General features: G+C 44.1%; 1 protein-coding gene, 1 long non-coding RNA gene and 1 other non-coding gene across 8 annotated transcripts; 1 reads left to right on the forward strand and 2 right to left on the reverse strand.

Moving 5' to 3' along the window:
* Positions 1-1,494: 1,494 nt before the first annotated feature.
* lrrc4ca (leucine rich repeat containing 4C, genome duplicate a) lies at positions 1,495-75,302 on the reverse strand. 6 transcript variants are annotated; one of them, XM_057052119.1, is made up of 4 exons: positions 34,502-36,018; positions 28,970-29,140; positions 10,463-10,543; positions 1,495-3,525 (listed from the first exon to the last, which is right to left on the reverse strand). In XM_057052119.1, exon 4 carries the CDS (start codon positions 3,472-3,474, stop codon positions 1,531-1,533), a length of 1,944 nt encoding a protein of 647 aa, XP_056908099.1. In that variant the 5' UTR covers positions 3,475-3,525; positions 10,463-10,543; positions 28,970-29,140; positions 34,502-36,018; the 3' UTR covers positions 1,495-1,530. The 6 variants fall into 6 exon arrangements, with proteins under 6 accessions (XP_056908099.1, XP_056908097.1, XP_056908096.1 ...); XM_057052117.1 differs by lacking the exons at positions 28,970-29,140; positions 34,502-36,018 and adding an exon at positions 74,627-75,302; XM_057052116.1 differs by lacking the exon at positions 28,970-29,140 and having other exon boundaries at positions 34,502-36,017.
* Positions 70,936-71,570, forward strand: LOC130536281 (uncharacterized). Its single transcript, XR_008953317.1, has 2 exons — positions 70,936-71,057; positions 71,194-71,570. It is a non-coding gene; the product is annotated as an uncharacterized LOC130536281 (long non-coding RNA).
* A 4,493-nt stretch (positions 75,303-79,795) lies between the features above and the next one.
* On the reverse strand, positions 79,796-79,877 carry trnas-gcu (transfer RNA serine (anticodon GCU)). The gene has a single exon. It is a non-coding gene; the product is annotated as a tRNA-Ser (tRNA).
* Between the last annotated feature and the right edge of the window lie 31,817 nt (positions 79,878-111,694).

Below are 111,694 nucleotides of genomic sequence, written 5' to 3' on the forward strand. Positions count from 1 at the left end.
ACTTGAAACCTGCATGTTGTGAAAACACAGAACAAAGCTGATCATCAGACTCATATGTGTTTGCTGTTATAGAAGCTAATGGAAAAAAAAAAGATATTTCGAAGCTTTTGTGGGTTGCAGTGCATTCCTCACAGCAAGGTTTCTTTGAAATGGACTCATGGGCGTGGGCACCCTGCTGAGCCAAGTCCAAGAAAAGCCCACGGGAGCATCAATTAAAATGGACGTTACAGCAGTGCTTTGAGAGATGGAAGGAAGCAGGTGCACGTCAAACATCTGGCAGGTGAACTCACTCAGGGGCCGCTGAAAAGCCTTTCTGAGGAGAGTGGCTAAAAATGTGGCATGAATGTGATGAGGAATGCACTCAGACGCTAGCACAAATCATTTCTACTCGTTCTTTAACCCACCGGTCAGCAACTTGGGGGGTGGGGGTCTGAACCATTCACAGCTGAGGGAAGAAGGCCGTGAAACCAGACTTTTAACATTCGGGGATTTAGGTCAAGATCACCTTTTTTTCTTCTAATTCCTGGTCACTTTGCATAATGAGCCCAGCAAACTTGTATTTCATTGAGTTTAAAGCCCCTGAAAGTTAAAGCCATTAACTGTGAGTGACAGTTCAGTGGTTTCTGTGTGGGAAACAAAAAAAGAGAGAGAGTGCAGGGAATGTTTAGTGATTTTCTGCCCCTAAACATCTCCAAAGAGCCAGTGATGAGTTTTAACCCGAAGCTAAACGAATGAAATCGGACCTTGTACAGCAAAACTGAGCAATCTTTGACACAACAGTGAAGAGATTGAGCTGCTATAATATTAGGATCTCCTTATCAAGAAAAAAAAGGTTGAAAATGACGTTTTGCATTTCCATCACAACCAGAAAGACAAATTTCTTTCAAAATGAACGATAAAATTAAAAATAGCCGACTGCAACTTTAACAACAGCTGAGCTCAGGACACATTCCCCTCATTTAAAGCCCCTTTAGTGTGAACGGGACCGAGCACTGCCAAATACAGAGGTGACAGACTGAGTAATCAATGCGTTTATTTCAGCTCCGTATCACAGAGATCCGTCACTGGTTCCACAGCTGCAGAAAATCCCCCGCGTGCTCCGACATCCTTCCATACGTGTGTGAGATGAGGTCGCGTTCTCATCTATCAGGTGGCCAAAGAGGAACACGGGAAGGGGAGTTTGAAAGCAAGAAACCCGTCACATGAAATGAGTGGAAAAGGTACATGACTGAGGTGCTGAAAAAATAAATGCAGAATACCTTTTTTTTCTTAGTTTAACTACAATACTTCTTTTCTTAAATAAATAACTTCTGTTTTTGTAAAGACACTTTTTGAAACAGTTGACGTTACCCTAATTCCCAAAGTCACTGCAGAAACACCGCCAGTCCCGGATTAGCCAGATTCCGTCACGAACGTCCGCTTTTGAGATAAAGACCTTACAGGTATCGCCGTCTTTCATGAAGTTCCATTCATTTCATAATGTCTATTTCTTGGGGGGGAGGGGTGGGGGGGCAAAGAAAAGTAAGTGTTTTAGATTTGGGTCTCTTGTACGTTGTCTTTTGAGCTGGCCCGGATTAGCAAAGGTTCGTGTGCAGAGCTGTGTATGGAGTTGATGGTGGCGTGGTTGTACGCGTTCTTATACGTGTTGTAGTGGTTGAGGTGCTCGTGTTCCAGAGGGGGCAGAGTCAGGTGGCCCTCCATGCCGGGCCCCCCTGTCACGCAGTCCTCATCCACGTTGATGATCTCGATGGTGCGTGTGGGCGCGTGGTGGTTCTGCTGGTGGTGCTGCTTCCGCATCTTGTAGAAAATGATCAGCATCACGGCCGCCATGAGCGTGATGGCCACGAAGCAGCCGATGATGATCTTGGTCGTCTTCATGACCTCGTCCAAGCCGTTGAGCGAGCCGTCCCCCACCAGCTCCGTCACAGGGACGGTGTAGGCCTTCTCCGTGGCGCGGGTGAAAAGGGGCATTCGGGCCGTCGTCGTGGTTGTGGAGGTGATAGAAACGGACTCCCACGCCGCAGTGGAAGGGGTGGGACCCGCCTTCTGTTGCACCGTGGTGGTAAAGCCGTCGTTGTGTGGCGTTTCTATGGTCTCCACCGTGACCGTGGTGAAGTAGCTGAAGCTGCTGTTCTCTGTGGAGGACACGTTGAGTGTTGCTGATGCTGTCGTGTTACCCGCAGAGTTGCTAACCATACACGTATACGTGCCCGTGTCCTGCATGGTGACGTTGGTGAAGTTCAGCGTGCCGTCATTCAGCACGGAGATTCTGACCTTATACGCGCCGTGTGTCATGATGGAACCATTGGGCGTAATCCAGCTGACGGAGGTCAAGGAGCTGGCTCGGCACTTCAGCTCGGCGGCGCTTCCCTCCGTAACATTTAGGTCTGCTGGGGGCTCCACAATAACAGGAGCATAACAGTGAAAGTAGTTCTGGTCCAGCTCGCCAATGTACCGTCCCTTATAGTGCGTTGGAGAGCTGCAGCGGGCACAGCAGGTGGTGTTCGCCGGGACCATCTCCTTCAGCCACCAACTGAGCCACAGAATGTCACAGTTACAATTCCATGGGTTGTGGTGCAAATGCACCCTCTCCAGGTGGTGCAGAGGGGTGAAGAGGTCATGGGGCAAAAGGGTGAGGTTGTTGTGGGCTAGGTTGAGCTCCACTAAGGACTGCAGGTCGTCAAAAGAGTTCCTCTCTATGATTTGGATCTGGGCATGCATCATCCACAGCTTCTGTAAATGGATGAGGCCTTTAAAAGAGCCTGGTTTGATGATAGACAGCTGGTTCCCTGACATCTCTAGTTCATCTAGCTTCACTAGGGGAGTAAGGTTGGGAATTTCCTTCAGGTTGCACATCCCCAGGTTTAGGTAGCGCAGATTGCTCAGCCCTTCAAAAGCTCCCTCAGAAATGTAGGAGAGACGCTTGAGCTCCCCAAGGTCCAGCCGCCGTAACGAGGTCACTCTGTTGAAAGCATAAGACGGAATGCTCTCTATGGGGTTGTTCCTCAGCCAAAGCTCCTTTAGTTTGGACAGGTACTCGAACGCCCCATTTGGGATGGTGGTGAGCCGGTTATCAAAAAGCTCCAAGGTATTGAGGCTGGCCAGCCCGTTGAAAGCCCCGTGCTCGATTTTGCGGATGTGGTTTTTGCTCAACTGCAGGATCTCCAAATGTCTGAGGTGCTTGAAGCTGTCCACCTTTATGACCTGAATGAGGTTCTCCTGCAGATTCAGGTAGCGCGTGTTGGTGGAGATCCCGTCAGGGACATCCCGCAGGCCCCGCCGGGTGCAGATCACCTTACTGAACTGGTTGCTGCAGGAGCAGACGGAGGGGCACGTCTGCGCACGGACCAGCCCTGCCACCACCAGCAGCTGGAGGGCCAAGAGCAGCACAAACAAAGGGTCGGACAAGGCCCGGTTCCACCTAGGACCTCGCATCATCTGTTGCTGCTGAAAGGAGGTCATCTTGTTTAACATTCATAATTCATTGGCTGGTCTTCCACTCATGGGGAACAAGGTTGGGGCACGCTGGAACGAAACGGGAGAGAGAAGAGAAGGATTAGGTAATGGAGGGCAAAGGTGCCACCCCTGTTTACGATCGTCAACAAAAGAGAAGTCAGGAGCGCTGCAGACACAACCTCCAGGTAACTTTGCAGGAGGAACAGCGGAGAGAACATTGACATTCCTCCGCTGTGCTTGGTGATTGATATTTGAGATTGAGGGAACATAAATAATAAGGAGGCCCACCCACCAGCCCCCCAACGCAGTCGAGTATGTGCAAATGTCTGATTACAACCCCAAGTTCTTCAAAGCTCGAATGTGACTGGGATGTCAAACGAGCCGCCTGAAACGGGAGCATGGGGACGTGTTTCTGCGCCCTGCCAGGGGAAACCGTGGTAACACAAACGGTGCATGCTTTGATTAAGATTTACCGCGTGCAGCAGAGACGACGCCACCGCGGGTCTGCGGTGCAACTGTGTTTGGATAATTGATTCATTGGGTTTTATTCTCCTGCTTTTCTTTTGTTTGTTTTCCCTCTTTCTTCCCCAACAAAGTCATTTTCGACTTGCGTGCGCTGTCACACAAAAGGCAGCTGCAGAAATTCGAGCTCGATGGTAATCAGTGACAGCAACTTTGACACCGAGGGCTTAAATCTGACAATTGCGTGACGTTCCCGCCTTCACAGGAAGGAACGGGATCCAACCAGGGAATTTTGATTAACGTTGGAGACCCTTCATTGGTGTTTAACCTTAAATTTCAGCCATGAAGGAGCATCAGCGGACAAATAACGCACAGTTATGATGTTTGAAGTGAGACAAATAAGACATTCGTAGGTTTTTGCTAACGTTCAGAGAGAAACTAGAGAGACAAGATATGGAAGAACAAAATGGAAGCAGCCCATAATCCCTGGTAACCTTTTTTACGGCTTGTTTGGGGATTCAGGTGTGATAAAATGGTAAAGCCCGAGTTGACAGAGCCACTGATAACACAAGGGTATGAGGCTCTCGGGACAGTTTTAAAAGAGAGGCGAGATAAATGGGAAGTACAACACCAAAGAGACAGTGAGCTGCTGCGGTTGAAACCGGAGAGGAGGGAATCAATATTAAGGAAATGGAATTATGAAAACCATCGGAACAATCCATTGTAAAAGCCCGGTACAGATAAACAACGGCTACAGTACAGTAAGTTGGCCTCTTTTGCCGCGCAAGTGGTGCAGAAAAAGTTATTATGATTACAGTGGAATATGGTCTTTTAAAACCCCAGTAAAAGCATTTATTATGGTGTTTGCTTTAAATGACTGCTTGCCTTTCGGTTACTCCTGGAGCGACGTGTTATTTTCCTGCAGTGAAATGTTCATATTGCTGGAATAAAAACACACCCTGCGATTCAGTCAAAATTGCTGGAGGACCTGCCGCCCCCCCCGTCATCATCAGCTGCCACCTTATCTCCCCCTGCCTTTGTCTCTGTTATTGAATCTGTATTCTCAACCTCACAGCTCCATTTATTTCTTTCCTTCACTTCTCTTTATCCCTCCAATCTCCGTAAGTCAAGTCGTGCAATTCTCTGGAATATCCTTGTGTTAATAAGCTAATAGTAAAGGTAAGGTAAGGTAAATATTCTGTATATGATGTTTCAAAATGTACACACTGATGAGTAAATAACTGGTAAAATGCTCAATATCTGTCCACTCCAATAAATATTAATAATACAGTTGTGGTAACTTCAAAACATCTGTCCAGCATGATCACTGCTAACTAGTTAGCAAATGCTAGCAGTGACATGGCAGAACAATATGGCAGCAATACCAACGCCCAGAAATTCCAGAAATATATGTATTTATTTCTTTAAAATGTCTTCATTCCCCTGTGACTCGGGTCAGGGACAGCCCAGGTGGATTCAACCCAGCATCAGATGTGCGTCGGTGATGCTACCTTCATTCCTCTTGTGGCAGTTTTGTATTTTAAATTCCCACATCTACAACAAGAAGAAATTGTTGTTTTCTGCCCGTGTTAGTGAGAACATTTGTGTAATTCCGAACACTTCCGAGTTAATGTAGCGCTGCCACGTGATGCAGGGCCTTCATAAATGGAGTGTTGATCTGATCATGTGTTGTGGGACCCTGCACACCTGTGTTAGCAGTTAGCCAAGCTAACGGTTAGCTTCAGCTGTTCAGTTTAGACTCTAAAGTACTTTCTTGCCTCCTCTGAACACACAATCAATGTTTGATCTTCTTAAACTGAAGAACAGGCTGAGACTGCAGACAGCTACTTGTACCTAAGTAGGAAATGGATAAAAGTAAATCCCTCCATCGGTGTGATGCCTCGCAGAGGAGTCGAATCGCTGTACTGACTTACCATGAATCATTTCGGGTCTCATCTCTGTTGACAGTGTTTTTAATGCGGTAACAGCGGAGCCTGATGAAAATCAATCCCTCTACAGAAAGCAAATTGGCCTTCAAGATATTATTATTGCTGCCGTCCCTGTGCGGGTATTACATCGACAAACGCAGCCTTTGTGAGAAGATGGGAGTGCATTTCTCTGTTTTTGGACCGAATGATGATTTCTTACATTCGGTACTCACACTTTGATGCATTATGTCCGTAAATGTGTTTTTATTCTTGCCCCGCTGCTTATAAATTAATCAACTAATACGTCTCTCTTCTTACAAGAATGGTTTTCTTCAAATCTACAGAAGGACGTCTCATAAATGGGATAAAGCCACAATGCTGCATTAGGACGATTTAAGCTAATCACCTAAAGCAGCATTCCTGATAGCTTAGCTCATTTCCAACAAAGCTGAATTCACCGCAGAAGCTGGTTTCAGCCGTCCGAGCCCTGCACTCCTTCTGATCTTTCACCGGCACAGTAATTCTGGAGTCTGTGTCGTATTTTTGCGGTTCTCATCTTCCTCCATTTGGTGTTCATGGACAATACCGTGGCCGTGGTTCAAAGGTGCACTGTGCAATCTCGCAGGACGTCGCATCTGTTGGTGGTCCAAGTAAATAAAAGAACGTATCCACCCCCGCCCCTCCCCCACCATCTTGTCCGTGAATGGCTGGAACGTGGTTTTTTTTAATGTTTTGGTGCACCACTTGTCCATCTAGTATTTTCCTTGACCTTACAACCCCCATGCACAGTGTGCACAGTGTATTCGGGGGGGATGATCTGAGAAATGCAAGATCACCTGTTGCACCTTGAAAGGTTAGGACGGTAAGTGGGGGCGCGCCTCAGCCACTAAATGCCCGACTGCCTGCCGATTATGAACTTTTCCAGGCAGAGATAGTTGGGAATGAGACGTGGGCGAAAGAGGGAGGCCGGCGTGTGCTGAGGGTGACGGAGGGAAAGAGGCGTATATAATGAGATACAAATCAAATCAGGCCACTTCTTGATAATGCCAGCGGCGGCGTGATAGAATTATAAAGAGTGCAGTGTGGGAGGGATACCAACCACATCCATCAGACAGTGGCCTTCTGTCATACACCAGGAGGCTTTTCTCATCACGTACATCAGATGTCAGCTCAGTTGCTCTGATGAGACTGAAGTAAAATCTTTGTTGCTTTGATGTAGGAAGGAATCTGACTTTAGAAAACTCCCCAAAGAACCTTTAGATCTTGCTTTTTACCGACTGCACACATTAAATGCTGATATATTCACACTGCTGGTTTATTTTAGCAATCCGGTTAAAAAGATTCTGATATTTTAAGGTTTTTTTTTTTTTTAAATTTGGATGATTACGGCTTAAAGTTAATGAAAAAACAAAATTCAGTCAGTCAGAACATCGGAGTACTGTATAAATGTTCAGCACTGGAAACCCATGGTGTCAGAACACCTCTAAGGGTTCCTGAGCCTCTCAATTGTCTCTCAGTCTGGCCACTGTCTCATCTGGACCGAGGACACAGAGGACTGGGCGGCTGCTCAGTGGTCCATGTGTTTGACATTCATTTGGAAATCCAGTCGAAGACAAACAGTTAACGGGCCTGCTTAGCTCCACTGCAAAGTTTCCACAGTCTGATTGCTCATGGAGTCATCTGCTGGTGTGGATGTGTTGTGTTTTTTCAGGTCAAAGGTCAGCTTAGACGTCTAACAGTCTAACCTTTTGGAGGACTTTACAGAAATGCAGGTTTTACTTGACGTTCCACCTGCCCCCACAGCACCAATAGCTGGTTCAAGGACCACGGTGTCCCTGTGCAGCAAACAGGGAACCTACAGGGAGGTGCCAGACCCAACAATGCAGAAGAGCTGAAACTAACACAAGCCTGCGATAGAAAAGCAGTAAGTTCAGAGGTCGTGGACGAGGGTTGATTTTAGGTAATCAACACTATTATCAACACTATTATTACCAGAACCTGATTAGCTCTGTGTTTACCAAGCGGGATCTCACAACTGCCATTTACTGTAGGTGCCTGCACACACACGGCGCACCCCTTCCCCCCCCACACACACACACTTCCATGTGCCTGGTTTAAGGAGTTCCCCCTTTAGGGACACATTTTCTTGATAAATGAGCCACAGTAGATTCAATTAGCTTCTTCAGACAACCAGGAGCTTGCCCCCCCCCCCCCCTTCCCACACACACACACACACACACACACACACACACACATATGGCCTTCCGCGAGTACATATTGATGTACACAGAGATGTATATCTGGTGCACACACACACACCTGCGCACAAAGTGCACATTTGCAAGTCAAATGTGACACAATTTCTCCCCACTAGCAACAATAGACGAGATGTCCCCTGAACTAGCTGCATGTTAGCAACCTAAATGCTATGAATTGTCATGGAAAATGTATTGAAATATTGAATCCCCCCCCCCCCACACACACACACACACACCCATCACCCTCAACCCCCAGCACGCTGTTTGGGCTAGCCAATTTCCGACAGAAGGCACGTAATCTGCGACACTGTCTCTCCGGCGAGCGCTTCCGGCATGTGCAAAATGCTCACAGGCCACGTACGTGACAGCCTGCTTTTTCACGCTGCGCGGAGGCTCCTGGGCCGACGCTCTCCGGGCTGTGAACATTTCAGAGCGGGACGCGCGGAAAAGAGATGGCTGTTAGCAGCTCTTCAAGGATGCAGCACGACAGAGCCCGTCCGTAATGGTTCTGTCACTCCGGTGTCTGCGCGAGGTCACGGTTAGCGTAAATCACTTTGAGTCTCGCTCGACTGTGAAGGGGTCGCGACCCCGGGTGCTCGGGCACCAGGGCCGCCCCGGCGATTCAGTATGGACTCGATTTCAGCACGACGGTGCTGTTGGATGAAGCCGAGGAGCAAATGCAATGAAGGTGAATTCATCTGGACTTCGGAGACGGTTCAATTATTGAGCGCTGCAATCCAGCAGAGGCCAAAGCAACGATTATTGAAATCCACAGCTATTTGGATTTGACTCGGCTGTGGTGCATTAGAGCAACAAAGACGCTCTGAGGAGAAAACATCCCTCAACACGCGGCCAAGGTCAAGTCGACATGTGTAGTGAAGGTCAGCTTTCTCTTCAGGTTTTCGAAACAAAAGAGGATATTTTGCTAGATGTCAGAAAAGGCTGCAGATGTTGAACAGCAACCGCAGGTGCAGACGGCATCCATGCCTTCAAAACATGCCACCATTGAGCTTGAAAGACAGAGTTGCTGAAAAGGAAAGAAAGGACGAACCCCGACAGGAGGCGGGGAAGTTCTCGGCGGCCGCTTTCCTTTCTTTTCACGGCAACTGTGTCATCTGCACGAGCTCCGAGCACAAAGGATAACGGACCAGCCGAGCGCAAGTGAGGGAACCGGGCAGAGAGACGGACAAAGTATCCCTGAGAACATGTGAGGCTGCGTTATTGTGCCACCTTAATCAACATCCAGAGCTCTTTCACTGGCTATTCAAGCGCACGAGGAACTCAGCTGCAATTCAGAACGTTCAGAAAATATTCACTAAAGGTGCGTCTGCATCGATTTCTTAACCCAAAAATAAAAGAAAAGAAAAAAAGAATCGCGTTTCTTCTGGATCGCATCCTGAACTAAGAGCTAACTTCAACCGCGTCGCCTGTGAATCCGCAGCTTTGCTTTCAAGACCAACTTCGCTCACCATTATAACAATAACACAGCGTTTATGAAGCTGCGTGGTTTCCCTTTGGCTTTTAAAGTTCAATGACGACTTATCAAAGCAAAGAACAAGATAAAAGAAGAGTTTTTAGAGCTGGGGTCCTTCACTGCTTCATCCTGAAGATACTTAAATCGCTCGACTCGCACACGTGACGACGGGGATGTCACCTTAATTATGTCCGTGTCACAGGAGATGTTGGTTTTACCCCTGAAACGTCCCACCGCCGCGCCGCCCACCGGATTATCGTTAAAGCGGCCCGTTAAAGAACCAAATGCTTTACGGTTTTTGGATGCAGACCTTTCACAGGTCATTGCACGGCGGCGCATCCTGCTCCAGCCTTTCAATCTGCTCATCTGAAGAACCTCTTTATCTTTTCACTGACGTGATGGGAAAAAAAACCCCAAACTTTCTGATGACTCAGCAGATTCCATCTGGAGCAAACACCTCTCCATAAAGTAACTCCAGTCTTCCTTTCCCAATAAAAGTAACTGCCATGAGGTGTCTGAACAAGTCCTTAGTGGTTAAACCATTTAAACAGCTAAAATAAGTGATCAAATTTATAGAAATTCAGTCCACTTCATAATTTAAGACCTTTTTTTGACCCACTGAGATCATTTTATGATCATTAGAGGCCGGAGGAGGCATACATGAGCCATGCAGAGGTGGAAAAGAACGTAATGAATATCCTCCCATCTCCAAGCGCTGGACACTAATGAGGGTTTTATTTTGGTGTAAAATCACATTCTGAGAGTGATCAAACCATAAAAAGGGGAAAAGTTCATGCCAGTTTGAAGGAAACTCCCGCATGAGGACAGAGACAGATCCTAAAACTGTTTCAAACGTCGGCTTCTGTGGGGTTTTTCTCTCCCACCTGCCAACTTCAGTCCAGGTTGAAACGGTTCCGTCGAGCCACGGTCATCCTCACGTCAGTCCGATCCGGAGAACGATGTCACTGGGGGAAAAAAAGGAAGTGCAACATAAAATAACTGTAAAAACGATGAGATATTTATAACCATACACTTAGTAGCTGCTCATAGTTTCATGAGCTGTCTGGAACGGAACACAGCCAATAAATAATGCAATGTTTGAGATGTATCTCAAGCTGAGAAAATGCAGTTTTTTACACCCCCAGGATGGGACTTTCCTGTCCCGTCGCATTCCAAATTCTCTTTACTGCGCCTAAATAATCATTAAGTGGTCTTGTTAGCTTTCCCTTCAACCACTTTCCCCAGCAATCTGTGCCGGCGTCGGCGTTCCCGGGCTTCTGAGGAGCTCTGTCGAGCAAGCGTTAGCACCTGCTACTGTATGTCAAAAGAAGTGGCTCCCCGGGGGGTGGGGGGGGGGGGGGGGGGGCAGTCAAAGTCACGAAAAATCAAAAACACGCAGCCGAGATAAAGGACAAGACGCTCCTGAATAAGTCATGAAGGACAAAAGGGGAGCACGACAAAGCTCGGCGTCTCTCTTCCTGTCCAACCGTGTGGTGACACAAGCGTGGGTACAAACGAGCGCCTCGCCGATGCACAGGCGCATTCATCTGCCGTGACCCCGGACGTTACTTTAAGATAAGGGCTTTGCCGCCTTTTTGGCTCTCAGTTAGCACCGACTTTAATTAAAGCTGTGCTACGTGCCAAAAGTAATTACTGTGCAATCAGTACACACCATATTGTGCTCTGATGACCACACAGAGTCTTGCGACAGCGTCATTGCAGCAGGACGTATGTTTTCACTGAGTCCGAGACACTCCTGAGGTTCAAAAGCAGATCTTGGTATCGTGTCGTCAGGTTTGCTGAAGCTAACCGCGTTGGTGACACACATGTAGTAAAGGTCATGGTAAAGGCATTTTAGATAAAACTGCATATTTGTTAATGCAGCTGATTGTCTGGAACCCTTTTCCACCCATCTCTCCTTTAGCATTAGCTTCAGTGTAGCTTATGAGATATACAGTTTGGACATAAGTGTTTAAAGCTACTTATTCTTTGGCTACTACAAAACAATGCTTGTTGAATTTCCACGACACTTTAAAGGACACTTTGAAGTCTGTGGTTTGAGGTTCTTTGTTTTATTATTTACTTCAACAAAAGTTCTATTTTTCAAACCACGCTGCTCAGGAGCGCTTCCACGGCCCCAGATGAAGGGAATAACGAGGCAGTGCCTTCAAGGTTTCTGATGTCCAAGCAAGGAAAACACAAAGGAAATCCATTGTCGCGCGACCTTACCGCTCAGTGCCAAGGACAAAAAACATCAGAGGCTGAGATCACAAAAGAGAGGAAGAAATTGCGACCTCTAGAACAGGAACATTTACTTTAAGGTAACAATCTTAAAACAAAAGAACAATACAACAAAAAAAGGCTTGTTAAAACCTTGAAAACTCTCAAGCTTTAATTGAAGGTTCAAGGCTTAAACTTTTATAACAACTTGGTGCTAGCTAACATTAAAATGAAACTAAAAGGGCCCGTTAACAAAAGTTGCAGTTGGCTTTTATTGTCAGCGCCATTGGCTTCATAAACCCTAAACTACCCATTTATATTCCAAAGTTTTAATGTTTAAACTATGGTGAATAGCTCTTTTTAGGGTTGAGCAGTATTTAAAATAAACTTTTTAACCTCATTGGCATGGATGCAGCAGTTGTTTTCCCAATTTATCTTTCACATAATGAAGCCTTGTCCTTTAACAGATATCCTCCGGTGTGTTCTGTACAAAAAAAACAACACAATCACTATTGGCGTCTCCTTTTACCTCACTTGAACTCCTAGAGATAAAATCCCTCAGCAAAAGCAAAGGCAGCAGGACAAATCCAGAATAATATCGCTGCCTTCTGCTCCTCGCTGTGGCAGATTTTGACCCAGAGGTCACCCGACATCGCCCGCTGGAAACCACCAGAAGTGCACGTCAGGAAGAATCAATTTGCTGCACAGCTACTCCTTCAATTAATTTCTCTGGTGTGTGTGGGGGGTGGTCAGTGTGGTCTGCAGCGTGGAGAGTACGGGGGTCCCAAAGGAGCCGTAAGTGCTGAAGTCAGCTCAGCCGCGCTCGCCGTTTGTCATTACCTAATGGTAAATCCATTCGTGTCTGGTGGAGGCTCCTCAACAGGCCCGCCTGCCTGGCGGCAGATAGAGATAGATTTTGTTGTTGCAAGAATGCAGCGTGGCTTCGGCTCCAGCTAAGTTTCCGTTCGAGCAGACAGATCATGCGAGGTTTGAAGGCATGCACTGATCCCTCCAGGCATTTCTCTGGCACGCTGCAAATGCAAACAACGATCTTTACAAACAAAGTTTTCAGCGTCAAGACAAAAAAAAAAAAAATCCAGGGAAAAGATGGTGCCAATGAGATAAAAGCCCATTAGCGGACGCTGAAGTCTAAAGAATGCCGTTTTGGGAGCCTCCCAATCACACAATCTGAGACTTAATTCATTTAGAAGGGGCCTAAATCTTTACTTTGAATTCATTAACGCATGCCGGTGTTCATCGTTAAGTCCATCGCTATGTGCTAGAATGTGTGGCGCACCTTTTTTTTGTGACAGCGTAATGACTTAGCAGTCAATACTTACTGCACACGGCAACTCGGCCCTTGTGAGAGGCAGAGTCGTTTGTTTCAGCAAAGCGGCGGCCATTGTCGCTCCCTCACTTATGTGTAATTGGTAAAAAATGCTGCAAAATGAGGTCAAATTAGTTTAGCACAGAAGGCTTGTCGGCCCGACATTAAACACTGCTATCTACAAGTCGAAAATGGCTGGAGGGTCGGAGGATCACATCAAAGCATGAGTCAACACAGACCACTGCTGCTGTGCATTATCCTCCCTGTGTATTTGCTGTCATTGCGTGGCGGATCTCTTTTCGAATAAATCCTTTTTACTGGTCTCACAACAGCGAAGCGTTAAAAAAAAACAGAGAAAAAATGCTGCCGCCCTGAAAGGACGCCGCGGACAAACTCTCTGCAGAGTGGAATTACTGCAATCAGGGGAGATATGGAATTAATATGTCTGATTAAGTGCCTGACTGAATTAGCATTTGGAGTCCAAAGAGAGTTCAAGCCGTAGAGGAGAGATGAAACAGGCCCTGCAAAGGAGGGAGTAAAAATGGCAGAGAAGAAACCCAAGGTAAAAGATGTGAAGAGGAGGAGAAAAGGTAGATTGACTGTGAACAGAAGCACTTTAGCGAGCATGAAACATTCATTTGACTCTTTGTCTCTTTTATTAATGAATTTTGACAATGAAACGCTCTTTTACGTCTCTCCGCCTCTCGCTCTCCGCCTCTCGTTTTATTTATTTATCTTTTCAAGATTCAAAATCAGTTGTTTTTGACAGGAGAGCCAATCAGGCCTTCCAGACGGATGGCAAACAGGAGGCCTAGTCTTTGTGAGAGATGACACAACACTCCAACGGCAGAAGGAAGAATCCGGCAAAAAGTGCCTTTAAAAGTGAGGGAACATGAACGATGGAGAAGTAAATGGCCGACCTGTGATAGTTAGTGGGGAAAATGCCAGCTTGCCTAATGAAAAGCCAGGAAAAGGGCTATGAAAGGAGCGCATGCTAACAGAAGGCACGCGTGAATCCATCATGTAGAGTGCGTCATTGTAGAATGGGCCAACGCTGTGTGGTCTAAAGAAGATAATTCCTGCTAATTAATGAGCAGGAAACATGAGATACAGCAACAGAGAATAAAGGAAACATGAGAGAGGCGAAAGAAACCCAAAAAAGCACAGTTAAATACCAATTAGGGAGGAATGCCAAGGACTTCTGGGTGCAAAAAAAGAACGTTTATATGACTGAGGTAGGTGGGAGTGACCAGGATGGGTTAAAAAAGAGTCACCCCAATGGTGAGAGCGGCAAAGAGGATGATTTCAAAATCTTTCTGCTGTGATGCACATCTTACTCAAAATTTGTGGCTTTCCGGCCCGTTTCATGCCGGAATCCCTGCTGTTGGAGTCAGGAGAAGCCACGCTCGCTGACAATGGTGACATTTTTGGGTCCTCTGATTGAGGATTTTTGGTGTTGTTAATCAAAGACGGATTCCTTATTTAGCCCGACCTTATAATACTGAAAACTCCTGATTAGATTGTTTTGACATATATTGTAGACCATAATGCTCTCCAGAGAATGGTGCATTTGATTTTGGTGACCTTTAATTGCCTTTTGCGGAACGCTGATAAATCAAACATAGATGTGAATATTCAACAATATCGAGGGGAAGAAAATCCATAGGAAGTCTTCTGATCCGTGTATCATTCGGAATGAGGCTGAAGTGTCACTTGTGCCATCCAAGAACTGACACAACCATTGATTACTTCTTTCTTTATTTTTAAAAAAATGGGGAGTATATTGAGGCGTTGTCTTTCTCCTGGAATGTTTGTGGTTGCTTGAGGCTGAACCCTCATTTGTACATTTTGTATTTTCTAATCACAACATCCTGATTGAGTCCAGTTTAGCTGACCAAGCTAGCCTGATAGTGCCAGGGACATACTTGAGCTTTGTTTACCCTGCACGCGATTGCAGTCTTGATCAATAAATGAATGCAGTATCCTCGTTCATGTTTTCCCACAAGGAAAAAAGAAATCTTTGAGAAAGAAAACAACAGAAAACATTTAACCACTTTCCAATGGCAAAACAACAAAGCATTTAAAACAAAATGTTTCTTCTAACGCAGACAACTCTTCCGCGTTGTTCCGAAAGCCCAGGTGGACGTCTTTCATCGTGAGGCGCCGAGCCACACAGAAGCTTTATCTACACGGGGCCACGTTGGCGGACCAGGCCTGAGCGTTTCCAAGTCCCTGCTAAGTGCTGCAGGGACGTTAGCCTGATTTCTTTTTGGATACTACAAAAGATAAACATAATAAAGGTGTCAGAAGCTAAAGCTACGGGCATCCCTGAAGAGAATACCGAATAACAAATAATGGTAGGTTAATTATAACGTTGAACGTTTCTGATTTCTGAGGATAGAGACGAGCTGAGGAGAGAATATTTGTGGCTGTGCGATTAACGCGTCGTCGAAGAAAACAACGAATGCTGCTAGCATTCACAAACGCCTCGTGACACTGCTGTCATATAAAAGCCGCATCGGATGGATTTGAATTGGATGAAGGATCCGCTTTGACAGGTACAAAGTGGACTTTCAAACCCAGATTTGCGCACGGCAAATGATATTTCCAACACTCATCTTTTCGCATGAAAGCCCCTGGATCGCAGCAGATAGGAGGGAGAAATTGTCCTGCGCAATCAACTATCACGTCTTCCTTTGACAAGGCTTTCAGCATTAGAGCGCTACGGAGTGGCTCCTGTGCCCGGACGATCCCGCTGCCCTGTTCCGTCAGCCATGTTTACACAGGAAATGTTGAGAGGAGACAGGTAACGCTACTTTTGGTGCTGTCTGCGACCATGACAAAGGGATTCGGCTCAGAATTGGAATGGTGGGGGGACAAAGACAGCGATGAGATGATGGACAGAAGATGTGATGGCACGTCAATTTGCTGGGGGAGTATTTGAAGGGTGACACGGTCTCTCTCTGCTCTGCCCCGACTTTCATCCGGGCCTGGTAATGGCCGGCACATCTGCATTGGAGATACATCATATGGACGTGACAGTGTGTGGAGTAAAGGCGGCATGTTAAAGGGAAAAGACAGAGTGATAACTGCGCGGAAAGTGAGCACTGCTCCTGGGAAAGCTGGTTTCCTCGGAGGAGAAGGAGGGCCGTCTGAAGAGGTTATTTATTTTTCATCTGCAGATGGAAACTGAAGAATGTTGGGGAGGGTCCCAGTGGTATAACTGACTAGAGATGGGGCTCCTGGGGCTACTGTCTTGTCCCCCTCCACCACCACCACAACCCCACTCCCCCCTCTCTCCTCCCCGCTCCCATTCGCTTTCCATCTCCTACCTTTCTGATCTTCACCAGAGTGCTGCCACGGTCTCTCTGGGAGAAGGCAGAGAGGAAGAAACGGAGCGGAGCCGCTCATTCTCCGTGCTGTCTTCGCCCGCCTCACAGTCAGACTCGATTCATCCCACACTGTGGTCTGCAGAGCTCTGCGGCGCCTCGCTCAGCTGCAGCTGCATCAAGCACAGCCGAGCCGAGGATCTCGCCGGGCTCCTCCCAGATTTGTCTGCCTGTATGTGGGAAGCGCAGCGTCTTATCCCATCCTTCCTCATTAACGGCATTCCCATCACACTCCAGAGTCATTAAAAAGAGCGCCCCCCCCGTCCCCTCCGGTGTTTCCTTGTCATCGTTCCACCTCTGTTTTCTGAGGAACCAGCGGCAGGAGCGTCTTGGCTGACACCTTTACTCCGCTAGGACCACGTTGAATTATTGAGGAGGCAGAGAAGTTGAGCTGCATCAGCTTCGTGAGGCTGCTCTCCATGGCCTGGTGCAGGCACGCCTCTGTTATCATGGGAGCTCATGAAAGACTGCCTCTCTGCTCCTTGTTTCTCTTAATGAATAAAAGTGTCAAATGCATCCTTACATTCGGGCCGTTTGGGAGGGTCTCCGCTGCCGCAAAAAAGTCACGATGCTAAAAATACGAACTCTGTGGAAACTATGCAATGGAGCTTACGATTTTCAGCCGGATGTAAGGTAATCCCTTCCCCTCTCGCCCATCTGGAGAGGGACCCAGGACCTTGTTCCATCGCTATGCTTTCAGAAAGCTGCACAATTAAACTGGAGAGGTTTGAAGAAGCGCTCTAACAAGGAAAACCGGAGGAAAACGTCTCACCCTGCTTCCCTATGAGAGGCCGTGGACGTGAAAGTGTCAAATGATAATAATTGATGGGCCCAAACTTCAAATAATGACTAGAAAGGGTGTCCCTCTCGCACCAGCTTTTTGAACCACACCTGATGATTCATGAGTGTGTCAGAAGGACGATCCGACCTCAGGTAATGAAATAATGATGCACTGATCAAACTGTCGTATTTTGCTATTTAATAAAAGCATATATGCTCTAATTAATTTGTCCTCCAGCTCCTAGAATGACAAACTGGAAAGAGAGTTTTGTTTGTTTTTAGGAAAAACCCAAATACCTTCCGTTGATCGTCTCTGAGACACTTCCACACCTTGACCGGGTCCATCTATGGGTCATTTAATTGAATGGACGTGAGTTGTTGTCGGTTTTATGTATAAAAGTACAGATGTGGGTAGAGATACACTTTTTTTTGCTCCGCTGAAGTTTTCCCAAGAGCACAGAGGCCTCCATCATTCTGAAATGGACAAAGAAACAAGCCAGCTGACCAAAGTGAGCAACCAGGAACTCTGGCGGAGCTCCAAAGAGCCTGTGTGGAGACAGAACAAGGTTCCTAAAGTGTCATTGTCATTGCGACACTCGACCTGTCTGGATGAGTGTCCAGGCGGACTGCTGCTCAATAAAAACACCTGAAAGCTCACCTGGCGTCTACACGATTCCCTGACTGTGGGAAACAAGATTCTCAGGTCTGATGAAAGCATGCTTGAACTCTTTGTGGCAGAATGTCAGAATATCCCCAAATCCTGGTGTGGAAATCTTGTAGCCTGATACTGAAGGAGACTGGAGGATGTAATTGCTTCCAAAGTTGCTTCAACTAAGCACCAAGTAAAGACTCTGAATACTTATGTCAATGGAACCTTTTAGGCTTGTTTTCATGCTTCCAGCTGTGCAGGATAGTACAAACCGGTGAGAATGAGGTGTTGATGATTGCTGAAAAAGTGTTACCCTGTGTCATCCTCAGGTGTCGTTGGCATCTGAATAATATGTTATTATTTGACAAATGAGAGCGGATTGGCCTAGAATGACAAAGCTTGAACATTTCGTAGCAATTCTAAAGCTGGGGAGATAAATGACGTACGCCGACGAACCTGCTCAGGCCGACTGCGAGAGGGGAGCGGGGTTTATGTGAGGACACACTCTTCATTATTTCCTGAATAGAAACAAGCCTGCTCTCTGCTAATCTCCCCCACAACAGTAACAAGAAAATGGACTCTTGCTTTTGCGGAGCTTCAAAGGCGGACGCTAACAATGGACGAAGCATAAATCAAATTTGAGCGCACCAATGCAATAACCTTCTTATTTTGTTCCTCTTCCCTTCCCGTGTCCTTTCATTCACCTTCCCTCCACCTCACCTGTCTTCTCTTGCTCTGGGGGACGACTGAGGAGGCGGGATCGTATGGAAACCCACATCATTTGGACTCTAAATCGCACTCTATTTTAGCCGAACCTCACGCTGAAAGAAATGAGTCCATAAATGGGATGCCGCAGAAAAGCAGTGAACTTTAATTACTGAAGCAGAACCCTCGGCACGGGTCACTGCCCCTTCCACTGCTGGAGCACTGTGGGCTCTAACAGCGCTCGGGTGGGAGGCTAACTGTCTTCATCTGCTCTGATTAATTCCGTTCGCTCCCTGTGTCGTGATTATGCGTTCAACATGCAGTACAACACCATTGCAGAGCGAGGGCGTTTAGAAAGTCAAGAAAAGTCACTCTAATTCACATGATGCTTTACACATGTGCACACATAAGCTCAAAATGATTTACTAACTAAATGTGTTTTTTCCTGTTATTATTATGGGATTTCTCTCTTGGTTAATGCATGCTGTACTGTATGAGGGAGGAGGGATCAAGCCCCTTTGATAACTAGCTAAGAACACAAGAGACACTCTGGAAAACAAATTAAACATGATAAATAAGCCTGCCCCCCCACCCCCTCTGGTGGCTCAGAGGGACAGGCTAACGTATGTCTGAGTGCGAGTCACGCGCACAGCAAGGAGAGAGGGCGATACAGCAGCTGTGATTTCCCACAATTTCTTTTTCCGGGACGGCTGCCAGGTCAGATGGCTCGGCTCGCCATGACCTGTGTAAAATGTTACTGCCGTTCGTCGGTGTTTTATCTTTCTGTATTAAATGGACGGTGTAAATTCTGACCTGCGCCGAAGAATATGTGGAAGGTCTGGATGGAATACCAACAGAAAGCTTTTATTTAAAGTCACTCATCCTCCTGGCTGCTGTTGAGAGCAGAGAACTTCAGCTGAAAGCTTCTGTTCAAGTGGGCCCTTTTCTTCCTTAAGAAATATTGCCTGTTTATTCTTTTTTTATTTTTTTGTCTGAATTTATTTTGTTGCTCCTGCGATCACAAGATTATGGAAGCGCAGCCGATTGTGTGCAGTTTAATCTAGATGCTACCCGATTAGGCTTTTTTTTTTTTGGCCGCGCCTCTTTGGGCCCGTCGAGGATATCAAGGACATCAAGCAAAATGGGAAGCAAAGAATTAAAGAGGGAGTGAGATGAAAGGATAAAGAAGGTCATCAGACTGTTGAAGGGTCAGCAGATAAGCCGACTGTAGAATGCTTAATTTGCCGCGTTCAAAGGACTTGCGAATGAAAGTGAGCATCTCCCAAACAGACACTCTGGCTGTAATGCTGTTACAGGACGTGTGCACGCTACTATGATTGTGTAGATGAACAGATGGGTGGATTTCGAGATGTTGTACACCACGATGTCAAAGGTCACAAAAAATCAACCGTGCTGATGAGAGTTAAAAAACACTGGAGCAAGCTAGTAGTGAATACCTCCTACAAAGAGCAAAAGCAAGAGCACTGGGACGGGGCTGAACTCTTCCGAGAGTTCTCACAATTCCTCCAAAAGCACTCTGATGACTCATCCACAGAATAGGTCATCTGAAGAACTTGCGGGCCTCTCTCGCCTTAGATAAGGTCAGCATCCCTGATTGCACAAAAGGAAACCAGCACCCGCTGAGTGTGTTACGTTAACATCGATGGACTTTGACACAATATTCCAAAAGTAAAAACGAGTCCGGATAAATCCCAAACATCACATACTTGTCTCTATGGAAGTAAGTGACTCAAAGGAGCTATTAAGTCTGTGCTCCTTGAGAAACTTGAGGAACATCCATCTCTCTGAAGGTTCTCATTCATCCAAATCAGAGTAATTCTTCCAGATATGGTGAAGAGTCAGCTGGACTGGGGTTGAAAACTCTTTACAAGAGTTTCAAAAACTTACATCTCAGCACCCACAAAGCTGGTCAGAACTGAATAAACCTCTCAGATGAGAGGTGAAACATCCAGTTTCTTCCAAAAAGCAAGTTAATGGAAGAAAGCTTCCATCACCAGCTGAATGAATACAGTCTTTTGCTTCTGAGGGTGAACTGGTCCACTGGGGTGAAGACAGAGCAAAGCCGGTAGGTGAGGCTCCAAGTATATCAGTCAGTACATGTTGTGACTCTCACCCGTGGTCATGAGCTTTGGGTAATGACAGACAGGACAAGATCAAGTACAAGCGACATCATAATCCTCAGTGGGTTGGCTGTGCTCCTGGAGGAGGCCAGAGCATTGAGAGGAGGTGAGATTGAAGCGATTAGGGTGCCTCCAGAATGGAGGTGTTTTGGGCATGTCCATCCAGGAGTGGACCCGAGGACAAACCAAGAGAGACTGTGTCTCTAGGCTGGCCTGGGATTCCTCCTGAGGAGTTGTTGGCTTTGCAACCTGCCCCTGCTACCCAGTGACTCTGGTGTCTGTGGTCATAAAATCGGTCAACAGACTGGTGATCCATCTGAAAAACATGGTTACCCCCCCTGCTGGACCCCCTGCCATTTGCCTCTGAGCCTAAACTACATCCTGCATCATTTGGATCCTATCCTATCTGTTCCACTTTGCTGAGCCCAGCCAACTCTCCGAGGATTACCAGCACCCTTGCAGACTGGAGGAGTTGCTGAGGCTGGGATAGTTCACCTCCACAGCCCAGGCCCTCAGCACTGGCGCTCCCCAGGGGTGTGTCCTGCCCCCACTGCTCTTCACACTCTACACAAACGACTGCATCTCCAAACACCCTGACGTGCAACTTTGCTGGTGACCCAACCGTCAATGACACAATCAAGGATGGAGACGAGCCTGTATGTCGGCAGGAGCTGGAGCAGCCTTTGGTGAAGCCATATAAACCTGAAGCTGAAGACAGTGACAGCCCTCAACAATGCTGCTCCTCACTATAAACACCAGCCCTGTAGCCATGGAGGCAGACAACAAAATCACTAAATACAGCTCTGCAAAAAAGCATCATTTCTGATATGGTCACACTAACAATTAGAAAATAAAAATACACAGTTGTGGTTCAGTAAACCGGTGATAATGAGCACACCAGCATGGTGAGGGCAGCAGTGGAGTCAGAAACGGACTCAGTAGCGTCTCCTACACATTCAAATCTCAGCTTTGGTTACTGAAATCTTGAGTAAAACACTGCTGAACACACACAGTCACTCACACACTCCTCTACCTTCCATGTAGAAGTGGGCCTGTTATACAATTGAATTCTGGTGAATCACTACCCGTTGGTGTCGTCTCCTGGTGCTTTACGTAACCAGGTTTTAATAATAGACTCTGTGAATGATCTCACAAAATACTGGTGCTTCCTGACCAAAGAAATCTTACTCCAGTTAATCCATTTTGGGGATGAATCAGGTTATGAGACACTCGCAGGAAGAAGAAATGAATCAAAGACGTATGTTTCCTCCTGCCATGCACCCAACTCACCCACGGGCGTAATGGCCTCCGCTGTTTGAGAGAGAAGTCTCAAACCTTTTATTTCGCGTCTTAAAGCACTGATCCAAAGAGTGGCGCGTACAGATCTGTTACAGAACCAAAACCAGAAGCCTCTCCAGTTTGAACTTAAATATATACTCCATTACAGAACACAGCGGAGGACCTGGGGTTGAGGGCTGTTTACAGCACTCAAGGCTCTAGAAAACTACAAACCAGCAGTCGATTCTTATACAATATGCATATGACATACCAACCCAGACTGAGGGAAGCGGAAACATTTTACATTCTCTTTGTAACAAAGATGCAGGGACTTTGCCTGTGAAACCTTTGTTCCCAGTGCATTCGTGGCAGATAAATTACACAGCTTCAGCTGGAGATTTACAAAAGACTGAGTGAGGGACATGCTCAGCTGGCAGACATTTAACTTTGCCAGAGACCCTGGGAGCATGTGTGTGTGTGTGTGTGCGTGTGTGTGCGTGTGTGTGTGCATGTGTGTGTGGTTCAGAGAAAGACTGACTCCATGTTTGCAGTCACATCACATCTCAGTTCACAACCAAATTGATTAAGAAAGCCACTAAGCAGACTAATTTGAGGCTGAACAATTACTGTCAACTGCCGGTTTCTTTTGACGACGTTAGAAGACTTTAATGCTTATCGGATCTAATCGTACTGTCAATGCGCTTTGGAGCTTCACAAAGGCATTTCTCTTTTTTCTTTCTTCTATCCACAAGAGAGACCCAGTATTCTGTATGCATATGTATTATTTATATGCAGACATGGGCTGCATAATCAGCCCTGTGTGTGTATACTTCACTGTGGAGGAAGTGTGTTCGGTACTGTACGTTTCCTGTACTTTACACGTGTGGAGGTGTATCTCGGTCTATTTATGGATGCGGTCCTCTGAGAGTCACAAAGCAAATTCCATTGTAACCCCTGAGCCTGCAGGGGGAGCTGAAGCCATCCGTCAGAGCGAACACGTTCTCCATATGCAAACAAATAAATTAGCACACTTTCTTGCCACGGCAGAGCTATATGATGGAATGCCTCGTGCGATGATGATGAGTCAAACCTCTCGCCGTGTCGGAGTGAAAGGACGGGACGGATGAGAAATAAGGTCAAGTGGATCCGTTCCGTGCGGAGCCAGAGCGGAGTTAACGCACATCACTTCTTTTAAAGTGTGTCGCTCTGAGAGCTGTGAAGAGGTTGACTCCACACGATTGTGTGGCACCTTTTTTTTTTAGGTGCTGTTGTCCTCTAGGAATGATTAACCCAGAAGAGCTTAATATAGAAGGAGAAGAAGAAATAGATGGGAGACTGATGACATGGAAAGAGGAAATGGGAAAAAAATGTATTCCGTTGAGTCTCTTTTATATGTCTGCACATCAAGCCGTGTTCACCACCATTTGGCTCTTTGTCTCTTAATTAATAGTGACATTAATCAGGCAGAAAATTGTGTGTGTGTGTTTCTGTCCTCATAAGTGCAATGCCCCTTTAGTGAAGCCATTTCATATCATCACTTCCCTCCTGATAGTAGTGTGAAGTTCCTTTCAGGTAGCTTTAGCGAGCGTGTTTATGTCAGCACCTCTCTTATTGTGTGTCAATGACTCACTCCTCGATCTGCCTTTTGAGAAGGTGTCGGTGTCAGAACTCAGAGCGCTCCCGCAACGAATGGCGACAGCTAATTCTGGAGCGGTACGGTATATCATTTATATGGGTGCCTTAAGCCCGTCGTCGCATTGCCTCCAAAGCGGTAATATTCCAGTGATTGGTGATAAATTGACTGCAGGGCCCCCGAGGTGAGTGATCATGTCTGCAGCCATTCTGGATAATTGTAGCACGGTGGCGGAAGCAGCAGGGGTGGGCTTGGTTAGCGCGGAATACCAGCCAAGCCTGCTAGCTCACATCCAACCATCAGTGCTAATCTCCCGCTATGTGTTAACAATAGCGCTGATGTGCTCGCCTTCTCCCCAAAGCAGGCCTTGTTTGTGCCATGCACCAGCAGCCATCCATCTTTAGCTTCCCCATTACCAAGGGAACACTGCAGCTGAAATCAGCCATTGACAGTCCCCTGGAATAGCTGAGTAATTGAAGGCGCTCAGGTTAGCAGATTCAGCCTTTGCATTCGCGGGGAAATGTGTAGGATGTGGATAAACAGTTGCCTAAACCAATTACTTTGCATAAATCACCAAGATTAGGACAAAAAAAGAAGAAGAATCAAATGAAACAGGGTGGTGGAGACAAAGTTGGGGGTATACAGAAGAGTGACTGAAAAGACAGTGATTAAACCGGAGGAGCTAAACAAATTAGCCTTTTACACCATTAGAGTTGCAGAAGTCAGCAGAAATAATGACGCTGATGAATTTGGAGATAGTTCCTTTCAAAGCAATTACTTTCACTGACAGTATTACCGGATTTTGCTTCTCCACTGACATTAGGCTAAGCTAGTTTCTCCTGGTGATGGCAGCTCTCTTTTAATGTTTGTCACTGGCGCTCCACCGCAGGGATCTACATGATTCTTAAAAGAAACCAAAAGCCGTTGTGGTTTCAGTTTTAACAAAGCGATCCAAATGGCCGGCAACTGCTAGCAAATAAAATGGAAACCTACAAGATTTTCTTTTGATTGTTACTTAATTTGAAACAAAAAACCACTGTACATGTTTTATTATAACATGTATTAACTTTCATTATTCTAACATTTTTGTGTGTAATTAAGTTAATGACTGTATGCTTATCTGTACATGTAAGGATGGGATCTTTATCTAACAAGAACTATATTTACTTCAGTGTTTATCTATAGTAACTCTGCTCTGGCACATTTCAGCCCAGCGGCACTGGGCTAAAAAAAGTACGTTGGACCTCAGCTGCACTCAAAAGAGGAGGGCTGCCCCCACGGCATGTCAAACGGTAATCCTGCATTTCAACATACTCCTACACTCGGATTCTAACTTGTCCCTTTGCATTTCTCCTTCTCGAAACCTTCATCTTAAGGTTATTAGCAGACGTGACAGGCTGGTTGTGTCTTCTGCAAAAGTCTTAAATTGAAAGTCGATCTAAACGCTGGTTCAAAGCAGATCCCAGAAAACCCAAAGGGGGGAAACAGCATCCTCGTTATGGTGGACGCTTCCTCGATTAGTCTGCGTGGAGCATGAAGACTTCTCTCCCCCTTAGATGATTGACAGATGAGGACACAGTTACAGAAAGTGAGACCGCAATGTCACACACTACAGCAGGTTAGATTTGACGTGGTGGCGGGTGCTAACACGCCGGTTCCCAAGCAACAAGGTGTCGCGCACACAGCAGCCTTTTCAGCCTTTTAACCATTTTCAAGGTTAAGACAACGCTAAGCTAGGTGGTTGCTGCATTTCACAATCAAATAAAACAGATATTGATGTAGCCAGTGTGACAGTCACATATCTGTTGAGAGGCAAACTACAGCCTGCTCGCCCAGCTCCACGGGGGTGAACAACACCTACGATTCTTTAAATCTTTAATCTCCAAGCCACATTTCCTCCAGTTTGTGCTCACCGCTGCCCGGGGTAAAAGACGCTTCCTGTTATAAATGTGTTATACCTGACGACACTCTCCATTGAGGTGTGAGTCTCCTGATTTCTGACCCTTTCCCCGCCCTCCTTTTGATTTTTTTATTACTCCCATGATACATCTGATATCAGCACGATATGAGTCAACAGGGTCTTTTATGTGTAGTGCTTCCTGGCTACCTGGCAACCCAACCCAAATGCCCCTGAACTAAATGCCTTTTGTAATGTATGTCAGTGCTCTGAGCGAGACAACAGCCAAAAAAAGAAGTTTGGGATGAATTTTTAGTTGGTGCGACACCTTCAACCGTCTAGTCGCAAATTTGTTTTGAGTTTGTCGATTTGTCGGAACAAAGCGGAGAATAGTGACGTGAGCAATTGATGTGGAGCCTTGACGCGAGGTCCATTGTTGCAGATTTGATTGTAGTTATGGATTTAAAGTGCGCTGAATCTTATTTATTTACATTCCTGTTGTTCATTTGTGGTGTAAGGTTAGGTGGGCCGCCGCGAGTAGAACATTCCAACCGCTAACCTAGAAATCCTTTTTCACATTGGCTGGTATTTAAACTGTATAATTAATTTCACATCACTTGGGGGGGTCTTAAAATGAAATTTTATTTGTATCCAGAAGTCGGCTTGAATGATGTCATGACCAGTGTCACTTTCTTAACTAGCTTTTCAGGAACCTGCAGTGTCAAGACAATTGATAAAAAAATATATATGTATGTATTTTATTTTTTTCTGAATAGAAAACAAGCAGTTCTCGGTCTCTACTTTAAAACTAATGAGGCTTGTTAAGATCCTATCAGGCAAGGATGATACAGTTGTGGATTCACTGTTGATGTTCACGAGCATCTGCATGATGATGACGATCACACCTCTATTAAGAGCTATTAAAGAACCCTAAACCACCCCGTGGGCCCACCAGTTAGAAGAACTTGTTTTTATGACACATTAAAGCAAGAAAGCTCATCTGGATTAGCAGAACAACGGATATGAAGCCTCTTACGTACCTTTGTTTAAGTTTCACCAACCGGCATTTAGAAATCCAGAAAAGAGACTTTAGATTAGTTACGTTGTTCTCTGAGCACTTAATTATTAAAAAGCCTGAAAAGAATGAGAAAAATCTTGTTTAGCGGCATGTAGAAGGTGGAAAATGGAGAGAAAAGGGGTAAAGTGCTTCTTCATCAAAACCCACAGAGCATTATGCAGCAGCTCGTGTTATCATGTCCTCTACTGCTTCATCAATTAATTCGGATTAGGGTCCACGTTACAGCGGCTCCGATCACAATGCAGTTGATCCTTTGATGTTGAAACAAATGAGAACAAAAATGGCAGGAAGCTCTTATGAAGATTTGTCAGCGGAGGGAACCGGATCTCCCCCTAAGTCCGGGAATCTCTCTCCTCTCGCAGATGAAATCCTCCATTGTCAGGTTATGAGCAAATGGAGGAATCGTCGCTTCGCCGAGTGAAAAGGAAAGAAGAATAAACCCTCCCTCTACACTTTCTACCAGCCCGACCATCCGTTTAAATCTATTTCCGTTTTTGACATTTATAGGTGTGCGTTTCACACTTGCAGTATAATTTATAGGACTTATACGGCTCGTGCGTAGATTGATAGGTGCCATTCTTAACCGGCTGTAATGAACACTCGATGGCCGCAGCAGTGTTGCTGTGTTGGATCTGACGCCGAGCCCGAATGGTTCTTCATTTAAATCAGATTTGCCTCTGGAAGATGGAAGCTGTTGTTTTGTTTTATGCATAATTTTACTTGGAACAAGGAAACACAATTTCCCATTAAGGTTAATCCGACATGAAGCCAAAAGAATCCTGATTAGCAAAAGTGACGCCAGACGTCCAAAAAGAAAGACGCAGAAGGAGGCGGCGGCTCTTGATTTATAGATTCCTCATTGATGACGTGATGCTCATTTAGTCCTTAAAAAGATGGTGATGTTTGTTTATTTATTATGTTTGTGTGCAAAAATGCAGTTGAGCTTGTTTCTGTGGTGCTACGGTATTCCATCGGGTTAGCCCTTTTAGCCTCACATTCCTGTGACCTCTTTTAACTAACACACACTCTTCACTACAGCCTTGCAAGATTTTTTTTTTTTTTTAAACGAACTGGCACGGCATAATTGTGCCTTATAGCGCAGATCTGTAGGATATGATATCCGGGACCTTTGAAGGAGCTGCAGCTGAAGCTAATGAATGCAGGGGAAATCTGTGTATTTTCCTGCGTCTATTAGGCTTATTATACATCGGAAGCATACTGCCGATGTAAGGGAGAGGAAGGATCGGGTGCCAGTGACTGCAGGGGTCCCACCTGCTTCGTGAGGCACCAGTGACCCCTTTGACCTGTCCTTGCTTCCATAAAAAGAAACACACCTAAGGACAGCATCGGCTCTATAAAAGACAGGTCTTCATCTCGCATATTTGCATTTGCCTGGTTCTAACCTGAGCCAGCCGGTTTTCCGTTGGCCTCGTTTTCTCCGACATGTAGCCTAAAAGCCAGACAGTCGCCTCACGCGGTCGGATCAGACGCAGATTTAAAATGAACACCTGTCCACGTCGGCGGCATTGAGGAAGGAGGGAACCCTCCTCGAGACGGGAGCGAGCGAAAGCTCCAACCGCTCTCCGGGAATCCAAAAAAAATGACTGAAGAGGAGCTGAAAACAGTGGTCGACCTTTGTTGCAACACCCACACGTACTATCTCTCTCTCTGTCTCTCTCCCCACACCACACACACACACACACACACACACAATCTTCAGCAGTCCTATAGAGAGAACGCAATACCCACAGCTCATGAATACTACAATGAGCCGAATCTGGGTCATTAATATGACACATTCATTACACTTGAGCCCAATTAGCAGTCAACATAAAGCTTAGAATGTTCCCCTGCTACTAAACATAATCACTGTATCACTGGGACAGACTCCAGAGTGGAGACACATCAAACCACACAGTCGCACAGCCGCCCATATCAAGGACTCCTTTATAGATCGCTCTGCCGAACGAGGAGGTCACAGCTGCTGGATTTACCCAACAAGGTTAAAGAAATAGTTCCCTAATTTGTTGACTTGAAACCTTCACATATAAGCAGACTGGATGTCTCTTATGTCTTGTTTGCGTGATCACCCGGGGGGGCGGTGGCAACACACGATCGAGACTCAGGCCGACGCCTACGTGATCCACTCTGAGGAAAAACCTTGAGTCGAGCATACGAAGCTGCTTCAAAAGAAACACTCCAACAATGATCTGTGCTTTAAAAGGTCAGCCCCACAGGATCAGACTCCGCCCCCTAATCGTGGTCGAGAAGCCACTAAGGCGGCTAAAACTCACATGATCTCTCGCAGCGGGAAAATCTATTCCCAGGCAAGCTGGAAGAATCCCCGCTGGGAATTAAACCCTCTCCTCTGTCATGCCGACACGGGTTCCACCAGCTTGATGTCTCACGACTCCCACCGAAACACCAAACGATTCCAGAGTGAGCGACTGCGCTGGTGTGGAGGCCTGCCTCGTGAAAAATAAGTGAAAGGCAAAAAAAATAAATCTATTAATGACTGTCTGATTTAATCTTATCTTGTTCCTGGATGTTACAGAATGCAGTTTTAGGATCTCAATAAAGGACAGCCTTGTTTTAAAGGAGCGAGAGCATTGTGGCTGACTTTTAACAACAGAATGGGAGACAGTATGGAGAGAAGAGGACAAATAGCTCGCGCCTTTGAGCGTTTTTTTATACACAGACCTTTAAAGGGACATGCTGGAACCAGAACAACCACAGAGGGACTGTATCTCCTCTGATGTTCCACTGATTTACTACAAACAAATGAAACATGACAAGACCTTGAATGTTGTGTGACACTTCTCTCTCTTCAGTGACAGAAGGACTGCAGCCAAATGCTGAGGAGTCTGGCGCGGTTCTACAGGAGGCCCACACACACATACGCACACTCTTTTTGAGATTGTCGTTGTGGCTGCTTGGAAACGAGCGCATGTTTCTGAATATATGAGATGGCATCTGCTCAGGATTAATCTGTGTATGAGCGAGATTAGCCATTAGCCAAGCATGTGTGAGCACCCTCCTTCCATCCAGGTCCTTACGCATTTTCAGAACTTGTCTTCTCTCCGACACGCACGCTCGGTGCGAGCAGACTGACAGCGCCTGTCACAGGGTCCTGACCCGAGTGGCGAAACGGACGGGTATCTCCTCAAATTCCCCAGAGACAACTCGGATTAAATCAAGTGTGAGTCTATCCTTGTCAGATCAAAACTCTCAGAGTAGGGCAGGTTCTCCGACATGCAGGTGCCAGGATGAGTGACACAAGAAGGTCAGGGAGTAATGAGGCTGAGCAGACAGCCACAAAAACAAGGAGATACAGACACTTGATGAGCAAGATGAGCAGGAATAAAAGAAGGCTTGTGGTCTGAATTAGCTTGAATTCAGTTACCTCTTAGGTGTTTGAATGAGTGCTTTCAGGTGTAAATGGCAAACTTTTATAGGAAAAATGCAGTTTCAGGTCTCTGAAAGCAATACTATTTAAAAATAAATGTTTTCTGAAACAGGAAGTACCTGCACACTCGCACATTAACAACTAGTGGCCCAGCAGGGAAACTACAAGGCGGGAAAGAATACCATTTCTAGCAGGTCGCTGTTGTGTGAATGCGGCTTTGTTTAGCAGAGCAATTTTCTTTTTCTCTTTCCTCCAGAATGGTGGAAAATGTAACAGCATGCTGCACGGTGGGACTGGTCTGATAGCAGCCTACATAGCTATCACAAAGATCGTCGGTCACACTGAATGCAGGATATAACGACAGACTAGAGAGCTTGATGAAATACTCCACTTCCTTAACACTCATTTAGCCCCACACACCATGCAAACATGCACAGATGGTATTTCGAGCTTCTGTTGCTGTGTTTCTGGCTCTTTACACAATGTCGAAGCCCTTATTTAATAAAAAGGCCAAATTATTTCTTTAGAATTGTTCAAGATATGGTTGATGGGAACGGGATTTAATTAGGATGCTTGCCCGAGTATGAAAAGCGGTCTCCTTCATTTGTGTCTTTCTCCACAAATCAGAACCTGGTCTCATCTTTAAATGACATGGACCTAAAGAGAAGCAAAGGATTCATTTCTTTTCTTTCAGCGGTGGCTGAGAAACTGCTTGTTCAGTTGTCACAGCGAGAAAAGTTAGCCTTTTCTGCTGCTGGCGAAGCCTATTTGACTCCAAATCTGACGGCGGCCTTGTTTTGATATCAAAGCTGTGAGTCCTTCTCAGAGATAAGTTTCCTGGATTTTTTTAAAATGTTTGATTCATTTTTTAAAAACATTGATATTTACATTTTTTACCGTTTGATTTATTATTCACATCACAATAACAGTTTTTGTTCAATTTCCATTTCCAGCTCAACTATGTCTTTATTGTTGCGAGCTCACCAGGGAAAAATGAGAGAAGCCATGGTCATCGGAGTAGAGGCTGAGCGCGGAGAGGATTCCTTCTCATTAACCTAGATGACGATCAATATTTCCAACAGAATAAAATGTTGCACATAAATTACCTTTTCCTTCTGTCACCAAAGGTCCACTCCCACCTGAGGTTTAGGAGAGCTTTCAAACTGACTGGCAACACACTCGTCTTTGTTGCTATGCGACCGCTAAAAACGCAACAATCAAAATGTCTCTCCGGTGGATTTGATTTCTTTTTTTTACAATTGAGCGTTAAATTACCAAGTATATTCCGTTTATTTCAACAACAAAAGTTTGAGGAAGACAAAATGGATGATGCACACAGCTGCTCTTTTTTTACCTGTCACTTATCATATTTTGCTCCCTCATTCCTTTCATTATAAGGGACATCCAGGAAGCAGGCAGAATATAAATCCCATCTTAACTAGCCTTTTAATTTAGCAGCAGATATTAATGGGCCTCATTAGCATTTCCGAACAAGGTGCAGCAGAGAGGTGGTCCAGAATACAATTCTTAATCTCTGTTCAGATGTGTCAAGTGAAGAGATGTGAGCCGCAAAGAGGGTGTGTGAACACTAAGTCTAAAAGACGCCGTTGCCACAACTGCTAAGGTGGATGATGCGAGGCGAGCGGTGAGTAATGACACGTTCTGTATCCAGGTCAGCACTCTTAACTAAATTTCAGAATGTCAGTGAGGAAACAGAGACAGTGGTGGGGTTGGAAGGACTCTGTGAGTCGCTGAGTCACTCTGAATGGGGGTGAAAATACAAGTCTGTGTTGCGGGACAGGGATAAAAACAAACAAACAAACATCTCCAACCAATGCCACAATGAGAACGTTTGTGTGGCTTCCAGAGTTCCATGATGGGAGTTGCAGCAGAGACAGAGTGGAGTCAAAAAGAGCAATGCTCTTTGGCCTCTGGAGTGACAGAATGGCACTTTTATGATGTCTCCCAGATTATTCTCTGGGATTGATGGGCTGAGCCGGAATGCCGATTGATTAGTCCATCGACTGACAGAATGCGCCGCAGCCGTCCGCCTGCTCAGCTGTTCTTTCTCTGGACAGAACATCCAACCAGACACACTGGAGAGGATCACTAACGAGGGGCGCCACGGCAGACTCCGCCCACATCTGCCTGCACGTGTCGCCAAAACCAGACTGTTGGTCACTATTAAAACATGAAGCCATCAGATTTGACCCCCAATATTATGGTAAAGAAGCAACCGGGCTCCCAGCCCTCCGAATAAAAACTAGCTGAGCTTTTAACGTCGCGTGCTTGACGTGACAAACTGCAGCGCATTTGTCGCCAAGAGCTCTGACGGGAACAGCGCACAGCGACGTAATCAATTTTTTTTTAGAAAGTAAATAAATAAAGCTGATGTTTTGAGGCATCAACAATAGCTGTCAACAGTCACTATTGAGCAGCTTAATTCACACTTACTCACACTTAAATGCACGGCCGCTATTTATCTGGTGACAGCTGACTGACCTCGTGCACAAAAGCCACAATCAACAACCATCTGTCTGTCTGTCTGTCTGCCTGCCTGTGTCCCTCTTGCTCCTATCTATCTATCTATCTATCTATCTATCTATCTATCTATCTATCTATCTATCTATCTATCTATCTATCTATCTATCTATCTATATCTATCTATCTATCTATCTATCAAAATTTAACTATTGTTGATACAAGTGAGACAACTGACAGCTAAATTCGATTTGCAGAGATTAATCCCATTTGAGGAATGCACGCTTAATTACATGGCCCAAAGTCTTGGTCCTCATCTGAACTGAGTCATGGGCCAAGAAAGGGGGAAAAAAACCAAAAATAATAATTAAAGTGAGTGTGGGGCAAAGGCATGTGTGTGCAGTCTATTTCTTTGTGAGTGCCTAATACCTCGCTGCAGCGATGCCCTTTCACAACTGACAAGTTCATTAATTCGGCGACACGGCCGCTCCAAACAATTTTCAAGTTAGCCTACAACGGCTGGGGAAATTGGACAAAGATGTCGACGGTGGCAAACTAATCAGCTGAAAACTGGTTTTGTGTGGATGCCGCGCTGCTCTGTGACCTAAACCATTTAAAGGACTCAGAGAGTCATTGGTGAGTACGTATGTTTGTGTGTGTGTGTGTGTGTGTGTGCGTACGTGTGTGTGTGTGTGTATTGGTGGGTCACACAGAGGCTATAAGACAGACAAATTATCTTTCTCTTTCCGTGTAAAGGTGTAAAACAGGGAGGGGCAAAGTACCCCTTGCTTGTTACTGTGAATCACTCTGCACCACCTGCCGACAAACAACTGCAATCTTGGGAGCAGTTTGAGATGATTTATCACACCAACTCCTCCAACCGGGCAAGAACCCATAAGGTTTGCTGTCTCATTTGTTCCTCAACAGTGAGGCCCGGCCACACAGAAAGGCTTTCCTTTAGATGATGAAGGTTTGGGAAAATCCGCTGACCACCGCATCAAAAACCACTACTCTGAAACACTCGTGCACCAACCTGCCGCCGTTTCCCAACTAAAACAAGATCCCCTCTTTAATTCCCAAGAAAATATCCTTCACAGCCTATAGCACATGTAATATTTAGCACAAACACGTCTACTTGGGTGTAGCTACACAACAGAAAAGGTACAAACACATCAAGCAAACTTGTTGTGCGCCGCACAAACACAGACTATGTGTCATCTGTTGCATCGACGCGCACTGGGAAGGGATTATATTCATCAGAGGAGGCTCTGATTTTCGAGGCATGAACTACAACATCCTTTCCCTCTGTGGCTCGGCGAAACCAGCGCGGAGGCTGAATATTTGATTCTTCAGCACCACGTCAGAGGGACAGCTCCCTCCCAGGCCACCACAGAGCGCCTTCTGTGTGCGCGGAGCAGACGCGCGCTTTCCGACGCTTTTCAGGCAACACGCTGGAATCTTTTTAAAGCCCTGCTGCATCTTTGATGCGCGATGCATCTTTTATCGTCACTAATCAGCTGCCCGTAGTTAAATAGATAAGAAGGGTTTTGCGGCAGCTTTTCTATGCAGTCAGAAGATACCTTCTCTGTAAACGCACTTCCCGAAATATGCGCAACACTGTGGAAAATCTTTTTTTTGCTGCTGCGATACGTGAGCGTCGTTCCACCAATCGCGTCCAAACCCAGCCGAGAGCGCGCCTCTTCTCCCAAAGCAGTGCGTATTTACAGATCCATCATTTAGACGGCATCCTTTAAGTGACGGAGGGTCTTTCCGGACGTCACCCCCGCCCGGTAAAGCCGCTGCTGCAGTCAAAGAAATGAAATCGGCAGCTGAGCAGCACAAGAGGGAGGGGGAGGGAGGGTGAGGTGCTCGTGAAAGCACGAGTGTAAAGATCAGTGTATTATTTTGTTTGGTCATTTTACTTTAAAAACTAACTTACTTGGTTTAAAGAGGTCTCTGCGATCTCCGAGGAAAGATGGCTCTTCCACTCCCTCCCCAAAAACTGCATCAGCAAACATCTGCAACTCTCAGTCGATCTCGCAGAATCCTCGACTGTGCTGTCTTGTCGGACACATTATCGTGCTCCCACTGTGAAAACGAACGCGCAAAATCCACGCGTCTGTCCGCTGTGATAGCTACTCTCACTGGCGGCGATAGCGCCCTTTCCCCCCCTTCAGGACGCACACGATGCGCTGGCACATAAGTTCCATTGTTGCGTCTACTCTCCCAATGAAGGCTGCCCCGAGATTTTCTCTGAACGACCAGCTGAGCAAAAATAGGCGACACGGGTGTTTTCTCTCCCCCCTCCTCACTTTTCTCCGAAATGACACGAGCTGCACTGCAACAGCTTCACAGCATGTAGTCCACGGAGGATCTGGTGTGGGCAATTTCCAGGGTGAAATGCGAAGCCCGTCATTAGACTGAATGATCCACGGAGGTGCAGTGGTGATCTTTAACGTCCTGATCTCAGTTGCAACTTTCCATCAGGTCCTTCTCATTTCAGAATTATTACCATCGCTACCGTCTGTTTGGATCTCGCCTCACAGGCCAATGCGGATTTTTAGCTATTTAATTCCCTTTCCAACCCTTCGCGTTATAATGGTAGAAGTTCCGCAGCAAATCCTGTAGGTGGGAGGATGAATAAAAGTTGCGGAGCTGATACAAGACCTCTCCTTTCTCCGCAGACTGCTCTCTTCTCCATTTTGAGGGGGGGAAATGCGTTAGTCTACGACGCAGCGTCGAAAAGTCCAATCCCATCCAGCAGGTATCCACAATAAGCGTCTAAGAAAACCTTCAGAATTTCAGGTAACGGAAGGAGTTCAATCTTTTACATCATTTCCACGAAGAGTTCCGATCCTCCTGCATGGATGGGAATCATAGTTCATGAGAGGCAGTTAAGACTTGTGCGCCCTCGCTCCGTGCGCATTCCGCCAATGAAAGCCTCGCCTGTGCGCCGAGACGAAGCACGGCCGCTTAAACGGTGTTGGGGGCTTTAATATCCACACAGTGCAGATCGGCCGAGCCTCCGGTTCTCCTCTGTTCCGTCGTTTTAAGCCGCGTTACACGTGATCACGAAACACCTCGCTCCAAATACGCGCACATAACTGCATCCACCGATGCGTATTTCCGTGCCTCAAATGAAACGCGCGGAACGGGCACTGAATTGATAAGTACACCGACGGGGAATCTTGGAGGTTACCTCCCACTGACAAGCCGTCCGAGTGGCCGCGTTCCGCCCGTCTCTGCTGGTCGTCCGGAACAGAACAGAATAAAGGAAAAGCCGCGTAAAGTTACTCAACGGGTTTCACTCTATAACTGAGCGACACCACAGAAGAACATTACTGGATCCACGCGATTGTCCCTTTTGGTTTATCCTTGCCAGGTTTTGCTAGAAGTAAAGAAAATGACATTTTTCCCCCCGGCTTGATTTTTGTTTTTGCGTTTCTGTGCGCTGCAACGGAGATAATAAGAAAGAAAGAGATTTAAACAGCAAAGACATAAAAAGAAAGAAAAACCTGCCTAGGCTTTTTTTTTTTTTTTTTCTCAAATGTGACATGAGTGCCACCTACCGACTGTGGTGGCCTGCGTGCCGTGTGAGCTGTGGCCCCAGGCTGACTGTCGCATAGATTGCTCTCCCCTGACAGCCCATGTTGTGTTTATACAGGCCTCTCTATATATCGCATCTATTTGTATTTTAACCTGCTGTAGGGTACGATATGAGACAACGGCCCATACATAATGTTCCCGCGCTGCAGAGAACAGTGAGCACACAGTTGCAGCGTGGAATAAATGCAAAGCACAGGAGGTGCAGACAATAAGTTTGCTGGTCCCGGCAGCAGAGCGACACAGCAGTTTTAGTCTCAGGTCTGCAGCTCTTATAAATGCTGGCTCTGTGTTATGAATTATGGAATGCACATTGCAGATTTTTAGTATGGCAGCTGACACGGGAGACTTCAGGTCCTCAGCAAGATTATTGCCTGTGAAATGCTTATCTCAGGCAACCTGCTGTACGCCGCATATTATGCTAAACTCAGTCAGATCGAGTCATGCACGGTGGAGCTTAAGTAAAAAAAAAAAAAAAGACATAAAAACTGAAATTTACAGATGGTGCAGAACGTGGCTCCAGCATTCACACGCCATATGATACAGAATGTGACTCTTTGAAGGCCAGTCTGGGGGGGGGATCTGTCCATGCCGCCGCCGCCGACACCTGATCTCATTTCCCCAGGTGCTGAAGGCGTTGCATCATTCATCTGTCTTCATAACTGTCGACCTGCCTGTCTGTTTGTCTGGCATATGTTGGTAAAGAACGCCGCCCTCTTGCTTCACAGGCAAAGGAGACGTCGTTAAATGGCTCAATCCACTCCCCGCTTCTCGCCTTGCACCGGCCTCGACACCGGTCAAACCCAGGAAGGGGATCTATTTAAATACATGTTTTCTCTGAAGATTAGTCTGTTCTTTCTGCCCATACAACGCCACTCTCCATGTTCCTTCTTGATGGTCACCACTGTGATTTAAAGCTTTTACTTTTAATCCATCCTCTTGGAGCATCTCTGGTGGCCACTAATTCCTGTACTTCAGGACTTAGTTGCGGTGCTGGGGCCATCACTGGATGACACATACCCTTTATCTTGATTTATGTAGCTCTTGGAAGCACACAGTCTGTATAGATTGTAGGATACTTAACGCATACATTCCACCATCTTAAACATTATTTCGACACTTTTAATGCAAAAATGGACCCTCCTCAAGTAACGCATCACCGCTGCGGAGTATTGGAACAGCACAGTTGAGATCACCAGGAAGAACCCTCTCAGGGCGGTGTGTGTGTGTGTGTGTGTGTGTGTGGGGGGGGGGGGGTGTAAACAGCGTGACCTTGTTTCACGACAGGGCAAGAAATATAGAAGATTCAAGAGGGCAGTTATTGCTGACATGAATGAATAGGCTGGTCTCTCACCTCCCATTCCAGCTCAGGTTCTCTACCTGGATCTTTCAGCCTCTGAGGCTGGTGCTCTTCTTTTAGCCCTCAGTGTTTTTCCAGTTTCACATATCTCTCCTTCCTGATGTCTGCTGTCATACGGGATATCTAAATCTACCCCCCCCCCCCCTTTTGATGGTAATCCACCACTGTGATGTCTGACTAATTGGCTGCTGCCATTCTATCAGTCCCAATCTGAAAGTCCCACATGACTTTAACTTATTTATTCTCCATCATCTCTGGAGGAATCCATATTGATCTTGTAACGTCTTGTCCTCTGCTTCCACGGTTGTTTATTGAGGTAGACCTCTGCCTCTATTGATCCTGATTGGTACCTCTGTGTCTTCTCAGTATCAGCCGCGCATGTTTCTGTATGTAGTAGATGCCATGATCATCCTATCTGTGCTGCCTGAGGTACCATTCAGCATGACATCATCTGCGGCAGCCTGCATCATTCAGTCATCCTGACGTACAAAGCCAAAGGTACTTGACTTAACGCGCTTCCCATCTTTTACCTCTTCTGTTGACCAGGTTATAGCTTCTGGGTAGGTGACCTCTGGCAGAGCATATGTTTAAGCCTCTGAGCGTCTTCTGACCTTCAGGAAGCTGCTTCGCTCTTTGTGGGTACTTTTTTTTCATTCATGTGGCTGTTTAATGGTTCCTGTTCCAGGTAGTTGTTGCTGTATTGCACATTTGATTTACCGTGGTCAGTCGCAATCTTCCTTCTACTCTCTGAGACCTTCTGAGTGCATTCAGTCTGTCCGAAAACCCTCCCATCGTCCCTCCTGTGAATCCTGGTGGTGTGATCCTGTGAGACGGCATAAAGCTTGATGTCATCGGAGTGCAATGGTCATTTTATCAACGTAAAGCACACACTCCCTCTACAAAACCTTTATTTTTTCTTTCTTTACAATATATTATTTTCCTCGACTCCCGTTTGGGTCACGGGGAGGAAGGTGGAGCCTATCACAGCTGCTTTACCGTTAATTGCTCTCATAAATGTATTGTTAATTCTGTAATTGTGGCTTCTTTTCGTTTGGTGTGCATCTGCTCACAAGGACGTTTTGTGTGACCATTGTGCATCAAACAATCCTCAGAATATATTAATAAAGCCTTTCTCTGTTTGTTGTCTCCTCTTTTTTTGAGACACGGCATTAATTATTCATGGCGTTCATTTTGGAGTCTAAGACATCACCGCCTGCGAGGATCATGAAATAAAGTATCCAGGTGCATTGTGGGAGGCAAATTGGAGGAAGCACACTAGTATCACACATTTGCTCATCAGTCTTCTTGACTCCCCCAGTTGTGCAGCAGAGGAAGTGTGCCCTTCTTAGCAAAACCGTTGACATCCTTTTCAGCTTAGTGTGCAGGGTCGGCAAGTGGACTTCCTCCAACAGCTCCGAGGTGAAATTGATGCAAAACTAAACTCGTCAAAGTTCCAACTCATTGTTAATTTTATCCTGTTCGGTCTCCACTTTGATGCGCACATATCTCTCCCTCTGCTCTTCATTTCTTTGTGCGACACCCCGGGTTCTTCATGTGGAACACGATCCGCGCTCCAGATACGATTATTCAAATCTCTGATTTGATCGATTGAGTCATCTGTTCCCACATTCCTCAAATCAGCAGACGCATATCAGTTTGACCTCACAAAGGCTAAAATCCCGTCGGCCGACTGGTTTGGCAGCGACCTTTGAGTCATAACTTTGGAGGAGTCCGTTTACCCGAAAGAGCAAATCTTAGAGGAAGCTCAGTGACATATCGCCTGTTGAAATGTTGCCAGTGTCATTATTCAGGGGTCAGATGTTCTCAGACAAAGTTGGGGAAGAAAATAAATTCAAAATGGGGTCATGTTTTGACCAATGAATCAGATTTCTGACACATAGATGCTGAATTATTGTGCACAGGTCATTGTTTATAGAGCTGTGGGGGAAAAAAAAGCTTCCATAATTAAAGCTGGATAGTGAGGAATTAAAATCATCTAAGGTCAATTTGACTTTCCCAAACACAAATAATGTGGGGATGGCTGTGTAACAAAAAGAGGCTGTGTAACAAAAAGAGATTGGATCAACACACAGGCACTAATTTCTATATTTGTGGAGACTTTTATAGAACGAATATGCTACCCAGCACCCTACCATAATGCTACCAATCCCAGCTAACCCCGCAAACATCCAATTTTAACCCCAACCATAAAACCATGTCCTAACCCTCAAACAGTCCCTTGAAGTTTTGGGGACAAGACAAAATGGCTCCATGGTCTTGTTTTGATAGTAGAATAAGTAGTTTGGTACTTAATATGGAGCAAATACATGGACACACACCAACTCACGCACACTCACAAACACACAAACACTCGAACAAGCATATTCTGGCACAAAGATGAAAGATGTGAGCATGTGCCAGAGCTGTTGCTCATCATAATGAAATGCAGGCTGCATCTGAAACCTCCTCCCTTGCTGTTTAGCATGGATGAAAAAAAGCTACGAGAGTTTGACGGACGATCGCGTTGAAGCCCCCGCTATCGCTAATCTTTTTTATTTTTGGAATAAAGACAGAATTTATTAGTCATTAGCGGTTTCCGCGATTGTTCACCGCACTTTTTATTCCAGCAATGAATATTCTTTATGTCCCTGTCTGAAAACAGTTTTTACATGTTCATGTACAGTTTTTATCTGCTGACTGCCCTTCCGTGCCAGTGTCAAAAATACGAAAAAAAAATACGAAAATGTGTTTTCAGTGTACAAGAACGAGCTGCATGTGTTTTCCAGGTGAACACAACACTGCACAATTTAGAGTACACAGCCAAAACAAGCAGTCAAACACCAGTATTCAATATTCCGTCACATTATGCCACATGCGCTTTTGCAGCTCCCATGTTCCTTGTTTGAACTGTCAGTTAAGAGGCAGCCGTGAAAGCCTCCACGAGTTCACCACGGAGAAGATCAGAGGATAAAGCCACGTAAACCTTGTAATCCAGCATCATAACAGATTTACACTTGGTCTAACCTCAGTTTCAGCTGGTTTATCTCCTTGGCTGTGCTCATGCAAAACAAGCAGCGCTCCAGACAATGGCATTTCCATTCACATGTGAGGCAGGGAGCAGATTTGCAGCATCTGGATGTGACAGTCTTCCTCCCCAACCCAACCCCTCCCACCCCACCCCTGTCTAATCCTCCATGCGGGTGCCTTCCTGCTCACAGACATAGGGGATCAAGTGGGCCATCCATTCCCATCCTGCATGCCATGGGGCAGATAAACAGTGCTAAACAGAAAAGATAGTCACACAATCAATAAGAAACATGATAAAGAACTGCATAGTTCATTGGCTATTTCTTTTTCTTGTCCTTTAGCTTCGTTCTTTTAAGTATTCACCGCACACAACATTTTATGCAAATGAAGATGAGATTAAGCTGTCACATAAAAAAAGTACAATGCATTTATAGATGCATTTATAGCCATTTTGCAGATGCCTCTTTTTGTAGATTCCAACAGTTTGTCCCTAATCACCTTTCTGCAAGAAAGGTCTTTTCTTTTACAGTCTGCTTAACTATAGACAATAAGAACCAGTGACTGTTAAATTGTAATATTCATAAGAGCAGCTTGAGGCGGCATCTAATGGCCAAACTAGCGGTATTTTTTAAGAGATTAGCAAGATGGAAAATAGCATATTAGGATCAGTGGTGACAGATATTCTTCAAATTTCATGCGTTTGATAATTTCATCCTGTTTAATCTCCACTTTGATGCGCACTCATCTCTCACTCTACTTTTCATCTCAGAATTCCTTCTATCCATAACACACGTCGTAGAGGAGCTCTCAGTTGGCTCCAGTACAGAAATACACACATTTATCTCCGATAATCCAAAGCATGTTCATCCTCAAATTACAATCTTTATGCTGCTTAAACTTCAGGATAACTGGCTTTATTAGGAGCTGCAGCATGCGGCAGCATCCACATTGTCAGTATTCATGGGGCGCATCAGAATTATAAGCAGTGTATTACACCTGTCATAGAGTATATGATAAGCAGCTCTGCCAGCTTCTGTATTTACACAGACACTTAACATGACCTCTCAGCAGCGGTCTTAAATATGCACTCAAGCATACTTCTAAGGAGGAAAATGCACATGAGCATGAAAAGCCCTCATCCCACTGTGCTTCGATTAGACTGCTAAAAAATTCAGTCATTTGGGGTTTCAAAACAACACAAGAAGGAACGAAACATCACATAGAAATAATAGTGCCTGAGCATGTCGGGAAAACTGAAGGCTTAATTTTAAATTTGTTGTCCTTTGAGATACCTTTACCACAAGAAAGGCACACAGAGTCAGATATAGATCTAGCAGGTTTAAGACCGGAAAAGAGATCCTTTCAGATACACTGTAATGATCCACACAAGCCAAGGCGGTTCTATTCAATTCACCGTTGGCCCATTGGTAGATACTTATTTTCGCCCCTCTTCTGTTAACCACCATTTCTACATGGTGCAGATCACAGAGGGTTGATGGGGCCTTTCTAAAGGGTCACCGAGCCAGAGGCAGATATACAGCCTGGATCATCCACCACTCCGTTGATTGACACGTCCCCATTCCCTCACAATCCACTTATTTTGTCGCTACTACTACTTTTGTGGGACAAATGTGCCGCAGAAGCTGCAGCTTATTTCATTTTTTATCTTTCTTCTATCACTCTGCTGTCCTTGGTTCCCCTTCAGAGTGTGTTAAAAAAACAGCCTGGTATGTTTTCCACAAAATTTTGCAGTAGAAGATTCATATATACTTGATGCAAACCAAAATTGAAGAAAGAAACACAATAATGTGCAATCTCATATGTTGGTAATCCAAACACACACACACACACACACTTGTTTTAATAGAAAGTCCTCACTTTGCAAACATGTCCTTGATTTGCAGATAACAATTCTAATTGTTGTCCTCACAACATAATATGTACCGGTACACACACACACACACACACACACCCCACACCCTCTAAGGCTTATTTGTTTAATTTTAGCTGTTGTCCCACAGTCACAGCTGCAGAAATGATACAGAGGAATTTACTGGAAGAGACATAGTCTGTTGTGAAGTCACAGACTGAATCATTTTGCATCCAAAGCCCTGTGGCTCCAGCCGTCAACCATCACAGCAGCCATCACAGTGTGTGCTGCGTCTGCGGAGCGATCCGAGCACTTAGATTTTGCCATAAATTCACATCTTTATGTTACACCAGAGAACATACTAACAGGTTTATTCAACTGTAACAATCCATCAACACTTTACTTTCAGGCGATTGTAACTTTCAAATATGTAAATGTGAATTTATTATGTGGATAGCCTACTGTAATAAAAACACCCTGATTGTGGCAAAAGGATTCAGGAATGTAATCACGTCGGGTTGAAGCCCCTGACTGTCTGGGTGAATCATATTAGTGGACTCGCTTTGGCTCCTTTTCTCTACATTTACTCTTTTCCCTTTGCATCGCCTGAAGCTCAATAGAAGCCCATCATGGATGTAACATATATTTGCTTTTACACATCAACAACAGTCTTGGTGAGCTGGTAATCACTGTGGCCTGGCTGAAACCACCACAGAAACCACCCACAGGGGCCCGGGCCTCAGTGTGTAACAGGTACAAATCAATACCGGCAAATGGCAGCTTCGAAGCTCTCACATAATTAGACAGATACACAAAGAGAAGCTCTGCCTGGTCCGACAAATGAACATTAAACAGGCTTTCACAGTTTCCCAGGGACATTGTTTCACATCAGGCGCTGCCTTCTATCGACGGGTGGAGTGGCTGTGTCATCAAAGTGGGGATTGATCATCAATAGGAGACCTATATTTAAAAGAACACAAGGAGGAAATGGTGGCACGTAGCAGGTATCAAACGCAAAATCATAATTAACTGTCATCTCCTCACTTATATCTTTATATTTTTACGTGTGTACAGAGAAGGTGAGTATGCTCAGGATGTTCATCATGACTCTTTCATCTTTTTTAACTCCCACACAGCAAACCGTGATCACATCTTTTCATTCCGATATGTTGTAAAAAGAAACATTCAGCCCAACACCATCCAAACCAAAATAAATAAATGTTTCATTATTGAATACATGATAAAGAAATTATTCTACAGCCTATTCTACTAAACCCTTAGATTATTCTTTGATATAGTAATAATAATCATCCCACAAAGTAGTTACTAAACTAGATATAAAGTATGTTACTGCCAAACTAGGATCCATCCATGAACTGTATGTGTCATTCATAAATTAGCATATCTTTCTGCTTCAATATCTTCTGATTTCTCACACACATAACCTCACTTATGGTGTCCATGTAATTGCAAACAGTAATTAAATATATCAATAATTAGTACCTAATAAATAGAACAGTAACATTGAAAGTTGCAAAAGATAACATTTATAATGGACAAAAACAGGGTTAACACCAACCTGAACCCACAGACACAAAGCATGCTGGGAAATTCCCACACTGACCCTCCCCAACACGCTACAATATAAAGTTCAAGCAAGTGCACAAGCACGGTCTTGAGAAGATACTTTGAAGTATGTATCTTTCACCACTGGTGCTGCCGTTTTGTCTCGAGGTAGGATGCATTGTGAGATACCTAGCTGTCCCAAGTCCAGATAAGTCCGGGACACACTTGATAAACAAGTACAATTTTGGGACATTTGGTAGTTTTTGGACTTCGAATTGAAACGCCGCCCAGCCAATGATGACACGCCACAAGTGTGCCAGAATCCAGAGACCATCTTATTTTTTTACTTACCTTATTAAAATCCGCAGTTCGTGTATGTTTAAAAATAAATTTGAAACCGCATTTTTAAAAGTTCATAAAAACTCCCGTTAAATGTTCCTCTCAGCTCTGCAAAAGGCATCTAGAATTTTACATGCTTTTTTAGCATTTTGTTCCTTAGGATGATTTAAATATAGCTGCACCAAGCACTCCTAACTGTACAATAGTCTACTTTAATATAATTTCTTCAATAATACATGATATTAACAGTTGGAAAACGTAAATGCAGGATGATATTTGAAGAAACAGCATTGGAACAGCTGACACAGTGAGACTCCACAGATGCCATTGACTTCTCTAATCGGTGTCCAAAAAAATAAAATGATATCTGCCCCCATCTTGGACATGACACCAGCAGAAAGAGCTCAGAGCTGAAGACAGGTACTATGTTCAACATGTCACCTGAAGACAAAAACAGAAGAAGCTCCTGGAAGCTGTCTGTCAGAGAGTCAACGTGAACACAGACGGCCACAGTCACTTATACTGCAAAGATGAGTCCTTCGAAATACTGCAAAGCCCTTCAACCATCTTGGCTTCTTTAATATATAAAGAAAAGTCTTCTGGAGGGCTGATTAGTGGTTATTACAAGACACAGTGTTTAGTTCAGGGAAATAAACCAGAAAGGAACAGCACTGAGTTGAGTTGGATAAAGCAGCTGTAAAACTCCATCTGCTGTGCATTAGAGGTACGAGTGCTGGCTCTCACTGAGTTATTAAGTTACCTTTCTCCTGTTAAAGCTCCTGGCCCGGTACTGAGCCAGCGAGGATTATCCTGTTATCTCCGTAAAGCATCCTGGAACTGCGCGCTGATTGGCCGAGCATAACGGCGCCACCCCCCGGCTTTCTTTAACTGTTTGTGAGTGAGGGGACACTCGTGACCAGAGCAGGGTCAGGGTTTCATTGGAGTAACACCAGAAACCCAGTAACATGAGTCGTGACAGAGTTTAGAGATCCTAACCCAGATGGTTTCTACTGCCTTGTCTCTTGTGGTCGTTAATATTTGCCGGAAATGAATTTACGATAAACTTATTATGTTGCGTGTCTTCCCATTTCCTTCTAGACATCATAAATGGACGTGGTGTGGCCAGGATTCACAAAGCCAAGCCTCTGAATGGGCAAGCAAAGGCGGTTCATTTTCCATATTCATGATCCATATCCGCACACATTCTGGTCTGAACACAGGAAACGTATTGAAGGCGCTCTGACACCAAAAGGGCAACCACCCAGTGACTTTGATTAATCAGTCTCATTGGAGTGATGTCACATGTTCTTTATTTGCTCATAAAGAGTGCAAGTGGAGCAGATGGTATCTGGGAGCAACATATTCTCATTAGGAGGTCCAGAATCTGCATATCTGAAAGGGAAAATGAGAGGGGGGAGAAAAAGGGGAGGGGGGGGCAAGATAAAATCCTGGGAGTTTTGGCACTGATCAACCGGCTGACCTTCTGTCCAGTCTGCTGGCTGACAGGCCGGGATATAAGGATGGAGCATGAGAGGAGAACTGACAATTGCAGGGAGCTCTGGATCTGTTCGGGTAATAGCTGATGGCTGATATGTAGCTTTCACCTTTCACAGGTCTTTTGTTACTGGAGAAAATCAATGAAGCGCAGCACAAATATAAAGGCAGACGCTTAACTGTAAGGCCAATTTATAAGAACGACATGTGGCTCTGGGTGGGCGTGGTCAGCTGCTTGAACACCTCCTACTTATCCCAGCAATTGCTCTCCTGTAGGGACGTGGTGCGCTGTAACTGGGCCAAAGCACAGCCATGCTTCATTGAAGATCTAGAAACCGTGCAGCGTTACTCCTTCTTGCAAGTGACAGCTCTTCAAGCTTTGAAGCTTAACGGTGCCGCTGTGGCAGGTTAAAAAAAAAAGAAAAGAGCAAAGCGTTAAGATACGTAAGCCTTAATAATTTCATGTTTTGCTCAAACTAAGCTGTGCGTCAATCAACCAGTTTTACAGCCGTCCTACTTAGCAAAAAAGTCCCTTTTGTCCCCTAATTTGAAGTTTCCCGCAGATGCTACATTAAGACGCGTTGAGCACACAAGATTTTGAACATTTCAATTTGAAACCAGTGAATATTGAATGTGTAAAGAGGTGTAGAATTATGCTAACTGGAAAGGGAGGAATTTTTTTCCCCTTCATTTGACAGAATGTGAGGTCGTCGCAAGACGGTGGTGCTTATCTGGATGAATATAGATACAAGAGCTCATTTGAGGTAAAACCAAAAGGAAGATTCACAATCCTCCTTTAGTGGGTGTAGCTTTAGGCTACAGACTTATGTTTGAGTCTGTTAGCATTTTTATAGCCACTTGAATTTACAGATGGATACACCCACATTTAGCTTAGCAATAGCTACTGTGTATTCAGTAGAGTAGAGCTAATGGGTTGTTTAGAAGGGTTTTTAAAAGTAGTCAAGCTAGTAGTAGTCAAGCTAGTCATTCACATTTGGAATTATGCAGATGTCCTATAGTGAAACAATTTGTAACTGAGGCCATTCAATTCCTGCACTGTTAGTTCACTAACAGTAATTTCCCAGATCCCACCAGGATTCGTTTTCATCAAGTTTCATAATGAACAGCATATCAAGGTGTAGCAGTTTTGTGTCAGAGAGCATCAGGTTGGTTCTAAAAATAAAAAGACAGTCCTTTAACTCAATATGTCAGCACTTCCACAACTGTGGCCAATGTTATGGTCTGGATATACGAGGAGGACCTCAGAGTAGAGCCTTTTCTCTATGCTAACCTGATCCTGCGGAGGCAGTGGGTCAGCATGTCTGCCTATGGAGAGGTTTTTCTCCTGTCCAGCCAGGAGGCGACCCCCAGGCAAGGCCAGACTGGAGGGATTACATCTACCAATTATCTCTGAAGTACCTCTGTTCCCTCCTGGAGGCGTGGAAGGAAGTGGCAAGGGATGGCGTAGGCTTTCTCCTGAGGATGCTGCAAATGCTACCCTGATGCAGATCATCTATTCCAGCACGAACAGTGTCAATATTTGCAGTCTCACAGATTCTGCTCTTTCTCTGCAGTTGATCTCCCCTCCTCCTCTCATCATTTCTGGATCATTTTCCCGTTGGTCTCTATTTCATTGCCATGCTGCCGCTCATACAAAGCAACTATCCTTAACTTACATCATACAGCATGTGTACCAATCCTGTGCTAGTAAGATGTCAAAACACCAAATAAAAAGAAGGCCACTGTGCTGGAAATGTGCTGTGGACCTCTCTCATTTTCTCATAAATGTAGCTGTTTCAAGATGATTGGAAGGTTTTAAATGTCCGATGGCAGACACTCCGTACGTGCTCAAGTAAGAAATGGTAGCTGTGACCTTTATGTGTAAGCTGATTCTTTGTGGAGAGACTATTACAAACTTGTCTTCTCATCTCTGGCATGTTTTAGAGACTTCCACGAGGTCAGCAGCAGAGGCCCTCATCCCACCACCATGTCGAACTGCAAAAAAATAACTTTTGATACCCAGATGACTACGAGTGGGCGAGTAACACGGCTCGGATTGTGATAATACACCAAATTATTTAATGTTAGCCTTTGCTGCAGCTGAAGCTCATATAGCATGGAAATGATTTATTTTTTCCTTTGGCAGTTTCTTCTCGATGCAGCAGAGCCTCTTGAGAAGACTGAGGCAACATTTTTGCCCTCGGAGCTGCCAGAAAACTATCCTTAAAAAGCCTTTGTAGTGAGTCTTTGTGCAATGCTGCATCCATGACAACAGTCACGGTTTTCACACTTTATCAGGTAAAAAAGAAATATATCACCACTTAGGCAGTGGCCAAGAAACGCGATTATATCCCGGCCTGCTATCTGCATTTAAAACCAAAATGTACAGAGAACATTGGCATCGAGAGCTTCGTAGGATCAAACGAGCTCAATGCAGCCGCTAATTTCCGCATTAAGGTGAATTTGTCACCAAACATTGCTGTTGACAAAAAAAGGACTAAAAAAACCTGCCTGCCAGTGAGCTGAAAAAAATTATTTCTTGTAAAGAAGTAATGAAGACAGGCTCCTCTGATCACCTCCTGTACGTATGGACAAAACTCAGCCCAATTTGCTGTACGCAAGTTATTATATTCAATGTTTGTTTTATTTTTACTCAATCTAGCCTCAACCTTGCCTTTAATCATTGTTTTATATTATTATCTTGTCTTTACTACGATATCTGAAATATTACCTGAAGTATAACCACTTATTTAAGGGTGACTGATTGCGGAATAATTAACAATAATAATATCTTACAGAAGCAGAGCTGATCATTTCCTGGTCTACAGAAATGTTGTCTTTTCATTAAAGTCTAAAAGCAAAATTATAGTGTGGTCTTTTTATGTTTTTCTGTGATAAAAAAAGAAAAAAAACATAAATTTTCTGTCAAGGGAGGCAGAAAGATGTTGCTTCCGCCCTAATTGCATAAAATGTTGATGGCTCTGATGTTCACTTCAGTGCTTTGTGTTCTGTGTGTTCATGCCTTTTTCATCTGCAGCCTCCGTGGATCCATGTTTTGGAACACTCGTTGAAAGATTCTTTTAAATGGCAGAATTTTATTCTTCAAGTCGTTGGTTAAAAATACTTTTTGTGTTTCCCTTCAGGTTTTCAGTCCTGCTGCATGAGGCAGGACGCTCATACATATTAAAGTGGAAAGTTTTTTTTTACGTCATCTTGGTGTTCAAAAATCATTTTACACCAATTAAAATACATATTTCTTTGTGTATTTCTTGATATGCAGTAACTCCCACACAGCTCCTGGTATCTGCATGATTTTAAAATCCATCTGCTGTCTGAGGCATTTAGAAAAGCAAAAACTTTTGCTGATTGAGGAATTAAGTTATTTATTAATTGTATTGTGAAGTCAGTGCTGATTTACAGGCCTGTTTGACAGCCATCTTATTAAGAGCATGACAAGTCTATATGAGAGCAGGGTAGTGGTAATTAAGCTGTCAGCAACGTATGCAGATGTGTTCTTACTCGTTTTCTATATCTATGACATCTATTATTTTTATTTCAATCTGTACTTAAAGCAGCCTCTCAAACATGCACAGAAGTTAGGAGACAAAAGGGGACGTGTATGGATCATGTTGACTTGTGTTCTATTTGGATTTGTGCATGACGAGGCGTTGAACATCTTTCAGAAATAGAAGAAATTAATAAAAGTCAATAAAGTTAATACATAAAAGTCATTTTATGGAAAACAACTCCCTGGAGCAGCCGTACACGTGATGTCCACAATGTTTCTGAACACTTTTCACAACATTAGCATCACGACAATAGTTATTGATCAAGCTGTGCTCTTCTCCTCTCTCATTTATATCAATTCTAAAAAATACAACACGCTCAGCTGATCCCTATAGAATAAAGTCTGTTTGGTGTATTTGGGAGCACAATGTTACGTATTGTAACTTGGACTGACCTGTTGGTTCAAACACACAAGGTCACATCAGGCATCGATCTGCCACTTCCTGTGTCCCCAGTGTGTTATGAAAGCTGTTGTGTGTAATCTGTATTATTTTCACACAAGCCACATGCTGGAGGTTAAATGACTGGCTACCAATTCACATTTGATGTCCTTACACAAGGAGAAGTTCCAGAATTTACATTAAACATTGAATTCAATATTGATCAGACGTCTGCACCGAACTCTTGGCAATGAGCCTTAACTCTTTCCTTATTCTGTGACAAACTCAAGGTACGACCAAGCAACATTTTTTTTTATTTCTTTGTCAATCATTTAAATCTTCTACATGTTAAAGGTATCGTCCTTCCTTATATGCATTTATTAGGTTTGGTGTCATGATGAAGGACAAGATGAGGATATTTTATTTCTCTAATGCCTTACTAATGTATTTTAGCCCATCACACACTCAAAGATTTTCACAACAACACTAGTGCAGTCTTTCATCTGCAAAAGTTAACAAATTGCAAGTACAAAACTAAAGTGATGAATGTAAAAGTTAATCAGCAAAACAATTCTAATCGGATTTCATTCCAGCTCCAGCAAAGATCAAAGCAACATTTTCCTTGTGAATCAAGACTTGGTCAAACATGGAGAATCCATTTCAACAACCTGAAAAGGTCCCATAAGCACAAGGACCTGTGACCGTGGAAACGAGACTGAGCTGACTCAGGCTAATCAGGGTCTGGTGGGAGTAGAAAATGGGTTTCGACCAGAAAAGCAGGAAGAGTCCACACAGGGACAGTGGCAGTGAAATCAAAGGAACAAAACCTTACTGACCCTAAAAAAGGTCACTGAGACTAAAAGACCAAAGGCTTTATGAACGATTAAACAGCCAAATATAACCTGACTTTCGGAGTCAGTGAAATGATGAATTTCATTTAGATACATACACAAACTTCTAAACCCTAAAATTCGGCATCACCAAAAAGTGCAGGATCAGATTTACAGCCACCTTCTCCCCAGCAGTCCCAGAAGGCTGGAATGGTTTAATGGCTTCAGAAATGAGCGCATGAGAGACTTGCAACTGCAGGGAAAGTAAATGGGATGTGGTTAGATTCCAGCGCTTCTTCTCGCACAGACCAAAAGTCATTTTGAGCCAGTGAAAAGGCTGCGCTCCAATCTATTTAATGCTAAAAGCTTAATGAGAGAGCCCAGAGATAATTTGGGAAAGATGAGGGGGAACTGAATAAATTAAATTAAACTCAATGCTGATAATTGCACTGCTGTAGACCAAATGTGATGTCCCCTAAAACTGTCAGATAATGTGGACACCTAGACAGATAAAAGGAGGCGTCTGTCGACCGAGACCATGCGCGTACAGGCCCCTCACGGCTGCTAATTGACTTCTGCGCTTCCTTCTCTTCCCCGGACTGGAGACGATAAACACTGTCAGCAGTTAAGCACACATTCCTACAGTGCAGAGAGCTTTAAATGAAACAGAGTTCAACATTCAGGGGAATCTAGTGGCAGGGAAAGATTAGAGCCGAGCCGGGGCAGCGACCTTGACCTTTAACACCTGCTGAACCGGGAGCCGAGCTGTCAATCCGCAACTTGCTAAATGAGCGGATGAAGCTAAACTGAAAAGCAAAATATCATCAGAGCGATGGCATTTCATGAGTCAAACTTTTCAGTTTGTTCCAAGTGAAATCCACATCTTGTATTGTGGTCCTTTGTTAGCATGTTGCTTTATTATTTTCATCAGAGGTGCGCAAAAAACACTCAAATTCACAATGAACCTTCATTTACGTGCAAAATTAAACAACGAATGAAGAGTAAGTGTGGGTGTCTGAACAACCTCATCGTTTTTGTAGCTTCAATATACCTGAATTATTGTTCCCAGTGAAGTTTCTGCTCTGACTAAATGAAGAATGGACAACTTTTCACTCCAGATGTCGTGCATGTTTGACATATTCAACCCTTTACAAGCAACTTAAAGATGCTGCATTTTTCGGTGTATTAATCAACAAAACTCTCTAGAACTTTCTAAAATGATCATAGAATGAATCAAAACAGTCAAATAGACTTCCTGTACCATTAAAAACAATGAGATAACTATCAAATACTGTCTTTTTCCCCTTAAACTTTACAAAATTTACAAAAGTATTTACAGGGCTTCTGCCAGAACTGCAGAAGACACTGCTAAGCACCTCATTTATTCAGCATTTTTTCCAAGTTTATATACACATACGTATACATATAACCATTAAGTCAAGGATGTTTGCTCTATAGTGGATATATGAAGTGCCAGTACAGTACAGTTGTCTTTCATAAGTCTTTTACACAACTAAAAGTCTTTTACACTAACTACAGTTGACAAATAACGTTTCCCCGATCAATAAACTGTCACCAATGTCTGTTATGAAATCACATTCGACACACATCAGTGCGCACCACCGTTATAATCTGAGGGTTCAGACTATCGTGTTTAAGTGTTTATGACTAAAAGGAAAAGGAATGCTTTCAGAAGCCGCCTGACTAACTCAGACGAACGCCTCAGAATAAGAGCTAACAGTGAATTCTGTGCATTTTCTGTCACATTTTTCTGCTTTGTTAACTGAAACAGAAACGCAGAAACCCTGTCTGTGGTTGGTGGAAACGATTTACGTGTTTGTATTTTTTTTACATTTTAAAGATCTAGTACAAAGGGAGTATAATTCATAGGCCCAAATCAAAGAGTCATTTTTAATGATCTACCTGTGCTGCCTTCTCACATCTCTCTGGTTTCTTTGCTTTCATGTCTGTTAATTGCAAATGAAGCCTCTAATCGAGGCCACCAGTAATTCACCCGTGAGAAAAGCGTTCAACAGGAGGCCTTTTATTACAATGCTCAGTAATAAAATCTCTGAAAAGAAGAAAATCTGGAATCATTAATAACCCCTCAAGAGGCCAATCCCTGAACATTTTACCCAGCAGCCGGACTGGGCGGGAAGGACTTAAGACTGAGAGCAAAGCTGAAAGGTCTGGTGATGGATGCAAACTTCTTGAAAATGTGGATTGCTCTCATCACAAACACTGTTGCGTTTGTTTGCATGTCTGCTTCTTTAAAAAGAAGAACCTGTTTTGACTGGTTTGACCTGTTTGGACTGGTTCGTAAGCACCAACCAGTAAAGGGAAGCAGGTAGCGTTTCTTTTTAGCCAAATGGTGGATTCACAGAAGAAAAAGGGGGAGACGTTCAGATGGGCTTGCCGAAAGCCTCATACCCATACAGGGGTTGGGGGGGAGTGTGAGGTGCCGTAGGTGTGTCCAGGATTCATCATTGGGGGTGGCGGTTTAGCATCAGTGCACTCACACTGCAATTCTAAATGACGCGGCGGTGTCACCTGTCCCGAGAGCAGCAGGACCCCCGACCTCTGCGGCAAGTGAACAGAGACGAAAACATCAGAGATGTTGCATCTATTTTCAATTAACATCATTTTCTTTGAGACATCACAAACCTAAAATCACCCCCCCCCCCCCCCCATAATAAAAAAAGAAACAACTTAATTTGACACAACAGAGTGAAAGCAATCCTCTTAAAACAGACATGACATGAGCCGAGGGCTAAATCCTCCAAGTGCAGCAGGGGGCCCCAGAGAAGTCGTTTTTCCCTTGACATCGCCGACGTCACTTACACTGTGTGCACAGCGCCTGTGCGGGGACACTTTCCACATGTCTCACCAACACTAATAAACGACCCAGCGTGTGAGGCGAGATTGTTTTCTGCAAAGATTAGCCATCGTTTCCCCCCACCTCAGAATGTCAACAGAAGAAATTAACCAGCGAAAGGTCAGATAAATGTGCCGAAATCATTGAAAATCCATGTTTAACACTCTGATAATCCAGCGATATATATTCTACATGATGTTAAACTGACACCTTTGGACAGACTGTCTGTTTCCTGTGTGTTGTGTCCTGTCTACAGCATCTTCTGCTGTTTTTTTCTGCATCTGGTTCCACATGTTGAGTTGGCCGCTCTTTCTAATTAGCTGTTCAGCTCCACAACACAACACAATCAGAGTTTAAGAATAAATATTGTGAGGCTCGCCAATCCCCCTGCTGCAGAATCCGCAGGTTTGCTATTTCTCTTGTTTAGTCATGTATTATGGTCTATTTCCCCCTGTAGGTCTAATAGAGTGATGACACCAAAGCCCAGTTTTAATTCAACAGTGTAATAAGGTGAGGAAGGATGAGTTCTTGAACAGGGGTCATCAACCCAGTCCTCCGAGTCCAGCCTGGTATTCTGTCCTATCCAGTTTTTACAAAGGAACCTCGGTCAAAACAGGCTGGTTGGACAGAAAACCCTGCTGAATTGTGGGACTTGTAGGACCAAGATGAAGACCACTGTTTTTAATAAGGAAGCATTTTCACCCTTCAAACATCAGCCGTCGTTCACAGTTTAAAATTGTTAATATGATCAGATATAATCAGGCATGTGAGTAACGTGCTCCTTCAACATAGAACCGAGGCGTTAGTTAATAAGAGATTAAAAAACCCCGTTTGTTGTGTAATGTCTGATTTTGTCCCCAGCAGCTGTCCAGGCAGAATATGATAAAGTCCTTGAATCCTTAAATTATCCTGTGGGCGATTTGATCTTGAAGGTGCAGCAACAGAAGCGGCTTCAGAGTCACAGCCGGGTGGCGACATGTGAATTTTCTGGTAGGTAACTTTATTTCTGCTATAAAACAGGAGACACTCTTATAGCATTTATTCATATAAACTGGTTATTACACTCTTTTACTGTGTTTCAAACAGACCTGAAGTGCCCAATCAACAGTGAACAATGTAAATGCCTCCGTGGACGTTCACAGGAAATTACATAAAATACACCTTCAGGGTTTGTTGCCTATAGAGCAATATGCTCTAATGCTCTAAAGGAAGATACTTAAAGGACTGGCCCCTGGCCCTTTCTCATTTAAATTAGATATATTATAATGGGGACTATAATGATATTTTTTTAGTTCAGAAGTTTAATCTCTCTTTTTTTTACTCACTTATGTTGTATTAATAAATGACATTATTCAATTTCAGAAGACAAACTGAAGTAAATATGTGAAAATATATATTTCTATGCCCTTTTTATTATTAGTAAAACTAGGACCTCGTGTTTGTCTCTGGATTCTTCCAACTAGGGAAAATCTCACTTTGCTGACACACACGTACACACACACACACACACACACACACACACACACTAGAGTGAAGGAAATGAGTGTTGGGAGCCATTTGTCACCTCTGGGGGGGAGTGAAGAGATAATGCAGCAGACTAAGAGGTCCACGTCTTTACGCTCCCTTGCTCGCTCAACTGGCTCAGCCCGACGCGTCACCCTTGTGGATCGCTGTTGCTGAAAATCCCCCGCAGAAGACGGGAACATTTGTGCACCTCACTGTCCTTTATGGTTACGCGTCAAGCGTCAAGTCAAACGGTAGCACAGGCGATACTGTCAGGCCTGCGGTAGAAAGGATCAAATGATTTGTTCATTTCTACATTAAGTTCCCTCTCATAACCAATACCCCCCCCCCCCTTCCCCCCAGAGGGATTACAGATATCTGTGTTGCTCTGATTAATGACCACATTAATTAATGCTGATGGGGTCTGTCCAAGCACCTCAGTGTGGAGGAGCACACAACAGTGAGCCAGCTGCAGCGGACAGAGCTCACACTCACATGCGTGCCCACGTGCATGTAAGCACCACACACATGCCAAACACCTGGATCCCCTCACACACACAAAAGTTCCTCACAATAGGACTTTTTTTTAGGTCAGAGGGGCGTCATTGTCGATGTCAATAATTCACATCTGCCAGTGTAAATGTGTCTGTTTGGAGCCGCCGACTCCACTGTCGCAGTGAAAGAAAACGGACGTTTACATTAAAAACGGACTATTTCTCAGGCGATTTTGACCAAAATCCTTTCTTACAGTCCTAAACTACGCAGCTACACAAGAGCAACTACCAACTGAGACCAAAGACGTCTAAAGATTCTCACTACCCACTGTTCAGCCTCTGCATGGTTCTGAGCAAGACTCTCTCAGATTTCAAAGGGCTGGATCTGACGTGGTGCGACCCAGGGTTAAACAGGGCTGGACAGCACCAACTTCCTGTTTCATTGAAAGCTGTGGCTCTGTTTCACACCTGCTTTTCACGCAATTATCCGTATATCTTAGACGAACAGAAAAACATGCTTTGATGTGTAATTTTCCTTTTTTTGCCTTGATTTACTACCCATCTGTCATTTATTGAATATGATGTTATCTGGCTGGGAGGAATCTTGTGGTTCTGCTCAGGTGGGACATTTTGAACATGTGATCACTGGCCCAGTTTGAGCACACACGATTCTCACAGGATGGAGTTAGAGCAGTCAGTGCCCATCAGAAGCAGAAAAAGCTCCCAAATGTGTTTAAAACTGAACAGAAAATGATGATTAAGCAACCTACTTTTATCAACCATTTCATTGAAGTAATGAAGGCATAAGAAGCACTTTGCATCGAATTTTCCGCATTCTAAGGAGATGAAACCTGAAAATGAAATAATACACATTTTGAATTGATTTTCAGGGGATAATTGAGACATGCAGAGGTGATTGATTGAAGTTTACGTGTTAAGATAAATCTGATTTGAAAACCAAACACAGAGACTTGATGCGATCATATCAGCAACGAAGCCGGTGTTCCTGGAATTGGACACAAATTGATGGTAAAGAGCAGATAAGAGGACAGAGGTAAAGGCCACTGAGAACAGCCAGTGGGGTTTTATCTCCATGATGGCAGCTGCAGTTGACAATATGCTTTCATAATTATGACTTTTATACTGTACAAGCTCTGTAGAATACAAATGAACCGCACCCAGGGACACGCAGACCGCCAGTCTCTAATAAGACCGCCACGTACTTCGTACTTACGTGGCGTTGCAGCCACTCTTATCAAAACTCCCCGCTCACACGCACTAATTCAGTCACTAAACAGCACGCAGAATCACAGCATCCACTTTATTTTCTAGTTTGAGAGATTACAAGGCAGGAGTGCTGTTGACACTGGTTTTATTATTCCCCCATTATGCAGGCGTTGCTAAATGTCATGTAAATGCTTCAATAAATTTCAATTTACTATAAAGCCGCTAAGCTGCAATTTGTGCTTTGGGTTGATAAACTGAAATTGAGGGATGAGAAACATTCAGGAGATGGGGGACATTCCTGAGAGCGCTATTATCCAACCATGAATGCAGAATGTCAGTGAGGGGAAGAGGAAATAATCCATGACCGGCCGCAGATGGAGAAACGGGTGTACTGTGACCAACCTCCGCAATTCCAGACAGAAGGTCCAAGAGCATCGATTCAAGGGGAAATTATTAGCACTAGTCAAAGCAAACAATCCAAAATAACCTCTAACTCTCTTTGTTTGATTTTAGTAGGAGTATTATTTATCAAATCAGTTACATGTCGCTATAGATTTATCAAGTTACACAAAATGTATCTTAATAAAACTTGCCAAATCCAGGACAGCTCAAACTGTGGTTGTAAGGATTTTTCTTAACCGAAAAGGATCCGTTAGAGACCCAACACGTAAATAAATAGATCAGGCATTGAAGAGGGGTGGTGGTCTAGGGGCTCCAGTACTCTCTACACAGTGCACCACCAACATCATAATTCTATCCCACCACCGATCTTGAATCCTCTATTCTTGTTCCGCCTACTTCCTTGTTCCTCAGTCATCACGCTTCTTGATAATCTTGCATTTGCCGTCCTTGGTTGGAAGGGGGAAAATCAGGACAAAAACATCCCGTAGGGGAAGAAACGGAGGGGTTTTGGTTCAAGATGTAGGTGTTGACAAAATTTGGAAGGTGTGCTGGTAGCAGGGGAAGATACTTGGACACCTTTGAAGCACTTCCAAGTTACCCCTAAGGAAGCTACTGTTGCCCCCAAAAACTTACATAGGGGGGCGAGGCGACTCGCCCGTGGGCGTCCCCTGCCTTCACCTATGTGCAGCTGGGATAGACTCCAGTACCCTCCCCGCGACGCCATAACAGAAAATTGTTTGAAATAAATTTGAACTGAATTCAATTCGAAATGCTTCAAAACACTTTCACGATAACTATAATGACAATTACCTCTCTGTTGCGACCATCAAATGGTTTATTAAAGCCCTTTGCTAATTTCAGAGCTGTGTGCGACAGTGTGTTGTCTGTTGGATCAAAGGTTTTTCCTCGTTCCGGAGAGGTCTGTCGCACCGCGACGTCTCCCAAACAAAGTCCGGCAACCCTCTTCCGTCCATCTGCTGCATCACCCTGAGCGACCACTGTCAGAATGTCAAGTGTCGCCTCGGCCACTGACACATAACCAAGACAAAGGCTGATGATGATGATGGTGAATAGGCTGCGAAAGTAGCCTTTAAAAAAATAGGGTAACTGGAAAGGGCGATCGCCTTGATGCAGACAATGTTCCGGCCTTCCCCTCTATACTGCTGTCTGTCTGGCAGGATGATGAAAACCCGAGATGCCGCGCAGGCCGGATGTCGTGTTGAAGTAATGTGCGAGACCAATACGGACATGCTCCATTTGCTGGATGCTGGGTTCTCGTGTCTATGCACGTAACCTTGAGAAGATTCAGTCAAGCACTGAGATTATCAAAGTGGTGTGGAGGAGAGAGAAAGAGGCACCCGGCCCAATATGGGCGTCCAGAACAGCCTGCTGCTATTGCCAAAAGGGAAGACACACAGTCTTTTATATGCACACTGCGTCTTTCTCAAGGTTCTTGCTGACGGGCCGGTTACATGTGAAGATGTCAGGGTGCAAAATGTTGTTATTTAAGGAGGAACCAGGCTTGACAGGAGAACACGGTCTGAGCATGTTTCATGAGACTCTTATTAATGTCATTTGTTGCCATATTAGCCCTTAAATGCAACCCTGACTTTGAAATTGACATGAAAACCAAAACAGTGACACACAACCATCAAGCGCAACGCAACAAAGACTGCAAAGCCAAGATTAGGTTAAATAGAACATAGGATCCTGCAGAAAGAATGTCTACGATACTGAGGTATATTTAGAGACAATGTAAAGGTGAACATCTATCACTGATCCCTCCATCCTGCTGTGGAACGGTGGCGCTGGCTATGTGGTTTGAGACAAGAGACATTAGCGAGCGGCGCTCTTTTCCTTCAGACGGATTGCATGTTCTTTTCCCCCCAAAAATGAATTTCCCGACATACATGCGTAAATCTCATCAGCTCCCATCTCTCCGGGCGGGGAAAGACATTCAGAACGACAGCGGAGATAAATCAGCGTGTGGGGGGCCTGGTGCAGCCTGTGTGGGCTGGGACGGAGACGGAGCCACTGGAAGCAGCCTCTGGCTTTAATGATGTGCAGTGATCCAGTGGAGGCGTGTAAATCTGCAGCTGGCGTTGCCCTTTTTTTTTTTTTTGCAGCCTCCATTCCTCCCCCCAACCTCCGAGGTCTTTGTTAGAGTTATCTGGGATCACGTGTGTTGCGTTCGAGTGCAACCCCGAGGTTAGGGAGGCAGAACGATGGCTTCTATACAAAGGCAGAAAACCATTGTGACTTTCGATGAAATCTGTGATTTCACACAAGGTAGCTCCTGCAGAGGCAGGGTTGTGAAATTACAGCGTTTTTGTTGTTGTTTTTTTAATCCCTAAATTGCATAAATAATGCCTCCTGCGTTGGGGGAACAGTGTGAACTCGTCACATCACAGAAACATCACCAGGAGACACAGAAACACAGCAAACAACAACCATGAACAAGAGAAACATCAAACGTGCAGCACTGATGAAAAGGATGATGCACGAGGCTTTATTTTCACTGTTTTACAAGTCATTATTCAAAGGTCAAGGTCACAACTCTCGACGGAATGCTCCAAAATTCTTGCAATCTCCTGATCAATAGGTTCATCCAGGCAAAATGCATGTTGTTATGCAGCGATGAACAATAAGGTGATCAGGGGCTGTTTATCGATCGGAAAGTAATTAAAGGTTTTAGGTCATTGATTCAAACACAGTCTGACACAGTCTGAGGATCGCCACTCTACAAAGTAAACTGAGGGTAATAAATGTATCTGCTCCAAATCTGCATATCTTCTGACACCGTCCACTGACTCTGAATCAGCTGTACTTGTCTCTGATAGCTGGTGAATATCCTGTTTGGCTCCTGCTTTGAAAAAGGAAGCTGAACCAAACCCGACCCTGGAGCCAACGTCCTCTTTGTGGCTTGTGTTTACACAAGAGTACGATGTTTACGATTAGCTGGAGCAACATGTAAGCAGGAAGTAGAGACACAAACAACTGATAGGCCCAACGTTCAGAGTAGAAAGAGAATGTTATTAATCTGGTTACAGGAAAAAGTGAGCCAGGTCAGGTCAGCCTTATCCGTTGATTCTTCAGGTCACTCTGAACACAGAATTCAATCATTTAGGCTAAAATAATGTTTTACAGTGTCTAAAACACTCAATGGATCATGACAAGGTATCATGAGGGGAGTGTTATTATGCAGTTATACACTGTTATATGTATCTGGGATACAACACAAGTAAGTCTCTTACAAATTCCCAAATAAACTGCACAGCACACTAAGATGCAGTGTATTTTTGTTATTACAGGTTTATTACATTAGTAAGGGCATGAAATGATGTTTCTGGTGTAGATGCCATCTCTGCTCCTTTCTGGCTCTTGTGCAAACTCTGCAGCAATTCACAGCCTTTTAAGTCCATCAGCATTTTTAGCATTTCCACCGCCACACGCCGCAGCCCGTCACTGCCGTGTCATAACTCCGGCCAGCAGAAGAACGCAGCAGCCCTGGTTTTGATCTGTTTTTGCACATCAATTAACTCTGATTGGATGTAAAATTAATTGAATGTTGTTGAACATCAATATTATTTTACTGATGGGAAATATTCCTGTGTGGCATTAGGAAAAAACAGGAAAAGGGTTGGAATGCAGCAATCACTCTCTAACAATTGCTGTCAAGTCTCTGCTCTTTTAATGTCATTTCAATAAAGTTATTCAGATAGAAGGCAACCAAACGGGAGTGACTAGTGACTGCGGCGACATCAGCGGGCACAGGTATTTAAAAAGTGGAGGTATCGTCACCTGCAGGCATCCAAACAGAGAGTGTAATTCAGAGAGGCATTTTTAGTCTGCAAATACCACCTGCTGAAAAGTATTTGGGTTCTGCAGCTTCTCCTGCACGCCTGTGTGTGTGTGTGTGTGTGTGTGTGCCTCCTGGATGAGGAACATAAACTTTTCACATTATACATCTGACTCATTGGCCTGAACAGCTCGGTTCGCTCTTCAAACGCTGCCTTTACATTTTCAAATCCACCCGACTTATTTGGGCTTTGAGAAATAATAATAACATTTAAAATATTCGATGTATAATTTTAATGGGGTTTTTTTGAGTCTCTTAACCCCTCCAAACAGTGTGTCCCGTGTTATTAATTGAAGCTTAGAATTCGATAATGTTTCAACAAAATGGTGAATTATTTGGCCTCTTGTACGGTTCCATGGCACCATGTATGAAACTGCAGCTCATAGCCAGTATCGAACACATGTTGACCCCTCTTTAATGCAGCTTCTTTGCTCTCCAACTTTCTTTCATTGGATTTATTGGCAACAATCCACACTGATTACTGTTGCCAGCTACATTTAGCATAAATTAAACATTAATCACTGCGGTGATACATATGGCTGAGGCTGAAATAGTTGTTTCATGTCTTTTTATACATATGATTAATCAAGAGTCACTTACAGATTTTTAATCAAATGGATAGAAAACATTAATGAATAAATGCCCTTTAAAAACTAGATTAGTGCCATCGATCTCTTACAGTTGTGTGCGATACAGAGGGAGCTCAAACAAGGGGATTGAATGCCGAGTGCAGCAGAAGATGGCTTCCAGGGAAATCTAAATCCTAATAGAGAGTTAATTCAGAAGACTCTAAAGGTCAGAAATGATTAATTCCAGCACATAATATCAAATACCACTGATTTGGTGTAGATACGCAGGCTTTGACTGGGCACCAGGGCTGCTTTTCCCCCTCTAGAACATAGCAGGAAACATACAGAAACCCACAAATCCTAAAACTAAAATGGCTTTTGTATTCATGCACCTCGATTTGCACAAAAACCACTACCTGTGAGGGGGACCCCTGCCTCCTCCGCCCCACCTGCCCTTTCTCCTGCAAATCTACTCACACATCATGAAGTCTGGCGGCGCCTCGTCAGATGCAACCAAAGAAAATCCACTATAGCGACAGTAATCTCTAATCCCCCGATATCGGCGTGTTGTACAAAACCTCTTATTGAACACCTGGAGATGGGGATGGAACAATTCTTGGGCGGCTTACCTGCGTTGCCTCTTAAATTAGCTGTTTAACACACGCAGCTACGCAGCTACGCTGCTGTGCTGTCGCATTCGTCGTACGGCAGCTGCGTGCATCATTAGCAACGTGGCTCCAAAAAGGGATTAAAGTTATCACCATGACAGTCTCAGCGCTCTGCTCCATCAACACACCACACACACACACACACACACACTCACCCAGACGTACGCCGTTGGTAAAACCGAAGCAGAGGAAAAAAGCTACGCATCTCCAAAGATATAATCCTAAACCTGCTGAATTATCATGATCAGTAGCTGCTACCTTGATCTCAAATCTGGATGCTTCACACACTCGCAATGCTAAAAAAAATACAGGAGGCTGTCAAAGTTGGCCTCTATTATATCACATTGCTGATATTTAGTGCTAAAATGTATTGACGAAACTGTACATATAGAGTTGGGCTGCATGCATTAAATACTGGCTTGGCTTCCCAACGACAGCCGCAGCTGAGTATTCGGCACATTTACACCAAACACTTGCAAAACACAGAGAGAAAATATTGCAGAAAGCAATAAAAGCATAGTGGCGCATTCAAAAGAAGCAATTTTCGGTCCCTTGTTGCCTTTTGGATGTCCACTTGAGCTGACCCGCACAAAGCGGGGGGGTTACAGTTAGCCGAAAGTTAGCAGTCACAAAGCTGCCGCCTTTGACGTAGCGAGGAGAGATTTGGACCATCTGGACGAGGTCAGGGTGGAACCTGGTGAGGCTCAGCCTGGTTGCACGGCACAAACTGTACGGATCTTAGTAAAAACGCAACAATTCAGTAAGACAGAGGGAAAAAAGGTTGGTTATTTATATCGTGAGTTAATTATGGTTTACTCATGATGTCATTATTGTTCCAGCTCCTCCCACTCTGTGAAAACGACACACTTTTGTGTTCATGAATGCGTGATATTTTGCAATTTGGAAAAGCACTTGCCGTGAATTTGCTTTACGCTGTGAAGCTCTGCTGGTGGTCCCTTTTCTACAGTTGCAGAACAAAATGATCCCTCCTATTATTCATAAACAAAGAGCTCCTGAACAACACTCATCCCCACGTATCCTCCCCGTCGCTCACGCTGAGCGTAACTGCATGATCGCAATAATAACAGGCTTTACTTCCTGTATGCAGCACCGGGTTTGTCCTCACCTGGTGCCTCAACAAAATTCAAATATCTGTAATATTTTCGAATCAACACAACTTTACTGAAACAGCTTTTCTCAATTCAAGATTGTCTCTAGGTGAATCACACAAACCCATAGCCTGAGCCCCTGAGCGGGAAAACCCTCCCTTTTAACAGGAAGAAACCTTGAGCAGGACCAGGCTCACATTTGGGGACCATTTATTGATGTGGTACAAATGTAAAACAATATAACCTAATGAGTCAAGCAGCAACAGCTGCATCTTTCTGTCTGTAGATTGGCGTATTATTCCCTCTGAATAACATTATACCTAATAGTTGGGCTGAAAATAAACTTTTTTCTTGCCGAAACAGGGAAATAGCTGCTTGTGAAGGCAGCACTGATGGTCAATCAAGTATTGGTTAAAAAAAACACAAGCCATAATAAAACATTCCTCTCCTCAGATTAAAATCTTTAAGTAGAAAACTGAAGAAAATGTCTAAAATGCGGTGAAGGCAGCGTTAGCGTCTCTGCATCTCCCCAGGCTTGTTTATGCGAAAGACAGATGTTTCTATCTATTTGTACTTTTCCCTCGGAAAAAAAGAGGATTAAAAATCCCACATTGCCGGTTTCTTCCACGTTCTAACCTTTTTCTCCAGCAAGCTTTCTGTATCCTTGTCTCTCCTTTCCTCCCCTAATGGCTTACGTCCTCCTCGGGGGGAGTCAAGGATGATGTTCTTGCAGATCATTTAGACTCACTGAAGGTCTTTCTTGTCATGAGAACAATATAAAAATGATAAAGCTGGATTTCCCCCTGAGCTTTCATGGTGTTTTCCATTTTGCCAACATCAGATGCGTATATTCTGTGCATATATACACTCGCGCTCTGGTTTTGAATCACATTCCCAAGCTGTCGTATGTTATCTACTTCTTCATTGCGTCAACTGTATCAATTCTAGCTCCAGGTGAAGATGGAAATCTCCTTAAGATAGATTAACTTCGATATATTCCTCTCCCCTAATGTACAGACGCTGTATTGTATCCCCTCTCAAATGAAAGAATCGAAAAGATAGCTTTTCCAAGCGTGCTTCTGCGTCAGATCTGCACTCACGCGGGCGCCACTTCGCTCCCCAAACAAAGCAATTCGCCATTTAAAGTTGTAGCATTTTCTAATAACCCTTTGCACTTAACTGAAGCAAGTATGACATAAGCATATTTACATAATGTGCCCGGAGGAAAGCCTCCTCACATCTAATTAGCTGCTGTTAACACACTGGGAGAAAAGAATCAATTTGGGGAACTATTAAATCAAGTTGGAGCAAGTGGCCCCCAACAGGGTGAGAAATGAGGAGGTTTAGCAGAGGGACATTACGGAGCTAGATGAAAAGCAGAGGCAGTACAAACATTTTAACATTTAAACGTAGTAAAAAAGGGACCTGAAACTGATCAGCGGTGACAGGAAGTTAGAACAGAACCATCTTAATAATCATCAGAATCTTTTTAATAAGAAAACGCCGTCAATTTGATCTGACGCCGCTTATGCATCTGTTTTTAGAGAGGATTTACCCTTTTAATAGCGCCCATAAGCGAGTTCTCACCGGCGTTCTCACGCCGCATTCATCAACGCAGCATTGGCAGATTTGTCAGGCAGATGGATCGCAGCAGAAAAGTGAGACGTCACATTTGTCACAATTAAAAAGTGAGTTAAGATAAACACGGGTCCCCGTGAAATAGAGCTGAAAGCTTTAAGGCATAAATAGAGAAGCATTCGCTCATCATTCTTCTTCTGAATGAATCTCTTTGACACGACATGTTTGTTTGTGTGTCTTCTTATGCCTCTTATGTTTTACACACCTCTACAACCTTGAAGCGCTAAAAGCTTCTTTTTTTTCAAACAGCTCATTTTGGGTTCAAGGCTGAAGACATTTCTTTTGCTTTACCTATTTAGAACCACTTTTCAGCTGTTGAAGGGGCGTAGCTCTGTGCCACCGCAGCACCTCATGTCTTATATAACCAAACTCTAAAAATAGCAAAGCGAACTGAAATGGAAGAGAAAAAAGAGTGGCAAATAAATCAAAACATTTTATGTATTTTCAGAGTCACTGTGTCCAACCAGCTCCACACAGGCCCATGTGCCCGGCCCAGAACTGTGGGTGACGGAGTCCCATACAGGTGAACCTGCTAACAAATATGGAGCCAACGAGACTAATGGACATGGCATCCAAACTCAAACAAAACCATTATGACAAAAGCAGTAAATGGCCATGTAATGGCCACGCTTTTGCGTATGGGGTGTGCACGTCCCCCCCACATCTGTAAGGGTTCTGTGGTTACGTCAGGCTCCTCCCACAGTCCTAACATATGTATGTGGGTGAATTGACCTTGCATGTGAATGTTTGTTATAATATTGCTGAGATGAGCTGGTGTCTTGTCCAGGTTGGACCCTGCCTCCAGAAGATGGATGGACGGCCCAAAAGGGAGGGGGGAGAACCTCTCACACTATTGTACATATCACCTGTTCAGGGTGCACAAGGCATTGTCCTTTGGTGGGTTTTTGGAACCTAAATGAATTTGCCTGCATTAGTGCTTCTATATTGACATTGATGTAACATTAGTTCTATTAAAAAAACACCACATCCAAAACATTTTTAACCATTCAAAGAGATTTTTGACAAAAACTGATAAGAACCTGTGCATCCATGAAAAAGCCCAATGTGCTATAGTTGTTTGACACAAATCCTCCTTTTTATTGTCCCTGCATGAAAGTAAATATTAATAAACCTCAGATTTGGATTTTTTTTTCTTACCTCAAAGTAGCCAGCAAGTCAACTCCTTAAGCTTTGGAGAGTCCATACAGCAGAAGGACTAAAAGAATGTATGATAATGTACAAGTGTGTATTTACATCGTCAGGAGAGCGTTTTATTATTTATGTCTTTCTGTCGGTGAGTCGCAGAGTCGCAGGCTTGATTCATTGGGCCATCATCAGGGTTGTATACATGTATTTAATATATACAACGGCTGTGTGTGTGCGTGTGTGTGTGGGGGGAGGGGGAGGGGGGAATGTCATGATTCTGCTGCTCTAATCTCAACAAAACAGCCATGTGGGAGCGTGAGTTCAGCTGTGACAGCTCTCCACATGTTCTCCTGTCTATCACCTTAATATGAACCATCAACAGACGCATGTTCAATGTCAAAATCAGCGAATCCTCCCAGCCAGCTGTTGTGGAATCTGTAATGTCCGCGGTGCACTTTCATCCAAACAGGCTCTTATGGAGGAGCCTGGTTTGCTGTGTATGTGTGAGTAATGACCACCTTTACATGTTAATTAATCCAACATGAGGTCATTACCAGGGAGTAAAATGACTTTTTGTCGAGGGTTCAGCGCAGTCGGTATCCTGTAACCTATTCAGGACAAAATACTTTGAGCCTCGTAAGCACAATGAGGGCAATAACAATGGGTATCTCTCTGTAAAGCCTGTGTTTTAATGAATAGCGAGAGCTTGAGGAGCCACACGCCCACCAATAACGCCGATAGCTGTTTCCCACGCTGTGGCGCCCACGTGGCACCCAGGCGTTGTGAGCGGTGAGCAAACACAATAATGACACGCGTTTTCCCTGACGGGTATTCCCCCGCGCTCATTTTAGAGGTCAGCGCTGTGAGGATGGAAGGAAGCCACCTGGACAATGATGAATGCGATACGTTTGGCCTGAGTGGAAAACGAGCACCCAAAGCAAACCGGTCCCTCCAGGCCGACCCCACGACAGCAGCGGGCCCTGGCTCCGCCGCCGCCACACCTGTTTCCCCACAACACATAGGTAGCATTCTAACCTTGCCCGCACAGCCTTAATCTTCCATATGCTGTTTGAGTATTTGAATTTCTGCACATCAATCTCCGGGCCCCCGCCTCGCCTTGATTAATGGCCCCCATCTATCACGGCACCATGCGGTGTGCAGGCCTTGCCCCGCCAGATAGCTTTGCTTTAGAATAATGGGTGCACTCCATCCTGGTCCAAACCAGGCAATGATTGTGCATCCATGTGATCTATCTGTCAAGCCTCTTCTGTCAAAAGGGACAAAAGGGAACGGTGAAGATGGAAGCCATCGAGATTGCGAGGGGTGTCCTCAAAAGGGGGAGGGGGGGTGGCGCTTCAGCATGACAGCCAGGTTCTGTAGGCACTGGAAAGTATTGATACTTGCTGTATGTGTTGTAGAGCAGTTTGTGTGTCTTTTTTTATGATGTTACTGGCATCAAAAGTTCCAGCTACAGGCTTAATTATCAATTTCTTCATCTTCAGAAAATGAAGAAGACTGTTGTCGTTGCGGCCGGACAAAGAAATTCGTGAAAAGTGAACATTGTCGCAGCTAGCTTATTTGTTTCAAAGAGGAGCCACTGACATGTCTATACTTACCCATCACACAGAGCAGCGAAATGGCTAAACGGTTACTTCATTCTGTTTATAACCCATTTTTTCCAACATTAATTGAAGTCATTAGTGGCAATTATCTCTGTTTAATCAAAGCAATTACAGGCCACATGATTGAGCACCTTTATACGGGCAGAGCAGACATCAGAAGCCATTCATATTTTAAAAACAAGCCATTTATCAGCGTCATTGGGACATTCTTCACTCTTGATGGCACTTTTGTGTGTCCTAATACATACAGACAGGCGAACAAAAACAGTTATTCCCTGTGGAAGGAAAGAAAAACAGGCTTTGTTTCGCTGGGGGCTCTCTCATAACAGCAATTATTAAAGTCCAGTCATATCGTGGTATTTTGCCTGGCAGAGAAACAAGTGTGACCACAGACAGCTGTTCAATCTAACCAGCCCAACTAGGTTGCTTGATATTCTCCAGCATTGTTTCTTAAATGTCGCAGTCTTATTACATTCCCACTGGGATCAGTGCCGATATGTGGGAGTTTGGTGTTGCCGCCTGTTGCTGACATTTCAACTGACTGTAAATTGCTATCGTATTCCCAAACATCACCCACTGGTCTGCAGCTCATGTACCGCCCAGGATTTGGTTCCCTCACCTCTCACAGATCAATGGATAAACATGGATGGTGGGGGGGGGGGGGCAATGCTCAGACATAAATATCAGACAGTAGCAGAGTGATAGGCACACCTGAATAAAGATGCTAAGAAGCAACATTTGTAATTCCCCATTGAAAAATCCACCCATTTCTCTTGGAATGAATGAAAATCCACAGCTCTAAAATATTAAACTAAACATGAACATTGCGTACTTCAACTCCCCCAGTCCAAAAATAAATATGCACTTGATTGGAGGCTTTTGATTGCCTTAACGTGTGTGTGTGTGTGTGTGTGTGTGTGTGTGTGTGTGTGAGAGAGAAAAAGAGAGCCCTCCACTGGACTGGTGACCTCGCCATGGTAACATGCAACAGCAACCTGTGACCCTGGTTAGGAATGCTTAAACGTCATTAGCGATCCATATATCATGCTAATTCCTCAATAATTTGTTTCTCCACTACCATCTAATTTCATTTTCACTGTCGTCGAACAGATGAAATCAACTTTCACCCAATGAAACGTCAGCCAACTGCCTTTTGTGTCCAGAGACGGAGACAAAACCTGGTCCTTCACATAAAAGTCCGGAGTTTGACCCTAGCTAAGCTAAGTAGCTTAAATAGCCTCATGAATCAGTACACAAACATACCGAAAAAGGCAATCACAGGTGATCACCGAGGGTCAGAGCAGCAGCTGCGTGTCATCACAGCAATTACCCCTGACTCTAACACCCCGCTACCACATGGATTTACTACAGGTGAGTCAATGGCTCTAACACTGCACCAATAACCTTCATCAGGAAATCAATGTGCTTCTGGAAATGATCTAAAAGCCAAATAATAATACTGAAGTGCGCCTTACCATCGAGTGTGACATATGTGGACCATCCCATGGTACTAGTTAGCTTCACGTCTTTGCCAGACCTCTACGCAGGAAGGTGAATATACAGTTTTTCACAGGGTTTTACCGGCCGTAGATTTAAGATCCAAGCGTAAACTAGAAGAACCCTGAGGGAATTTTATTCAGGCAACTAACCAAGCAGCAATAGAAGGTCTAAAAGTGAGTAGAAGAGTGTAATCCTCCAAACAGATTAGATACCATGAATAACCCCAACTCCCCGAGTACCAGGAGAACCCAGGGATTTATATAAACATCTTTAAACTGCTTCCTTCCTGTTGCTAGGATGAATTCCTCTTTCCTTTCATAAATAATGCCAGAGTATTTACTTCTCTAGCAGATGGTCCCACTCAGGCCGCAGTGGGATGGACACTTTGGTCAGATGTTGCATTTAAATGTGTAAACATACATAAAGATCATTTTATGTGGTTTACACCTGGACAGGAGGAACATAAGCTTGTTGCTCTAAGAGAAAGGTAGCACCAAGTCCCTTCAAGGACCTCCGCGGACTAGCTTCTCCTTTAGCCTGGCCTCCTCGACTGACGTAGCATCTGTTTCAGTGTTTGATGTGTTGTGGTTTTCAACATTTGAGGTCCCCCTCAGCAAGGCATTTTGTTGATGGGATCCTCAACAACCTCAAGGACAGAACGTCCAAGTGTCACACTCTGATGGGTTGGGTCACTTCTTGATGCCACTCTGATCCACAAGAGTTAGTGAGCTAACAATAATGCTAACTGTCAGTTAAGAAATGCTACTATTTCAAGCTTCTGATGACTAAAACAAGACTACATAGGAGAATATTTCCTTAAACAAAATGTAAGTGCTTCAATATTAAGGATTTTTTTTAGTGACTCCTTGTCAGTGTTTTTCTTAGTTGGTGTTGCTGCAAAAGAATTTTTGTTTATACCGCAGAAAAAAAAAATGTTGACAGTGGGCTTAAAATGTGCACCTACAGGATAATACTTTCATCAGCAGACAGAAGAAGAGGCAACATCAAAGGGAACGCAGGCTGGTTTCACACAGACTTCCAGCTTTCGCATGCATACATAAAACAGCACCAAAAATGGGAGAGTGTGTGTGTGTGTGTGTGTGTGTGTGTGTGTGTGTGTGTGTGTGTTGCTGTTCCTCACAAGTTCAAAAGAACTGTCTGAAGGTGAAGACATGGCTTGAAGGTTAGGGTTGGTATCAGGTTTAGGTTAAGGTGATGGTAGTTTGGGTTAGAGTACGGAGCTGGATGATGCATCACGACTAAAAGTCTCCAGCAAGTTAGAAATGTGAGCCGGTGTGTAAAAACATTTATACAGGTTCTTTTTGTAAATGAAGGCTTGACCACAGCGTAGGTTCCCGGAGGCTCATGGGTAATTGCCTGACTTTGGGGTTCAAACACCAGCGAGGTGTGATCAGTATGCTCCTCGCGCTCAGGCCCTGTTGGACTGTTGTGACAATCTCACCTTATATTTATTTCTGCTTGAGTTGAAGGGATGATATGGATTTTTTCACCTTGATTGACAGCTCTGATATGACTACCCTGGATACTGGCAGCTGAATACATTTGAAAATATTTTCTATCCATCTTTGGGTTGAGCTCAGTCTTTCTCCTCTAGATCTAGAATGTCTGAATTCACTTCTGATTTGGTTTATTTCTAAGTAAAAGCTATTTATATTTAGTCAGATTTTTTTTTCCAACACTGGTGAAGTTAAAGCAATTTAAAATGAAGCGTTTGCGCTCCTCATATTAATGTTTTGTTTTGTTTTTTTGCCCGGTGTTGTACAACTTCTGAAAGTTGCCGACCGCCAGCCGACCTGACGAACGCTGCCAGCCAAGCACCAGTGAAGGTGACCCGCTCACAGTGGGGGGGCACATTGTGCTGGCAAATCATCAAACACTATTCAACAAAATATCAGTGGATCTGCCTCCATCCTGATTGAATCATGCTAAAGAAATCTCGCCCCCTTCTGTATTCAGTTACAGGTATCGCCGCCTTCGGAGCTGCATGATGACCTCCGGCCCCGCTGACCCGCTCGGCCGGCGGCTTGCATAAATAGTGTATTTTTGTATGTGTTTCTGTGCTCTGTGCCTCTCCTCTCCTCTCCTCTCCTCTCCTCTCCTCTCCTCTCCTCTCCTCTCCTCTCCTCTCCTCTCCTCTCTCTCTACCCAGCCTCCCATCAGCAGGAGGGTCCCCCTACATGTGCCTGGTCCTGCTCAAGGTTTCTTCCTGTTAAAGGGCAGTTTTTCCTTGCCACTGTTGCTTGTTGGGGGTCAGGCCCTGGGATTCTGGAAAGTGCCTTGAAACAATTTTGATTGTAAAAGATGCTATATAAATAAAGATTGATTTGATTTTGATTTGATTCGATTTAGATGCAAGGATTGGAATCAGTAGTCCGCAGCACAGGTCAATAACATGCCCCCCTAAAATAAAATAAAGGCATTTTATAAGAGTTTGACTGTAATTTAAATTCAATTCTAGCTCATTTAAACACTACTTGAGGTCATTGAGCAATCTCTTTGAATCTTGGTGAACATTTTGGTGGGTTTGCGATTAATAATCCCTTTGTATAAGGTGAACTATCTTATGGTTTCCACTTGGCAGCCATTGGTCGGGGAGATGTAGCCGGAATAGGCCTATTATTGGTGCACCATCGGGAAAATCATGAGTGAGGAGTTTAGCTGGTGTTGATGCTCTTCATTGTCTTTCATTTCAAACTTTGAGCAGCGTTTTAGCCAAAGATTTGAGAAAAAGAGGTCCTCTATCCTTTACTATTTATAGCCCAAACAATTAAGCAGAGGAGACTTTCATTACCCTGCTGCTATTCAGCGGGACCCCCAGTCGCCCTGCCAGCGAGCCAAACAGGTGTTCCTTAATAATCACGGCTGAATTGCCAACAACACTGGTTTTGTTATTTTGCCCCCGTATGTTTCAAGCTGTTAGCCATCTTCTGCTGAGAAATAAATGACTTTTGCAGCCTCAATACAATATCTTACGGTACTTACAAGTGACTGTTGGCTTGAAATTTGAACCAAATAAAAGACAAAATGGCCACATTGATCACAGCCGAAAATGGTAACAAAAGAGATTTTCATCTACAAAACGTTACTATCGACTGTTTTTTTGGAGCTGTTATTGATGTTGCTTCACTCCACATATGCAGCATTGTATTCTCGCCATTGTATCCCCCTAATTTTTGGGTTTAAATATCAGTTTTTCTCCAACACATCTTTCCTGAATGGAAAAAATACAAAGTTGGGAGTCAAGCTGTTGGACTAAATTAACTCCTGCGAGAGTTGAATGTGCAAAGACTCTTTTAAAACGCTCCTTTTACTTGATTCTGCTTCACTCGTCTCTTCTTGGTCTCCGAATTGAGTTGACACATTGCGTGAACAGAACAAAAGATGGAGTAAACGATTCGAACGAGAGAGATGAAGAAAAGGAAAACAAGTATTTGATCTGTGAATGCAGCGGCGGCACCTGGTTTGTAGTCATCGGCGCTGGAACACGAGTACACATCAGTTGATTTAGGTAAGAGCCAGCTGCGGCCCACACCGGAGACGCTCCTGCATGCTCCCGTTTCCCCCTTGTTTTGATGCTTCTCCTATTGTTTTCCCTGCTCAATAATATATGGCACATATGCCGGCTCCTGAGACAAATCTTTTTGGTGTTGGATTTGTGCTGGATTGAGCTTCAAAAGTGCTCGGTTCACCGTGGCTGCAGGTTTACTGCAATAAGTATGTTAAAATAAGAAAATGCTGTCAATGCAGGGACTTTCAGTAATTATTTGACACTTGGTATGCGCTAGAAGCATGCTAGCTAGCGAATGTGCGCTCGATTCAAGGACAATGGTGGCACCCATGTCTTCATACTGAACAGGGAGTAAATGAATTCTGCCCTCTTTTTTCTCCAAATGATTCAATCTTTCTGAAGGACTTCATCAATTGAACTAATTGAAGTGTGTTTGCTCTGATTTTGATGATGCATATAATTTCATTATGCATGGGTGAATGCATTTGCTAATATCTTAATCAGCTGCAATTACCGGCCTTTCATCGCCACGTCACCGCTCCGAGAATCACGAGTGGCATCAAGGGTTGTGCACACATGCCTCATCACCTCGCCCTCTCGGGGGCGCAGCACTTGTCCAGCATCTCTGACTCACTGTTTGCATACAAACACGCAAACATGCTTGTGTAATGCTAACGTGACCTCTGTCTTATCTCAGCCGGTTCCCTGGTGCGACTGTTATAATAGGAACAACCCACCGCCAGCGTTTCGGGCCCTTTCTGATTGTTAAATACAATGGAAAAGATTTATGGCTGAAAATTCTGATTGATACGTAGCTGCTGTGGTGGGAGTTGACTCCTCTTTGTTATTTAGTGAAAAATAAGTGACTTTTTCCATGCTGGCACGGCCCTCAAGTGCAGTTTTACAATTTTGTTGACTTTACAAGCCCGAACCCTGTAAACGTCAAGGACATGAGCAAGAAAGGAGGTGTGGTGGACGTCCAGAGGCACTATATGCAAATAACAAAATTAGATATTTGATGGCAAAGACATTAACGTTCAGTCCAGATTGTCACTCGGCACCTGACATTAGAAGCATCCTGGTCCATAAAATGCACTGTTGACTTATATAATCCTCTTTTCCACACGTTACTACTGTCACAATCTGAAATGAGAGGACCGGATCAAGTGCGCCTAGACTTACATTTGCCATCACACACCTTCTACGTGCCTATTCCTCCTCCCTTCCCACTGCACCACCCTGCACCAGGGATCCACCTGCATCTGCCTTCCCAGATCCGGCTGCCACGCCTCCTCTCCACGCCGCTCTGCTACAAAAGTTTAAAGACGTACCTCTTAAAACCTTGCATGCATGGTGGTTAAAGCAGGTGGGGCAACATCTGAGAGAGACACAGGTAGAAATCCATCCCTCCAGCCAAGCACTAAGACCAAAAGTGATCAATTATTTGGTCTTCCAAACAGATTAAATCACATCTGTCCTGACGGGCGGTGTGATTACCGCTTCGTGAGCGAATGGTAGTTTAGCAACCAAATGACAAGTTTGTAGTGTAGAAGCCATGTTATCTATCAGCTTGCCTGTCTATTTATATTAGCGGAGGTGTGTGGCGTCTTTCTGTTCTCAGCTGCTGCCAGGGTCACAGACAAACTGGAAGTGGCAGAAGTCAGATCGCGTGAATATAAAGCAGAACTGCAGAAAGCGTCAACAAAGACGCACTCGTGAAACACGCCGGGCGACGCGACGAGCACACTAACTGTCACACGCTCACTTTCATGAGGACCAACTCCTGAGTGGTTACCTGGTTGTGAAGGCACATCGCAAGCGTGGGTGTGAAGACAAATAAGGGATCGCAGAGAAAAATCTCGGCCATGGAGAAGTTTGCTTACTCACCGAGGGTCCAGGCGAGAGTCCAGGTCATGAAGAATGGCTGAAACTCAGCAGCGGAGGATGGGAATGCAAGGACACTTGTTGGTGCTTTGCATTTGCTCAGTTTTCTCCACAATTTGTTACAAAGCCAAGAAGGAAGCAAGCAAGGTTGAAGGCTTCTTGGAACGTCTCTTGTGCACTTTTGAAGAACTCCCCTGAGTTCAGCAGGCGACAGCCCTGCAGTAGAACCTCTGTGGAGCACACAGGGGGCTTTGCATGCTTGCGGTACCGTTTGAGTCCTCCGCCGGTGCTTAATTGTGACCTGTACAGAGAATGGCAGTGGTTTTCATTCACATCACGCTTCCCTTTAGTGCGAAGGGCTCCTCTAAAATCAAGAGCGATCCGAGAGTAGCAGATTGACCGAGGAGCATCAGAAAGCAAAAGGACCTGATATTCTGAGACCCGAAAGGGGGAACGCCGGTGTTGTATTCCAGAAGGGTGGCATTGGAGAGGTGTTGCATTTCCAGCATGTGTCCCACGTGTCTCCACCTCCTCGCGTCCACCTTATCTCCAGCTGTGGAGGCGCTGACTGACAGAGGAGGGCTACTGCTGCCACCGCTGCCACTGCATCCGTCCTGCTACAGCGGCGCACTCTGTTCAAATAAATGCCTGCTCTGTCACACTTCTCCGCCGCAACGCAATGGATTCATCCTTCCTCTCTCCTATACACCCCCCCAACCCTCGCTGCCTGCCCATTCTCCCACATTCACTCGCACAAACACACTCTCACACACGAGGAGCCAGAATACAAATGGGGTGTCTTCCTTAAAGACATGATTGTGCTCCTTGATGATTTTCTTTTTTTTTTTTTAAGTGAAAGTGAGGGGGTGGTTGGAAAAGATGCAATCTCCAAATCCCTGACTCACTTCCTTTGATGGGCTAAGCTGTCACGATTGGTGCGGAGCCACTGAACAGCCTGCTTCTATCAAGCAAGAACATCAAATTTGTCAGACTCTTCAGCATCTGAGTCCGAGCTGCAGACTTTGCTTCTTTCTCTTCGAAGCATCTTACATTAGCTATTGACTACAACATGACAATTGAGATAATTGAGATACACTCCACATCAGAACCGGGCCGCTGCTGGTTTTGCTAGCCGTCATAAGCAGGTCTAATTTTGTCCACCATCTCCTGTTTAGTAGCATTTATTCTCGCTCTGGGGGAACAGCGGTCAGTGACCTGCAGGTCTAATTAATTTTACAAGCAGGATGTTAGTGCTTTGGAGGCAAACACCACTTGTTGGCTCGTTGTGGCTAATTTTACACGTGCAGGTCGTTGCTTTGGCAGCATGTGAGGAGAAACGCTCAGGCTTCAGCCGCTGCCAGATATATACCCTTATTACAAGCAGGTTATTATTGGATGTGACGTTACCGTGAGCGATGTTGAAGAGGACACGCCGTTCTCAGTAGGTAATGATGAACTATTTGTGTCGGGGTAGTGATTCTCTCGTTGGGCACCGCTGGTGTCAACCCGCGGAAATCGTCATAGCTACTGCTCCGCAATTAGGGAGGTGTCGTTGCTGTCGCCACAAAGGTGACACAGGCCACATTGTTATCTCATATCTTGTGCCCAATGAGCCATTTTCCGCCGTGGCTGTCCATACCTCCTAATAAAATAAATAAATCAGTCCAAGATATCAAGCAAGAACACTTATTTTTAACCACATTTTCAATCCTCAGAAGGATTCTACAAACAGCAGAGCTGTAGCAACTGCTGCAATAAGACAAACTATTGTTAAAATGCTGTTGTAGGTAAAACACATTTGTATTTACTCCCCAAGCTAATTATTTATTAGTAGGACACATGCATTTTCTCCTTAAGCGCATTCTAAATCATCCCTCCGTTTTCTAAATGAGTTACATCAGAGGCTCAAAGACACAGCAGAGATGCTAATGTGGCCCACAAACACAACTGCTGTGGGAGGATTTGAATTCAGGTCAGCGGAGAGCGGCTCGTTGGGCACAGATAGGGACCTTTCCGCAGGTATAAGAGGGGTACAGGTCACAGTACAGGCCCGAGCATGTTGGTGCTAACGCTAAAGCTCTAAAATTCTACTTTGTTTTTGAGATTTGCGACTTTTGATCATTGGTATCTAATTTCTATAGCCAGGATTATGTTTTTGCGTGGTTCAACATCTGTTTAATAAATACTTAACTAGTTTAACCCCATTTTCATCCCATTCTGTAAGCTAAGGAAACTTTGTGAAGGATTGCATGTAAAAATGTTCACTGCTAACAGTCTGTGATTGCAATTTTCAGCATTTTAGCCAAAACTTATAGTGTGAGTGTTTCGTTGTTAACTTCATTCTGTAGAGTTTATATACATATGGACTAGCTTATATATCTTTAAATGATTAATAGTGTCAAAAAAATTAAACTAAAGGGTTCATCTTGATATCTGGGATACCCAGACCAAGTGTCAGGATTTGGAGCTATAAGATCATTATCATCAGCAGTTTACTGTACATGCTAGCTCAACGGTAGCACTAAAATAAAGAGGCCTGTTAATACATGTTGACTGGACGTACAGCAGCACCACCAGGACAAAGTATTAATCTGTAATAATGAGCACTGAGCGTTCAGAGGGGATTTACCTGTTGCCTGTCTGTCCAAATGGAGTATGATGAGCCCCATCTTCCCCACGGAGATTAACAACCTGGCAGGCTGTATGCATGGATATGCCTCAGTGGTGTGGGGGTCAGAGTATATCTAAGCAGCAGATGGTTTGTTGGGCCTCTTATGGACCAACTGAACACACAGCTCATAGCGTGCATCTATGGAGTCAGCGTGGCTGCGCTGCATCCGAGAAAACTCAGGGAGGTAATCCAAATGTTTGGCCCGGTTGAGTCTACAGCAGCACTAAAGTTAGAGGAATAATCAAGTGACAAAAATGTTTGAAAAACAAAGGAAAGTTCCTAAAAGTGCTGGCAGCTCCTGATGGCTAATTACAGAGACAAAAGTCAGAACCAGCAGTGAAACATGCTCAGTCCAGCTTTGCTCCACGGCGCCTAATAACAAGTGACATTGAACCGCAGCTATTTGGCGAGCCTCCTCGACTAACTCCGCCTATATAAAGGTCTTTTACGGTGATAATAAATTGACTCTAAGTACGGCCTTGACAATGAAAATGAAAACAACGTAAGCAGGCACCTGTCACCCCGCTGCAGCCTGAGCTGCGGCAGATGTTGTTTCCCACAGCAGCGACCGGCGATGGAGATGAAAAATAAAGCTGTTTTTGAAAGGAACTGCACCTTCGAGCTCCATATTTGCAACATCTGGGGTGTAAACAATTATATCAGGAGTGGCAGTTGCTGCAGCGGGGGAGCGAGTTGAGACAAGTGTGTACATGATTAATACTGACTGCAAGAACAAAATTAAATGGTCACAAATGCAAATGCACACAGACACGAGCTCTGGGATTAAAGTGCACACTGTCACCGCTTCAGATTTCAAAACACACTGACATCAATCAGCACAAACCACCATCTGTTAATGTGTAGTGATCAAGATAAAACACGGATGGTTGTTGTTTACAATCAGAGGTGAGCAAGTCCACAAGTGAACCTCAAAAATGAGAATGATTCAACGAACCTGTCGCTGATGTCAATTAGACTCTTCAAGGGTAGTCAAAGAGAATCGTCAGGATCTGAATCCAGATATTGTTTCTTTAAACAAAGCAACTTTTAATTGTCGCGTCGGCAGCAGAGGACCTGGAGGGTTGGTGCCTCCTGACAGAGCAACAGCAGCGACAAAGACAAACATCCAGCGCAGCAACAGAGCAAAGCGCATATGTGATGAACCCTTCCATATGCCTCTTCCATCCAAAACAGAGGGAGCGTGCCCTGGGGGGATCCTCCACAAAGACTGACAGGCAGCTGACTTTGTCTAAATGAGCCCTGAATGTCTGAAATTTCCACAATTAAAGACACTCTCTTGTGGCTTTTTTCCATTCATAATGCGCAACAGTAGCTTTTGTCGCATTTCCTCTGAGGCTTCTGTGTTTCTCTTCTTTAAAAAGACTCCAGCATGAACATGCAACATAAAAGTAAGACAGTAAAAAATGCTCGGCGTGTATTCACAGCCCATTCTGGTGCATACACACATGTTTAGGGGTTTAAATTCTGACCACTCTTAAAGATCTTAAATGAATGTGTTTTCGCGCAACCAAATAAAGTCTCAAGTGAATGACTTGGTGGCGTTTCCCAACTTTTGTAGGTTTAAAAGAAGCAACCACCAACACCACCACCACCACCGTCATCATCATTACCCTCCACTCAACCTGGACCTTCACCCCTCCCGGGGTGAGCTCCCACCAAACATGGACACGTTTTCTGTGCCAGTAAATGAAACCTTTGCATGACCGTGACCACACTGAGAATTATGCCCCGGTAACTCAAAATAAAATGGCCACCTTTTGCAGGTTCACTTGTGGGCCATTTCCCTCCTGTAGCACCACAAATGGGAAGCTGGACAACTACAGGAGGTAACTTTATTTGTGTAACTTCTGCAACTCAAATAGATCAAAATTGAGTAAATGGTTAACCACATGTGAATCACTGAGTTCTATGTGATCTTTTCTGGTAATGAGCACGTGTAGGGCGTGCTGGGTGCTGGTATGTGGGCCCATCAGGTAGTTCTGATGCTAACACACTGAGACTTGACTTGCCACGGCAGATATCTCTATGAGACTGAAGCCTGTGGCCTTTTTAAATTTCTGTCTGCATCATCTGTCTCTATTTATTTACATTTGCACTAATGAGGCTCTTTGCCTTTTTATGTGTGCTTAACCCCCGGTGAGCGTTTAGCAGGCAGGACATCACTCTTTTGTTTGTCGGCCTTTGTTTGCAAAAAGGTTCCTGATGTGTTTCTGCTTTGATTTTGTGATATTTGATGATGTGTTAATTGCATTGCCCTTTACAATGTGATTGCACATGCAAATTAGCTGATATAGAGACACCAACTCAGAATTCATACATAAAATCTAACAAAGCTTCACTAGAGTCAATGCAATGGAAGGAAGAAATGCAGCACTTGGACTTTTATCATATCATACAACTACTATTGATGGGAGCCACTGACGGCTGTGCTGAATATTTGGGCATTCAAGAAAATCTAAGGGCATCTTGGTTAGAGCAACCGATGAGGATGGGATTTGAACCCATGCATGCAGAGCACAATGGATTAGCAGTCCATCGCCTTCACCACTCGGCCACCTCACCCCCTTTTGTCCTTTCACATAGAATTGATGAAGCAAAACACAATCATATGTGTGGGCCCAATGCTTGTTTTTTTGGTTTTTGCATTCAGGCATGCGATTACCCGTAGCATATCAATCAGGAGACACTGATGAGACAGACATAAAAGCAGGAATGAAAGGAAGCAGACGGATGATTAAAGCCTCCAGATGAGAGGAGGAGTCCGCTTTCTTGACCTCCTACACTGACAGTGATGAAGATCTGAGCGCATTAACTTCCTGGTCTATGGATGATGGTTTGGAGGGACGAACTGAAGGAGTATAAGTGATCAGAGATGAGAAGCTGATGGTGGCTGCTAAACTCTGGATCCGGATTCTGTTTTTCAGACTATTCAGGTATCTTTAACAAAAACTGATACTATCAGTACAATACCGAGCAAGCTGCCACCATCTGTAAGTCAGACCTGTTTCAGTTCACATCTGCATATTGTCTGTTCACATCTAACTGTATATTGTGTAAAGGCAGTGACGGTTCAAATTTTAGGACAATGAAATGTAGCTACCCTGACAATCTCGGAGAATTGAATGTTGATGCATTTGAATGTTATGGCTGGGAATTTTTACCAGCCAGGATGTTGACAGATTGGACCGTTTGCTCAACAATGATCAACTTACTAGAGAGGCTCATGTGGTGGGTCTGTGTGTGTGCGCCCGAAGTGTCGACGTACACGCTGAGGAATAAAAGCACTTCAATGCACAGTGCGCGTTCAGGATGGATGAGCGGAGGCAATATTTGTGATGGCTAGATGGCTATCTCATGAATTTTCAACACGGTACCCCTCTCCGGTGTCTCTAACCTCGTGTTTTAGTAAAGGCTCCTTCATCACTTGTGTCAACTTCACCTACAGATAAGCATCAGAAGAAATGTAGCTTCTGTCAGCACGTCTAAATGCAGAGTTTCATCGAGCTATGCTCAAAATTTGACTGAGGTTTCTCGCTGGAATTTTGTCCCTGTTTCAGTTTAAAAGAAAGAAAATCGTATAACTGACGGGAACTTGCTGGCCTCCTCACCACTAGGTGGCGATAGGCATCTTTTCAGCAGGTTAACACAGCCCCCTTTCCAGCTGACCTATTACACCACAAAAAACCCCCTTGAGTCCCCTTTAACTTTCTTGGAAGGTTTTTCTCCGGGATCATAGGACAGTGTGGGGTTGTGGAGCATGTGGACTCAGATTAAGGATTGGCTGTTGCTATTGCATTATCTGGTAGTCTTATAAAGAGAGGTTGAATATTAGTCAGACTAACACATTTACATGCGCTTCACTTTTCCAGTTGCGGTCGAATTGAGGCAATTATTCATTTGACTTATTCTCTTATTTTTGTGCCATTTGTCTGTTTCCTCCCCACTCTTCTTTCTTTCAGTGCTGATTTGAGGATGGTGTGGCTGATTAACCAGCAGGGAAACACACGTACAGCTCATTCACACCCTACTCACCTATTTAATCCAACCTGGAACTTTCAATTATGTTGCAAAACATCAGTTACTTTTATTAATAGCTATCTTAATTCTAGAGTTTTGCACTGGGTTTCCATACACCTTTATTTTTACTTTATTTCCCCATGCTGACTAGATCAACAGCAAGCTGATCTTCTCTTTAATTTTGCATTTCTTAAAACCTTTAGATTTACTCGAAAGTCGTCTCTGTACTTGCATCGATTAGTTACTCATATTGGTCATTTTATATTTGAGGGAAAGGGACATTTCTTTTCAGTTTAGCATGAAAAAATGGAATAAGCATTTACAATCACTATGATGCTGGTGGCTGATTACATCTTGAACCAGGAAGCGCAACGATATCACAGCATAGCTCGGATGGGTTTGAAGAGAGATGCTAGGACGGTGGTGTTTATTTATAACAGTGGCTCATAGTTAAGAATGTAATGTTCACCAAGTGACAAATGAGTTTGCTGTCATGTTTGTAGTCCATCCCAAACATTCTATGGACTACAATACCCAACTAAAAAATCCACTTTATGTGTTTTTCACCATAAATTCCAGGTGCACAGGGACTTGTCCTCCGAGAAACCGACATCATTTGAATATGAAAACATGAGTGAGGAATTTAAGTGAATGGATAGTCATGCCCATGTCACGAGCAGAGTGAGTCTGAAAGTGTCTTTTCAGCGTCTGCTGTTCCATTCACTTGCTAACTGCATTGGTGTGATTGCTTTTCCTGTTTGTAACTGATTTGTTTGGGGAAAGGGCCTTGGCGTGGCGTAGAAGGCATCATTTAATCCTCTGGCAATAAGAACGAAAGGACAAGAAACAATGTGAAGACATGGCAGGGTAGGCATGCAATGACACTCCTCAATGGTGATCATTCCGGCATTCTCTGGCGCAGCATGTTCGATGGATTTTCCGGTTCTGCTGTATGCCTGAGTTACTGCCAGAAGCCAACTGGGTAAATTGACAGAATGTGTCATTTAAATGCGACCTTTACTGAAGATGAATGCTGCTCAGGGTGGAAACAGATTCCGCTGGTTTTATTTAGCATTTTTAAATTGATGCTGTGATTGACTTGAACTCTTCCAGGACATGATCGATCTGATGGCACAAATCAAGTTGACATAGACATCCAGATTTTCATGCAGGTCCTTCTCCATGGCTGCTCCCGCTATGATTCAACAGTAGCCTTGAATGTACAAAAGACCTTCAGTTCATTAATAGTACTTGGGAAACACATTACAACAATTATCATATTATGACCTCTATGACTAAAGTCCCTTTTTCAAAAAGAAAGGAAGGAAAGTAGGTCTTATATTCTTACCAAATGTATTTAAAAAAAAAAAAAACATGTTCAGAGCCAGCATGTGTGATTCCAAAATGGATATTTGACCTCCAATTAATAGTTTAGGCAGAAACAATCTTTGTAGGAAAATATGCTTATTCCCACTATTTGTTTTCCTTCCATGACTCAAATAAAACATTCTCCCATTGTCAACTGTTATTTATTGCAGGTTGAAAATGATGCTTCCAACAACAGCCAGCTCTGTGAGGGACTATCAGCCTGAATTGGTCCTGGTAAACTAGAGTGCTCACTAGATCCTTTCATATTGAGAATACTGTTGTTTTGTTCCAATGCTACATATTCAGATTGGCTGCCTCCAGCTCTATCTGCCTCCTCTGCCCTTGACGTCCATGTTGAGCATATTTAATTTATCGCTTTCCTCTTCATGTTGCCTCTGCAAAACTCTCGCCTCCTCTCTGTCAAGAGTAACTCAACATGCAAAATTTGCAGGTTCAAGGATCAAAGTGAGGAAGCCCGAAAGAAGCACAGACAGAGACAATAAAGGAGGAGTTAAAGAGAGTCGAGAATCCTCTGAAGCCTCATTATTTTGATTGTTTTTCAACACTGCTTTAATGTAATTTATTAGACACTTAGTGATCGTCTGCAGCCTGAATTCAGATTATATCTATCTGTATTTATATTTGTGTTCCAATTTATACACCAGCAAAAAGAATTGGCTGGGGGGAATTGAAAGGCACTACCTTGATGGAGGTTCTTTATCCCCACATGGTTCCGAAGGCTTCATGCCGTGATCCAGACAACCTGTTGTTCCAGAGGAAGTGGTAGTTTTCCATGAATTAAGGAAAATGTGTTCTCTCTTTGGAATGTTTTATCCCTCTGCTGCAACTATTCTGCCTAAACATCTATGACAACATGATACAAATGGTGAAAATGTGAGCTGACTTTGGACACTTAAAAACTCCAGAGATGACTCAAAAGTGGACTCAGTCTGCTAATGTTCAATAAGCAGGGCCAGACAGGACTTTGATTTAAAACTTGTAAAATCATTTCCATTGTTTAGAAGACAACCTGCCATGAGGGTTTACACAGTTTCTCCATGCTGCACTCAATGCTTTGTCAGGAGTCTGGATCTGTTTAACCGATGTTCCACAGCAGATGGTGCCGAGGAACAGGCCGGGAACAGTTGGTCTTAATTAACCTTTCTATCCTATAGTGCCGTTAATGTCAGCTTGGTGCTTTCACCAGAGACAAGCTGAGGTTGAGGAGCCAGAATGAGGGTGCAAAGAGAGAGATGAGCAGTAGGGGAGGTAGACGAGCAAGCAGTGATATGGCTAGAGAGGGCTGGAAGCGGTAAAAATATTCCGTGACCTTACTGCATGAATGATGGATGAAGAAAGGCAGTTTTGGACAGCTGGATGTTTGTTTTAAATAGGATTTTAAAGTTGTTGACCTACAATAATGAGTATGACCTGACATTTGTCCTACATTTTAATAGACTAAAGTTCTTGTTCCATAACAAGGGAGCAAAATTTGATTAGGTAAAACGACATCACAAGCCTCCTAAATGCCATGGTCTTGTTCCTTATTTTGCACTGCCAAAAAAAAAACAAAAAAAAAACTACAACCTCAATAAGTTCCTTTAAAAATGTTGAATTTAAGTATATGTCAGCTTCTCAAGTCCAATCTTGATGCAAAACTGTAGATTAGAGTGTGCACATTATTGTTGTGCCATCACATATTGCAGTCTTTCCGAAGTTCATTAGAAAAGTAAAACTAGTCTCAGATACGGACATTTGTATTCATGCAGGTCACAGCATTTCCAGCCAAAGCCAACTTTCATTTCAACTCTATCACAAAACTGTAATCCACTGGGGTTGTTTCAACTTAAAATGGCCAAGAAGTTTAACAAATTCCATTAAGGAGATATTCTAGATGGAAAAGGGTGAAATGTCTTTCAGGATTATTGAGGAGGGTTATGTTAGAGAAGATAACAGTGCAAAATATTCACTGAGTCATGGCTCCCCTGAAACAAAACAAAGCTTATTATTCAAAAGGTTCTGAGGTCCAAAAATCTGCCAATGTATTACATTTTAATGTTTGGATTGTGTCTGATTACTCGTTCCATTGTTTTTTCCAAAGCCTACACATTTTCAAGGTTACAGCACTTCAGGCTGTTGCATATTTCTTAAGAACAGAGACATTTCATGGCTTTTTCGTGGTGGCTAAAACAGCTACAACATGTGTACAAGCTTCTTCTTTTACCATTTTTAATTTGAGAGTCTTACTGCACCTTATATGATGTGTTGGGCAAATGTCCGTAGCGCCTCGCCACCTCAGCCAAATGAACCTTAAACCTGTCCACTATTGTTTAATCTCTCACACTAGCGAACATTTTCTGACCAATCACACATACGTTCTCAGACACCACATGAAAGACTGATAATGTGTCAAGAAATAGCTGCGAGAACTCACAGACCAGAGCTGCGAGAATGAAATTATGTTATGAAAGAGAGAAGGCACTTCTTCATTCTCTGCGACTATGAAATTGCCGTTTCCATGGTGATGCTTTGAGAGTCCCTTTGAATATAATAGCTAGATTTGACATTGCTGGACAGATATGGGGCAACAAAAATGATCACCGATGATTATCAAATCCCATTCCACATCAACACTGACTAAAACCGTATGTGCTTTTATTGTGAAATCCAAACAAAGCCAGTGACCCACAACATTTCCCAACACAGAAAAGCTACTCTACAGGGATACCAATGAGGTCTACTGAGACGTTTTCCATGTTTTTGTTTGCATTCTCCGTTCTGCATGATGCTGCCGCTGTTGTTGACAAATTAGATATCACACTGCATCAATGCCACCCGAGGCATATTGGCATGCGGGTGCAGCCCAAAGATTTTGCAACAGGTTAGAACTGTTCCAATTTTGCCGCTGGCAGATATGAACAGACATGCTGCCGCCAGTTTTCCCTGGCTGCAATAATAATGAAAGATTGATCTACAAGACATGCTCAACAATTAATTCATGAATTGATTTTCTGCTTGGGATTAGTGGAGCTGCAGTCTTTTAGAAAAGCTGTGGTGTCTCGAGCCTGGAGCCAATTTTGTTCAGTAATAAGTCCAACAGAAAGGATATGAAGGTCAGAGAATGTTCAACACAGCCCAAGTGGCTAAAAAGTGGAGTGGATTGAATAGACTCGGAAGGAAGGTGAGTGCAAGAAGTCTAGACACTGATGGAAGAAAAATAATTGATCAATTGCTCTAAATCATTGGCATACTCTATACTTCAGGTTGAGGTTGATGGGCTTTACCTAAAAAGCCAGAGAGCGTTGCTGATTCTATTCCCTGTGCAGGAATGATACTATTGATCCTGTGGACGGAACCATCGATCATCCGATCATAAGCTCTTTAAGCAGTGACAGGAATGTGGCACCTTGACACTGACGCTGGTCCATTTTTAATCAGCATAATGTGGAGAAGCTATCACACCTGATGGGTAAAGAGGCCACAACTCTTCCAACAAAGAATACCTGAAACTGTTCCACAGATCCTTGGGTATTTGAAGATAAATGGCAAAGATGTGCAATAAACCAGCTGCATGTGATGCCCTTCCCTTCTGGCAAGTCATTATGAGTGCATGATCAGGGTCTTCCCCCACACCTGGTAACGCAGGTGAGCAGGTGCTCTGCTTGACCTCATGATGGAGTACAAGGTGAGCTCAAATGGACGACACCCTGCTCAGGAGGTCTCTAGGTCATATGTGTGAAAGAGAGGCAACACCAAGTGCAGAACGCCAGCTATACTGTACCTGGCAGCTGTAAATATCATCTGTTAGATATCAAAGGTTGCAGAAGCACACTGCATCACAAGGAGCTTGATGTGTTTTACATACGAGGTGTTAGTGCCTCTAATACTACTATAACTATAAATCACTGATTTAATTACTAGTTGGAGTGGGGCTAAGATTGAGGAACTCATTTGCATTATTGAGCATCAGATCACTCAGCCGGAAAATTTATGAACTTGTCTGCGGGATAATGGCTCAAGTCGAAGAAACAGCCGAGGATGATGGCACATTTTACTGTACGTCGTAAAATAAATCAAGGGCACAGATTAAGTTGCTCTATACCAGAATGGTCCCATGAGGACAGACCTGCGTGATGAAAACTTGGTTTACGTGAGGAGACGCGGTAATGGCTGTTGATTCTCAAGTGTCTATTTGACATTGGTCGTGGCCCTTAAGAACAAAACGCAATATGTATGCAAAGTACAATCAAGTAGTATCAAATTTGCCATGCCACTCTTGCTTAAGTGCTTTCTTGGCAGATGTGGACGTTCGCCACGAGTGGATCTGTGTGTGTGTGTGTGTGTGTGTGTGTGTGTGTGTGTGTGGGCTGGAGACACAGAATGACAGAAGACAGTACTTGCTTCAGTTTGAAACCTTCATTTGACCAACAAAGAAGACGTTTCTCACACCGTCTTGAACGGATCTTCCCAATGTCAACTTTCCCTACTGGAATAGCAAATGGCAGACCTGCATCAGGAACCTGGAGCCACGTGTTTGCCATAATATCTGCAAGGGTAATGGGAGAGGACGGGAAGGGGTGACGACGTGACACCAGCCGGGTGCACCTCTGGCTGTGGTGGACATGCCTGAAGAGATATGTGAAAGTGAACTTATTGAGCAACCCCATCACACCAGAAGCAAAGTAAATTTGTGAGAAATGAGCCTTTATAGATAGTGTATTGGTCCTGACTGCAGGCAGTCAGCATTCATTTATGGTAATGGTGATGCTTAGAAAACAGGATGCCTGCCTGAGGCCCTGTTTATTCCCTTTTTCCCCCTCACTGCACTGTTTCTATGTGGTAAAGTGCTCTTTAATGGTCCTTTTTTTATTGTATTTCTACACAAAATTGGCCAGTTAGTACATTTTCAGTTAAGTTGAATCTCGAGACTTAATTAGATAAAGTCTTAAAAGGTCAGCTTTCCTTTTTACCCTTTCCTGTGTTACCTTCATTATTTCATAGTCGGCTTCAAATTGGATTTATGATGGTAATCGACTAGATCTGATCTAATTCCACAATGTTGAAACATGACCTGAGGTTAACATCAGAAGTTAATATTTCACTCGCCCCTGCTGTAACTTTGGTCATTGCGGCAGTGTTGATAGGCCATTATTAGTGAGTGATGGCCCGATTGCTAATGAGGAAGATAGAATATGCAGCCAAGCCCCAGTTGATGAAGTGTGATAGATAAAGGAAGAAATCGCCCCGCTAATGTGTAATTGAGTTTGAAAAGACATCATCATATTGAGGTAAGGGATGATTATATATGACCAACCTATTATTTTATTATTGCAGCAACTTTCTGGAGATAAAAAGTTTCATGTTTTCCTTGTCATCTCCTGTTACGGTTAATGAGGGGTCTGAGCCACAGAGGTGATAATTCATAGTTCTTATATGTCTAAAATCCTCATATCTCAACCCAGAGGAGGACAGAATGAAATTACGGCTTGCTATTGCTGTCTAACCTCCTCTGTTTTCTCCAGGGAGAACAAAGCACCACCATATACCATCAAAGACTACCTGCGAGAAATACATACAACCCACAACAAGCCACAATCTTCAAACTACAAGTTGAGAAACTACTGTGAAGCACTCAGTCAGTTGTAGATCTTATTGCCTTTCCCTTTCCAGAAGGTTAATGTGTCTCTCCAGACCACAAATGGGTCTAGGAGTGTAACAAAGAGCCTGGGACTCTGACCTGACTCCCGGACCTCTGAGAGCTGGGTCCCTTTGAGCAATCAAACAGGCATGTGATGAAATGGACTAGAGCCCCATCTCACAGGCCCCAAAGGATCCACTGTGAATATTCAAGCACCACTGGAGAAATATAAAGGCACCCTTTCCCATCTGTCTTTGAAATAGTCCACCATCTATGTATATTAAGCATATAATGTTTTTGTTAGATTTGCAGTAAAATCAAACAAGTAGTGACCTCACCATCTCCTACTTCATAAATAGCCACTTAGGTTGATTACCTCACTGCATTAGGGCTGGTCAACGCCAGTTCTGCCTTAGCGCCACTCTGAGATGCTGTCTGGAAGATTAAACATATACATCACCGTCTCCCGGGCCAGATCTTCTGACAGTGGGTCAGAGAGGGATCACCACCCTATCTGGGCCACACCACGGTGGACTTGGGTTTGGGACCGGCAGGAGTTGAACTCTCTGTGATCAAAGCATTCATCTGCTCTGACACACTAACTGTTCCCTCAGAGGGGTCCCGTTCCCGGGAAGCTGTCCAATAGAGCCTTTTGCAGATAGAGTAAATGCGGCATTTCAGGGAGGCTGGCACGGATGGAGGGATGGGGAGAGCAGGGATGGAGCTGAATGGAGAGCAGGAGGAATTCTGAGGAGCTGGATCAGCAGAAGAGGGGAGGGACAGAAGAACGAATGAGAGGGAGGGATTGTGGCACTGAGCAGATAAGCACACGTTTATTTGAAAAGAAGCTGAATTTAAGCTGCCTTCAACTAGAAAATATTCTTAGGTTTTCACCCCCCACCCCCCCCCCTCCCATCCTCCCCCACTCCTCCTAAAACATTGAACAATCATTCTGCAGGAAGGTCTGTGTTTTGAGCATCAGAATTATTGGGAAGATTATTTTGGATTTCGGAACAGTTTGGGGTTCTAACCCCAAATGCATGAGGGGATTGGGTAAGATTTTTTAGCTGCTCTGGAAAAACTTCTTTATTATGTTGTAAGTTGAAAGGGTTCTTAGGGTGAGTGGGCAGAGCTAAATATAGATTCAAAGAAAAATAATAAGAAGGAAGATATTCATTGATATTCATAAATTGTAAGCACAACACCAACCTAACATTAAAAAGGAAGTGCATTTGGAATTTTGAATGCTAATAAGCTGTGACCGCCGTGTGCTGGGAGTTGTGGAGAAAGAACAATTCCCTCATTCTGGTTTGATGACTAAGTGCACATGATAAGTGCTATAGTCCATACTGACAGGTATTCAGTGGATATATTTAGGGGTTTAAGTCCAGATCAAAGTCCCCACGTAAGTTGTGGGGTGTTAATGAAATGCTGCGCTAACTGCTGGGATAAATCAAATCACTCTTGTCTCTTGAGCCCTTTCCCTTACTACCGCCCAGTTTACCCCGAAGGAATGCCGAGCATAAACATCAAAGCAGAACTTACATTAATCTAACACTCTGATGTTGAACTTTGTTCCAAGAACTTTCTTTCATATGAAAATACAGAAAGAGCTCCTGTGCCTCTCAGAATGCTAATCATCCCGGACCCTGGTTTTGCATATTCGGTACTCCTGTGATAACAGCGCAGTGACACCATGGGGGAGCGGGAGTCTAATGGCCAAACGCGCGTGACACAGAGCATCAGGTGCAGTGAAGTCACGGCTGAAACACTCCCCTGGGGCTGCAGAGACAAAGGCTGAAGACCTGCCCCAAAAAGTGTCAGAGAAAGCACCTGCTGCCGTGAATAACTACAAAGTTAACAGAGAGGGGCACATGCTCACCTGCTGGGAGGAAGCATACAGGCAACAGAGCTTCAAAGGCCAGCAAAGACGGCTCAGAACACACACAGCAAGGAAACTAATTAGCCACAACATGTTGCTACAAAGCAAATTATTTGATTTGTTTAAAGAGCCTATATGGTGCTAGACGACCAGGATCAAACATACCCAGTAACACCAGGGTTGTTTTGAAATGATTTTTTCACTGCAATTATCTTTTATTCTCACCAATATCAGTCTTATTGTTACTCAGTTGATTGTTCACTGCACTGCCCGGATCAGACTGGAAGTGCTGATGTTTGAAACGTACTTGAGTTAATCCCGATCCTTTCAGAAACCTACCAACGCTGCTGGGAAGGCTTTTGGCGATAAGAAGGTGACTCATGGATTTTGTTAAGTAAACCAGCCTCCACCTAATAGTAGCAAGAAATGTTGAAAACTAATCTAATTCCCTGACAATTCAATTGAAGATTTGCTAATTTCTCTAGAGAAATGTCAAAAGATTCTAAAGATTATTTTTTTTCATTCCCACAAAATGGTTTTACATATACAGTAGCCCTTCCTGTAGCATTACTAGCACTATTAGCACACTTCAAGAACAAAAAGTGATGCATAATAAATGAGTTAGATGAGCTTATTTAACTTTCCGGTGTTCATTTAGGGATTCGGGATTTTCCTTTTTTGTTGGGGTGGTTGAGGGCGACACAGCATTTTGAGACTTACTTTTAACTGTATCTTCTGCTGACTTGAAATCGAATTATGACTGACAATCCGGTAAAGGCCTCTTTTTCATGAAGCTTTGTTTAATTCTTGAAATACAATTGGCAGGCATGGGACTTCATGTGATACATTCCTGGTGTTGCGCCATCTTTTGTCAGCCTCGCACAGACAGTCTTACAGGGGGGGAATTATTTAAGAGGAGAAGGGGAGGGTTGCAGCTGATATACTTGGCAGCGTAGGAGAGCTTTTGGTTCCACTGAAGTACTCCCACCGCTGCTAATCTTATACCTCGCAGAACGCCAAGGCTCACACGATTAATTATTTGTTTTTCGGTAAAAATAGCAACACTTTCCCCTCCCGTGAAAATCACCATTGTTGAAAGGAGATTATGTTTACCTTCAAATGTGCAGCCAGTCAGTGAGTTTTAGAACAGTACTGCAGGAAGCTACTTTAGCCACAACACACGTCACTGTTACTTGCTAATGCAGCGACCAAATGACTGCATGGTGGTCACAACAAACTGGATCATGAAGGCAGAAAAGGATGCAGGGAGAAAGACCAAAAACCAGAGCTGAGCATCTTTGGAACTTGGGTTCCCTCTGAAAACTGACTGGATTTATTTAATTCTCATACTTGCACCCAAACATGTTTTGACCAAGTATATCGTGGGACTGTGAAGAGAAGGTAGTAGATATGGCGGCTAATTCAGGTGAACCTCTAATTGCATTGTATCGGTTATAGTTGACATCCCTAAGAAGACCTCATGAATCTAATGCAATCTGTTGTGGAGGTCGGTCCTTCACCTGCACAGGAGGATGGATGTAATTCTAAAACTGAGCTGTGACTGCAGCGTAGGATCCCAAGGCAGCATTGCTAGCCTACACACAGAGCTTGCAGAGTGCCAGCTCATCCTTGATTTGAATTGCAAAAAGGGGTGTGTAGCTCTCGGACACACACTGGTGTTGCTGTATAAGGGGAAGATGGGGAAACCGAGAGGAGCCGTGACGCTCCTTCATTTTTTTCTGGTTTACCAGCATTCTCTGTGTAAGATATAATTTATGAAGCTCTCTAAATGATCAAACAAAACTCAGTTCCCCACTTTATGAAAGAGTTACATCAGCAAATACTTTACTTTTACCTCAGGGTTGGGGGGTTGGGGGCTATTGAAATATTCAATATGCCAGTTAGGAATAAGAAAAGATACAGAAAACAACACCAGAGTGTATAAAAAACAAACTGCTGAAACTGAACCTGTATCCTGCTGTTACACTTTGATCGTCTTCCAGTCTCACAAATTGAACACATAAAGATGCCACGTCTCCTTATTAAAGACTAATGCGACCTATTCAAAAGGTGTGATACTAAATTTGACAAATGACTGAATTAGATGAGCTTTTGATATTAGTTTTTCAGTTCTCAATGGCAAACATGGGGGCTTGGCAGCAGAAATAAGAACATTTCAGACAAAACCAGACAGCGAGCAAAATTAGCAGCTGCTGTCTGCAATGGTGTGAAGGAGAACTACAAACAGAGCGATTATAATTAAAATGCCGATGCTCGTGGGTCAAACAAAATGAGAAGAATTTAGCTCACTGCTGGTTTTGCCAGCCGACACGTCTGACTGTAACTTTGGATCAACCTAATTGGACTTGGGGTCAACTAGGCGTTCAACGGGTTTTGAAAGATCACATTTGACATATACACGAATGCATATATTTTCAATAATATATATAAAACCCTATATCTGAAACCTTACCTTATAACCCTACCAACCACTTCTCCTGAAAAACCTCTTAGAGCTAAAAAAAAAAATCCATTTCAGTGACAAGATCCTAAAAATTGCATCACTGGCCAAACAATTATAGGCCTAATTTTCCTGAAACTTGCTGGGCCACCTGCTTTTGAAGACGAGTAAGAGATTGAGTTATTTTACAGCACTTAGCACCATCATCCTCCTGCATGTCTTCTTTTAGTGTGTTGCACTTCAGCTGCACCTCGTGTCTCTTTTGCTATTTCTCTTTCTATTCCCTTTAATGGCTGCTGCCTTTCTCATGCAGGGAACTCTGCTCGGATGTGTTTTTACCATGCTGATCATCTGAGATCATGGATTAGAAGATGAAAACTGATTCTGAGAGTGTGAACGCTTTGAGCTGCTCTCGCTTCGATCTCTCACATTTATTCTGAGCACAGGAAGCTTAATAATGACCAGTGAAGGATGAGCGCCACTGGCCCTTTGGCTTCTGAATCCCTGGAAGAAGAACTGAGCCTTTCTTGTGGAGTATGAGCAGCTTTTCTGTTCAGCCGCTCATTTATCCCGTATTAAAGACATAAATCAGTCCTGATGCTGCAACCATGGATATGACTTGAGGTTAAATCAATGTAGATACTGGATTTGTTCTTCTCAGAGAAACTTTGACTTTGCCAAACCATCACCAGTCCTGGATCCCTCTCAAAAACGACAACAGTTCTCCACTCAAGGTGTTGGCACGCAGCGGTTATGAGGCTGCATCTGTCGCTGCTGTGTGCCACGTTCTGTCTTTTTAGCACCGCGGTCGACAGCCATCTGCCATCCTCCGCTGCCACACATGCCGACCAACTTCTATATTCCCTCTCGCGTTTCCTGGGATTCTCATCGGAGCGCTTTCATTTCACCAGCGGCGCCATACGGTTTGGGCATCGTGGATGTTACACGTTGTTGATAATGTGGGATTTGGGTTGAAGAAAATGAAATATTTAACTCTGCTTCTTTGTTGACTCATGTGCTGCAGCTGTTTCCTCATTGGCTGTCAAACAGGAAAAAGAGGAAGCTCGGCTTGGTAAGTCGAGGCGTTGCACGCTACAGCGCCGCTCTACACAACTGTCCATCATGCCTGACGCTGATGCAGGATGATGATCAGCGCCTGAGAAAACTGGATTATTATTTATGCCCATCCCTCTGCCGCACAGAGGCATCGCGCACGCGCACGCCGACAGGCAGCAGTCATACACTTCCTCATTTCTGATCCCATTTCATGCACATACACACGCCTACATAGTGGCAGCGTTCTTGTCCTTCTTTTATCTTGTTCCTGGGGTTCTAATGCTCCTCTGTCCACCTCCCTGACTCACCTAGACTCAGGGAGGTGGACAGAGGAGGTTAATGAGGTAATCTCAGCCAGCGCTGCTCCAGCCATATTTTTCAAGTATGTCTGATGAAACAAATTCAGTTTAATCACCTCCCTTTCCTGCATCCGCTGCCTGCATTTCAGCGCATGGAGTAAACAGGACTTGACACAATGCTCGAGTCAATTTCCGCGCAAAATTGCAGAACTTGTGGTGACGCTGTTTTGGGGGATTTGAGGTGGGAACGGCGCTGCTCTCTGCATAATCACAGCTGCAGGCTAAAGGGAAATGGGAAATTTGGCACCAGTTCCATGGCCTGTAACAAACAGGGTTTTATCCAATTTATCTATTTCAGTTGTCCTGAGAGCTGTCTGCATGCACAAAATCCTGTAACAGCCAACTGCTCTTGATTGGGAGTAGAGCTTAACTAAGATCGCATTTATCTTCAGAAAGAGAGACATAAACATAACCAGGACATTTTTACCAGTTTTAACATGGTAACCATAGTTGATAGTTGATACTCTGATAATGATTACCATTATGATTATTCCATTATGCAGATGAATTGGTGTTTTGGTCGCATTGAGAATGTTGCTCAAGCACCCACACTTTTTATTAATTTACGGCCCTAAAGGTTACGGCTGATGCACCTGCAGGGGAATCCAGGAGACCGTTTCTTCTCCTAGATGTGCTACTTTACGTCATAAGTGCTTCAGTGAAAAGAAAAACTATCCTCTGCCTTCATGCCTTTTCCTCGCACCCATCCGATGAGTGGTTCATTTGACCATGTTAGCATTGAATGCTTCGTAGTCCGTCACTCCTTCACAAGCGACAAAGACCTTCAGCACATCACAACAGACCTGAAATATGTGTGACAGACAAAGGGAACACCTTGATTAGCTCGCACATTTCCCGCTCTTGTAACCCGTTTGTGTTGCCTAGCGCGCAGACAACATGTAGCAGAGCCAGGGAACATTATCGGCAGACGACGGTCTGGTCTGTGTTGCACCAGCTCCTCATAATTAATAGGGCGTCATATCTGGTGGTCCACTCCCGCCCCATCTTCACAGGCCCTTTTTCATCTGTCAGAGCTAATGAACAGATGTTGCTCAGCTGTTGGAGTCAATATGATGGACGGTGTTGCTGGCAGAGACATCCTTCTGCTGAGAGGACGTCTGAGGGGGGTCATCTGGATGGTCAATAGCCTGCCAGGGTGCCTTGACTTTTCTGTTTCTCTCACTTTTTTTCGTCCATATGACTGACCTCAACCATGACATTCAGAAATCTTTCAACACCCCCCCTGTCAGCACTCTACCCCCGACTGTCCTGTCAATCCGAGCCCTTGTCAGACGTTCTGTTCAGCTGATCACTTACCTGTAATGTGCCCTTGTCCTCCACTGGATGAGCCTGCTGAAGGAAAAGGTCAAAGCATCCATAATAAGGTCAAAAAGCCCACCCCCTGCTGAGTGGAATGGAAGGAAGAGTGAGACTGGGAGGACTGGGAGGGACATGGTGTGTTAAAGGAGTGAGGATCGAATGCTCTCGGGCTACAGCAGGTGCAGTGTTGATGGGAAACGCCTGTTGTTTCCTGTGTCCTGGAGAACATTGTGCTTCTTCTCTGACACCAGGAGCAGCTGGATTGTAGCTCTGTGCTAAACTATCCTCGACAGGTCTATTTTTCCACGCTTGTTCATGGCCCAGAAAGAAAATATATATAAATCGAAACTGTGCGGACGGTAAATATAACCCACTTCAAAGGAAACATGTAAATACACAGCAAAAGAGGCGGGAGGAGCGTGTTGAGGGCAAATCTTGATATTCCCACGTATCATGCGTAATTAGATGAACTGGATGAAATTGATCTGCATCAAACCATCAAAAGCAGCTTGCAAACCCCCTGAACATAAACACATTGAACGCACATAAAGCTCAGTTGTTGAATTCTTGACTGCTTAAGGCTATTAAAATGATTTCCAGCTTCCGGTACAGCAATAAGCCAACAAGTATTGATTCACAGCAGCGTAGAAGCTCAGAGTAAACGATTCGGCCCTAACCCCTGCGTGCTGCACAATCGCTCGCTGGCATAAAAAAGATTGAAAGCTCATTAACAATCATCTTATCACATGGCAAAGTCCGGTTACATTTTAAGACACACCAAAAAAAACAAATGTGGTTTACGCCGAATAATAGACCGGCCAGGAATGAGCGGTAAGCTTGGGTTCAAATGAGGTCAACGTTAATCTCACCAGTTCATGTCATGCAACATTTTCTTAATTGCAGAGTCATCGCAGGCACATTAAATCCTTGCTCATCTCTTTCTGATGACAAAGGGCACCTGAGGATCAAGAAACCATGACAAATTGTCAATATCTAACCTGGGAAGAAGAATGTAAATGGCTGCTAGCTTGATGGTTTATGTAAATGATCGGTCAAACCTTGTGGCTGAAAGAAAAGTGCTGAAGGAAGCTGCACTCTTCTCCTTTTAAGGTTGTTGCTCTTAACTCTCATCACATGACCTCTTCTTGCTTCTTATGTAATGCTTAACATATGAATGACCTTAATCCAACAAAAAAGTAGGATTTCATTTAGTGAGCCGAAACACCAATTGGCAATTTTAGTGATTCTCTTGACGTTGTGGTTTCTTCTTAAAAAAATTTGCAAATCTACCACCTCCCTGATAATCTCCCTCTCACGAGAGAGCACCTGTTGGCCCACAGCAGCATCCACCTCGGGGAGAAGAAGGCGACGACGCGTTGCTTGGAAAATTTACTCTGTCAGTGTAAAAGTGAGCAGATATATAAATATATATAAAAAACATTCAAGGCAAAACTGATGTCACGTAGAAAAGATACACGCAGCAGAGCACTCGAGGAGAAAATGGAACTTATGTTAGACAAGTGCTTATGTCTGTTGTTTGAGGCGTTTGAGGGCCACAAGAAAAAAACGACAGGTGCGCATCCTTCACTTCTGTACCTGGCAAAAAGTGATGGCTTGATGTGGTTGATTAGACAGATATGATGTGAATTATCAAATGGGGAATTTAGGCACATTTCTCTCTGTTTTCAGTTTGTTTTTGCAGGCTGGTCTTTAGTTAGCATCTCACATTCCCACCCACAACATTCTGGACCAACTTTCATCACCAGTTTTACACCTAAAGCCAGCAGGAACAACATTACACCAATAAAAGTGAGTATTCTCCCGAAGGTGATAACAAAAGGGGATTGAACAATATTGGAACATTATTTTACTTTAAAAATCGCCACAGCAGTCTCCCATTACTCCCACTCTCCTCATCTGTCTCTTTAAAAACAGATAATTGTGCCAATTAAGAATAATTTTTATGCAATTAATAGAACAAATCAGCTCCCTTATTTAGAGGCCATAATAATAATAGTCTGAGCCATTAAATAATAAACTCATGGGCAATAATTCTAAATAATGAGGGGGGCAGTGTTGTTAACCAGACAGTAAATTCTGCTGCGTCCGTACTGAAAACTGAGGTTTTATTTCTTCAGGCGACAGGAGGAGTGCGTAATGTTGGTCCATAACTGCTGAAAGCATTAAGACAAACAGTTTGAAGGATGCTTTAAGGAATATTTCACATCTTTTAGATTATTTTCCTCCACCGATACAATCCCGCTACGTCTTTCTGAGATACTGGCCCCCGAAGATCTCATCTAGGCCGCAGTTTCCAACTCCCCCAAACGTGGCCACGGCATGACGGACGACCCGACTGTGTGCAGAATGAAGCATTTAACTCACTGTAATTGTGTGCTTCCCTCCTCGAATATCCGATACATTTTGGAACAATAAAACATCTGAATGCAGGTGTTAAATTTAACAGCTCCAATAATCCAAAGCATGTCAGAGTTTAAAGACTGACAGGCCCCGAAAAACTGTGGGTTATCAGACTGATTGATAGGGCCTTTCAATTTCAGCTGGAGTCTCATCGGTCTTTGCATGAAATCCAAACAATGAAGGGTATGTGAGGGGAGTCCGCGTCGTCCCTTATTCCCAATTCAATATGAAATGCAATTGCTTTGTCTCACATTTTACTCCCAATCTGCCACACTTGACCACCCCACTCATCTAATCTCATTCTTGAACAAAGTGCTCCCCTGAAATGGGGAGATTGAAGGAAAAGTTAGAGAGGCGACTCTGTGAACGAAATGAAGTCATGAATGAAATAGATTTGGACATCTGTACAGCGAAGGTTCTGTGAACCATCATCGGAGCTGAAATCCCTCATTCCTGACACTCTTTCAACATCAGACCAGTAATATTGGTGGAATATTGAAGACTTTTTCCTCATTTATCATTTCACACTGATGAATTTAACTCTTCCAGCCTCTTGAGGTTTAGGTTTTGGAAAAACTCTGCATCTTTCAGCCTTGAGCTCAACCGTTTTTGTCACAACGACACAACCGATCACTCATTAAAACAATCATAACCCCTGAGGATTATGTGATAATATGGATGTAAAGAATTTATAAAATGGGAGGCAAGAGCCACCATATGACAGATTTAGTCATTACTCTGAAAATTGGGTTTAATCATTCATCTCTTATGATAATTTCAGCTCTAAAATAAAAATGAAACTGTGCTTTCTGCACAGACACATTGATTTTTCCCTCCCCTCTTCCCACATGCTGCCCAAGTTTGAGCCGTGCTCGGGAAGGTCAGTCCCCTGATAAGGATTTTGCGGCCGTTAATTCGGGATGACAGCCCATGTCATCGAGAGTGTTTTTTTTGGGGGCCTGATTATCATCAGAGCTGCCCATGCAAATGACAGGGAGACCTTAAGGGATATCATTTTCTATTAAAATATGTAAGAGTCTAATTACAGATAAATGTCACATTAGCTGTGTGAAATATAGAGACCTGGAGTGAATAGGTGATTGAGGAGAGGGCGAGAAGGGGCCAAACGCTTTCACAGGCTGATGAGTGGAATAAGAGGAAAAAGCAGCGGATCTCATAACACTGTCCACCATCATTAGAGCTCAGAGTGTGTATAGGTCAGACACGACAATCTGAATGGAGAAGAGAAAAAAAATCATACTGTTGAATAGCAGGTGTCATCAATTCAAGTGTACTGTAAAAAAGAGGTAATTTTGGGTTATTAGCATGGGGGCACATGGTGGGAAGGCATTAAAAGCAAGAAACCGAAGGACACTGTTTGTCATAGCTGCCAGCATTAAAAGAGGCTGGTAAGAATAGTTTGTGAAGCATTTAATTGTCAGGTTGGCTCCTTTTTAATGGCAGGACTTTCTTGAGGAAAAAGCAGACAGTAGCGCTTGACTCAGCTTTACTTAGACTGCATCACCCTAAACAAGCAACCGTAGCAGCTAAAGCTTCCTCTCAATAGGTAGAAACCTTGAGCAGGACCAGGCTCAATAGCTGTCCTGAAAGGCAGATAGGGCAGGAGTAGAGGGCAGATGCAAATGTTAATAGAAACAGCAGAACCAAGCCTGACTGTGTCAGAGGGGTCAGAGGTCAGTGGGCGACAGTGAGACCTGTATAATAGCACATAAAAGGGTGTGTTTTTCTGTGGAAAGATGAGAAAGGTTTCTCATGAGAAAATTAGGCCATAATAATAGACTATTAATTTGGAATCACAGATGCTATGCGGATGTGCATGAACTTTCCTCTCCTGTCTCTGGATAATTTTAGTTCAGACAAAAGCAGAAATAGAATATGAATGAGACAACCTTGATTAACAGCCACTTGGAAAATTCAACTATCAAACAACATAAAATGAACGCTCATGAGCAAAGTATGGAAACCTATGATATTCTTATGTGAGGCACTATCTGCCCTTGGATTTTCCATCAAACTGAAAATCTAGCCAGGGTGCTTTTATTACACAAACTATTCCAAATAATGCAATCAAATCTATATGCTTTCATAACATCGACATCGGCGTCTACCTGTAAAATAATGTTTTGCTGATCGCGGTGAGTGTGCTCATGTCCTCTGCGGAAACTGCCGGACTTTTGTAGCCTTTCCAGTGTCACATAGTTCATTTTCTGTAATAACAGTTGGCCTTTGAAGAGGGTTTGTGTCATGGGTCACGTGAGGCGATCCCGGCGATATCTGATGAGGTCTGCAGCCAAACCGCTTCACCGCCGCCACAGCCCAGCTATTGTTCACTTTGTAGAGAGATTTGCGCCAGCAGAACACGCGTCATGACATCGGGTCAAATACCGCTCGACCCTCGGCCATTGCTTCCATCTTTACAAGCGTCAGCAAAAGTGCGTTCAGCCACACCGGTAATTGAAACTTGTCGTGCTTGGCTGGAAAGACATTCATCACTGCACTGCATGCGCATGAGTGTGGGTTTTAGCGAGGTTTCCGTTTAGAAGCTGGTGCACAAAATGTGTTAGGCGAACTGTAATCAAGGCAGAATAAATGCTCCTGCCAGACCCCCGAGTAAACAGTTCCCAGCGTTTCTATCTCTGCTAGCACAAATGGAAAGTCGCAATAAAAAGTTGGGAGTTTTTTCCCCTTCAAAGAAGGGGAGAATGAGGACACCGAACCCAAACTGGATGCCCCGGATGGAACAATGACAACTGCTTACAAGGTGTTTCGTGAAAAGTAGGCAGATTACGTCGAATTCCAAGTATGCAGCGAAGTGTCTGCCAGTCAGGGCACGCACAACAAAGTGTCTGTCAAATGGAAATACTCCTGGAACCGCAACAGGGATCAGGATTTGGCCATCAGCAGTACAAGCTGTCACCGTCCTCTCTCATCCTGTCCCTCGGTTCTCTTCCCCAAATCCCTCCAGTAAGCCATCAAGGCCATTGTGATCTGATTTCATCCTATTTATCTAGTTCAGCCTAACCTTTTTTCGTCTAAGCTGTTGGAAAATGCTTCTGCGGTATCCGGTTTTTATAACTTGAGGACCTCTGAGAGTCACTTCCCAAAGGCAGCATAAAAACAAATTGTGCGTGTTGGTGTTTCTTTGACGCTCAAACGACGGGACGAATCGTTATATTGTGTCAGCCGAACAAAACAATCGTAGTCTTGTGAGTCCAGCGAGCGCTTCACAAATGCAAATAAGCGACTGAAGTAACAGAACCACCAGATGGGATGAAAGGTCTGAGTATCTGGACTGGGAAAAGGCTCAACTATTAAATATGTGTTCCAGTTTTTATTTCTGTAAACACCAAAATAATTACATCACCCCCCCCCCCCCCCCCCCCCAAAAAAAAAACAGTCACAGCTGTCCTTAAAAGAAAGACAAAAGGAAAAGAGGAAACAATCGTCTGGTGAAGAGGCCGACACCAGACTGTAACACATATTTCATACACTCAAGCAAACTGAACAAGGACCTCCAGTATTTTGTCATCTTTGTCTCGGTTGCTTTGTGTTCACTTCAGAAAGGAGCCAGATCAGTGCGGCGTCACGGAGCCAGACTGAAGCCTTTTCATTTACATTTCCCGCTAAATAATCATTTGCATGTCTTTCCATCAGCATAATTCAGACTTGAAGCTATTCACTTCCCCTCCATCGAGTCATTAAATCCGTTTGTAAAGGCGACGAGGCGTATCCCACGCTTCCCTCTCCGACTTTTGCACCCAAGGCCACCTAATATTCACAACGCCGCCCACCAACGTTAGCGATTAGCAGAAATGCCAATGCTGATCAGCGTCGAGACACACGGGACATTTCCTCCCATAATAAATAAATGTGACACATTAAAACTTTGGCTAGTGCACAGAGTTAATTACAAAATTATTATTACAATAATGACGTGCTCCATCTATTGAATGCCTGGTTGAGTCATTATTCCCCGATTTAAACATGCAAAAATAGCGATTGTGTATTATGCAGTTTGGTGCGCTAACCTGATTAAGTGTTACACTTCACAATTAGTGGCAGAAATTAGAATCTACAACTTCACAATATGTAATTTATTGCCCCCTAGCTCATTACCGTGACTCATGAACTGAAGCTTCACTCAATTTCTATCCTGTTGAAGATGCAGAATCTAAAGGTCGAATCAATAATGCAATATCACAATAAAAGCCCATCAAAGCATCATCAACATCATCATCAGGCTATCAGGAAAAGATCATCTGAGTTGCTGATTGCAACTGCAGTCATTTACTTGAAAAACTGTAGAACGACAAATTTCTGTTGATGCCTGAGACCCCAGCACATCCTCAACTTTTTTGTAAAGTTTTACCAAACTGTGCGTGAGGCACACGACGGTAAATTTGATAAGCTGAAGAGATGGAAGCACTGTTGAATATTAAACCGTCTCATGTTCACTTCCATCTTTTGTCCTGTGGAGAGGATTCAAACTAAAAACAGGAAGTTCATCATTAGACTAACAGGCTTAAATGTTCTCCTCTGGATGCAGTTCAAACTAATATAAGTGCTCCTAATAATAATATTGGTCTAATCTTTGATTTCTGCTGCAACTAGATAATATTTGTATCAGATTTGCCATGATTAGACCTTCCATTTTAATACAATGTGTAACTAATCACAAAATGAGGCACTAGCACTTCACTGAGTACCGACTCACAGGAACTGGTTTGATAATTAATTTTATAATGATGACTTGCCCAAAGTAAATGAGATCAAATTACGTTGTGCAACTGTGGTGGAGAGGTTTGGGCCCCTGTGATCCTGGGAGCTGTGTTGGTGGGAGCCCTGTGCTTCTGATTAGGGCCTAATAGGTGCGTCCAGACCAAGACTGTTCACGAGATCTCATGGTATATTGAGGGGGAACCAAGATGCCCTGCCTAGAGGAAGCCCGGGTCCCACATCTGGAGCCAGGTCTGGATGGAGGGCCCTTCATCTCTCTAGCTCAGGTGGCAGACGTAGTAGCTCCATACAAAGGTCTTATGAAAGATAGTGAAAACCTCCAGGAGCATAATCAGTAGTCAAAGAGCTCCATAGAGTCCTCTTACATGATAAAGAGACTGCTGGGATTGTTTACCTGGATTTTTTAAAATTTATCTCTACTTTGCTTTATTTCCAGTGTTTGGTTTCTTGTTGGTGGAAACCACGAGTCAGCAACAGTGTCTCAGCTGAACCCAGGATGTTGGCCTAATGCTTTCACACATGTCACATGTCACACAGACAATATCATGAGTATTGAAGAGTGAATGTAACATTTGAACAGCATGTGTCATTAAAAGATTATGTTCTAATCTTATATGGGGCAAGTAGCCGTTGTTCATAGTAATCGTCCTGCGCTCATTCGCACGTCAGCGAAGAGGCTTCAACCACTGATGGCGGCGAAAAAAAGACAAAAGGATGCGCTGATGAATTTTTATGTTATCTGAATTATTTTTTTAGTTGATAAAATAATGTAGTAAGCAAAACTATTGTATAAATGCAGTGGTGATGGCGGGGAAAACGCTTTTAAAAAGTTTGCTTCCACTTGGCTCCTGTGTTCCAAAAAAAAAAGAAAAGAAAATTGCCATTTTATGTCTCGCTGATTTTATTTATGAATGAAACTTTTTACTAAGCTGTTGCACACTAAAGTTTGTTCTGATGAGAAATATACGGCGCGTTTAACCGCCGCTGCACCGCTGTGTTTAATCTGTTTTTCCAAGAGCAGCAATTTAGCGGTGAAATATCGCGATGCCAGTTCGCTTCTCGGTACGCACCAAATCCGAGGGGAGCGCGTGTTTGCGAATTTATCACACGGGTCAACTAATTCGCGCCAGTAATTGGAGAAAAACACAGATTACTTTCTGCTGCAGCTCCAGTCTAAACGGAATGATTATGAGTGGCAGGACGCAGTAAGTGGATTTCAGGTGGGAAATGTCTGATTTTTTTTGGCTGTTTATGCACCTATTTTGAAAAACGCTGAACTTTAAAAACATCTATTGGCAACATTCTTTTAAGGGAAGGTGGTCCTTATCACACCATGCATGCACGCCTCGTTTTAACCTGCCAGCACGTCTCACAGCCTGCAAATGAAATGAACATGAACTTCAGAAGTGGAGGAAAAAAAACTTAAAACTTGCTTGTTTATGCATGCGTGCATGTGAATATATATACTGTACATCCCTCCGGGTTGCTCACCAACACACCGAACCAGCAAACTGAGCCTCTTGATTCCATCGCTCCCCTGATACATTACAAAGCTCCTCTAATATTCAGCCATCTCTGTTTGGCCTCAGGTCCAGGAGAGATTCCTACTGGTGGAGATACACGAACCGAACCCACGCTCTGAGCTCCCGGTGTGCAAATGCGGCGAAGAGACTGCAGATCTGCAAAAGTGTCAGTGCTGAATGTGTGAAAAACACATCCAGAAATCCACTTGTTTACTGAAAACGTAATGAGCACCTCAGGACCTTGTGGAAGACTGAGATCTGCTCCTGAGGAGGCCCAGATATGTGGGTTTACCCGCCTGCTGCCGTGGCTTAGTCACTCATCGTCTGAAAAACATAAGGAAGTCAGGATGGATGCTGCGGGATGGGCTGGGGGGATTAAAGTGAAGGAAAATGAAACGATAAGCCACATGGAGAACAGGCTTATCCAACACTGGGCTCTAATAGAGACAGCTAATGCGTTACAGTGATGGTGTAATCCTGGTGTCGGAAGGCAATTACACGTAGTTAATTACCAAATAATTAATGCAGACACTTGAACTGGACAGCCTACAAACTGGTCTTGAGCGGTGGTCTGCGTTTTCCTCTTTAAGGTTAACCAGATGCCTCGGGGGCCTATGGAGGCGCAGATCAGCCCTTAATTGCATTTATTTAATAGCTGTCAAAAAGAACCCCGGCTCATTTCAAAGACCTCTCTCCTGCAGTCATTTGCGCTAATTTTAATTGGGCCAAAGATTCGAAAATATACACAAAGTCAAATTATAAACAACCGAATTGGGGGGGGGGGATAACACCTGTTGTGAAATCCAACTCGGATGATTGTTGGCTAAACCAGCAACCCAGTGGTGCCATGTTGGACACAGAAGATGAATAAAGTGGCGACTTTCCGTGAGGCAAATATCACCGATGGTCTGGGACAAAGTCATCGAATATCGGTACCATGATTGGGTGTTTGTTCGATTCAGCCATGGACGTGTTGTAGCACCAATCGACTGGACAAACACATGGACTCCTGCTGTGTAAATGTAGTGACTGGGGGGGTTTTCTGCTCCTTCGCCTTACTGAATATGCAGAGGTAGGAAAGATACAACTACCGCATCTGTAATTGGTTTTAAAAATGGGGGATTTGTCGGGCAGCTGTTGTTGATGTGACCACGTCTGTCTCCTGTGTCCTGTCGTGATGTGAGTCAATAACTACTAATGTGGACTTACCCGGAGTGTTTTCCTTTATTGCACCGGAAGCTTTATTGAGTCGAGGGTAATCTCACAGACACTGCAGCATGCAGATAGCTGAAGCAGCACGGTCTCCTGCCCCTTTTAAATTCAGTCAGTGTTTGTTGCCGAGTCGTTCTGTGTTTCTACTTTAGTTTGATTGTTTAGCTCCTGAAGCTGAAATTGCTTTGAATCACCCTGTCATTTCTCTTCTGCTGTGTCCTGTTTCTTTAAAATGTGTTTCCTTTGTGCCCGGTTTGGTCGTATCTTCGTCTTTCTCCTCATCCTCATCGCTCTCCTCTCCTCATGATTGCTGTCACCTGTTTGAGAACCCCCTCCGCCACCCGTAGCAGAGTTGCCATCTCCTCTCCCTCCGTTTCCTTGCTCTTTTAAGTCAGGCGGAGTTTAATTCACTCTTTCCCCCTAAAGTTTCAGTACATTTGTTCTTGTGTGTCCCACGTTACTAACAGTCTGTAACATCACTATCAGTCTTTAACATCACTCTTGTTGTTATTGTTGTTGTCCCAAATAGGTTGATTATTGTTTTCTTCCCTTGCATCTGCTAAAGTAATCTATTTTTTTCATAATAGGTAACAAAAAACAGAAACAAGGATGAAGGAGAAGCAGCACAGAAAGGAATTAAAACACAATGTGTAATTCTTACACTTGTTCAGGCTCTGCTGTAACCTCCAGTCCCTGAGAGATTCCCTCGCTAGAAAACATCCTGTAAAAAATGGCTCCTGTTCTTTATGTTAATATAATAAGACAAGTCATCTCCTTAACACACAGGTCAAGGAAAATACTATATTTGATCACCTGACGTGTGTATTTTTTCATGCATTTCCTCACTTTTAATTCCCTACTCCCATGGAAGCTTCCCCATCTGGGTCAAGGGTATTACAGGGAGACGGATGGTTGCAGACGCTCCGTGCTGCTCTGCTACGCGGCGGCGCGGCGCTTCCAAAGGCACGGCGACTTTCCCTTATAGTTCTGCTTCTATTTTAGCAATTGTTTACCATCAGAAAGACACTTCATTTAATAAAAGTTCACGCAGCCATGCCTCAAATGATCAGAACTCCCTCATGCTCTACTGCAAAAAAATGATAATAGTGCCGAGAAGATGAGGAGGAAATATAATAGAGACAAAGAGGTGTAAACAACAAGTCTCCAAAGTCATTCAGGCAAGCTCAATGCTGTTGTCCCGGCCATATAAATGTGGCACTAACGGCCTCTGATCTGACTCTAATGGTATTCATGGTTGCCATGGGTCTTTTTGCTGAGATTATTAGGATCATTTTTATTCATGATATCCTCTAAATTGTCCTTGGAAGAAACATCCTATTAGGAGAGATCTGCTGACCTGTGGGTTGTGAATAAACATGCAAAACAATCAGTGTCCCTTTGAAAGGCAGAATGGCATTCAGGCCCAGGGTTGGCGAACGGGGGCATCAGAAGAAAAATGAAATCATTAGAAGTGAATTGAAATGGGAATGAATGGTGCTGCACTTTCAAACAGTGCTTTTTCAGGCTCTGTAGAGAAATTAGGAAGTCAAAGAAAGCAGTCATTTCACTGTTCCCTCTGATTTCTCTGGCTCTTAGGTACCTCTTTAAATTAATATTTTCAGAAATATCCCACTTTTTAATGAATTATTATTCCTCCTCTAAATGTTGAAAAAATGTTAGAACTCTTACTTGGTTGAAAAACATGATAATTTTTAATATCCTAACTCACGATGTCTGCACCATCATGTAAAATGCTAACAGCATTAGCATCTATGATTGGACAACCCCGGTATAATCTCTATGTCATATAGGTGTCTCTAATCCCAATATTATTAATGCTGTAACACCAACATTGATGCTATTTGTAGAAATAAACTACTGTTAACAAATACACTGAAATACTATAAAACTACCCACTAGCAGCCTGCGCTAATGTGCCATTTTGGTTGTTCTGTGCTAATTGTTGCTAATAAGATCAGTAATACCCTGCACAATAATATGCTGATTAGTCATATACGGTATCATTAGACATCCCTCAAGGTTAAAACTCCCTTCTGAATTCTCTGACCATCGAGGTGCAATGGAAGGAGTATTTGAGCTGATAAGATACAAAGAAGAAGAAAGGCAAATGAGGCTTTTCCCTGTTGTGGCCATCTGGAGTGCATGCCACTTAACTGGGACAGCGTGCTGGTTAAAATGGAGGAATCTAACAGTAGGTTTCTCTTTTCCCCTTTTTAGTCTTTGTTGCTGCTAACAGATAAACTCTGAAAAAAGTGTAACCTTGACGGATGTAATGAACTCCATCCGCGCCGCCGCCGCACGTTTTAAGCAAGAACAAAAGTGTTAATAGAAATTGTTTCTCGCGTGGTGGGAATAGAAGGTTAATCTTTCTTGAAACAGATGGAAATTGGGTTATTTGATTTAAATGAATACATTCAATATGTAAATTTACTGCTTTAGATAATCATGAAAGTGGCACGGACGTGTTTCCACACTCCCTGTCATAAATTATGCCCTTGGTTATAGTTTGTGCTGAAGAGACATTGTTTTTGTTAAAATTCCCTTCAAATAAAAGTATTAGGTCTGTTCTGCTTATGTATCATCTGAAGAGATGTTATGCAATAGGGGAAATTGTCATCTTTAATTACACAGCAGTTTCACTCGTCTTGCCGTTAACATTTGCACGTTAATTTGATCTTCAAAGTCGTTATAGTTTGGAACTGAAAAAAAGAAAATTAGAAGCCAGCCTGGCACGTCAGCGATGGGACGAAAGTAGATTTGTCTGTATTGTCAGCTACAATTTAAGTCTGTCCTCTGCTGTCTCTGATTTAAACTGAAAGGGACAAACAAGTGGAACGTCTGCCCGTGGGCATCAAGCGTTCAGGAACATCCACAGAGACAAAACCCACAGACGGTGACGTCCAGGGGAACAGCGAGCGAGCGAGAGGCGGCGGGCAGGTGAAAACCGCCTCCTGCGCAGACAAATTGAGCTGTACGCAGCAATGAGAGGCTGTTTTGACGCTTAAATGTTACTTACCAAAACTAATTTGAGAGCAAAAGCTGAGAGCAGGGTGTCGTCGGCTACGTCGTCCAGCTAGGAAACGGATCCATCAGTGTGTTCCCAAATCGCAGTGGGGACAGGAAAGTGCTTGGTGTCAGAACACAGAGGAACACTGGCTGTTAAAACTGTCAGTGGCAATAACGCCCGCCCGCCTGCCCGCCTGTCCGCCTGCCTGCCTTCCTCTCTCCCTGCCTACCTGTCTGCCCCCCTGTCTGCCCGTCTGCCTTCCTGCCTGCCTTCCTGCCTGTCTGCCTGCCTGTCTGCCTTCCTGCCTGCCTTCCTGCCTGTCTGCCTGCCTGCCTGCATCCCGGCCTGCCTGCGTAACAACCATTTAGGCCTCAGTGAAGCAGTTAATGCTTCATTCATGTGGAGGGTGCAGGCAGGGTTGTGCAGGCAGGGGGCTAAACGATCCTCGCAATACAAAATATATCTATGCATTCATCAATTTTTTTTAGCCACATGATAAACTGTGTGCAGCGGTTAGCACTGCCGCTTCACAGCAAGGTTATGGGTTTGAATCCATGATGATCGATGAGCTATTTGGATGTTCTTCTGTCGTGTATTGCATACATCGCAGCCTTTTGTTGGGATATATTGGGAATATAAAATGGTGAAAGTGTTTTAGTATTAATAACAAAAAGGGGGGGCTTTGGATTGTTTGTTACACTGGTTATAACACTTAAGTCAAATATAACCTGAAGTCTCACTGATCATGAGTGCAAAATTCATCTCAGCGCTCACCTGCTGCCTGCGTGGCGCTGGCATGTGCAAAATCCCTCTCGGGAAGCCGCTAACAGCTACTAGTTTCCGTTTGTATGTGTGTGGGGGTACCCGCTTGTTCTCAGCATGACACCAACCGTGGTTATGGGTCATGGGTCATCTGCGTGAGGAGCCGATGACAACCCGCCTTTACCTTCGCCAATATGTAACGGCCCTCCAAGCCTGACAGGGAAGACTTGTGGGGTCATGACAGAGAGAAAAGTTTAGCTGCAGCCAAGATGTTCTGAGTCTTACTGCCATCTATTTTGGTCAAAACCCATTTAATTGGTCTGGTGTGTGAATTTGCTGGATGTGTGTGTCCTACTACCGGCTCTGTTTGTTTTCACCATCCCGTCACTCAGATATCCTCGCGCCACTCGACGGTCTGTTAAAGCATGACCAATATGACTCTTTATTTCAGCCCCTGCTGGTCATATAAGAGCAACAACAAGTGGGGGACCTGATGGAAATGACCTGGGTGTTAATGAGCTTCTCCCAGACAGAAAGCCATCCTTTTTGGCACCTTAATTAGCGTGCCTGCACGGCACACACAGACCCACTTACCTGTGTCAATTTTGAGAAGACTCCTCAGCCCATTCATGTCATAACCATTCGATGCGACACTGCTTAAGAGCTTTCCTAATTTATTCCATCATTGGCCGCAGTTCTATTTTTAATTTCACTCTTTTCACACTTCTGTTCCCAAGCTAAATGAATGTACTTTGTGGATTGTGTTCATTAATTACCACAACAATTACTAGAAGACATTCGGAGCCGTAGAGGATGCGCCACTATGTTCAGAGACACTGACACAAAGGAGCCATTCCGCTGCCAACTCGAATAAAGTCAAACTTTTTGCTTTACAGTCCGCGGTGAAATCCTCCGCGCACTTTATAGGCAGTTGCTCGCACGTGCAGATGCACAGGAAGGCTCGGGAAGGTGGGGTTTATGTTTTCTGGACGGAACAACCCAAGTGTGCAAAGTTCAACAGAGAAATCAAGAAAATGAACAGAGGCAATGACATTTTAATCGAAATAACCAGCCATGTAAAAATAGCATTGTTGACAGTGACATTTTAAATATCCGTTCGTTTCTCTCCATCTCGGGTTAGTACGGCCCCCGAAAATGGATCTTGCCACACAAAGGTCATAAAAACATACAGGTCAAACACGCAATATAATTGTTTTTGGAGAAAAATCTCCGTGACTCCATGTTATTTAGCACGATGAGCTTCACAGAAACATCTGCTTGGCTTCGGTATCTTTACTAATTTCCTCCAGTTTTTGTTTTTTCAACCTTTGTCAGAACTTTTCCCTTGGTAACCAACAAAGACATGCGCTGTGTCCGTGTCCTCGGTTGTCCTCATCAAACCAGAGCTGCCTCGTAATGTTTGTCCTGTCCTCTTTCACTGGGGACACTGGAACTCTGGACACAGTCAATCGATACGGCAATTGATCTCCTGTAAATGTGCCTGTGCAAGCCGGCGTCTCACCTGTCCCAGGTTCCAGGCGTGTAGCCGACGTTAGCCCGGTCCTGGATCGAAGAGGCTCTCCACATACCGATGTGTCACACACAGGAAGCTGCTCTCTGGAGCGGGAAGTCATCTGGAAAGCTCAGGGAATGTCAGAGGAGAACCAGGACGCTTTGGACAGTATCTACACATGCAGATGGACTGAAAAAGTCCTCTGGCTGCAGGTTGGGCTTCTCCTGGGTTGTCAGACTTTGAGCATCGGTCTCTGCAGGTGTCAGTGATCTCCACATCAGTCAGCGACTCCCTCCTGCCCACGACGCTTCAATCCAGGACACGTTCACGTGCTGTCAGAGCCAGAGAGCTCCCATCTGATGACAGTAATTGCTGAAAACGAGAGTGTAAATGTTCAGGGGAGGGGGAAGTGGGCTTTAATATGCATTCCATGAGTGAGTGGGTGAGAGCAAACCCTCGCAATATCACACATTTGACAGCATAATTGCGTAATTTAACGATTTTTTTCTACTAAAACATTGAAGATGCACTAAGGCCCACTGCAGTCTTGACAGGACCCTATAACAATTGTTAACGAGATGTTCCAATACACAGGACAGGAGGTTTTTCCCCATTTTACTGATACAGTCGTGATTTGTTGTACTTTCCACATAAATCTGCAATTAAACACATCACTACAAACCATTTACCACAATGGGATCTTGGGTCAGTGGATCTATTTGCTGGTCAGGAGCCCCAACTTAGCATCATTGCCTCAATCGAGGAGTTAACAGACTGAAATCAAATTTAAAACAACCAGCCAGGATCAGAAAATGCTCGGCGTGCGCTGCGCACTGTGCACTGTATTAAAGCCTTTTAATAACACATCCGATCAAATCGCAGGCCGTGAAATATTCTGAGTAAGTGCTGCGTTCTAACCATCTTAATGCTCTTTAAGGACAAATTGCTACAGATGCAGCTATAGCAGTTTTGTCCATAGAAACGTGGCCTTGTCATTGTTGGATCACCCTTCTTTGGGCTGAAGATCTGAACAGCTATAAAAGACCACAAGGCTACGTTTT

Source organism: Takifugu flavidus, chromosome 13, assembly GCF_003711565.1.
Source record: "Takifugu flavidus isolate HTHZ2018 chromosome 13, ASM371156v2, whole genome shotgun sequence".
Lineage (NCBI taxonomy): Eukaryota > Metazoa > Chordata > Actinopteri > Tetraodontiformes > Tetraodontidae > Takifugu > Takifugu flavidus.

Excerpts from the sequence above, each read along its gene's own strand:
- lrrc4ca (XM_057052117.1), bottom strand. The coding sequence starts at position 3,474 with ATGTTAAACAAGATGACCTCCTTTCAGCAGCAACAGATGATGCGAGGT.